The sequence below is a fragment of the Bactrocera dorsalis genome, chromosome 3 (assembly GCF_023373825.1).
Source record: "Bactrocera dorsalis isolate Fly_Bdor chromosome 3, ASM2337382v1, whole genome shotgun sequence".
Classification (NCBI taxonomy): Eukaryota; Metazoa; Arthropoda; class Insecta; order Diptera; family Tephritidae; genus Bactrocera; species Bactrocera dorsalis.
Window position 1 is genome coordinate 50,274,404 of NC_064305.1, and position 131,570 is coordinate 50,405,973.

The following is a 131,570-nucleotide window of genomic DNA, read 5'->3' on the forward strand; positions in this document are numbered from 1 at the left end:
GGAGATTTAGTAACTTTGTCAACCGAATGCAGTGACCGGATTAGTGTGTAAATGTTGATAAAAGTATATAGTTTAAAATAATATTAAGTTCATGTGCAGGGATTTGCAGGTTTCTAAATAAAGTTCATTAAACTAACCTAACTTTTTAGTTTCAAAGTGTATTTTGTACATCAAATGTGCGTGTTATAGCATTGGTTTTTGCAAGTAATGTCAATAAACAAATGTAGAATTAGTTGTTGTTGTCTCACTCTCTCTCTCTGAGATTAAAATAAACGCGGACAAATTTAAGCAATTCGCACTTGAAGGGCTTGTAGAGAAGTACCCTTGGTTCTATCTTCCACCTTCAGTTCACAAGATCCTAGTGCATGGTTCCGAAGTCATCGAAAGTGCAATAATATCCATTGGAGAACTATCAGAGGAAGCTGCGGAAGCCAAAAACAAGGATATTAAGAGGTATAGGCTTCAACATACGAGGAAAACTTCTCGAATTGCAACAAATACGGATTTACTTAATATGTTATTGTTGAGCTCAGATCCATTTATTACAGGTCAACGAAATTTGCCATGCAAAAAGAAAAGCGCATTATCAAAATCTACAATAGAATTGTTGGAAGACTAATTACGTAAAGGAATTTTTTATTGAGGTTTAGAACGTCCTTATTTTTCTTCCAAATTAATAAAAATTTTATTTGAACTGTAAAAAATAAATTGTTTAATTTTATAAAATTAAATGCCACATCTGTTTTCTTTTTTATTTATTAATAATAAATCCGGGAATTGGAACAAAATTTATCACATGCTCAGGTATTTTAACGTGAGAATTATATATGTATGTAGAATATGAAAAGTCGGCGTTATACAATTGCGATTTTTTCAGAATATCGTACTTGCATGAACAGAAATATGCTGTGTATATTGCAGGTCAGTATCTCTATTCTAACTATTTTTGTCGCTATCCTCCATACAAATAGAACCACTGTGGCGCTGTTTGAAATCCCAATCCGATTCCATATTTTTCACAAAAAATAATTTCTTATTTCTCATTATTATTCTTTTGACAAATAACTGAAAATTCAAAACAAAAATCAGCTGTTACTTAAGCACTGCTTAAGTATCCAATTTTCAGTACTTAAGCATATCTTAAGTATGAACAGTAAAACACTATTTTCCGGTTTTATCTTAAGCACAACTTAAGTATGGACTGTGAAACCGGTCATAAGTTTCAGTTTACTTGACGTCGATATCTTGTGTTCGATCACTGTGGAACTTTTAGTTATTTTATTGTTATAGTATACCTAAAACATCAGTTAAAAGTTTAATATTAAGAATTATTTTAAGTAAAACTGAAGTATTACATGCAGATGAGACCATTTTTCTTTAATTTTATGCATGAAGTTAAAAAAGGATCAAATATGCTGTGAGGTCAATAGTCGCATCTGCCATTAGGCGAAGTTCAATTGAGCCGTAAATCCAGCTAAATCGAAAAAAGGCTCCTTGAAGTCGAATATTAATCAGACGAATATAATCTCACTCCTCCTGGCTCCACCCAGGAAAATAATGGCACACGCTAATACAACACCCACCTGAGAAAATAACTCAGAATCACAACATTCATTCTATTGAATCATTGGATCACTGCATTCGATGTTCTATTTGATAACTATCCTTCTCGCTTCGTTCATACATACATACGATTTGAGATAGTTCCGACACATTTTTGTGGCATTTTTTTGATACAACAGCTATTCCGTTCGCAACTTTCTTCAACAGCGTTTCTCTTCGCTACGGGCACCGCCAATCTTCTTCCACATTATATTAATATACATATTTGGCGAACTGTGTGATATTTATTAACAATAAAAATTAAAATAATTAATTGTAAACCTTAAATGCACAAACATTTTTATTTACATTTTTAATTTCGCGTTAAGTGAAATATCGGTCTTCTATATAGAGTTGTGTGCTCTCCAACAAATTGGGAAATTTATACAAAGATATTGATGAAACTTTTCTTTCGGCTTTATATTATTTAGTATTAAGGTATGTACATAAGTATATTTGTCCAGAGTGGACGCAACATATTCTATTCGGTCCAGGCCATTACTAGCCATGCACTCTTATATCATTCGCCACCAAAATGCTTCATAGTAGTCATCAAGTTTTTTCCATACACTATTACGCCCTTGAAAACAAAGACTCAATACTTACTCTCATCGAAATCCTTCTGCCAATACTTTCGGGACTTGCTCTTAGAAAACAATACGCATTTGTCTACTTTCTAACAATTCGAATGGCTTCTTACGTGCGACGTGATCATAATACCCTGATTTTTTTTTATTTTGGATGCAGTAAGCCCGGTGTTTAGCTTCACACTTCTCATAATGTTACCAGTTTTACGCTGTTTAAGTATTTTTGGTCACCTTCCTTTCAGATTAGCTTACATCTTTGCCTTTAGAATACACCGGACCGGAATTAGTGAATTTGTATAAATGATTAGAGAATTTAACTGGAGCTTGTAAGGTGCAGCTAAAATAACAAAAATATATAAAGAAACAACAAATACAAACACAGCTTTTTCGAAATGTTTTTTGAGGGCAAATAAACAGTAAATCTTAAACCAATTCTGTGAATCCCACCCAAAGAACTCTCCAGCATGGAAGGGTAAAATCAGGTATTGGATTCCAAAAAAAATTATGTATGTATAATATAACAATTAACATTTTTTAACAAATATACTCATATAAGCATTATATCAGACTTCAACAACCTTCTAAAAAATTATATAAAAGTTATACAATTTTCTTAATATATTGCATAAATACTCTAACTCTGCAAAGGAAGTTCGCCAAATTTTTAAGCGACTGAAAGCAATTTGGAAGTGAGATTCATATCCTGCATGCTCAAACGTGTTTTCCGTTAGAACCATTTTCAACATTCAATTTCGGAACCATTTGATAGGCAAAATCAATACAAAAGTATGTTGTGCATTGTAAATATGGACGGTTATTATTAAATATTGATAGTCGAAAAAGTCTTCTCATATTTTGTCAATAGATGTCGTTGCAGTTGTATATATCCAGTGCTACCAATCACAATGTATCCACATAGTGTTGGAAAGGTGAGATTTTAGGCTTCATTTTACCAAAACAAATTAAATTCGAGGAAGTTGAAAAAATGTTACAGCTGAAAATAATGGAGAAATTCGTTCTGAAAATTTTTAAATTTCGATTTACACTGATGAAAGCTTAATAATGTCTCTAGCGGAAAAATGGCAAAAAATTATTGACCATGATGCATTTGTTTATTTATTTATTATTATTAAAAAAATATGTTAAAATTTGATAAGAAATACGAAAAGATTTTTTCGATTACCCAATATTAATTGTATTTTTACAGAAAGATATTAATACCACACAATATTTGCTCCAGGAGATTTGTAAGAACAAACTTCCATTTAATTGTAGAAATTTCTTACAGTGACTATTACGCAATATTATAAACCGAAACGCCGTGCAACTGTAAACATAATTACTATATCTGATATGTACATACATGTACTATGTATATGTGAAATAAGGTTTCGCCATGTTAGGATCCATACAGATTGCCGGACGAATTCAGTCAAATTCCGAAAGTATATAATTTGCCGCTTGATATATGTATGTATAGTACTTTGTAGAATATACGGTCGTTGTCCCTTGCCACTGATACAGCAGCAGTTATGAAAGCTACCAGACGTAGCAGATGAAGAAAAGTTGCAGTTATCTCCTCTTCATACTGCCAGCAACATACAATCTTTATATCTCAAAGAAATATTTAATCAAACGAGCATCGAATCCAATATAATATCCATAACTACCGGTAATGGCGCTAACTTAGTCACTGCTGTAAAGGAGTATTTTGTTCAAAATATAACAACGTCACATGTGTTCAACATCAACTTTTTTATACTCTTGCAACCAGTTCTTATAGTTTTGTTCACCTAACGATTGTATGAATCATCCAAAACTAATCGTCTTAGATATAGTTTTATATACTATGTATTTGTATATAAATGATCAGCATGACGAGGAAAGTTGAAATCCGGTTGACTGTCTGTCTGTCCGTCCGTGCAAGCTGTAACTTGAGTAAAAATTAAGATATCTTAATGAAACTTGGTAGGTGGGTTCCATAGTACAAAAAAATAGAGTTCGTAGATGGACATAATCGGACCACTGCCACGCCCACAAATCGCCATTAACCGAAAACTTATAAAATGCCATATCTAAGCACTAAATTAAAATATAAAGCAGTAATTTGGTATAGAGGATCCCAGTAGCAAGAGGCACCTGTGGGCCTTTTTTTTATTAAAGTGGGTATGGTCCCACGCTCTAACAAGTTTTACATATCTCCTAAACCACTTAAGCTACAAAAACCAAATTTGCTGAGTACAAATCTTTTAAGAATTCCTACCAACAGTGTGAAAAAGGTTGAAATCGGATGATAACTCCGCTCACTTGCCATACAACGGTATTGTTAAAAACTGCTAAAAGCTCGATATATCAATAACATTAAATTTTACCGCTAAGATGGTATGAGAGAGCTTTATGGAAGTCAGCGTCAAAATTGGGCGATAGGCGTGGCACCGCCCACTTTTTGATGAAATCCCATATCTCACATTTTGAAAATGGTTGACTTTAGATCGAAAATATCGGTCAATGTGTGATATATATACCTGAAATTAAGGGATACATTTCTCTTATAATGGTTTGTCTCTCTACCAAAAATGGGTTGAATCGGTCCAATACTTCCCTTACCCCCATATACTTAATATAAAGTTTTTCGAACTTCCCAGTGACTTTGTACATGTGAGTTATTTCAATAAAAGTAAGAGAGCGTGTTTTACTATAATAGTGTATATTTGTATTTAAAATGGATTAACTATCATCTCTATATTACTAATATCAGGATTTTGGAACATCCGGCTGACTTTACCCCATATGATTCATTTTACACCTTAAAATATTTCCCTGGCTTTGAATCTTGCAAGTTGCTCCCGAACTTATCCCTTCCTTACTTGTTGTACTTAATTCTGGCAATGTCAACCCGGAGGAATTCCACATTTTACTGTTTGCAAAGGTTCAAAGAATCGATAGCGCCACAAATAGTCGATCCGTTTGAGTTCGAAATTGTAGGTAAATGCATGGGCTATTTTCATTGTCATTTTAAAATGTTACAAATGACGCTCCTAGACAAAGTTACGAGTATGTTTCGGTCAGTTTGGTTACACCACATAAAAATTATTTGAAACTGCCAATTAACGGAATATGTGTAACGTCATTTCTTACGAAAAATTTAAAAGATAAATTGCTGCAAATGGGTGAAAGTAGGCTATTTCCATTAGAAAAAAAAATGATTGTTGGCAGTTGCCAATGTGCTAGATCCTAAATTTAAGAAAACCTCTTTTTGTTCAGCGATAAATTGCACAAACGGCATTAATTTTGTTAAAAGAGAAGTAAAGCATAAAGCTGAAAGAAGTGGCAATATATCTCCATTTCCTTAGCTTTTGGGATTTACATATGTACATGAAGAATAATTAACACACTTAAATTTTATTTAAGCCAACCACATTCACCACGCAATCAGGATTCTATAATGAACTGGTTCTTCTGTGGTACCTTAAAGAGTTGCATCAGCCTTAACTTTCCTGAATTCGCTTGATGACGAATTTTGGATCCTATAAAAAAGTTCTGATTGTTACCATATCAAAATAATGTAAAACAGTGTTTCTAAGTTTTTAAAAAGATGTCCAAAACCTAGATTTTTTATAACTAAAACTACAGAGAAATCTCTCCTAACGGACACCTCTATTAGACGGACACCTCCCTTGGGCGGACATTTTTTCATGCCCCAAGTTTTAAGTACAATTTTCAGAACAAATCGCCCTCCCTTAGGCGGACACTCTCTTGGCCGGACGCGGACAGTTCATTGCTACAAAGTTGGACGAAACCCCTCTACTAAGCGGACACGAAGCTCTTATCAACGGACATTGACTTCTGTTTTCATAACAAATCAATCAAAAACCTCTCTTGGGCGGACGCGAACCCCTCGTAAGCGGACAAAATATGAGAATGTGTGTATGGCGTATGTATAAATAACAGATTATACATAACAAATGAAAAAAGGGGACTCCCCGAATTCAATGTAATTAGGCTGTTCACGATAAGGTGGTTATCGGGTTATGTGGTTATGTGATTAAGTGAACAACAGCAAAATGCGGTATGACAAAATAACCAAAGTTGACCAACCTAGGCCCTTGTTTACAGATTATGTGGTTATTTGCTGATGACACAGTGGTTGAAAGAACTCGACAAAAAAATGGAGTTGGAAAACAGAAAAGTACTTTTGCTTTTAGACAACGCAGCATCCCACCCTCGAGATATAAGTTTGAAAAAATGTTAAAATACTATTTCTGCCTAGTAACACCACTTCAGTTTACCAGCCTTTGGATCAAGGAATTATTCAAAATTTTAAAATTCACTACCGAAACTCTCAGGTTAAAAATACTTTGGTAAGCATAGAGACTGGTTCGCCAAAAAAAACTATAAACGTTTTAGAGGCAATACATTTCATAAAAGAAGCTTGGGCAAATGTTCAAACGCAAACCGTTAAAAATTGCTTCCAAAAGACAGGATTTGACAAAAATAGAAATCTGGCTCCTGAATTCGATCCCGAAGATGACTTGCCGTTATCAACGCTGGCTTCGATTTTTGAATTATCAAGAGGCCTTGGAGAGTGTACTCATTCAAATCCGGATGACTTTGTCCAAATAGATAATAATGCATGGACCGAAAGCTCAGACTTCGAGTTAGACGTTATAATTGACGAAACCATAGAATCTATTGACGATAATAGTACTGATAATGGGAGTACTACCGAAGAAAGAAATGAAATTTTCTCAAACGAAACCGCATTGACTGCCGTTTCAAATTTAAAAAGATTTTGTAGCGACGACCTTATTGCATTCGGATTGTTGCCATCTGCAAAAAAACTTAAGCCAGTCTACAATTACCCAGTTTTTCAAGCAATGAATTTAATATTTATATTTTTTATATATTACTTCATGTGAATTTACATGAAATTTATATTAATTTTTGAAGTACATAATACATACATAAATTCCTGTTTGAACAATGTTATATGAATTTTTTTGCATTTAAATCTGAAAGTGGTGTGTATTAAGGACATAATAAAATTAAAAATTTATAAAATAGCTACCCACTCCATTGAGCGGACACCTCTCATGGGCGGTCAAAAGTTGACTGACGGTGAGTGTCCGCCTAAGGGAGTTTTCACTGTATATGTGTGTAACTAGATACATATAAAGTACAAAATACATATAGTATACATACCAAAAAACTTGTACAGCGTGATGGTTCGACCTCATCTCAACTTTAGAGTTGCATATAAAAGTTGGAAAAATGCTGCTTTTATTAGTTTTCGAAAACCAAAGGAAAAACTCTTTCAATGTTTGGAGTCTTTTATTTACAAATCGAAAATATTGCTTTTTAAGCAATTAAAGCATATAAAGTCAGTCTTCGCGGGCTGCTGCCGTCAAAAGAAAAAGAAGTAGAGAGAAGATAGATAAAGTTGTTAAATCGCTCGTTGTGGAATACATACTGTAGGTACTTGCACAGTTCAGAAGAATAATGTGTTTCATAAATTTCATTCGTGCAACGACTAGTACAATACATATGTCATTGAGAAGTTGTCAACTTTGCTATATTTTTAGTGAATTTACTAAAATGACAGAAGAAAAGTATGAGTGAATTTTTTTCCAAATCTTTCAGAGGTAAAAATGAAAGGTGGAATCTTTATGGGCCCGTAACAAAACAAAATTAAGGATTGTTATATTTTCTCGAAGTTACTTAGTAATAAGAAGAAAAAAGTCTGAAACAAGTTTAAGGTAGCATGCATAATTCTTTTGGAAACTATTAGGCTGGCAATTATGACAAACCAATCACTGACATGATTACAATTTTCTCCATCATCGGATGTAAAATGTTTCTAAAGATGGACATGTTACATTCTCGTTTAGATAAATTTAAAGATAATAGAGGAGTTTATTCGAAAGGACAAGAGGAACCTTTTCATCAAGATATAATGGAACTTGAGAGATCTTACCAAGGCCAATATATGCTTAAAGAAAGCAAGAAAAGTAAAAGTGAATGTATTAGATATTAGTCTTGTTTGAAAACAATTTATCAAGTATTGAAATTTTCCTAATTTCTAAACAGTGGCTGTTCTGTACCCAATACTCAAACGTATATACTTTTCCACTTAATTGTAAGCAAAGAGAACTTAATTTTGAGTTGTTTACGTTTGGAAACATTGGTCTGGTCCTATTATCCTCACAATACAGCACTCCCTCTTAATATATGATAAGCAATACTTTTGTATGGACGGCTGTATGGTACGTTATGTGCTGATGTTAATAACTAAAGTTTCTATAAATGACGACAAATGACATTCATTCCTGGAGCCATTGTAACGCAACAAGTGGTCGTGACCACAACCTTCTATATGGTTTGTCCGGAAAGTAATAGGACTGATTTTCTTCCGCCGCGACTGTATTCGGTAGAGGGCATTCCTAGCTAAAGAACGAGCGGCTGGTCAGTTGTCTCCGAGCACCTGGAGCTCTGGAGAGTCAGTACAAACATTTTCCCGCGACGTGTTTCTGTAAGTGGTGCAAGCCTAAAATGCAGCGTTCGTTAGAGCAGAGGTAGGGGAGACCGGGGTACCTGCGGCACTTTTTTTTGAACCTGGATATCTCAGAAAATATCCAACGAATCGAAACTTATATAATCTTGAACGAGTCTCACATTATTTAAAAAGAAGATGTTGGTGAGACTTTTCTTGAAATTGTAGCGGAGACAAATTTATTTAAGGTTAATTGAAAAGAGTCAAATCTGCTGAATGTACCCCGGGGCGGGGTAGCTCCGGCAATTGCTGGGGAACCTTTGTCGTTCATGTGGTGAGATTTAGTTATTAAATAAAAAACCCTGTTTTAATCTTTTTACGTTTTTTAAATATAAAGGGATAAACAAAGCGTTGCCTCCTTGGCTTTTTTTTTTATTAAATATAAAGAGATAAACAAAAAGCATATTTTATGGTACTTTAGTTGCCTTCTTGGCTTTAAAAAATATAAAGTTATTTGATGTTGAAGCCACTTAGATCGATTTCAAATATATACTTAGGGCGACTACGTGATGTTGAAGCAGGATTCACCGGGCTAGGAAGTTTAAATATAATTTCGCTTTTCAAAACCAATGATATATCCTTGTTCTCGGGCTTGACAAATATAGGCTGCAGAACATCAAGTTTCCTAAGAAAGCTAACTGTGAATGTACATGACATTCATGATTTCAGCAACATAATAAACTTTTTGTTTACAGGTTTGAGGAGGTGCGGCAAGAACATAATCTCCCACATTCAGTTCGAAGTTATCAGTGAATTCATTATTTGAAAAATTCTCCATCTCCGGCGTTTCTTTGCCACCAACGAAAGATCCAACTGATTGATCAGTGTCTGCGTATTCAACACTTATGTTACTTTCGTCAGAAGAATCAATATCATTTCTAACGGAACCTTTAGGCTTTTTAGTCTTCAGCTGGATTTTTTTTTATTATTTTTTGTAATTTTGTTCTTACGAGCATTTTTTTTTTACCTAGAAACTGAATGTTTCTTTTTACTGTTTGAGAGTTTATTGTTTCCTCACACGAACTAGTCAAAATTCGAGAGCAGCCAGATCGAGCAGTGGTTTTAGAAGCATTTAAACGGGAAATGGGACGAATTTGTTCTGGTGTTTGGGAAACAGGTGCACTAACACTTTGATCTAGCTGAAGTGGGTCTGTAATATTAACAATATTATCAGGCTGAAGCGGAAGAGGTTCAGTCAAACTATCCTCATCCGTATGATCTGCCGGAGCGAACTCATCTTCGCTAAAATTTTGGGAGTTGAAGTGATATATTCCTGTTGACTGGAAACCACTGATTATATTTTCTGATCTGAATGCTCTCTGGAATGGTAAGTTAGACAGGTGGGCAACTTCGTATATCGTTATTCTCTTTCCTGGATTGTTTGTCATAAAATCAGTAAAAGATGTTTGAAGAAATTTTTTAAATGGTCCGTAATATGACAAGTCAAGTGGCTGGAGACAGTGCGAAGTATGAGGGGGAAACGACAATAGATGTATTCCATTATCCCGTGAATAATTGATGCAGTCAACGCTGCAGTGAGATGAATGGTTGTCGAGAAGCAAAATAATCGGTCCCTCTTTAGAACATTTAGTGTTATTTTGAATGTGTTTAAGAACGTCAATAAACAATTCCGACATCATCCAACCACTTTTACTGACTAACCCCATAGATCCCGAAACACATCCATTTAAAAATTTGGAACTATGTCGTACGCGTGGAAAAACGTAAGCTGGTGGAAGCCGATTTCCACTGGCGTTGATTATTCCTACAAGGGTGACCAAACTGCCTCTCTCAGCTGAAACAGCTTGCCCAACTTGTCGTTGACCCTTCGTTGCAATTATCTGAAAAGCACCTCGAATTTGTTAAATATTATAACTAAAATCGTTAATTAATTTACAAACCTTTGGCGAATCAACGACGGTCGTAATACCAGTTTCGTCCAAATTGTATATATCATTTGGTTGAAATGAATACGCCTCATAAAGTTATTTTAAGTTTAAATAAGATTCGTCGACAGTTTTTTTTGAGAAACCTTTTAGTCTTGCTAAACTAGTTCGCTCTGGCTTACGAAGAGTTAGGCTCGAATTCCGTTTCATAAAACCATATAGGCAATCCTCCCCAGCTTCTTTCTGAACATTCCATTTTTCAGGAAAGTCTTTGCCGTTAGCGACAGCGCATTGGTATGCCAACTTCTGAAAACTTATATATGATAACCCATATTGATAATAACAACACTGTTTAATGTAGTCCACTAGTTCGATTTCTTCCTTCATCGTAAAAACTTGTCTCCAGGTAAATTTTGACTGGTAAATAGCATCTCCAGCCGTGTGACCGGCTAAAGGATCTTGTTTCTTTACTCGGGATTCGATGGTTTGTCGTTTTAAATTATATTTTTTACCTGCAGACGTTGGCGTTTCTACACCGTTTAAAACATCTGCAACTGCCTTTCTCATCCCCCTTTCGTCAATATTCGATTGTGCTTTACGCTTATAATTTCGAACCATTTTTCACTTTCTATATAAATCTATAAAAAAAAAAATTATACGGGGCACCTTCGGCGAATTTGTATTTCTGCCCGGGGCATATTCGGCCAAAATATAGGTTCGCTGAATGTGCCCCAACACAAAACGCTGTATCTACCCCGGACATTCCCATTTTCGTTTTCTCTATTTTATTTTAAGCAATTCACTCTTTTTATCCCTTACTCACACTTTTTCACAGAGTTAACATCCTCACCTTTTAGTTTTGATCAAAGTTTAAAAAAAAGTGAAACACAAAAAGTTTAATACACTTTTATTTTAGAGTCGAAAACACTATCAGCACTCCCGAAAACACAAAAGCACATGTAAATTTGTCGAATGCATAGAGAGAGATGTGAGACTACAAATCGATATTTTTTATGAGTGGTGGGTAAGTGTTCGCTACTTTATGGTCAATGCACATTGTTCCTTCATACCGAAAACGCGATTGCCGAATGTACCCCAAAGCCGAAGCTACCCCGGTCTCCTCTACGCTATTAAATTCTGTATGAAACTCGATAAATCTGCGACAGAGACGTTTGATACGATCAAACGAGCTTTCCCAGATGTTGCTTTAGCAAAATGTGGTGTGAAAACCGTGCTGGGAGAGCTGCGACTTCAACAAATACCGACAATGTCGGGATCCAAGCAGCATGCACCTCGGCTTTCAAGGCTATTCCGGAGAATACCTTCCGTGACGCCTTCAATGCTTGGAAATCGCGCTGGCAGCGCTGCATTGGCGCAGAACGATTGGTTCAATAAATTTTTTTAAGTCGACTCAGTCCTATTACTTTCCGGACAAACTCTGTATAAAACAGTATAAAACAAAGTTACTATCACGAACGAAGGAGATAGAGATTACCCCAAGTTTTTACCGTTACTTTTTCAGTTTCAAGAGGTGAATAAATTTATAGTGAAAAGTAGTAAACTTTTTTCAATTTGTATGACTTTTAAGGGAGGCAGGGGGTAAGGTCAAACAGCACGAAAAAAGGCATGTTTTTGTGATTTTTTTTCTAACGACACAGTTAAAATATATTTATTTAACGAAAAGTACATTAAAGTATGACATTTGAGGAATGTCTCGTCAAATTTTTATAAAGAAATATTGAAAACTATGGCAATGGTAGCAATTGTTCGGACGTGTCTCACAAAAAAGTTGAATTGCAGTGCCCCTCATAACTCGGTGCTGGATCATCTGAAATCAAAAAACCCAAGTTCATTCGTTAGATAATAGTTTGCCCCAGGTAACGCTGTCGAGTTTTTTTTTTTTTTAATTTCAATTTTTGAATTTTTTTGAAGACTTTGAAGTGAAAAACACAATTTTTTTAGAAAAAATCGGCAATTTGTTATTGTAAAATCAAAATTATGAACAAAAAAAAAACTCGACAGCGTTACCTCGTAAAATATGTACAGAAATAGTGTTTAAAATTTCAAAAGGATCGGTGCAGTAGTTTTGAAGTTATGAGGGGCACCGACTTTGAAAACGTGAGTTGTGGGAAAAACACGTTTAAAGTTTCACAGACGCTCACAATCAAATCGGAGGGCGGAGACTTACAAGTGTGTATCTCCGTCAATTTTGCTTTAATTGCTCTCAAATTTTCACAGAATAATCTTAAGATATTGTACATTAATATACAATAAAAAATGCGAAAAAAAAACGAAAATACCATACCCTTCCCTTAAGAGACATTTTATTGCCTTGGGCTCTATTACAGTTTCTAATGAGTCCAATAATTGATGGTGAAGTTGATTTGAACAATTAAACGTTTGGCCGACAAATCAACAATATTCCAAACTCTGCATAACGTGGGGTTTTAAGAGTGGATTCTTCTAAGTAACATTAATATTCGCGTAAAATATTTCAGTTGTGGTTCCATACTTATTTTGACTCCTTATAGAATAATGTAGTTTCAAATTAAACATTTGTATGAACAGTTTTATCCAAACAAATTAGAAAAGTTTCCAGCGGCTTCAGGAAATTTGAAAACCCCTGAAATATCTATGGCCAAATAATATATTATTTGATATAGCGAGGGATATACCCCGTTTTTACGATCGATGTGCTCGAGTCTAAACATAATAAAAAGTCCACTAGGGTTTTTTCTTTTTTCTGAACAATAATTATTATTTATAATTATTTATTTATTATTATAATTCATCATCATAATGATAATATTCTTCTATACAAATACATTCAATAACAACAATTTACTTATTTCATCGTTTACTTTACAAATACAATAATTATATTTTCTTTAATATTTATTGATTTCGGTTTTTTTATTACTTTGTCAATTAGTTGTGTTCAATTATTACTTTTCTCTTATAAATTAGTTCATGGTTTTGGGGGTTTGCCTCGTATTTTTTACCACATTTCAACTATGCTTTATGCTTAATTATTAATTTTTCGTAACTTGTATGCAGTTACTTCATTAATTTCAATAATTTATCATTTTGTTGCTCTATAACAATCAAAGAAATCTATTCTTTCGTGAATTTCTGAATTCTTATCTATGTATTTATGTTAAAATTTTTTTTATTAAACCATATTGTTCATACTTTCTCTTTTTTTCCGCTTCGTATCAATAAGCAATTTTTTCCCATTGAAATTCCTTTATAAGTTTTTTTTATGCAGTATTATATTAATAATTTTCTGTATATTTTTTATTGTGAATAAATTTGACAATTTTTCTTTTAATTTATTCGACCTACAACAGTTGACCTGTCTGTGTTTAGGATATAAAATTGAATTTTACATTAAGTTTAATTGCCTAAATCGTGTTTACTTCAAGGAAATTTACGTTTTTTGCATTGTAATTATCGATTCAATTTCTGATATACAAATGTACATATGTATTCAATTTCAATATCAGTTATTTAATTTACTGATCGTTTCCGCTCTCTGATAATGTGTTTGTGTTTAATTTGTTCCGTGCGTATATGTGTGTGTGTATGTATATGTAAATGTGACTGTGACTGTGTTTTTCGTTATTGAACTAACTTAATTTAATTAAGTTTAAGTGGAAATAATTATAATAACTATAATATAATAACATTGCCTGCAGTGTATGCTGACTGAAATATAAAACAAAAAAAATTATTATTTTGTGTGTTATCAAAAGTGCAACTTGACGGTTGCTTTCAAAACGCCTCATTCCTTCGTTTAGCATTCTTCGTGCTACCACCTCATTCACCCAAATTTATTTTATTACTCGTACATATAGGTACGTATGTAGTAGTCGGTCCAATCGTAGTTAATCACGTTTAAGCAACTCTATTCCGTTGATTATTTATATATATTTTGTATTAATTTTTGTACGCAAGGTTATTTTTATATGATTTAAAGTAATTCAATTCGTAATTTAACTAATCGTTGACATTTTTATTTATTTAATGACTAACCACTCTCTACCCTAGCTCTTCCCTTATGTCTTCGTCTAAACATTTAAATCTAATAACCTAAAATTTCGATTTTTCTGCAACTATTAACTTTATTACATGTCATTGACGTTTTTTTATCATTACTTTTTAATTTTAATACAATAAATTAATATTAATTTATTATTTAGGCATCTATTCATGTTAACTATATTATATCAAAAGTTATACAAAAGTATCTCGTAACAAGTTGTTGTTTATTCTAGTCGATTTCTCGCTTCCATCGCATTGCATTCTGCTTGTATTGAATTGTTGGTTTGTGTTTGTCTTTCAGATTTAGCGATCGAGTCAAATCGAGAAGTCAATATTATGGAAATTATCAATTATTTAAAATGGGTGTCAATTTTAAATTACAACAAAATCCGACAGCTTTGCACATACATACAAACAGCAACACACATAAATCATCGGGCACTATTAAAAGTAATTACTGAATACATTCACAAAACGACTACATCTAAACCTAAAACAAAATTATTAATGTAATTTTTGTATAGGAAACGCAGGCGTATGGAAAAACTATATATTTTCAATGTGATGTAAATTCAGTTGGAATATCTGTCTGCTTAAATAAGGAAAACACCCAAATACATAAAACGCAACAGAACTGTATGGTATACTGAATAGCAACAGATTCTAGATGAATGTTAAATACATTCAACACATTATAAAAAATTATATCCCAGGATATATTATTCCTTTGAATACCGTAATAAATATCTGACACAAACTCACTAAATTATTGTGATAATTAATTATTACAGTAACTACATCTACCATTTTGATTTGTTTTGGCATTTAGCCAGCAATCAAAAGAGGATCCTGGTGCTAAACATATACATACATACATAGGTATACATATATTTATATACAAGTACGAATGTGATTTTCATTATTTCAAATAGAAGCTAATTTAATTAACGATTTGACCATTCGAGCTGCAAAATTAATATTGTTTATACTATACATACATATTCAATATATAATCTCTGAACCTTCTTTACAATATGCGATAATCTTTTATTGTCAATAATTTATGAAGCTACAAGTAATTCAAAAATATCAATATGTACACATGCATTTTTACCATTTTTGCCACTTGAACAATAGCGTCCACAGAAAATTTTAATAAAAATGTTAATGGTCGAATGGAAATGAGCTGTGCATGTATCGATTGGATGGGTATGTATCGTATACAGCCAGGGAGGAATTTAAATTTAACAAATGTGCTGTCATTAAAACATACAAAATATGGGCTGTTCAATAATGTGTATATTTCTGTAATTATAATTCGAAGTTAAAAATTTTGTAACATCATAAATTTGAAAATTTTGAGCCGATTTCATAAGCATGTAATCAAAATTATAGCAAAGTGTAAAACAAATTTAGTTTTTAGCTAACATTGACATATTTTTATAGGCACATGTACATATGTATGTATGTGTATAATATCTTCGTATTCACTTCTTTCATAAAGTAATCTGTCAGTTTAAAATACATTTACATAGTTTATCATACTGTTGGTTTATAGGCAATTTTTTGTTCGTTTTCATAGAAAATCGCTTTGAATCATTGGAAACGAATGTTGGCATCAACAGTAGGTAGTGTCATATGTAGTATGTACATAAGTAAAAGTTTTTCCACTCAATACATTCACACCTTCCATTACACTCTCGCAACATATAAAGTACAGGGTTTGTCTGGAAAATAATAGGAGTGAGTCGATTTAAAAAAATTTATTGAACCAATCGTTACAATTCTTCAAAAACTTTCAAAATAGGCTCCTCCTGCGTCGATGCAGCGCTGCCAACTCGATTTTCTAGCATTGAAGGCGTCACGGAAGGCATTCTCCGGAATAGCCTAGAGAGCCGAGGTGCATGCTGCTTGGAACCCCTTTCATCGGTCTTTTCAGCCAAGGAAACAAAAACAAGTCCGGGGCCTCAGGTGGTGTGAGCCGGAGCATTGTCGTGGTGCAACTTCCAATCGCCTCCGATGTCTTTTCGGACCTGATTGAACCTTCGTTTGAGTCTCTTGAGGACTTCCACATAAAACTTGGCATTGACGGTTTGTCCAGGAAGAATAAATTCATGGACGATTCCTTTAATGTCGAAAAATACAATGGTCCTCGTTTTCACTTTGGATTTCCCCATACCTCCGGTCTTCCTCAGCGATCTCTTCCCGGCCCTCTAAAAAGTCCTGATGCCACCGAAACACACAACGTCTTGCTAAAGCAACATTTGGGTAAGCATGCATGACCACATCAAATGACTCTTTCGCCGATTTACCGAGTTTCATCCAGAATTTAATCGCGTACCTCTGCTCTAACGAACGCTGCACTTTCGGCTTGCACCACTCACAGACACACGTTGCACGAAAATTTTTGTCCTGAACCTAGCTAGTTAGGAACGCCCCCTACCGAATCCAGTCGGTGCGCGCACGCTCCGAAGTACAGTCCTATTACTTTCCGGACAAACCATGTATCTAGTTTTGTTCATCTAACGGTTGCTTGCATGACATAAAACTAATTAGAGGAATTCTCTGGCTCTTGCAAGATTGCAGATTGCAAAAATCCTATACCGAAATATACAAGAGCACGAAAGCACCCATTGCAGAATCTAGTGATATATGAACGGCTGATTCGGTCAATTTATTGTAAATGACTATTGTGCATAGCTATTGTGAATTGGCGTACTTTCTGCATTCATTCTTAACAAAAAAACTGTAACCAATCTTTATAATTTAAATAGAAATTGTAAAATCTATTTAAAATTTACCTTCCTCATTTAACGTCAAAATATTTATTTAAGGGAAATGACAGCTACCATAGGGTTGCAATTATTTTTTTACGTGTCATTGCACGGGAATAAACATGGGTTTTGGTCTGACATATTTTACAGCCATTGCAAATAATTTTCTGCGTGTATTTGTTGTTGTGCCGGTGCACCAAGAGAAAATATCTGCAATTCGTGCACCGTGCAAGGGTTTTGCAAGAGCAAGAAAATACCCCTATTGAGTTAAATATCCACCAGTCTGTGTAAGCTGTAAATTGAGATATCTTAATAATACTTTACACACAAGTTTCTTGGCCCCATAAGAAAGTTGGTATTCCAGATGAATGGAATCGGACCATTGCCACGCCCCCAAAAAGTCATTAGTCGAAAACCTATTTTACCATAGCTAAGCTCCACAACAGGATACAAAACAAAAATTGTGTACTACGAATCGCATTAAGGAGCGGCATCTTGATGTATGTAAGATATCTTACGAAAGTTTAGTAAACGTATAACAATAGATATACTGTAGTTTAATGCCGAAAATGTGTGAAAGCGGTCAAGGAATTATTAATAAAATTGCGTGGAAACACTTAATTAATGTTAACCGTTAACACAAGCAGTCAAAATATACTCAATATAGTACATTTGTTGATTTCAACCTAAACAAACAAGTGAAAGGTAAGATAAGTTAATAATAATCCATTGACGATTTAGTAAAACAAGGAAACGCTTTTGATCTTAGCGAATTACGAAAGTACAAAAAGTTCGGTTACACCCGAACTTAGCCCCTTTTTACTTGCTTTGTATAATTTTCTTGTATTTACTCGGCACTCAAAATATTTTAATTTAGTTCTGTTACAGAGAAGAACACAGAGCGTGGACCCGAGTACAAGCAACCCGCTACTTTTTCTCTTTCCCTGTGCCTCCATTCCTTATGAAGCTACGGGTTGACAAAACAAATTTTTCCCCATGTGAATGGGATTTCAGAGTGATAAAAGAGCACATGTGTATTAAAATATTGAAAACACATTCTGTAAATAAAAGTTTGAAGGTCTGTCAATTGAGTTACAAGAACATAAGTGCAAAGATGTTTAACGGATGTAAAAGTTTTTAACTGCATGCACACTTTGAATTTAGGATGTTAAAGAGACAAACCGAGGTCTTTCAATTTATCCATATACAGTATATAAAAATACTACAATTTTTCAATTACAGAAACGATAAATATTTTTTCCGGTGAAGAATATTCAATTTACATACTTAGGTACATATAACGGCAGCAAATAACGATCGTTCACAATTTTAAGTAACATATGGGTATAGTAATACCAATACACCACCAAATTTATACGATTTATGCAGTTACAAACATGTTTTTTTTAACTACTCGACACGTATTACTTTCCAAATATGTATAGGTGTATACATAGTTTTATATGGCATTTACTATGCTTTTGTTATTTATATATACATACATCTATAAACATATGCACCTATGTATGTATATATGCATATATACTTATATGTATATGTATATTATACATTGTTTTATATATTTTAATTATAGTTTTGGATTGACGGTGTTTTGTTATAAAATTAATCTTATTACCATTTACCTTTACAATAATTCTTATTTATACTTTTACTGTGCGCTTCATTGATTAAAACTAAATAAAAATGCTGTTCTTATATTTTTTATACCGATTTTGTTTGTTCACATAATAACAATAAATCTCATTGTTATTTGTTTAATTGTGGCTGAGTGTATTTGCTTTTCCGAATAATCTGCATTGTTGACAGCTCGCAAACATACTATGAATTATTTACATATGTATGTATGTGTGATAATTTCTCGAGAAATGTGCCTACGATATTGATCCTCGTTGGTCACAAATTTCTGTCAATTAATTGCTAATAATGTTTTATTAAAGACTTTTTTTGCTTGTTTATATTCATTTTCGTTAGTTATTACTGAATCTATTGTTACGAAAACAATTGTATATATGTATGTGTTGGTATATAAAGTCGCATTAGTAACCATAATTCTGCATTTCCGAAGTTTAAAGTCGGTAGTTGTGTGTTACATTGCTCCTTTAATTTTAGATTTAATGTGTCTCTAAGTTGTATTAATAATCATTTACTTTTTGTTTTGCTTGCTCTTGTGTGTGTGTAGTTTTAGTCTAATATTGTGTTTATTTGTTGAAGATACAGTATTTCTTTAGATTTAAATCAAGTAAATTTTACTATTTTAAATATTGGCTTTCGGTTTCTTTACGTTTTGTTTTATTTTAATAAAGTACTTATAATAGGGCTTTACCTAAAAAACTAAACTTTTGGCAGTTTTTGGTTTAAATATTATTTTCTTTTTTATATATTATCTTCAGTTTATTTCTAACTGTAATAAAATATGATTTATTTATCTACGCAAGTGAAGTTTTTGTTCTTTTGCTTTGGATTAGTCGTACTTGTATGTTGATTCATTTACAATGTCAGTGAGTATGTATGTATGTATGCATATGTATGTATGTGCTGAATTTCCATTATAACTTATAATATGTTTATGAGCAATGTACATATACATGTACAAAAACATATATTATTTGCGAGAATATCTCTATTTAGACCCATCGTAACATTCATAGTTATTCGATAATGACATCCATTTCATACCATTCAAAACAAATGCTAATAGATATTAAAATTTTGGCGACTGAACATTTACATTTTAAAGAGAAATTCAAAGCACCTATTCCATAAGTTATTTCTTTAATTCTCATATTCCAGCCGCCGCTCATATCAGCTCCAGTGTAAATATTGCTTTGAACACTTAGACGACTGCACGACAGCGATGTTTTCTTGTCTGCAAATGTCGTCTTGATGCTAGCTTCAGCTGATGTACACAATTTCCCTGCTGACGTACTAAAATTGTTCACTTGAATGAAATTTAAGTGTTTTGTTCATTAAAATTTTTTGTGCAAAAAATAACAGACCGATTCCTTGGTTTTAAATGACCAATTGTTATTGCACATGATACAAGTATATCAGAGGTTATTTTATGCTTCTGTTGGTAAGCTTGTTAGAGCTTTGAACAATACATACATTCATATTTTATTGGTAATTTAAATATTTAATAGATGCTCCCTGTCCCTTGCCGTCCTCTATGTGTTCCATGTAGTTATATGAAGTGTATACAACAGTTAATTTATGTAAGGGTGCAAGCAACTCTGACGTTCAAAGACTAACTGAGCGCAAAGCTGAAGGAAGCGAGAAATAAGCTTCAAAACTATGTACATACGTATATTTTCATACGAAATTGCATAGGCACTCGCTTGGTGGACGCTGACCAAAGCTAAAGCCGCAATTGATCGCCTTTCGGCACCGACTAGAGTGATGCATAGTTCATTTGGATGTTGATCTCACATTTTCCTTATTATTTTCAGGCGAAAACTTATGGAATTCCCTAATTCATCGGAATTTATTAAATACCTGAGGTTAATTTTTTGTGCACAAAACTTTAATTAATTAATTATATTTCTAGTTTTAACTAAAATTATATTCGAGCTGAAACATTTGTGGTTAAAAGAAGCTATTACAAACAAGAAACAAAGCAAAACAAAACAGTATAATAGCAAAGTATGTGCGGAAGTCAACGTTGAATTTTGCATCTACTCTGCTAAAATCAGCACTGATCGAAATTAGCTGTGCGCTCGTTCGTCTTTAAGCTCCACTAAGCCGGCACCCTAAGTACATATGTATGTATATTCCAAACACCAGCATACTATTAAATTTGGGGAAATTTCAAAGCAGGCAAAGGAGGCAATGATAATCTATAAAGGTGTGAAACTTTTGTTACATATATGTATGTATAGTAAATACTCATTCGAATTGAGCGCAATTGCAAAAGCTCAAAGTATTTCAAAACTAAAACGAATGTCGAAAAACGTGTTGCCGGGGTACGAGCAAGTCGGCGTCCTCGGGCAGCAAAAGTTGTCTGCTGCAAACGCGCACAATGGACACAAAGATAGTTTTGCGGCATCCTTTTTGACTTGTTAAATAAAATATGTACATATAAATATGTAACATTATAATTGAATATTTGATTACAATTTATTGTTTGAATTTGACACTAAGACTCATATTTCAATAGGAGTTGTACAGTGAAAACGGAATCGAACTTATCCGAAAAATATTTGGCTTAATCAATTACAAATCTATTGATTTTACAAATTTATGTCTTTATATATACATATATAAGTACTTGTATGGGAAAAAGTGAGCTGACTGGTTAGGATTATGATTTCTCCTAGTTATGAAGTAGTTTATAACTACTGAATTTTTACTGCCCGAATAATGCAAACTACAACAATGTATGGCAAAAAATCATGTGATAAATGGACAGAAACAATAAACATATCCTAGGGAAATTAATTTCATGTATACATGTAACGAATATGTAGGTATGTATATAAACGCCAGTAGAAAGAAGTATTTCATATTTTCAATGTCTTCCTTGTTGCCTAATATTGTAGGCAACCATCAAGACTTCTGACAACTACTTTTTCAGCCAAAACTCATAGTGCTTTGAAAACTTGAATTTAAAGAACAAAGCCAGAATTATGACAAGATGTTCACACTTATGTGGAAAATGTAAAAACTAGTGAAGGGTTTTATGAAAAGTAACATGAAATGAAAATCTTGCGAATACAGAGACATCAAACGCTGTTATTTGAAAAGGCAGCACGGGGAACTATAATATGACAAGGGGTTGTCGCAGAGTAGACCATGTCCATGGGGACCGCCACCATCGCCGCCACCAATCATTAATATTGAAATTATAGTAGTAAATGATCTGATAATTTTTTTCTGCATTGTTAAAATAAAATCTGTCAATGCTATCCTTATTATTAGACTTACAATTGTTTGTGTAATTGCAATAATTTAAGTTTTCTTTTGTTTTTAGATAATTGTTTAAATTTGATGTTATTTCAATTACATCATTTTTATGATATTTAGTATAGTCTGTGATGGTAGCGATATTAAAATTTCTAATTTTACTACTCTTTTTCCTACGATAGATTTTAGTATTACTATTAAAATACAATTGGCTATTTAATCTATAAGTAATTTTATTATTATTTCCTATATTCATCTGAACATAATTATACCTTACATAGCCCCTGTACTTAGTACTACGAATGCAATTCTCATTTAATCGATTTAATACACCATATTCTGTACTGAACGCTGTTTTCTTCCCATTCCATTTACCATTTGTAGTTTTATTTACGCTTACTAATCTATTTCGATTTTGATGTCCACTTAATTCTTGATTTCTTTGCTTGATTTCTTTTGAATTTTTACACTTAGTATTACCACTTTTGAGGTTTTTCTCAATGCAACAATGTATAAATCTGCCACATTCATGGACGCTACGACTGATGCTACTCGTATTGATTTCGTAAATATCACTACTAATATAGAGTATGGTGGGTTCTGTGAAGTTTTCCAACGAACTGACGGTCCAGGCTATTTTTTGAATTTTTTGTTTTATGGCAGAATGATCAGCCAAGTAAATGAATTCATTTGTTGCAAATATAGCTGAAGAAAGTTTGTACCTCACCCTAGATGGGGAATGTCTGACATAAAAATGCTTTGAACTCTGCAGTATGTATTTACGCAGCTTTTGATTCGGGTGTGTCTGACTTTTTAACTGAATTGCGGCAGTTTGACTCGTCAGCAAACACAGCATTGCGCTGAGCAATAACAGCATGTGGTGTCCACTTACATCTTTTGGTACTGTTTTTTGTTGTAAGCGGATGGCCACCGCCGATGAGGCGTAGTACGGTATGGAACAGCGATTTGTCACCGACGGTACTGGTGGGCAATCGTCCGAGATCGCGGCTTCAGGCATATCGGCCGTGTTCTCGTCGTAGTAATAGATGCCATCATAGAGGGCATAATATTGTAAACGATCGATTTGGCCACTTACGGCTGTTGCTGATCTATTTTTTAGTGCAATTGATATGCTGGCAGCCATTTTATTCGTCGAGTCTTTCGCCAAGGTTGCTTCCAAACGGGCATCCAATCGATACTGGCCAGTCGCCGTTAGCGTGATATTGTGTAAACGTGGAGTTGAACTTACAATCGGAGAAAAATTCTCTTTATCTTGTATGAACTCATTGCAAGAGGCACAAATTCCATCTGCGATGTTATTACAGTAGCTATAACAGCATTCGGCAGGCCCATAGCTTGATTTACGCAATTGTTCACCAGTTTCTGGTATGCTCTGATCTGAAAGATAACTTTAAATTGGTAGCCCATGGAAAGCAAATAATTCACAGTCGACATTACCCAAACAAAGAAATGTTGGTTCGCCGGCGTATTGTGTAGGCAGCGCTGGAGCTCGATCAGCTGGGAGCAGATATGGGCACTTCTGCTCTACCGTTTGGCAGACACTTAGGCAGGGTCGTATTCTTCTACGCTTTCGGAATATCACCTTTCGTTTAGATCTAAAAATAAAAGTTATACATATGTACTTAGAATTAAAATTTTTATTAATGAAAATATTTTCATTTCCCGTTTGCCTCCAGCAATTTTTATGAAATTATGATATGCTATGAACAAAATTTATTATAATCACAACGTACCGTTTAATTATTTTTGATATCACTGGATCCTCATTATATGGATCCGCATTAATGGCAGTCGATATGAAGATATTGGATTGTTTAAGTTGTTGTGAACGCATTTGTTGCCCCTGTTGCGGTTGATGTTGGTGCCGGTTGCATTCGTCATCCATATTTCGTTTACTCCGTTTCCAAACCGTGGACGTGAGGTTTCTAATAGGTGCAACTATATTGTTGTCAATCGAAGATGTATTTGAAAATGCCAGATTTTGGTTCATTTGGCGTTTGGTTCGTTGTACTGAACCCCTATTTGAATTTGCAAAGTCTTTCAATTCATTCTGGTAATTTAGGTTAGGAAGCAATAAACTAGTTTTATTTGTAGTAATGTCCTTAACTAAAGTTTGATTACTATTTTCTTTGTTCACTCTGTTACTTTTGCTGCTGTTTCGATTATTGTTATAACTTGGGGATACAGAAATGTCACCTTCTTCAGCAAAATATGGTACCAAGGTGCTACATACCCAACGTCGGTAAGACTCCTGTAATTTTATTAAATAAAGAAATACATTTGTTTAATCTGTAACTTAACTTATCACTCCATATATTATATTAACTTATAAATTAAATACCCATATGTCATATATGCTGTTGTTTTTAGTATAGGAAGAAATTAAAAGCTGACAGAGATTGAGACAATTGTGGACGGTTTGATCTGAACTGCTGAGCTGATGACCACTGCAAGTTGGACCGAAACACGAACACATGCACAAGTGCATACAAATATTTGTGGCATATTTTTTTAGACTTTTGCATCATGTTGCTACAGAATATAATACTAACTAAGGGAGGTAGATATACATACATATATGTATATAAATAAGCAGTGTGACGAGAAAAGTTGAAAAACGGGTCCGGTCTGTCCGTCCGTCCGTACGTGCAAGCTGTGAATATCGGTCAATTTTTGAGATACATACTTATATGTATGTATAATTGAAAGGTGATACTCTTTTCTTGACAATGATATGTCTGTGTGTCAAAAATTGGTTGTATCGTGTCAATACTTTCCTTAGCTCACACATACCTAATCCAACGATTTTTGAACTTCCTTTTACAGATAACAGTCTACCTTTGCGCTTAAAATGGATAAAATTGGCAAAAACTTGACCTGACCCCAATATAACAAACATATAATATCCAGGTGACTTCACTCCATATGATTGGTGATGGTAACTTAATGAACCTCAGGGAACATACATACATACATATGTACATATATGAATAATATGAGTATTGGCAAAAATAGATAAGATCGAGCCGATACTACTCCCAACTCCCATATACTACATAAGTATGTATAATAATTTTCGTTTATCTAACAAACCTTTTGTTAAGTATGTCGGTAAGAGTTTGGGTTATATCCATATGTATATATAAATATGTTTATACCTTGAACAGAGCATATTCAGTTTGTAACTCCCAAAGGAAACTTCGAAGACTCTATTAAATGTATATATGTATGTTATATACATACATATATATAGTATATAAATCAGCATGACGACCTGAGCTGATTTGGCCATACGCGAACGTGTTCCTTAGTTTTTGAGTTATCGATTTGAAATTTTGGAAACGTTCGTTTATACCCAAAAATCCGTTCATTTTCCGGAGCCGCTGCTATCGCACCACTATTGCAAACTGAACAATTAAAATCATGTCCTTCAATGGAAGCTGTATTTTTTTAAAAGATTTCTTCTCGAAGTTTGACATAAATTGTAGTCCAAGGCAACGCTACAATCTCCTAACGATTCGCATCTTAACCAGAAAATCGACGTTAGGGCTACTCTTGTGTTAATTGCGTTCTTTGTCTCCTGAACATTTGCCATCTATCGAGTTATGACTCTTTCGTATTTAGTGTGCGTATGATTTGTGATTCATTTGCAGTTAGTGTGAGATATGTACTTACATATCGTCACCTGAAATGCAAAATAACGGATCATCAAAAAATTCGAAATTGAGTGTTTTATTGATTACGATTCACTACTTCAAATTACATACATAATATTACATATGTATGTCTAATATTTTCAGGTTCTGCCCTCAGATATAAACCAGTTTTAACCAATATAAAATTTTTTTTTCACTCATGTTCCATTTTATTTCGTGTTTCATTCATTCCACTGCAAATTTCCGAAAATGTTGTTACGTTATTTTGCATTTCAGGTGATGATATACTTATTTCAAATCGGAGCACTACCGAACTTAATTTTTCTTGTATGGAAAACTTTTTATTTGAGAAATAGATTATTGTCCAAGACAACGCTACGATCTCCTAACATACTTACTTATGTATAATGCAGGTCGGACCAATATTGTATATAGTCGCCATTAAAACCGACCGATTCTTGTATGGAAAGCTAATTCTTGTATGGAATCTCTTGTATTGGATTTGTAATTGATGTATTCCATACATACATATGTATGTATATACATAAATACATAGAGGGGGGATTAATGAATATAACCAGGTAGGTATGAGTACATACTATACTACATAAGAGAACTTTAATTTTTCAATGAAATACCATCAGAGAGGTCCGAAAACTAACATAGCACGTGTTAAGCAAGGTCTATATCTACGAGTATTGTATTTATGTATTCGAAAATACGAGTGCAGAATTTGGCGAAGACCAACCCTTATACAAGTGAACTCTCAAATAGAATTGTATGAGAGGAAAATCTCTTCGTGATTAATGACACACGAAATTTGTGGAAGAATTTTTTCTCACTTGTTCTCATTAAAATATCGTGGCGAAGCATGCAGATGAATTGGAATTCAGCGCCTAAAGCTTCAGGCTCACTGGAATAAGCTCATACAATTGTGTGCATGTCGCGATGTGAGAGCTGTTGAGAGTGGAATAGGAACACGAAGAAATACGAGTACTATCGCTGACAGTGAAAGAAAACGGACTGAAACATAGCAAATGAAAAAAGTGTTATATTGTATTGAAAACGAAAAGTCTCTTTACGCAATAAACGAAGGGAAATATTTCACTAGGGAAATCCAAAAAATATTTACGTATGACAATATGACAATATGAAATACACATAAAACCAAAATATACAAAAAAAAATTTCCACGTGAAAATTCATAACGTTATGTGCTTAGTCATCTGTAACAGTATTAACCTTTATATATTACCTAAAGTTATGTACATATAATACATCATACATATGTATGTTAGTTGAGGTATTATAAACGAAGCAACTGATGGAAATCGTGTCGTGTCATAGCGCGCCAGCTTGTTCAAATCTGGGACTGTTATGACATTGAGATCCTAACTATTTTTTTTTCTGGAACTAAAATTACCTAAAATCTAATATCTAAACGAAGTTAGGTTATTTGCCCATCCAGATGTTCAGATTTTACTCTTTCTTAATTTTTTTTATGGAAATAATTTAAAAGAAAAGTATATGTCAGCTGTCCTCGGGCGAAAGGCTCCAAAATGTAGTGTAGAAGGTGGAGAAAAGCGCGATAATTTTGTATTAAAAACATAGTTCAAGTAACAAAAATTTAAATAAATAGTAATATTTTTATTTACAAACTGTAAGCGGTTTTTACGTGGCGTATTTTTTACGATATTTTCAGTATTATTTACGCAATATTTTCAATGTATTAAAGGTGATAGTAAGTTAAGTTGAAACTTGATTTTGAAATAGTAATTAAGTTATCTTCACAAAATATTTACATAAAATTTTTAGAAAATGTGAAGCTTATTAGAAAAACTTACTTTACAATCCTCACATTGGTGAATTAATGAATACACTTGACGGCAATCGAAGCGAAAAAGAATTTCCGCTAGTTCACAAGTGATGCGAGTAGCCAATAGATCTAAGTCCATAACATCCATGAGAGTGCGAACGCATTCTACTCCACCACTTAGGGTGGCATTTAAAGCGAGAGTATGTAGGGCGCTAAAGACATTGCGCTCACAACAATGCCGTAAACGTAGTGAACGCAGTCGATCCGCCAATTCGCCGGGCGATTTGAATGTACACAAGTGAGCCGGACTTGTATCCTCTGTATCGCCCAAGTAATCAAGGCACTGTTGTTCCTTCTGTTGCTGTGGTTGCTCTATGTAATCGAAATATTCTTTCTTTTCTTTGTTGTTGAATGCAAGGGCAGCATTTTTTTTGTATTTTAATCCAACTGGGTTATGGTCGGGATATTTATATGATGCTCCAGTTTCGCCCTCATTTGTATTACTTTTCACAAAATTCTCTCGTTTGCGGAAATCGGGTGGCTGATCTTGAAACGAACTTGCTTGAATAGGTGTAGTAGAGAGCATTTGCTTTTCGGGCTGTTTCAATATTTTTGTGCTAATCGACATTTCGCCACCATAAGAAGTTTGATTGCTGTCGTTGCTATTCCATTTATTTAAGTCGCGACGAACTTTCATTATTGTTGCGGTATCCTTAAGGTTACCAATAGGTGTCTTAATATTTACTTTATAATTATTCATTAGATTACTGTTATTATTATAAGATTTAGTTTTCAATTTCGTCACTGTACTCATCTTTAATTTTTCACACGAAATTGGGCAAGTTGGAGGGCCGGGACCCTCATCAACCCACGCTACTGGTAATGTACCAGCGGAGCATTGACCCTGAAAGTAAACATAAGGAAAATTATTTTAAAATTAAATGAAATCTTTTACAGTTACAGTTTTTAGTAAGAAAGTACTTAATGTGTGTACATTGTATACCATAGCATCTTAATAAATACCCATACTTAAACATATGTATGTATGTATGTAGGTCAGTTTTGTCAAAAGCATACATACATACATAGGTTTTGTTCGTATAATACATATGTATTACATCCATAAGGGAGCGACAACATGGATGTTTGCCTTTTTATTCTTATTATTAATACATATATAATATTTTATATTCGACAGTCTTCCATTTACGATCTTACATGCTTAGCTTTTTAAGTGTACTTATTTAATGTGGCATTTATGTATGTAACAGTGGCAAAATGGCAACTTGGGTTAAATGAGCGCTTCGTGGCAATATTGCAACAAGTCAGCTGTTCTTCATTTCTCTGTGATAGCTTTACCTTGCGATTCTGTAACGTGAGACAGTCTCAATATCTCTAAATTTGAGATTTTAAGTTAGAGACAATTTTTGAGACTTGTGACGATTTTGCTATTCTGTAAGTGATAGTCACAAAATCTATTACATTTCATCATTCAGAGATGTTTTTACACTTGAATGAAAATAAGTATGTCGATAACAAATATTAAATTTTCTTTAACATAGTCAAAAAACATAATTACCAATAAAAATATAAATATATGTTCCCCTTGTTTCATAATATTTACAAAATGTATGTAAAATTGATTTATTTTTAACCGTTTTTCGTGTTTGAACTGCTTACAACATATAAAAAAAGACAATCGATTAATATCTATGATGATCTCTATTCAGTATATTCAAAATGGCAGACAAGAGTTCTTTTTAGTTTCGTGACCTGCCAACTATCAGGTCTCAAATTTGAGGCAATGTTTTGAGACTAACGCTAGAGGCTGTTTAGTGAATAGTAACTAGTCACAAATTGAGACTTTACCTCAAAATGTCTCAAACAGAGACTAGAGACTGGTTACAGAATCCCGCTATTATTTTATAAATATTTAATTAATTCATTTTAAAATGATCAAATAATACAATATTATATTTCAATGTAATTATATTTTCTATTTTACAGCGAAGAAATCAAAACACGAGATAATAGTGGATCCACTCATCCATCCATCCATGGATGCCACTGAAAATAGTCGCGCACCGTTCCAATATTGTCGAAAAATAAAATTCATTACCGAGATGATGTTATTATGAGAGCCAAGAAGCGAATGACTTAGCATACCTACTTGCAACAGTTCGATGAATTATAAGTTTTACATACATATCTTTATATGTATCTAGAAGTTTTCATATGTCAATGATTACCTTCGGATCTTTACGCTAGACGCAATTTCTTCAGTGCGGAGAAGTAGGCATGGCGGCGACGCTGGAACACGTACTTTACTTCTGCTTGTCTTTTTTAGAACTCGGCTTAGATAGGAGTTCTAGGACATTCGCAATTCTCAGTCTCTGTTAAACTTAGCAAACATCTTGCACAACGTAAACTTCAGCTGGTGCCAATAATGAACATAACAAAGGGCATGAAGGTCTATGTAAGGCGTGATGGCCAGCTGGTGTAACCCAACATAAAATAAAAATAAAAAAATCGTGTACCCCTGTAGGTTATGTTTGAAACAATCTTCCTTTAATTGGGCACCTTACGATTTATAGTCATGTTTTGTATGGAAGTTGCATTCTTTTAGCGCATCCTCTTCCCCGCTCATCAGGAAATAGGCACAAATAAGAGAAATGTTTGTAAAAATTCTTCTGATTCCACTTGCTCTTAACGTTCGTACAACACGGCAATGGAGTATTTACATCCCACAAATCCGACAGAATTTTTCGCTTTTTTGACCCGGTTCTATGTTTTGTATATGTTCATGTTGGTATGTGTACCTACTTTCCATTTTATGATGGAAATTTTTCATATATACTACTTGCATACATGTTTATTTCTGTATATAACATTCACATAAGCAAATACTACTTCTATTCACGACTAAAATTTTAAGAGCCTATTAACCTTAATGATAAGGCAAGGATTAAGCACGCCGCAAATATTCAGTATTCTGGGTATCCAAAAGCATGCAGTTTAGTTTATTCACATACTTACATAAATATGTATATGAATATGTATGTATGTTCTATGATGCCGCGTTACAAATAAATACAATAAATACGCCACATTTATTTCTCTCAGTAGGAGTGCGGCCAACGAGTCAATTTGATGGGTTGATGCAACGTAGCTGACTAAGTTGTACTGAACAAACCGATATACATATACATATGTATGTATCGGGAAGGTGATTGATGAATAAGAAGTAATTTTAATTCTGACTTCCAGGTCAGGCTTTTAAACAAATCCGAGTAAATGTAAATATATAAAGAGATCGTCTCAGCGTAAAATTTTCAAGAAATCGATTTTTGTTGCATTATCGGAAATATACATTCCCTCAAATTTTTAAATCGAAATTCAAATTATTATGGTCGCTACAGCGTTTTTTTTTTTGTGGAAACATCGCGAACTCCAAACTAAACGCGTTTTTCTCAGAAAGGTGTTCTTCGAAACGGTTTCCACTCTCAGAGGAAGAGATTTGAAGAAATCTAGTTCCAATTTAGAAATAACATTTTTAACATTTTTAACGTCATTCGCTATCGCGCTATGGAAGCTTCTCTCTTTTTTTTGAAATCTTCCTATTTTTTTCTACGAAAAACTGTCGAAAAAAAGTCCAAAAATCGATACTTTTTGTCCAAACCACCTCCATTTTGTCAAATTTCAAAAAAAATTGTCAATAAAAAATTTGTTTTAGATCGAAATTGTGGCCACAATCGTGAACATGATAGAGGACCTTTTTTACGTGTCATTTCAACAATTTATTAAACTATTATACACCCAATAAATATACATTAATACATAAAAAATAATTTTGTATTTGTCATGAATGTATTTATTTATAAAAACCGATTGATTAGTTAATTTCATTATTAAAAAATAGCGAAAATCAGTAATTTTTCGTTGGGTCACATTGAGACGATCCCTTAATATAGAAATTTCTGTTGGACTCATTTTGAAATACAAGCCTCGACTATAAATATGTTGCAATGGAATTCAATTCACCTGACCCACCATATAATATAAAACCGTTTTACAGAGACTTGCAAATATTTCGCTTATATTTAATTCTTACAAATTGCGAGTAAGTAATATTTGGCAAAATTTGAACATAGGCCTTCTTTTTTGTCTCTTGTTATATACTATATACTTATACGCATGTGTATGCAGAATATTCACTTGTAGTGCTTTTGAGACACAACTTTTTGAATAATGTTGGTAAAAATGCCTTGTTCAGGTTACAGACATGAGTGCCAACTTGTCTTACTGTTGGTATATAGTACATACTTACATACATATGTATATATGTATGAAAAGAGTAATAGCCGCCTCTTCATACAAATATGGCCGGCTATGTAAAAGACGCATGCAATTGCCTGTTTCACACGAACGTCAACATGTCACGAATGCCTCCTGAGGCTATCGTCACTTTTCTTGATTGTTGGCCCAAAACGTCACTTATGTCTCCTGAAATGACACTACTGTTGCACTTTCTAATATTTAAACGTTGGAATTTACTTGGCATTCAGCCAAACAAATTGTGGGCGTTTACAGGAAAAGGGTTAAAACAAGCTAAATTATTATTATTTTAGTCGTTCTTTGAGAAATTTACTTTATATAAGAAATACATGAATAGTTGATATGCGATAGAACAAATGTTAAGTAATTATTGAGAAGTTTGATTTTGAATAGTAAATTAAATAAGTACGCGCAAAGTTCAAACTACATTTATTTATTCCTCGAAAAGATTATATCTACAGAGTAAAGAGAAAGTCTTTTTAGCATATCTTCATACACTATGAAAAATGGGTAAAATCAAATAATAACCAAGCCCACTCCCCATATAACGGTTATGTTGAAAACTACTGAAGAGGTGATAACTCGCTGAATGAATACGCCACAAGCATTAAACTTAACAACCAAGATGGTGCGGAGGAGCTTTATACGAGCAGGTGTAAAAAAAGGACAAATCCGAATTCTACCAAATCGGGTAAGGTTATCCAAACATTTATATGACACACTGTGGGCGAAACCAGTTGCCAACCACGCCTATTTCCCATGTAACACACTTTTAAATTCCAACCTCAGTGAATTGGTTAGAGTAAAACTCTACAAATCGAAAAATAAGCTCGTGTTTTAAAGGTATTTAATTCTATACCCAAAAGTTGTTGAAATCGGACTAAAACTTTTCAAGGATGCAGACATCAAATACATACATACATACATAAGTATGTCGAAGCCAGTAAATGTGGCTGATTTTAACCGAACATATCAGTTGGTCTGTACATTCTAGTATTGAAATTCGTGAGATAATATCATTGTGATAATACACAGGGGATGGTGTTAATAAATATTTTCGAACTTCTGGCTGATATTATACCGCATTTTTCGGTGAATATACATATAAGAAATCTTAACTAAATTCCGAAATAATCTAGTGATTGTAAAAAGTGGATGCAGTATTTCCTTCTTTTAATTAAAATATACACAAAAATTCGGTATATCATTGTATGGTACTTAAAATATTAAAAAATTGGATAGAACTTGGGCCAAGGGGTTGTCAACTTCAACACAATAAAATAGTTCGTATTCTCATTAAACGCCTCTAGATCTATGTATTAATGTTTTCTCATTCTCATTCTGTAACTACCAGCCAAAACAAGTGTAAACAATCCATAACTTACAATTTAAGTCAAAAGGTATTGCAACTAAAGCTGATTGCGAAAACTGTAAACTACTGACATATAATTACATACGTAACACCAGTGGATGTCAAATCACGTCACCTAACAATGGAAAAATTTAAGATCGCCGAAACTGAGTTCGAATCCCGATGGTAATTCGCCAACCATCTGAAAGCCAATAGGATATGCCTTACGTTCCAAGTTTTTATCAAAGTATTACACTGGGAACCGCACGTACTCAGGATAATCGTAACATAAAAAATGTAAAATACGAGTTTTCAATTCAATGAACTAAAGGATCACGTGAACTTTGCGGGTATTAAAAGAAACTTAATCAGCGCAGCGAGCAGCTTATCAACAAGTAAGTGTTCGATTCATTTTGCTTTTCTTGCTTCATTACGTCATCCAATTTACATACATATACATACATAGCTCCGGATTTTCTTTGGCGAATTATTACAATGAGGTAAAATCTACTTATATATATACAAGATAAGGAGCGCTTTAGAATAACTGCTATCGAAATTATAGGAGCTATTCAAAAACATATATACAATACTATCATGTAACAAGTTCAATTCTTAAGTCAAAAAGACGCAGGCTGTAAACAGCGCATAGCTTGCCAAATATTTAAAATCCTGTGACACAATGTCATGTAGACATTATTGACCCTTTACCACTGATATCTATATACATAGTTGGTAGTCGACAGATTCATATCGGCTGAAACTATTGTCATCTCACTAATAAAACACTTGAATCGCTTGATTTGACAAACATTCACGCCGACATTTTCAATTTTAACTTTATTAACAGCGCCTTACCATTTCAAAGCATACTCAATCGTTGGTTCTCCAGAAAATAGGTTTCAAATATTCAAGATTTGCCTAAATTAATTTAAGACACATGAGCCCATTTTGGGTAAGGTTTGCAGGATTTTGTTAACATCATATAACATAGAAGTGCTAAACTAATAAACAATTAATAAGTGCGGAATGAAATATTAAAATTCATTTTTTATCTGTCCTTGTTCAGTTTGAAATAGTTAACAAAAAAAAACATTTAGTAAAGTCCGCGACGATCTCATTTTGTGCCGTTCTTAAATATGTACAAATTGATTTTTCTTAATTTAGATTTAAATTTTATTAAATTACAAAATAATTTTGAATAACTAAATATGATACTTGATTGATAAATTTATCCAAATATCTTTAACTGAACTTGGGCAGCCTTTACGAGTATTTTGTTCTCAATTAAAAGAATGAGCTGAATGTAGTACAACCAATAAATTGTTTCTCTCATATAGTATTTAGATACTTTCTGCTGACCCAAGGAACTACCGAATTTATGGGTTAAAATAAACCAATGTAAAGAATAAAAATATCCCTTCTAAGCAGGTTTTTAACATAATGTTTAAAGATTTCCGGCGATTTTCGGCATATTTAAAACTTATCTCGTTAACGTTGAGATAGTTGATTTCTAATTTGAAAATAAATTTACTCTAGAAGAAAGGAAGTGCTAAGTTCTGCTGCAACTGAACATTTCAAAGTCTTACAACCTGGAAGGATTAAACCCTGAAAATACTTTTAGTTGTTGGCAAAACTATGTTGCGAAAGAATTCAACATTCATTGTTCCAAGTAATCGATTAAAATAAAGATTACAATAAAATTTGTAACTTACTAGCTTATATCATAGGTCGTAAACGTTACTAGTTGTATAAAATTATATAAAGTATCTAGCATAAATTCAAACGAAGAGATTAAACTTAAATTACGGATATGTGGTTTGGACCAAGGTCTAGACCAATTCCATTCATATTCAGGACTAAACTATATTATTTTGAACAACATAAATGATTTAATGTTAGGAGGAAAGTCGGATATCAGAAAAAGGTCTGGGCTGGTTGCACTAACTTTTAACTTTGCTCATGTACAAGTATGTATGTATACTCGATAATATCTTTTCAAGCAATTAAAACTAAAGAATTTTTCACTTACGTACTGTTCTCTAAGCACTAATACTATTATAATTCAAAAGATAAAGAACGGAAACTAAAATTGTTACACGTTTATGTTTTTTATGGCCCTGCCACTTCTCTTCTTATAAACTATCGACCAATATGTGCGGGCAGATAGGCGGATTAAAAAATTTCTTACTTCCACCTTGTTGTTTTAATACTAATCGATACTCTCGCTTCGCTCTCTCATTGTTAAGCGCTGATAAAGAAGCAGTAAACTATATTACTGCAGCTCTCTGTCCAGAAATACTCTAACCATTTTCAACGTAAATGAAAGCATAATTTTTTGGAAGAAAATGTCTAAAAGAGCTCTTATTGTGCGAGAACAGAAAACTTTCCTTGGTTTCAAAGCCGCCAAAGATTTACAGTTATAATTAGTGCGAAAGTAGTTTGAAATTGTAAATTAAAAACTCTCTTTGTTTGTCGCTCAGAAAATCCAAGAGTCTTAAAAAATGCTATAATTAATGCAAAAGCTTGTGCGACATTTTTTTTTTTTTTTTTGAATACTGGTTTGGCCATCATTTCATTCCTTAAGGCGAACGTAACTCCAAATGGAAAGAAATCACATTTAAAGTGATGCTAATAATTGATAATGTAGCGGGTCATATTCCCGCAACTCATGAAACCAATGAAAATCAGTTTCAGATACGGAACAAATCGATAGCATATTAGAAGGATTTTGTCGATATTGCCAAACAATTAAATTTAGACGTGGATCAGACGTGGAACATTCAAAAGTTGCTAGTTTCATACAATCAAGAGCTAACAATTGACGAGGTTATAGAAATGCATAAGCATGAGCCAGACATTGAACAAACAGATTAGGTAGACCCAGTTAAATAGGTAAATCAAATGACAATTGCAAAGAGTATGACTGAATTCCATTGAAAAGGGGTTACAAAATTTAGAAAAATTAGATTCTAATGAAGAAGGCGATTCTACTACAACACGTGGAAAGGTGAACCACGATTTACTCGAATTCGACCGTCATATATATACCCATCTAAATCGGGGGTATTACTGTAGTGCCTTTGAACTCTCTGTTAGTCATTCAATTTGTCAGACAATTTAGAGCATGTATTTGTACGATATATGTAAGTATGTATGTATTCAGTACAGTATTTAAACGTACCCGTCGGACAGGACCTATACTTGTCTCAAATGTTTTCGATCGATCGCTATTAGATAACCTGTCATTTTTTAATTGAGGTAAGTATACACTTGTTTCTTGGAAAGAATAAAGTTTAAGTTACATACTTATCTTCTAAATCAATAAAATAACAAAATTTACTCGAGAAAAATCCCTTAACCTTTAACTTAAGAGGTCAAATTTCGAAACGTAGATTTAGAGGTAGTAGTAAATTTTACACCATTTTGATTGTTAAAATTTATTAGAAATTTTTTTGTTATAATACTTACATTATTCATCAAACTGATTTAAATTAATTCTTATTACAGTATTTGGATAGAAAATTTTAAACTCTTTGTATTTTTTTGAAAAATGTGTCGTTTGTTTTAGAAGCCTTTTTTATGATTATGAGAAAATCAAAACACAAAGTCTAAAATTTACTACCACGTCATTAGTTAAAGGTTAAGTATTTCTATCAACACTGTGAAAATGGATGAAATCGGAAGATAACTCCATCAACTCCCCATATAACGGTCGGTTAAAAACTACTAAAAGTGCGATAAGTCATTAGGGGGATTTTTTTGCTCTTACAAAACCCTTGCACGGCTGTAAAAAATGTCAGACCAAAACCCATGTTTATTTTCGTGCAATGACATGGAAAAATATAATTGCCCTGTGTTAGCTGTCATTTTACATAAAGACATACAGTTTGTCAAGTAATTCTTTCTCAAAATGGAAAACGTCATTGAAATAAATTTTCGACTTTAATATTTAAAAAAAAAAAAATTATCTCAGTGTTTTTTTTAAATTATAATAAGTGTGATTATTAGCTACCATTATGATAAAAAAAAAACATATTTTAGCATAAAACATAACAAGAAAACAACAAAAACAAAAAGTATGCGAATATTAGGCTGTCAATTAATTCTTTGCAAAATGCAAACAGAAGCTAAAGTGAGACACAACACAAAGCAACGGTAAACCAAATTCCAGAAAAATCAACACGTGCGTCTGGAATATGTTGTCATGCCCCGTTTTATTACGGTTTTGGTTTTAACAAGTGCACAAGTGTTCGCAAAACGGTATTAGAAAACTGCCTGGTAAACGAGTTGATGAAAATGTAATACAGTTGGTTTGCTACAGCTATTAAAAGGGTAAATCGGCAAAAGAATTAGCTGATATGTTTAATATTAAATTAAAGACAGTATACATACATAAGTATAATATCATAAATCGAACAGAAAAAGAAAATCGGCTTTCTGGAGGGAGCCCAACAAAACTTACCAGACGTCATTACTCAAAAATTTTAAAAATGATTAGCGATAATCCGCAAACTACACTAAGGTAATTGGCATTGGAACTAAAAAATTACTGCAATACAATAGTTAGCCATGAGACTATAAGAAAAGTTCTTAACACTCTCAAGTACTCATCACACATAGCCAGAAAGAAACTTATGCTTTCTGCGATCAACATCGATAGGCGGCTAAACTTTTCTGTTGCCAATGTTAACAAGCCGGCGGAGTACTGGAACGACGTTATCACGACGAACCCAACAAAGTCTGGAGAAAGCTCAAAACAGCCTTTAAACAAAAAAATATCGTACCAACAGTAAAGTTTGGTAAACTTTCTGTAATGGTTTGGGGATGTATTTCATCCAAAGGCGTTGGAGAACTTCGTATATTTAACCCTTTGCCGGGCAAGACCGTCTGCAGACGGTCTTTACATTATCTGAATTTAAGTTCAAACAGCATAGGTGTCGTGTGATATTGGTCTCTAGTTCTTTGGTTTTTAACTGAATACACACAAATATTAAGCAGAAAATGATTTCAACGCTGTAGTTTAAAAGTTTGGTGAATTCAAGTGACACCGAAAGTGAAAAGTGGCATCTTAATTTTCGTGAAAACTTATCCCATTACAAAAATTAAAAAAAGTGGTTTCCGGTGGTCAAATCGAGTTGGGAATTTTTAGGTAAGTAGTCATATTGCTCATTTCTAAAATTTAATTAACATATAATCTCGAAATATAAATTTCCGAAGTTTTTAAGAATATAGTGAAAACCGTCTCTGGACGGTCTTGCCCGGGTAAGGGAAAAAATACATTACCGTAGCTGAATCGGTCAGTGTATAACCAATGTGGGGTGTTCACTTTTTAATTGCTTTTTAAATTGAAAAATGTTATTTATATATAATTCTAATTTTTTTCAGAAATCTGCGATGACAGATGAAGAAATCGAGCAATTGATGAACTCAACTCTTTTGTCTGATGAAGAATCTGAGTACGAAGACGATGACAACAGTATAGTTGACCCAGACTATGTTGTTGATCAGATATCACCTGAGGAAGACCAAATCATAGACGACGTTTTATGTGAAATGAACAACAGCGTTGTAGACAACGAAGTTGGGTTGTCGTTGAATTTTAGCACACTTAGTGGTGTCTCATCAGAAGCAGTAGAACGGATTCCGTATACATCCATAACTAGTACAGATGCAGAGGCTGCAACCACTACCAAAAAAGCGAATAAGCCCCGGAGGAGGCCACATTCGCCGCTACCGACAACCGAATCGACTGGCCCACAAGTAATACCATCATCAGGCGGATTTACAGGCTCAAGCGTGGATGCCATTGACAAGAGTTCGATTGAGTTCTCAAATATCTTATGGCGACAAAGATCTATGAAAATGCATGTGAATGAAATTGCGTTCCGTGGAGATTCTGGGTTACCTTATGCCGTCAGAAAGCTTAAGAACCCAATTGAGTTTTTAAATTATTTTTTGACTGATGAACTCATAGTCGTAATTGTTGAAGAAACCAACCGAGCAGCGTGGTCAATAGACATAAATACCCAGTTTATAACTAATTCTTCACAGATTCGAAAATATCTCGGCGTTTTGATGTTTATGTCTATTTTTCGCTATCCAAATATAGACGCGCACTGGAGTGAATTTGGATTTAGACATTTACCAAATGCTTTGCCTTGGAAGAAATTTTTCCAATAAATGGGGTATAAAGCTTTTCGTGTTGTGCGACAGCAATGGATAAGCATACCAGTTTGAGGTATATAATGGTTGTGGTGATAACACTATTTTACCAGGCACACCAGATCTTGGAGCCACCAGCAATTTCGTTATTCGGCTATCGCAAACAATTCCTGATTTCGTGAATCATATTCTATACTTTGACAATTTTTACTCATCACTGCCCCTAATGGTTTATTTACGAGCTCGTGATATATTTGCTTTAGGTACCATTCGAGCCAACAGAATATCAAACTGTAAGCTACCATCCGATTCAGATACTGAGCTGAGAAAAGTGGATAGAGGTTTCGCAGTTGAGTTTTCTGCTATTGCGTATGGAGTTGACTTGACTACGGTTCTCTGGAAAGACACCAAAAATATTCGGCTATGCTCAACTTACATATGTAGGTGTCGAACCATTTGCAAAAGCGAATGCTGCTATCCAGTCATCGAAAATTCATATGTAGATATAATAGAAAAAAGAGAGAATACATTGAAATAGATTGCCTACAAATCATTCGTGAGTACAACTCTCACATGTGTGGTGTAGATCTCATGGATTCATATATGGGCAGAAACGGCTTGCATATAAAAACCATGGATACAATGACTCCCATATTCTATCATCTACTAGACATGGCTGTTACCAATGCTTTCATTTTGTACCGTCGAAATTAATCATCGCTTGCAGAGGAAGAAAGAAAAGAAAACGATTTGACTCTATACCAGTTTCGTTTACAATTAGCAAAATCGCTGTGTGCTTCCACCGACAAACCAACGGTTGGACGTCCATCAAGCGGAGCGCAGTCATTTCTTAGCAATAACACTATTGGTAAACGAGCAGTGCACCCCGTAGAAGAAATAAGGTATGATCAGCTCAACCATCTTCCAGAGTGGGGTTCAAAGAAGTCGTGTAAACTTTGTAAGAAATGTGATACACACACTTTTTGTACAAAATGTAAGCTACATTTATGTTTTTCAAGTACTAAAAACTGTTTCAAATACTATCATTTGAATGAAAAATTAAAAACAACACAATTTAATACTTTTACCGGCCTTTATGAATCATTTTGTTGGAACAAAACTAGTTTCTTTTATCGTTGGTCTATAAAATACGCCTTGTTTATTTCTTACCCTTTGTCGGGCAAGACCGTTTACAGACGGTCTTTAATTTTTTGCACCTGGCGTCCCAACCAATGAAAATTTTTGAAAATGGTTTTCAAATATAAGTTCACCATACTAAAGTCATCGTAAAACTAAAATTACCAAAACAAGAACCCTTTTATTTCTGTTTTGCCCGTCTAAGGGTTAATGATGTAATGACTAAAGAATTTTATTTGGACATTTTGAAAAATGAATTAACAAAAAGCGTCCTGGATTTTGGGTTCGTTAGCCCTCAGAATCCAAATAAATTGCAATATAAACTCTAATCGCTCCTTTGCAGGACCTGGCTGCGGTATAACTGCAGCAAAGTGATCGACACTCCTGCCCAGAGTCCTGACCTAGACCCCATGCCTCGTCGCCTGAATGCAGTCTTGGATGCTAAGGGACGCCACACCAAATATTACAACCATAAATGTTATACAGTTTATAAGTTTTCGTTACAAGTTTAACCAATGTTTACATTTTGCAAAGAATTAATTGACAACCTAATATTTGCACACTTTTTGTTGTTGTTGTTTTTTTGTTATGTTTTATGCTGAAATATGTTTTTCTTAATTATTATTGTAGCTAATAATCACTCTTATTGTAATTTAAAATAAGAAACTGAAATAAATCCATTTTTTCTTAAAAAGAATAAACTTGAAAATTTATTTCAATGACGTTTTCCATTGTACAAAGAATTACTTGACAAATTGTATTTTGCCGTTAAATTGTTGGGGAAGGTAAGTTTTAAATAGATCTTATAATTTCTACTTAAATTATCAAGATTTGCTACAGTTTTTTTTTAAATGAATGCAGAAGGTGGGCCAATTCACAATAGTCATTCTCAATAAATTGACCGAATCAGCCGTTCAAATATCACTAGGTTCTGCAATGGGTACTCTCTTGGCCTTGCATATTTCGGAATAGGATTTTTGCATCGTGCAATCTTGCAAGAGCAAGAGAATCCCCCTATTAACTAAATACGGCAGAAACAAATTGTCCACAAGAGATGGTATAAGGGAGCCGGGGTAAAATTGGATGACGGCCGAAGCACCGCCGAATTTTAGGTAAAATCACATATCTCAAGACCCCCACTACCAATTTTAACCAAATTTATCTCAATGAAAATGATCATAGCAATGTATCTTGACCTAGCTCCCATATACATAACAAACATCAGGATTTTCGAGCATTCGACTCCATGCGATTGGTGATAGTTTGCGAGGTACCTTAATGAAACCCAGGGAATAATTTATTAGTATGTGGCATTATGAAGAATAAGTTGGTTAGTGGGCGAGTTGTATATTTAAAAAATCTTTGAAAATATCTTTTTAAGTATACCTGAGCAATATCCAAATGAATGCAATCCGCCCTTCCCGTTATCTGCCTTCAAAACAGTCCTTATAATAATTTTCGTTTTGCACCTGACTTTAAACCGTTCAATTTGGTCAAAATGTGATATTTTAATGAAACTTGTACATTTAGTTTTCTTAAGAATTACGCGGTTTAGCGCTCAATTAGAATGAAATTGGTCTATACTTTGGTCTAAACTTCAAATCCTTAATACTATGTTCGGACCGACATTGAAAACATTTCGAAAACACATTTGTAAGTTGTGGAATGTAAGTCGTTCGGACCGACAATGTGTGTTTTCGATGAGTTTTCACTGACAACTATCAATACGGGGATTCTCTTGCTCTTGCAAGATGACACAAAATGCAAAAATCCTATAACGAAATATGCAAGGCCAAGAAAGCACCCATTGCAGAATCTAGTGATATATGACGGCACGAAAATAAACATGGGTTTTGGTCTGGCATATTTTACAGCCATTGCAAATCAATTTTTGCGTGTGTTTGTTGTGCCGTTGCACCAAGAAGAAAATTCTGCAATTGGTGCACCGTGCAAGGGCTTTGCAAGAACAAGAGAATCCCCTTAACAGTGAGCAGCTGTACTTGTATATGGAAAGTAAACAAATATCAAGTGACAATTTAGGGCTGGCAAAATATGTCTTCCAAAAAAATCGATTAAACTAGAGCAGGCACCGATTATAATAAGTGGAATGTAAGTTTTCAAGTAGTTTTCAGCGAAAACTGTGTTTTCGTTTGATAGATTTTACATGGACGAAAACACAAGTTTTCGTGCGAAAACCAGTTTTTTCCACGAAAACATATTTTCAATGTCGGTCCGAACATAGTATAACATAAAGAATTTCGATCTTCTTGTTGACGTTTCCCACTTGACCTCACTATCGAATTAATGCCACAAACATGCCACTCATTATATCGTGAACAGTGTATGTTAAGTTTGTCACGAAGTTTGTAACACCCAGAAGGAAGAGTCGGAGACCCTATAAAGTATATAAATAAATGATAAATATGTTGAGCTGAGTCGATTTAGCCATGTCCGCCTGTCTGCCTGCCCGTCCGTTCGTCCGTCTGTGTGTATATATACGAACTAGTCCCTCAGTTTTTAAGATATCGTTTCGAAATTTTGCAAACGTCATTTTCTCCTCAACAAGCTGCTCATTTGTCGGAACTGCCGGTATCGGACCACTATAACATTTAGCTGTCATACAAACTGAACGATCGGAATCATGTTCTTCTATGGAAAACGTTCACATTTGACAAGATACATATATTCGCAAAATATGGTATAGATTATTTTCTAAGGCAGTGGTTCCCAAACTTATTTTGTCTACCGCCCACTTTGAGAATAAATATTTTTTTAGCGCCCCCATTTTTTCACATATGTATTTAAAAACCACTATAACTTCAAATTAATTATTGTGACCTATATTTTGTATATTAACGGGGAATTCTAAACGAAACTTTTACTATCACCACCAACTTGAAACCTGAGCGCAGTAGGTAACATACAACGGCGCTTAGGTCTCAAGTTAACTCTTACGGGCTCCACCTGCCAATAAGAATGATTATTAAAACACTACATACTTTATAGTATTAAAACAGAGAATCTTTTATTAAAAATAAAACTAAAATAATCGATCCATATATAAAAACTAATGTGAAGTATGAATCTGATGCTGTTTAATAAGTTTGTTAATATCAGGTTCCAATTTACTCAAGAACAGTCGCAAGTCGCCACGTTCGGTAACAAGCAAGCGATTTCTATTTTTAGTAATCAGTGTTGTCGCAGCACTAAATCCACGTTCACACAAATATGACGATGGGAATGCTATCAAGAATCGTTGAACGATTGACCACAATCCAAAATTCTTGGTAACCATTTTGAACTTGATTTTTATTTCCTCGTTTGTTGTCAATTCTATAAGTTCTTCTTCCAGCTGAGGTGACATTGCTGTGTTGACATTCTAAAACGGATCCAACACCCAGTCTGGTATTTCCAAGTTCAAAATGTCCTGGTATCGTTCGGTGAAGTCAATGTGGAGGTTTTCCAAATGTTGGCAGTAGGCAAACAATTCGTCGTTACTGCATGATACTGATAAATTCGGAAAATTGTGAAACTCACGTCTGCCCAGATTCTTTTTGTGTAGAAGCAGTTTGGCTGCGAAAGCAGCAACGACGTTTTTTGTTTTAATTAAATTTAGTTTATCGCCTTGCAGTTGGAGATTCATGTCGCTGAACAATTTATACAGGTCTGTCATGTAAGCTATATCATTCTTTGATGTTATGAGCTTGTCTTGAAATTCTGTATCTTTAGTTTCCAAGAACTCTATAACAGAGTCAAACAGGTTGTAGAATCGAGTCAGACAATTGCCTCTTGATAGCCAACGAACTTCAGTATGCAACAACAAACGGTTGAAATCCTCGTCATTACTAACACAAAGCTAATGAAATAATCTATCATTCAAAGAGCTGTTGCGGATTTTATTGACTGCTTTGATGACATATTGCAGTAATAGAAATAGTTTTTCACTTAAGTTTCTAGCAACTAAATGTTGTCTATGAATAACGCAATGTACACCAAGGACATCTGGAATTTTATTTTTTAAGTGCGCTATTATGCCTTTATGGCACCCTATCGTAGCCGGAGCGCCATCCGTAGCCAGTGAAATAATATTTTTCAAAGGAATCTCTTTCTCATCGCAAAACTTTTCCAATATATTGAATATGGTTTCGCCTTTTGTATCGGTCTCTAAATTTCTAGCAAATAATAGTTCTTCACATATTTTCTCTTCTTTAATAAACCTCACGTAAGACAACATCATTAGTTGGTAAAGTGGACACATCGAGCTGAATTGAGAATTGGCTTGTCCTCAGATGATCGCACAATGATCACACTTTCATCAATTCGTCTTTGCACAGAATTAATCGGATAATATCTGCGGCCGGTTTATGAAGCACGGTAGTTATTACTTCATTTATTGCTGGCAATATTAACTCTTCTCCGATGTTATGTGGTTTGCCTTTTTGAGCAATTAACAAAGAGATATTGTACGAAGCCCGAAGTCCGTCGTCATCTTGCTTAGCAGCCGCCGAAAATAGTTTTGCTACACTTGGCTGAGTATTGTGCTTCTTCTCTAGGTCTTGAAAATATGCTACATTCTTGTCTCTCTTATCTGGATGCATTTTATACAAATGATCTTGCAATCTTGAAGGCTTCATTGCTTCATTCGAAAATGTTTTTAGACATAGAAGACACAAAGGCGAGGATGGGTTTGTGGGATTTTCGGTGAATCCGAATTTAATGTATTCCGCACAGTATTGTCGTATCTTCTTTTTAACTTCCGACATTGTTTTGCTTTGAGAAATACGTTTAAAAAAGGATCTTTATCCTCTTTTTATTTTTTCCAGAACACCATTTGTAAAAAAAGGATCTTTCTACTTTTCGTATTTTCCCCAGAAATACATTTGTAAGAAAGGATAAAGATCCTTTTTTTATTTTCCACATAAAAGATTTAAGGAGTTCAAAAGCTCAAAACGTGCGCTACATCAGCTCGAACCTACCTACCCTACACCTTTGCGCAAATGATTATATTATGATAGCAAATGCCCACATACAGATTTGGCAATGGCAATTACAATACGTTTGACAGTTAGTATTCTATAAATTCTATCCTGTGGAGATGCCCCGTTCATTCAATAAAATAGGACAGATATATGAACTACGCGGAGAGAAATATAGAACCGAGTTTGAGCAATCTTTTAATTCATATTAGTTGATGTTCACAAGTTGTTGTTGAGAGTCGAGTGCTCATGTAGTCGTTGTCTAAGAGGCCTCCTAGCTAAATAAAATTACAAATAACCCCCCAGGCCTCTACACAACGCCACCACTTTCTTTCTGGGTCTCTTACCGCCCCCCCTTGACACCTGCAGCGCCCACAAGAGGGCGTTATCGCCCACTTTGGAAAACACTGTTCTTAGGCAACAATGTAATCTCCGAAGAAATTGTTCAGATCGCCTAACTATAGCAAATAGCTGTCATACAAACCGAATTATCGGGATCAAGGGCTTGTATGGAAAACTTTCGCATTTGACGTGGTATCTTCACGAAATTTGACATGGATTACTGCTTAAGGTAATAATATAATATCCGAAAAAATTGTTCAGATCGGATTACTATAGCATATAGCTTCCATATAAACTAAACTCACTAACTATGCAGTTACTAAAAGAAATGTGCCTGTGAAGGGTATATTAGCTTCGGTGGAGCGGAAGTTAAGGTTTTTTCTTGTTTGAATATGTTTTTAATATTATTTTAGCTGACGTGAACTAAACTACAGCAATAAGACTAAGTTTAATTCTTCCGCAACATATTTATACCCTGAACAGGGTATTTTAAGTTTTTTACGAAACTTGTAACACCCAGAAGGTAGCGTCGGAGAGTTGAGCTGAGCTGAGTCGATTAAGCTATGTCCGTCTCTCCGTCCGTCAGTCTGTATATATACGAACTAGTGATATCTTCACGAAATTTGGCATGGATTACTGCTGAACTGAACACATAGTTACTTAAAGAAATGCACCTGTGAAGGGTATATTAGCTTCGGTGCAGCCGAAATTAACGTTTCTTCTTGTTTTTAATTGATTTTGTTTAAGCTTATTAAAAACTGATATGTAAGTCCCAAACATGATTTTTTAATAAATAAAAATATTTAGCAAAAACCATAATTTGTGGAATTATTGCTACCACTTAAAGGAATTCATATTACATCGCACCATTCTCAAAATCACATTCGGAATAAAAAATATTAAAATTTGAAATTGCTTGTGACTACTAAGGTCAAAGTTGACATAGTTCATACATACATACATATATGACTAAATATGATTTTTAGATCTGAAAACAAAAAAGAAAACGCGCAAGGCTTGAATGATGAAAAATCTCTCTTATCATTAAATTAATAAAATGACTGAGGTCTAACCAAAAATTATCCGTTAACCCATGGTTGGCTATATGTATAAAAATCGTTTCATTGCATTTGAAGTTAAGCAAAGCAATTTATTCACATTGCGTACAAGAACACCGGAAGCTTTATCATGATTGTAAAAAAACAAATCTTAAAAATGAAATTTCTAAAATAATATTTTTTGCGTATAATATTAAATAGTAAAACATTTTGGGTGTATTAGTGTTTTTTAACTAAATAAGCTCAAACTTATGTATGTGTGTATGTATTATATGTACATATATTAAGTTCGGTTTCGTGTCGCCAAGGGTTGTCAAGATTCTATCGCAATAATATGTATTTTTTATATAAAAAGTAGAGCATGCGATTTAAATTTGGAGAAAACTAATTTTGCCTTGCCAACATATTTATACTTCTTTATTCATATTACTTTATTTCAAGATTTCCGTTTCTATTACACATAAAATCATAACCTTTTGTATGTATACTTGCATAAAGAATGCAAATAATCGTAAGTGAGTAAGTAAGCATGTTTAAGTTGTATACACATATGCACATATGTACATATCTATCTCTATGTAATAATTACTGATTATTTGTATTAATCGTTCGTGTGCTCAAGTTTACACACTACTCCGCAGTGTGATGCGAACTAATTTCTGGTTCAAACCTAGAGAAAGGTTATACCAAATTCATACCAGTTCGTCGCATTCCAAGAACTTTTTTCTTTTGATTGCGGCAGTTTAAAGCTATAAAGTAGTTGCAAAATGTGTTTAGCAAGCGCACAGAGGCACTGATTATTCTTAAATATGACTATCAAAGACGATAAAAATCTCACATCCATTTATTTTATGAATATTGATATTCTTCGTAAAAAGTTTGATTAAACTTAGTACACAGTCAAAGATAAAATATATTATCAATTAATACCAAACAGTTACTTCATTGAGCAATTAAAGGAATATACGAATTTTAACCGTTAATGTTTCTCAATTTACACTTGTTTCATTAGTTACTATCTAACGGTTCATCATTTAATTTTGATGTTGGAATTAAATTGTGCTATTGCTTCGAGTGTGATGTAGTGTAGTCTCTTATGATTTCCAAAAGCTCTTTGGAAAAGGACTCCATAGTTATATTGAAAAGATCATCAGCTCTAATCGTCATTATCGCGATAATTGACGTGTCTATTTTTTAGTTTATTAGATTATATACCAATACGATACAATTATTAGCTAACTACTAGATGTCCTTAACCCTGCGAATACTTCAGTAACTATATTTTAATTTCGAAGCCGCGACTGCACTTATTGGTTATAAAAAATCATTATAGTAAAAAACAACAATAATGTAATATGGATATGAAAGTATATCTGCCGCGTAACCATAACTACTTTGTAGAAGCAAGCTGTGGCTTACTGGGTGTTTCCCAACCCTGCGAGTTTGCTATGTGTATATGAACTAGTATTATCATTGTTATTTGTGTTTGTTGTCATTTCCACTGCGTTGGTGGCAATGTTGCCACTTTTGATTGCGCATGTCTACTCACCACTAACTTTACTTATGTCCTTACTTCGATTTCCTTACCACAAATGTCTCTTGTACTTGGGAAAAGGTGGTCCATTTCTGGAGGTTTTCCAGAACAATAGTTCCGTTTTATAGTCTTTTCTATTATTTTTCGTTTTATAAATCTCTTTCTTAGATTTAAAAAAAAAAAACACATTCAAGTACATGTAGAAAAGAATGTCAGTCGTACCTCTGCCGAGCACCTAGGCATAACAATGCCCACATTTTAACAAGTGTTTATATGTATGTATGTATACGAACATGGGGTTACTGAAAATTTGAGGAATCTGGCATATTAGCAAGGAAAGGCAATGTCTACAGAGCCGAGGTTAAATAGTAAAATTTTAAGTGTTGCCTTTAGTGTTTAGACTGGGTGAACTTGTTACCGTTTTTAGTGTTTAGTTGTTATGGTTAGTATAGCAGGCGTGAATTATGAAAAGAAGAATGTTGACAACACACAAACAAATGCTGCCACTTTAATTGTTATTCAAATATTTGTTTCATTTTGTGAGTGTCATTCTCTACAAGACCATATGTACGTATGCATCTGTTTATAAATACTAATAATGTATTTACTTATGTGCATAAATTTATATAGATACATGTCTTTTTTCCTCGTGGGTGTTTAATTTTCGTCTGTGTTTTTGTTGGATATGAATGTGTGTACATATGTACATATATACAAAATCATATACACACACTATGTATGAATACATATAATTGCATTGTGCATGATTATGTAAAAATGACCTCGAACTGTTATAATTGTTACCGCAAAAATATGTGGAAAATATTTGCCTCTTTTGATTTAAATAGTTATTTCGACATACATACATACATATGTATATACTCGTACTATTCTACATGTGGCATATATATACATGTGTATGTATGTATGTACGTATACTGTAAGTGCCAAAGCGCTTTCGTAAATGATAGACATGTACTATATGTATCTAGATTCTAGATTCTAGAAATATGAGAAAATGTATGTACATATGTTTGTGTTGGCCTAGGCGCTGGTAACTAAACTATTTTGTCTGACGAGAATAGGAATGCCATAGTCGGGAGTTGGGCCCAATAATAATGAATTAAAACACATAACACACATGCATACAATTATATGTATGTACATATTATTGTATCGAAATGGAAATTGTAATAAGTACGTACGAATGCATCGAGCATATGGGGTCCATAGTAAACCACTATTTTTAAAATAAAGTCCCACTACTTTACTTCTACATTCTAAATATATCGCTCATTTGCTGCAAGACCGGCATAAGTCAAAAAAATCGATTCGCCAGAAAACGCGTTTAAAGTTTTCAACTTACTACAACCTTACACGGTGACTCCAACCTTACACCTCTTCTCAAGCGGAGCATATAAGAGGTATTCATATGAATTTTTCACTCAACATGAAGTATGATATAACGAACAATTCTGCAGCATTAACTCCAAAATCACGTTTTTTGAATTATGCCGGTCTTGCAGCAAATGAGCGATATGTACATACATACGAGGTGTGTTCAAAAAGTATCGCGAATCGTAACTGACAGTTTTCTTCGATTGCAGGGACGTGGTGCATCATGAGTTCTTGCCACAGGGAAGAACGGTCAATAAGGAATATTACCTGCAATTTATGCGCAATTTGCGCGAAGCAATCCCCCAGAAACGCCCGGATTTGTGGAAGATCAAAAATTGGCTTTTGCACCACAATAACGCCCCTGCTCACACATCATCACACACATGCTTGTGCGCGACTTTTTGGCCAAAAACAACACACTAATGATGCCGCAGCAACCGTATTCCCCAGATCTGGCCCCCTGCACATTTTCTTGTTCCCTAAACTGAAGAGGCCCATGAAAGGACGACGTTACGCTTCTCTTGACGAGATAAAGACGGCATCGAAGGAGGAGCAGAAGAAGATAAAAAAAGTGATTTTTTGAAGTGCTTCGAAGATTGGAAAAACCGTTGGCTCAAGTGTATAATTTCTCATGGGGATTACTTTGAAGGGGACAAAATAGATATTCATGAATAAATAAATAATTTTTGAAAAAACACAAAATTCGCGATACTTTTTGAACACACCTCGTATGTACATATTGATGACCGTCGCTACCTGTTTTAAGTAATTTAATATTACTGTTACTGTAGTACTTTTCAGCTGACATTACTGAATACTAACCGCTGTCGACGATGTCGTAGCGAAAAGCGATAGCGTCTTACAGTTTCACTTATGTAACATATATGTATCTATGTACATACATATGTACTTGTGAAAATATGACGGTGAATTATTGTACTTCTGACACTGAAGCAATTCAAATAGTTCCTGCTGCGCCGATTGATACTTAATTTGCAATCACGTTTATGTTAACATTGGCGTACAATAACCGTCCGGACAGCCAGGAAATTGTGCGATTTGCATTGCTGGCACAAATCCAAATGACTTTTTCAGTTGCCAGTGCACATTGACACATGACATTGGCTATAGATGACACAGTTCGGTTGAATTTGATTTCGTAATTAGTTAAAAAAAATGATTAATTTTTTGAATTCGTACATTATCAGAAATCGTTAAGTGTAATCGGCCGTGTTGTTTGTTTATTATATACATACACATTATGTATGTATATACAGACGTACTCGAAATAATAAGAACAACCAAAGCAAACTTAAAAATCCATGAATACAATTCTTCTAAACGGATTTTATTTAAACTTCTTTTTCGATAAACATTTGTGCTACAGACTCAGCACCACATTAAGGAAAACAAAGTCGTCCATGTGGTCTTCATTGCATATTTTGTATTGACTTTATGATTAGAGGATGCTCTGACATATTGTTTTTCCTTACCACAGTTGAACTAAACAATGTTTGTGTCATCAGTAAAGGGAAGTAAATCCCAAATAAACCGCCTTTTTGAATTTGGTTGGTTTAATTTTCTAACGGGTGATTTCTCAAAGCAACATAAACAGCTCTAAGAAATCTTAACATGCATATGATAATTCAGAAACTCTAACAATGCACATACATATATTTGGAGACAAAAGTTTGAATTATTTTACAAAAAACAAAAAAAATTATTAATGAATTTCACTTTGGTTGTTCTTGTTATTTCGAATACGGATGTATAAATGACCAGGATGACGAAACGTGTTGAATTCCGAATGAATGTCTGTTAGTCCTTCTGTTTGTGCAAGTGATAACTTAAGTAAAAATTAAGATATCTAGATGAAACTTGCTGCTATGTTGTTTGTCATCCAAGCGAAGTTGGGTCATGCATCGAAAACTTATAAACTGCAATAACTAAGACGCAAATTAAAAAACAAAACTGTAATTTAGCAGAAGGCGTCAGATTAAAGAGGAACACTTGTAAGTTGAAAATCTTTGAAAAGTGTGTCGAGCCACGCCACTATCTGGTTTAATATATACATACATATGGATGTACATATATGTATCTCCCAAACTCTTAGCTTCAATAGTACATCACCATATCATTTTGTCATATGACAATGTGAATAAGTTGAAATAACCTCGCCAATTCCATGTCAGTGCGTAAAAAATGGTTCGATTCGGGTCAATTCTTCCTCGATATAAGTTTATAATTGAAATACCTTCGAACTTCCGGCTGTTTATATGTTGCTTTATACCGCATATATCGGCCGAATGTGTGTTATCTTAGTAAAAGTGAATGAGCGTGTTTTTATAATGTTTTTATTGGATTCATTTGTATCTACATACATAGTATGTAATTTGGTGCAGGGAAATGCAATAACAAGTGACATCTGTTGACTGAAATTTTTTTAAAGTGGGCATAGCAATGTAATGTTTAATTTTTTTAAAGCTCGCTTAACAAAATTTGCTAGGAAGAAATCCTTTTTACAACCATGTATGTATACTTTCCATATAACACAACTTTAAATTCCATCCAATAATTTCATTGCCAATAAAGAAATCAAACACCAATGAATACATACTATACATACATATGTACATATATGCCCAGAAATTGTCGAAAAGCGGAGCTAAGTCAATTAAGCCATGTCCGTCTCTCCGTCCTTTTGTCTGTATATATACGAACTAGTCATATCTTCATGAAATTTGGCATGGATTACTGCTTATGGTAATAATATAATCTCCAAAAAAATTGTTCAGATCGGATTACCATTGCTTATAGCTTCCTTGCAAACTGAACACATAGTTACTTAAAGAAATGCACCTGTGAAGGGTATATTAGCTTCGGTGCAGCCGAAGTTAACGTTTTTTCTTGTTTTTAATTGATTTTGTTTAAGCTTATTAAAAACTGATATGTAAGTCCCAAACATGATTTTTTAATAAATAAAAATATTTAGCAAAAACCATAATTTGTGGAATTATTGCTACCACTTAAAGGAATTCATATTACATCGCACCATTCTCAAAATCACATTCGGAATAAAAAATATTAAAATTTGAAATTGCTTGTGACTACTAAGGTCAAAGTTGACATAGTACATACATACATACATATATGACTAAATATGATTTTTAGATCTGAAAACAAAAAAGAAAAAGCGCAAGGCTTGAATGATGAAAAATCTCTCTTATCATTAAAATAATAAAATGACTGAGGTCTAACCAAAAATTATCCGTTAACCCATGGTTGGCTTTATCTATAAAAATGTCAAGAAAAAGTCTTCAAAATGATGCATTTCATAGTTTCATTGCATTTGAAGATAAGCAAAGCAATTTATTCACACTGCGTACAAGAACACCGGAAGCTTTATCATGATTGTAAAAAAACAAATCTTAAAAATGAAATTTCTAAAATAATATTTTTTGCGTATAATATTAAATAGTAAAACATTTTGGGTGTATTAGTGTTTTTTAACTAAATAAGCTCAAACTTATGTATGTGTGTATGTATTATATGTACATATATTAAGTTCGGTTTCGTGTCGCCAAGGGTTGTCAAGATTCTATCGCAATAATATTTTTTATATAAAAAGTAGAGCATACGATTTAAATTTGGAGAAAACAAATTTTGCCTTGCCAACATATTTATGCTTCTTTATTCATATTACTTTATTTCAAGATTTCCGTTTCTTTTACACATAAAATCATAACCTTTTGTATGTATACTTGCATAAAGAATGCAAATAATCGTAAGTGAGTAAGTAAGCATGTTTAAGTTGTATACACATATGTACATACATATATATCTACCTCTATGTAATAATTACTGAATGTTCGTGTGCCCAAGTTTACACACTACTCCGCAGTGTGATGCGAACTAATTTCTGGTTCAAACCTAAAGAAAGGTTATACCAAATTCATACCAGTTCGTCGCAGTCCAAGAACTTTTTTCTTTTGATTGCGGCAGTTTAAAGCTATAAAGTAGTTGCAAAATGTGTTTAGCAAGCGCACAGAGGCACTGATTATTCTTAAATATGACTATCAAAGACGATACAAATCTCACATCCATTTATTTTATGAATATTGATATTCTTCGTAAAAAGTTTGATTAAACTTAGTACACAGTCAAAGATAAAAAATATTATCAATTAATACCAAACAGTTACTTCATTGAACAATTAAAAGAATATTCGAATTTTAACCGTTAATGTCTCTCAATTTACACTAGTTTCATTAGTTACTATCTAACGGTTCATCATTTATTTTTGATGTTGGAATTAAATTGTGCTATTGCTTCCAAAAGTTCTTTGGAAAAGGACTCTATAGTAATATTGAAAAGATCATCAGCTCTGGCCTTATACCGCATATATATATCGGTAGAGATATTGGCGGAAGAAAGCAAGTACAATATTTTCAGAGCAGAGAATAATTTTAAATAAGGAACTGAAAATTTGGTACAAAGGGCACATATAATTTCTATCAATACCATGATTCCTAACATAATGCTAAAATTGTAAAAGAAGGGCTGCTATATCATTACCGCATGGTGATCAAAACTTTATAAACACAATTGAAAATGTCTAGCATAAAATGGAAACTGAAATATGAAAACAGAGCAAAGATGACTTAAAAAAGTCCTTCTGGAAGAATTGGACAAAATAAGCTCGGAATATACGAAAAATAGAGGAGAATCTGTTTCAAAATGTTCAAATTCATCCAAAAAGATGTCCAACAAAATATTACGACTGAATTGTATAGTACTTTATTTAAGAGTTCCTTTGATGAATTTTGCTCCAATTTTATTAAAAGCATATTTTATAAAAAAAATTGAAATAAGTTATTAAAAAAATGTTTGCTTGTATTTGCAATTTAAAACAAGTGAATCTATCAAATTAACCAGAACGGATGCGAACGAACCATGTTGTTCTACACGAACTGTCTCCGTAAACTCCTACACAATATGTGATTGGTAGCACTGGATATACACGACTGCAACGACATCTATTGACAAATACGGGTATATAGTATATAGTATATATTATAACTCTATGTTTATCCACATTAGTTTTAGGTATAATTATAAGGAAATATGAACGTATTTTGATATCGTAAACTCGTATGTATTGTCCACCTGTAAACAAATATATATGTAAATATGTACATACATATAAATGATTATGATTAGGATAGCGAGGCGAATTGCATTCTGAGTGCTTGTGTGTCCATTTGGTAAAACTTAGTATACGAGGCGTGTTCAAAAAGTATCGCGAATTTTGTGTTTTTTCAAAAAAAACACCCTTCAAAATAATCCCCATGAGATATTATACACTTGTGCCAACGGTTTTTCCAATCTTCGAAGCACTTCAAAAATCATTTTTTTTTTTATCTTCTTCAGCTCCTCCTTCGATGCCGTCTTTATCTCGTCAAGAGAAGCGTAACGTCGTCCTTTCATGGGCCTCTTCAGTTTAGGGAACAAGAAAAAGTCACAGGGGCCAGATTTGGGGAATACGGTGGCTGCGGCATCATTAGTGTGTTGTTTTTGGCCAAAAAGTCGCGCACAAGCAACGATGTGTGAGCAGGGGCGTTATCGTGGTGCAATTTTTTTGATAGGTAAAAATCGAAGACGATCCAAAACACGTGCAAGCAAAGCAGCTGTCAACAATTAAATGAACATTCAAAATGGCCGAGCTTGTCGGCATAAGTGAGAGACATGAGTACCAACATAACTCCACAAAAAGTTCGAAATTCGAATATACGTAACCCGCGAAAATTCAAAATTCACGATTCTTTTTTAACACACCTTGTACATGTTCTCTGGCAGCTTAAAGAGGTTGGTCTTGCAGATGGGCGAAGTTTGATCTTTGTCACCACCACAAAATTGCGTTATTAAGCGAAAAACCATAAATGCTAAAATAAACTTCAGGGCTTGATAGGAATTGGTGTAAAAATTGAACAATTTTATTCATATTTGGTAGATAATATTATTCTGATTTTATAACTTCGTTCACTTCTCATATATCGAAGTTTTATATTCCATGTGATTATCTCACTTTCTTCTTCTTTACTTGCGAAGACACCGCTTACGCTTTTGTAGATCAGTTAACAACAGCGCGAGGCTGTTTTTTACTTTTCATTGGGGGATTATTTCACTTTAGAGGGTATGAATCAAGTACCGAAGATGTTATCGCAATAAAACTCTGCGGAAATATGTACATAGTGCCAGAGGATGGATTTTTATTGTAAATCGTTCAACCGTTCAATCTGCGAAATGTTATTTGCACAACTAAATTCCCGCTGTTTGTCAATAGCAGCAGTTAGTAGTGATCGATTTTGATTTATAACTTAGATATTTGAAAAAAAAACTGCTTTCTATATTAGTGATTTTGTCTATGTGTCATATACCCTTGGTTGTGCGAATAAGTCCGAATTTTTGTCGTTTTTTTTGCAAACAAACAAATCCGCTTGTGAAGCATATCAAGAACTCAAAAAACAGCACCTGGAGAAACACAAGAAGAGCTTGATTCATCTTTAGGAATCACACATATTTCACAAGCAAAAATGATTCACAACAAAAAAAGTGATTCTGCTGTATGACAGCGCTCGGCCTCATGTTCCCAAACTAACAGGAAACACTTAAATGAGAAGTCATACCTCATCCGCCATATTCTCCAGATAATGCATCTTCCGATTATTATACATACATACTTATGTATGTATGTCGATCAATATGTAAAATATTTAAACAAAATTAAAAATTAAAAATGTTCGGTTACGCCCGAAATTACCACTTCCTTACTAGCATTTATTTAATATTAGAAGTATAGTTTTGTTTTATAATTGTTTATATGACGAAACTGTTGAAAAAACTCACCTGTAAATCTGGTGCCGTACCAGGTTGTGCTAGGTCACAAGCAGATATCCAGGGATTAAGTCGAGTCAGTGGAGACTCGCTTTCGAATATTGACCAATTTATATTTCGAGTATTGCTCTCATTATCCGTCGCAATGGTGTGACTCAAGCCATTTTCACTAAACTCGGCCGCAAACGAAGTATCGACAATCACCGGTAAATTATTTTGGTTGTTTTCTTTATTTACCACGAAATTTTTTCCGTTTTTATTTAGGTTTGCATTTACATTAGTTTTTTCTTCTTCATTTCTATGTTCTTGTTCATTTTGAAAATTATAGTGATCTTCAGTACCATTTTCACTGCCAGCACTATTCTCATTTTTAAAGTATTTGACGTCCCGCGGTTTTTGTAGTTTCTTTTCAGGAGCATTAGTTAAAAAGCCCTCACTCACACCACTAGTTGTGTCCTCATTTACGACATCATAATCATCAACAATGACATAACCAATTTTGTCATCTGTGAATTTCGTGAGTCGATCAAATGATTCTTCCGATAGAAGATCATCCTCGGCTACCAACGCTAAGATATCATCCTCGTCCAAAGATTGTGATGTATCTGCAGAATTTGTAGGATATCGTAGGGAAATTTTTTCAGTATTTATATTGACGGCGGTATCATCAATTAAAAGACTGGCGCTAGTTTTCGCTTCCACATTTGAGATGATGTCATCAACATCGTATATTCCACTACCGCTACCACTTTCAGAATCTATCACACTTTCCGAGTTACCCACGCTGTCACTTTCCCGATCGCGCCCGCGTTCGACTTCGGTTTCGTGTCTGTTTTCGTTTAGTTTTCTTTTACCTATTTTTAAACTTCGTATTATTCTCGTTTGTCTAGTTGCACGGGAAGACGATTTTAAGCCAGATAGAGTTTCCAACCGAAGATGCTGATCGCTTTGGACTGATCTATCACTTGCCGATGCAAGTGGGAGCAAGTTTATGTGGCTATTGTATATGTAGTTATAATCCTCTTTGCGATTTTCTCCTTCCGAATCTTGTAGAGGATGATTAGATAATGATGGTGAATTAGCTGATGTTAGCACACCGCCTCCACCGAGGAAGGCTGGAAATATCAGAGAAGGTGTCAGAGGTTCAAGATCATTATCGGATGCGGTAGAGGTGAAAAAAGCCGGTGGTGATGATGATGATGTGGCCGATGATGATGATTTGGAACTGGTGCTGGTGCTGCCACGCCGAGCCCCCGAAATAAACGCAAGCGCCATCACGACCAGCCCGGGTCCTGGCCGCATATTGACCTCGGGTTCGGCGGTGCTAGCATGGTGCAGGCCCGCTTGAGACGCGCTTGCGACTCGGATTTAATACAAATAATGACGGGCTCATGGCCCCATCATATTTTCTTTGTGTTATTGGTGATAGTACTCTGGAACAGATGGTTACAACTTCGCCGATTATACGAATATTTTACTCTGCTATATACGCGATATACATACAAACATAAGTATATATGTTAATTGAACTATTCATAAAATTAATATTTATTAATAGCCGTAGTCCAATCGTGTGAGACCTGCAATAAAAAGTAGCTATAAATACAAAAACCATCTAAAAGCTTATTCTATAATAATACTATAATAAAAACTATTAAATCAATTAAAATGCATCAAAAACATGAATGCAAGCAACCCTAATACCATTTTCATAGAAAAATGTTTATTTGGCATTTTGGCTCTTAAAATCAGCTTCCAACCTATGTACATGTTCTATCAAATATTGTTAATTATACCGCAAAGGTCAGGTAATGGAACATAATTAATCTAAACCAGTGGTCGGCAATGTGCAAACTAACTTCACATGTACGCTTATGCTCTATCGTTCAGTCGTTGTCGAGTAGGGATGGCAAACTCGATTCCGATTCTACTCGAGAATCGAGTTTTCTCGTAAAATACTCGAGTTTTCGGAATCGATCTTCAGTAGTCGGAGTCGATTAAGAATCGATTCTTGACATTCGACTTTACTATTAATTAAGTGACCAGTTTCAAGTTATAAGCTTAGTATCCAGCTCTCAAGAAATGTAAAAACTTCATATAAAAAAACGCTTAAGAAACGGTCAAGAAACTTTCCTACGATAAATTTACTGGTAAATGTTCAGGAGAGCGGCTTTTCCGAAAACGTGCACAAATTTTCACGGGAAATGTCTTAAAATACTCGTTTTTAGTTCTACTTTACGAATATGTATATTAGCGCCAGATCACTTAAATATGCTTCTGTTTTTAAGATCTGTCCCGGAAAATGTATGGTTTTCTTAAACTGACAATTAGCTTATTGTTCTTTTACTTATTTTAAATTTATCTAAAAACTTATTTTATTAAACTTCTTTAAACAACTTTAAACAATTATTTAAAAAAAATTTAAATGAAATGTAATGTTCCCTGTACCTTATTTATAAACAAAACAATATAATTGTTTTTAACTATTTTTGTGTTTTATTTAATCGATTTGAATTATTCATTCAATTTATGCCTTGTGATTTAATAAATAAATTTTTGTCCTTTTAATTTAAAATCGATTAGAATCGAAAGAATCGATTTTTGCCCGCGGATAATCGATTCTTAGAATCGAAAAATATAGAAAAATAGTCAGAATCGAGAATCGATTCTGTAACCAATTTTGCCATCCCTATTGTCGAGTCAGCATCGAATTAACATCACGTAAGACTATAGCGCAAAACCAAATATGCCCTGCGAGAAATATTTTATGATTCTAAATGCCTTTGGTGCCATGCAATGCCTTTTATGTTCCAAGTCTTTTAAAGATAATAGGGAATATATCCTTAAAGACTTTTATTAATTTTCATTATACTATTAATTATTTAGATGAAAAAGAACGAAAATGTCTTTATTTTATAATTTTGCTCATAAAATTTGCCTAATTTTAATTCCAATTTCTCACTGGGCAATTTTTTTTAGTGCTCACCAACACAGTAACAGATCCTCTCATGCCGACCACTGATCTAAACCATTAGAACAAAGAAAGAAGTATGTATGTATGGGTGTAGTCGAGCAGTATGTACTCTCTCTATTAGTAGAAAATAAATTTTAGTAATCTCTGTATTATTTAGTAATCTCTATATTATGTAAAGTTTTGAACCAATTGGGCTAATTTTTGGTTTACATTAACTTTTCTACCCTTCACTGACTACCAAAGTCTCAACCTTATTGTTCTAAGTTATACATACATACATATGTATGTATTTTCAGTATTGACCAAATTTCACATGAATTTACTGGTAAATTACACTATACTCACTAAATTACCCTATACAAAACGACCGATATATCGGTTACGAAGTCGAAAGGATCAGCGCGAGCAATGAATAGTGATACAGTCGACGCTCACAAATTAGAAATTCCAGAGATTAGAATCGAGTTTGCAATACATTAAACGTTCTCCTCAAAGCACGTTAGTGATCGCCTATTTTATACTCGTAATTACTATCTTAGCTTTGCAAATTATCGTAATTATCTTTATTTTTGCTGAGAACATATGACCAATCATTACTTTCTCTGTAATAATTGCAATACATTCGAAAGACGATTATTTTTCCAAAAATCACATTTTAACCATTAACCATTCCCCGTATTCACCTGATATGGTACCATGCGACTTCTTCCTTTTCGGAAAAATGCATATGCCCATGAAAGGGAAGCGTTATGCAGATGTAGAGATCATTCAACAGGCTTGCATCGGCACACTGGCGGCCATGCCGGCCAACGAGCTAAAACACTCGTTCGACATGGTTTTGGATTGTGCAAAAAGCTGTATTAAAGCAGAAGGAGACTATTTTGAATAAAATAAATAGATTTTGCTGAAAAAACAATTTGTTCTGTTTTTTTAGTCCTGTTTACTTCAGGAAACATCAGAAATAACATGTGACTTTACCCTTATTGAGTGTGGTAAACTTAAGCTTCTCAAAAATAACTATTTTTTTCGTTTTAGTTTTACTGTGTTATTATTTATTACCCCCAATCAAGATTTATATGATTACAGTATGTTGAACAGAACATAATAGTTTTCTAATAAACATAAAAGTGGGTGTTGCTACGCTCTTTTAAATTCTTTATAATAGTTATCTTTGATTCGCAATTTATCTGCGCGCTTCTGCTCTTTTTTCATAAAAGGCAAATCAAAAGTAGCAAACTTATCGAGTTAACTTCGTGCAATAGAGTATTTATGAGGATACCTCAATAAATTGATATAGCTGCTTTCTTCAATGCTACCAAGTTCTGCTTGGATATTTTCTATTAGTTTTATACCAGTGAATGGTTCAAGTAACAAAAGAAATTAAAAATTTATTTTCTTTTATTTCTAAAATATTAGTTATAGTAGTTTACAGAAAATCAAAAAATGTGTGTACAGCAACGTTTTTTCACGCGAAAAAATTTGATTTTTGAGGTAAGTGCAACATATCTCAATTAGATTAAGCGATAATTGTTCGGTTAGTATTATGTGTTTCGGTACTAAAAATTAGGAAAGGGGCGTCTGTAAAATTGAAAGCTTGAGTAAATATTTAATTATCGTAATAAAACTTTGCACCCAAGAGGGATCGTTGCAGATAGGCTGAAACGGACCTTTCGCCAATCCATTAAATGACGTTAATCGAAAACCTATAAACTACTATAGGGTGAGCCATACAAAATTTTAAATTTCGAAGATAGGGCGTAAAGGATTGAGTGTAGCGTTTGCTGTATGGCACGTAGCGCTGTCCTGCTGGAATCAAATGTTGTCCAAGTCTTCCTCTTCAATTTGCTTGAAGAAAAATTCAGTTAACATTGCGCGATGTCGCTCACATTGATAGTTATGGCGGTTTCTTCTTCATTTTCGAAAAAATGGGCCGATGATTCCACCAGACCAAAATCCGTACCATATAGTGATTCGTGCTGGGTGCATTGGCTTCTCGATGATTACGCGCGGGTTTTCTGTGCCCCAAATGCAACAATTCTGTTTGTTAACGTAACCATCGAGGTGGAAATGGCCTCGTCCGAAAAGATGATTTTTCGGTAAAATTGACCATCCTCGGTCAAACGATCTTCTGCCCAATCTGCGAACTGTAGAATAGTGAATAGCGACTTATTTCGTAAATTTTAGACTTTTTACTGAATATCTGTCACTTTCCGAATGGTATTTGACGTTTCCAATGTCGAAGTATAGATAATTTAAATTTAAAACGTTAGATGGCCCACCCGTTATAATTAAGCACCAAATGACAAAACTGTAGTTTTGCAGAGAAAATAGGTACTTAGGAACATCCGTGAACTGAAAATTTGTAAAAAGTGGATGTACACTCACCGGTTATGATGAAAACTGCTAAAAATTGATAGCTCGATTAATATGGTAAATACGTAAGAAGCAGAAAATTTTACAGTTTGAGGGTTTCAAAGGAAACAGTGTAAAATGGATAATGTGTGAGGCATCGCCTAATTTTAAGTGAAATACCATATCTCTAGAAGTCAGCGACATTGAGTGGGTAACATTATATTTGCGTCCTGATTTACTAGTGTGAAAATGGACTGAATTGGGTTATAACCACGCATACTTCCCATCATTGAATAAACCTACAAGTAACAAATCCTATCATTTTCGCCCATACATATACAGGCGAAAGCTCGTAGAATGACAGAAATTACATTAAGAATGCAATAGAATGAGGGAAGATTCAGAGCAAAAGCCCAGGCAGTTCGTTAGGGTTTCCTAAATATTCTACTACTAAAACGGCCAAATGCCTTAGAAAAGGCACTAGTATGTTGTCATGTTATGCTAACCAATTTATTATCTTGAGTACGTTTTTGTTAAATTTTCAAATATATTTCGATTATTAAAATTCATAAAGATTAAATTTTTTGTAGAGCGTTCAATTCTGTAGAAGAATATGACTTTTTTATTCCTACAAACGAGAAAGTTCCAGAGAAAAAAAAATATTTGTAAAAATTGGCAAAATCCCATGTAATTTCAATGGGAAATGTATCGTGTTTGGGGCAAGGTTTATTATGAAAATTAAGGGCTTTTTATGGTCTGATATTTTTTTCTAGATGGAAAACTAAAAGTTTAAGGGGCGTCTCGTCAAAAATAATCAATTTCGTAAATAACGGACACCCTAATGTACATATTTGATGGTAACTATACACAATAAAGGGTTTCGACAAATGAGCAACTTCTTTGAGAGAAAAGGACGATTGAAAAGTTTCAAATTAATATCTAAACAAGAAAAAACGTTAACTTCGGCTGCACCGAAGCTAATACTATAACCTTCACAGGTGCATTTCTTTTAGTAACTATGTGCTCAGTTTATATGGAAGCTAAGTATATGCTATAGTAATCCGATCCGATTTTTACGGAGTAATCCATGTCAAATTTCGTGAATATACCACGTCAAATGCAAAAGTTGTCCATACAAGAACTTTTTTCCGATCGGCCCTGAAAACTTTAGCCCTTAATATTAACATTAAGAACTGGACCAAGGTCTGTAAAAATTTTCCATAGAAAATACACTACAATCGTGAGTTTTTATCTTTAAATTTCTACAGATCAGAGGTATTTTATGGCATCACATTGACTTTAGACGCATATTTCTCAGAATTGTTCACTCTACAAAAGTGCCCTGTGCAACAAAGTCGTAACTCACACCGGCGAGGTAGTACGGGGCCAAGAATTTCGCATTTTTTTGTATATACATATCTCGTAAACGACAGGAGCTATAAAAAAAACGTACATGAGAACTTTGTAGGAAATTTTATAAAAACGTCCAAAGTCAAAATCGCTATCATTAATACTTCTCGAGATATTCAGCAATTTTTAAGTAAGGCTCTATGTAATTTTTACAGATTTTTTAATACATACCATCTATAAAAATTTTAGAGTATTTCCAAGGAAATTTCGTTATGGGACTGAAAAAAATTAATAGTTCAAAAAAAACACTAACATATAGTACAGTATACTCTCGAAAAGTAAATTCTCAGAAAGTAAATAATCGCGGAAAAGTAAATCACCTTTAAGATTACACATGCACCTCGAAAAAGTAAATTTTTTAATTTACTTTTCAGAGAGTGTGATAAAAAATTCGAAACGAAGCAAGCAGCGTTTTTTACGATGTTGCAAAAACACTTACTTTCTTGTTTATCGTGTCTGTTTAGTAAATAAACTTTGAGATATGTACATATGTAAATGGTCAGAAAATATATTACAAAAGAATATTCAAAATTTTTTCTCTTCATAATAAATACATATGTTTTTCATGTAAATCCATATGTTTTATTGAAGCAAATAAATGAATGAATTTTTTAAGTTTAAAAATGCATTTAATATTATAAAAACAGATAATTTATGTATATTTTGGAAAAGTAAATTTTTCGAAAAAGTAAATTACCCAAAATACCAATCGATTTACTTTTCGAGAGTATACTGTATATACATATACATATATGGATGTAATCAAGTATCAATACGCTATATACATAAATAGTTCTTTATGACTGATTTGTTTACTTGAAAGAACCTACATATGTATGTAAAATAATGTATATAGTAATAAGGATGCATAAAGACGCCTATTAGACTATACAAATTAATCTTTAGGAAAATTGATGGCATTGTGAAGGCTTTGGATATCGTTTTGACTCATTCATATACATATATCCCATTTATAATTAGTAAAACTTACCAAATTTTAGATAAATGATAAAATGTGAACATGTGCATAATGTTGCAAGCTTTTAAAAAAGGTCATACCTCTTTTAGGAGGAAGGCTGTAACCAAAACTGTTATTTTCAACTCCCAGCATATACAGCATAAAATTTTATTTGCGGTTTCAGCAGCGCTCAGCATACCGTTAATCGGCACTTTTATGCAAATATGTAATTAGGTGTATACATATGTGTTAATTGGTGTCGTTACTCGAAATCCAAAATTGTAGGTGCGAAATTTTAAGTGTTGACGATGATATGTTGCATTAACATTGACACTAACAAAAACTGTTAAGAATAATCGATCGATAAGTACCCAAAATTAGAAACTGCAGGCATTTAAGAATGAGTTGTGCTAAACGAGAGACGGAATTGTGTCGGCATATTCCCACAAGCAGTTCGAGCAGTCGTAGTGTGCTCATACTTATGTGTAGTTCTCTTGTAAACGCGATTAACCTTGAAACTACATATTATATTCAACACTGACAAACTTCATTTTTGTTTGAATTTTGTGGAAACTCATTATTTTATTATACTTTGATCACTCGAAAAGCCTAAATCGCACGAAAATGTTAGATGTTCTTTTTCAATTGAAATTTACACATTGATGGGGGCAAATAAACGCTAAATATCTTCTTGGGCTTTTATTTAAAACATTTATAGTTAGTATAGACGAGTGTGGTAGTAACGTTTTCTCTTTGGCACGCGCATTTATCCATTTTTATTTCCAATTGGTTTTAACTATACTTTTGCAAGGGTCGGGAGAGCGTTTTTTTCTCTTCAATTATTGTAGCAAAAACCCGAGAAACTTGGCATAAATTTAACTCACTGAGACTTGATGCACAAGGAAACACAATTATTTTTCTCATCGATACCCGAGTGTTGCCCACATTGCTTTTTCATTTTCGTTACTCAACTCGATTCATCTCAGTTTATTCCAATGCACTTTCCCGCACCACAACTTACCAAATGAAATTTTTGTGATCCAATACCGAAGTGTTCAGCTCATTTTGAAAGGAACTCAATAAAAATGGAGATATGTTCACTTTAAGAACAAGATGTGTAAATCACCAAAGTACTGATGAACCTAACAAAGGCAACTACAACCGACAGATGAAAACGAAAGGTAACTACGAAACTCTGGGTTACACGTATAGCCGAAAGAAGAATACGAAGCGTTTTAGAACCGAAACGAACTGCGAACGAACTTATACGAACAGCGCCTAAATATGAAAATCCGTATATCCACAAAATTTTTATATAATTCAACTTAACTGTCGTTGTAGATATTTTATAGTAAGGGGCCAAATCAGGAAGGATATTGGGGGAAGAAATTATTTATTCTTTTTTTTTACTTTTTATGTGTAGTAGTTTATTATAATAGAATGAATAATTGTAAATTATTTCACATTCAAAGTTCCATGTTTTTTTATTGAGTTTTAAACATTTTTTCTTGAACTCACATTTTGTTAGGCACTCGTAATTTTTTTAAATAATATGCATCCGCACATTCTACGATATGAGGGTCAAATTAAATTTTTAGTTTATATCAATATAATTTTTCCTTTCTCAAAACTCAGACTGCCTCCGAACGTTTTACGTAAGTCCAGGACGGAAATATGACTGCAATACAACTCAAAAAGCGAATAGGAAGTATGAGAGCATCTATGCTTTTACTTGCTATAAATTATATAATGTTTTTTACGTAAATTATTTACACTTTGCCTTTTCATAGCCTCAACATTAGAGATTTAATATAAAAAATATGCCACATTAATTATTTAACTATTGTTATGCCGATTTTTAATTGTAGTAAATTCAAATTTATAGATAGAACATACACGATTATTTAGCGATTGAAAAAATTCCATATTCAATATGCAATATCTATACGCAATGCGATACTTTTGGTCCACTTAACTTTTGCATGCATAGACATTTTTCACACTTGAATTTTCTTTCAATTGTCGTCGTATAAGTCGGTTCTTGTGCAAGAATCAATCGCTTCGTTTCGATTTTTTTGTGCGACTGACTGTGAATGTGAATATTTCGCAGTAAGGCATGGAAAACGGGGAAATATGTAGATCACGGATTAAGTAGTTTTTGACCATTTATTGTTATCTGGAGCATTTTTTAATTACAATTATTTCATTTGATTTGTTTAACGAATGCGCGTTGCAGGATACACCGTACTACCCTGCTTCTTAGCTGATGGCCCCAAATGGCACTGACTGCGCTACAATTGCAGATGGCGCAAAATTGGAAAGGCAAGCACGGATATCAATGGGAAACGAAAGCAGCGATGTATACAAAACTGTGTTTGTGTGTAGCCCTGCTCTCATTTGCTGACAGAGGAGTTGCCAATTTTAATAGAAATCAAAGAGAATAAGAGTGCAGCAAATATACTGAGAATAGCGAAGATGAGCTATGTGCGAGAATACCTGGCCGCCCTTTCTTGCTTTAACCATAGCCCACTTTTTGGCTGAGTTGCGCATAAAAGTTTATCTTCTGCGTACGTTCCACAAAAGCTTTCCACTTTACAAATAATCGGAAGCGTTGGAAAAGGGATGTTAATATGAGCAGTGTTGCCATTAGCAGTAATATAAAACAACATAAAATGTAGTGAAAAATGAAGTGTTACAAAATCAGAGAATGGTTATAAATAAAGAAGGCACAGCTGTTACATGAGGGAACATCGCAAAATATAACTTCGAAAAGAAAAATATTCAAAAAAATATTCGATTTCTAAAATTTAATAGCGGTTTGAGTTCACACATTAGCCCACTCAAGTAAAATGTCCTATGATGCTGCTTTTGGCAAATCCTTCATTGCAACTTAATATCAAATACTTTCCTTAAGTTCAAAACCTATCAAGGATATACTTTTATTCTTCTTTTAATTTTTGTAAACCTTTTTTAGTATATTTATGTAAATGTACTTCAATTCCGTTTATTTATTTTTAATATGGGGTTTTCCATAGAAAGGTCTACCGGGAGCAAAAATTAAAATAGTGATAAACAAATAATTTTTTCTGATATTATATAAAAAAAATATATATATTTTTATAATATAATATGATTTGCAGCTTATCTCAAGTGTTTTTATTAGAAAAATTACCTAAAAGTTGAAATAGCGTAGAAAGTAGCATTTGTGTACCTTTAATGCCTTTTTATTTTTGTATTTTTGATAATACGTAAATTCTTATTATGTTTGCACTAGTCTTATTAAATCTTGCTAGGAACAACAATGAATACAAAAAATTCAACGAGACCAAACGAAGCTCGATAACGGTAAATTTTTATTTTGCTTTCATTGATATTGTTTTGTCGCGTTCTTGTCCGTAAATCATTATTTTTTATCAGTAGTTTGCGATCGATCGTAGCACGTGGCTGCAAATTTATATTTAAATCAATTTTAGTGACCTAAATTAAAAAAAAAAAGTTTCAGTATCTTAGATTCATACAAAATATTTTAATTGGTTTTTGAAGTGTGTCGCGTTCGCTACCGTAAGTATAACTTTTTCGGAAAATATTTTTTTTTGCCTTTTTTAGCATGTATATTTATTTATATAGATGGGTAAAACATGTGGCTTAGCAAGAAAAGAAATATCAAAACGCTACTTTGACAAACTAAGCACAAATCCCGTTAAGTTCAAAGAATATCGCGATAAAGCAGCTGAGAGAATGCGAAAACATCGCGCAAAGCTATCGAAATTGAAAAAAAATAATAGCAAGCTGTGGAAAGAGCAAAAAGAAAAAAACCGTTTAAGGCAGAAAAAGTTGCGCGAAAAGAAAAAAAATGCGGAAGAAAAAAATAAACGCGATGAACCTTATAACTGCAAGCAAACATTTGGAAAAGCACTAAAGAAGGTGGAAAATGCATTGCCAAACGATCTAGCAAAATAAAATAAAATTATTCAAGCATTATATGAAAAGTATGTTCAACCAAGAATTGTTACAGAAAATATATCTGGGCTCAGTTTTGAAATGGAATCGAAAGTGAAAGTGGTGAAAGACTTTTACAATCGGGAAGATATTAGCGTCCAGTCTGCAGGCAGAAAGGATACTCTCATAGTCGATGGAGAAATTATTTCTAAGCGCTTTATGCTGCTAACCGTTTCAGAAGCCTACGAGGTTTATAAAAACGAGATAATTGAAGAATCTGTGAACATTTCAACCTTCTATCAATATCGGCCACGGCATATCCAACTGTCGAGCAAAACGCCACATAACATGTGTGTATGCATTTATCATGCAAATTTCGGGTTTTTGTTAGAGGGTTGCGCAAAAACCATAAAATCTGTTCCTAGGAACTTCCAAAGTTTTTTACAAACTGTTTGTTGCAGTATTGAGGATGAAAATTGTATGACAAACGGTTGCGAAAGCTGTACAAAGGATTTAAAAAATGATCGTTCCTGTAGCATATTCATCTAAAATGAATGAAAATGTTAAATGGCAACATTGGAGGAAAGTGGATGATAGAATTATATTAACTTACACTGTCGCTCCGTTATCAGAAATTATCCATGAATTAGAAGTGAAGCTACCACTTTTTAAACAACACGTCTTTGTTAAGAGATCCCAACAAAATTATTTTGAATCCGTGAAGAATAATTTAAGACCCGGGGATCTAGTGTTACAAATTGATTTTGCAGAAAATTATAGACTAATCTGCCAAAATGAAGTACAAAGCGCGCACTTCAACTACAAGCAAGTTACGATTTTTACTTGCGTAGCGTGGATGTTCGACAAAACTAAGTCATTAGCTGTAATCAGCGATAGTTTAAATCACAGCAAAATCGATGTCCATCTTTTTATAGAAAAAATTGTTCAGGAGATAACACATCAACATGGCAATTTTCAAAATATATTCTTATTTTCGGACGGAAGTAGCAGCCAATTTAAAAACAAATTTATTGTATGGAGTTTACCAGATTTCTTGGTTCAATTCGGTTGCAAAACAGTTGAATGGAACTATTTCGCAACCTCGCATGGAAAAGGTGCAGTCGATGGAGTTGGAGCGGTTATAAAAAGAAAAATTTGGCAAATAACAAAAACAAAAAATATTATTCTAAGTGACGCATTTTCTTTTTTTCAATGTGCACAAGAGAACATAACTGGTATTCATAGTATGTATATTAGTGATGACGCAATTAAGGAGAGTTCGCCAACTTTAATGGAAAAATGGAAGGATATACCAAATATTCCTGGCATCCGAAAACTGCATTCGATCTCCTGTGACGATCATTTGAAATTAAAAGTAGCTCAAAACGCATATTCATTGAAAAAAAATTTTTCATAAAAAAAAACATTTCTCATTTATTTTTACTTATTTTCTTATATGAATTTTTATTTTAGTTTTCAATTTCATTTTTTGAATTGGAATTATTATAGTAATCGTCATTAGAATCATGGAAGGCAAATATGTCGCGTTCTAAATGTCACGTGCTAAATTAGATTTAAGCTTGTAAAAAGAAAACCGATGAAAATATATCAACAAGAAATGTATCAAAAGAAGCCCTTTTTAGTCCTTTTTAGTTTAAATTAGTCTTTCTAAAATATATTGTTGCGTTTCGCAGAATTTTGCATTTTTCTATATGTAGTCGAAAGCAAGTTCTATTTTTTGTCGCGTTCTCGATCCCATGTTTATTGCTAATGAATTGGAAACAAATTATCGAAAGCTCCTACATTTTGTACTATACATAGTGATAATGAAAAGCTTTCGAATAATAACAACACATTTTTTTTGTTAATTTTTTTACTTTTGGTTTATGCACTTCAAAGGCGTACGACTGTCGCGTTCTCGACCATGGAAATACCCATATGCATGCCAAAGAACCTCTGCGCATACATGCATACGTTCGTTGTGTTAACTTACAGAGTGGTGAAAGTTCCTTCGTCACGTGGTGTAAATTCTCTGCTACCTCTTTGCCGTCGGTTGGTAGAAAATTAGGAGTCTTAAGATATATGTAAGGTTTTTTACCAAATAATTAATTATTGAATCTGTTAACATAATTTTAGCCTGACAATAAGTTTTAGAATTTTCTATTAATAGTAATAGGCGATAGCTAGAACGTTGGTCATCAAAACACTGGCAGACCATTGGTATTTCAAGATCTCAATTTCTAATATTTTCGTTGCGCATGTTGCACGGTGATCGTAGTTTCATAGCGTTTTTGATTGGAATCGTTATTTTATGGAAACTAGTTGCGCAGGCATAGCTCCATAATTTTATGCCATAAATCCATATTGGCGTTATAACTGAATTGTATGAAGGGTCCTAACTCAGGTTCAGATTTTTTTACCCAATAACAAATTTACGATGAAGGTTATAAGTTTGAGGGACTTCTAGGTGAATGCCAAGGCATTTTTAACTTCGTTTGCTTGAGGGATCACTACGTTATTTAATTTCATTGTTGGGCATGTTCAAAGAAATCAGTGAATACTTCTCCCTCTTGTTGCGCTTGTTGTGTTATAAACATAGTTTCTAATACATCTTTTAATAGTGTTAGTACTTTCGACATTAATGCTTTATTTGCTTCCACGATGTTCGTCTACCGTGCTTTTCCTGCAACGTCCCAGACTCTTGCCACTCGTATATATGTACTTCTGTGTCTCCCTTCGTTTCGTTCGTCTGTTGTAAGACGTCTTCCAATGGGTGGTTATGTTATATAAGTCAATATTAAATGTAACTTTTTCCATTTTTTCTTCTTTTAATTAGCACTGCTTCATTTTTACCGCTAGTTCGACTTTTCTCGACACGAGCCAGTTCCTTTGTTTTAAGAGCAGAGTCTTCGTGTTTGGGAGTTTCTTTCCTATCACAGTTAGTGCAATATCGTTAACGTACCCTATAATTTGAAGCATTCCGTCATAAAGTACGTTCCACAGCAGTGGGCGAGCCCTGCAGTAATCTGTCACCCTGTATTATTTAGATCTCTCGTCAGAATCAAGTTTTTTCAAAATCCAGAGAAGATGGTACATACTTGGTTCTCCAGCCGATTTATTCGGTTTCTGTAAAAGAAAGAGTCGCTGTTTTTTTCTTTATTTTTGGAAATACCTCTCTTGAAAACAACGGGTAAAGAGCCCAGAGAAGGGTCCCGCTACTGGCTTAATAGCATTTTTGAAGGCCTTGTTGTGTGTTCCATCTATACCCGATGTTTTGGTGATTCCAAACCTTTCTTCTATTTTTATTAATTTTTCGTGGGTGGCTATTGGCGCATCTATTACCGCATATATACATATATTTGGTAGTACAAGTGGTTCGTTCATTTGTGTAGGGTAAGGGATTTCCACTGCGATTTTATTAGTGTAGGACAGGTTGGAGATGTTTCCTTATCAATTACTATCTAATGCGATTCGTACAGTTTTAGTTTAGTGGCATGTTGTGAACGTGGCAGTCTTCCCATTACGCTCATCTGCAAACTTATTTTTGTGTTATTGTGAAATTACATTGTAAAATTACAAGGTAAGTTAATATCAATATAAATAAATATTCACCTTCTGAAAAAACGACATATATATGTATGTATAAGATATATACAGTAAAGTAAATCTGGGTTATATGTGTCCCAGCAGTGACTTTTATTGGGACATATATGTCCCAGCAGTAACGAAAAATAAGTTATTTTTCATAGTTATTGTTTTAATTCTCTTCCATAATTAGCGACTATTATCCGAGAACAAAACGTCAGAGAGACTCTAAAAGAGAATACGCCTTTGACAATGACAGTACTGTTGATCCAAATTACTTAAATGAAAGCGACAGCTCAGATGAAGAACACTTGAACTTAGAAAGGGAGGAAGAAAAACAACAAAATATAGGAGGTTTCAGAAGTGTCATGTCCTGACGTCATTGCCACGTTAGTGGGGTGGATCTTTTAGACCCTTTTTCATCTTTATATGATCCTGACAGAAAATCCGGTAAATGATGGAAAAGAGTTTTACAAAAGCTGCTTATGATTTTTGTTTCCAATGCATGGATTTTATTTCAAGAGACTTGCCAAATACCATTGATTAAATTTCTTGCTGAAATGGCAGAACAACTACTTGCATGTGAAAAGGCGAAAACAAAAGACAAACTTCGCAGTACTACCGGGCGTCCCGGCCTGTCCATAAATGCTTGAGAGCATCTCCCTGTTGGGGGAAACATACGCCGTCGTTGCAGAAGTTGCGCAGAAAACAATAAAGGGCAACGTACGAAAATGCTTTGTGTTTCTTGTAATATCCCTTTGTTTTGCCAAATATCACACAAATTGACATTTGAACCCACCCACTGTATATGTATAAAATTCCTACTTTCATTTTATAAATCATAACACAAATATTTTTAGTTTGTCCCAATACCGATTGCTGATGGGACATACTTGCCTTCTCCTATCCTGGTTATCCTTTTCCCAAACCCACCTCTTGGTACACTACTTGGGGCATAATGACCCAATAAACATGGAAAAAAAGTTTTTTTTGCTTAAAAAAATCCGCAATGAAAGAGTTAAGTGAAAAGAAACATTTAGCAAATTTTTTCACTATATCAAATTTTTCCCCAAAATTATCGTTTGCACGGACGGATACACAGTCATCCGGAATTCAACTCGTCTCATCATACTGATTAAAGAGTTGAAAAATGCCGAGTAGGGAATGCATCGTTTTCAAACATATTCGGTACTATTTAGCAGAATAATGTATAAACAAGTAAGGGAGTTCTAAATTTGTGTACAATCCAACATTTTATACTCTTGTAACTTGCAAGAACCACCAAAGGAAATGCTTTAAGGTGTAAAACGCCAACAAACAAATCGAAATTCAAACAAGTTTATACTTATATACTATACATATATGTACATATATAACTCATACACTGACAAACTCATAAGCTTTGTTAGAAAAACGAAAATCATTATATGTAGTATATGGGAGTTGGGGTTGTATCGAACCGATTTTTTCTATTTTTCTCAATATCTGTTCGGAGCAGCTCCTTTCACTATGGAACTACCAATAATGAATAGCATTAATCCTAAGTTATTATTTATACTCAAGTTTGCTAAATTTATACGCACACATATATTTCACCAACTGTGGTGAGAAAACATTGTAAATATTTAAAATTTTATATTAATTGTAATCTGGTCACTCTAATTTTGCATATCCACCACAGCATTACTCGTTATTCTAATTCCTCATTTCCCTTTATCCTTTAATATGCTTATACATACATACATACATGTTAGAACAATTAAGCTTAGCTTTGCCTAAGCCTAGCATCTTAGTTATAGTTCGCTTTTTACATTCGATGCCTGCACACGCATTGTTTTCTTGTGTTTGCTACCTGCAAACGCAAGGGCATTTCACCTAATAAACCACCAGCCACGTAACTTTCTACTCGTTTTATTATATATATGTATTTACATATATTAATAAATATTTTGTAAATATATATCGTCGTTGTTTTATATCGCGATTCGAAGCTATCAAAAAAGCTTGGTAGCTCAACAATATCACTTATTTACATTTAACATAACCACAAACTAAAAAATCAATCGTCTAGAGTAAAGTTAGCTGGAAATCCTGATATTAATCCTGAAATTTGTAAGGGCCTCTACCCTTGTAGAACCCTCAAAGGTGATCTAGTCACCGATGCCCAGAGCATAACTAAATTATGGAGGAAACACTTCTGCAGCCTGCTGAATTGCAGTGAAAGTACAACGACAGGAGAAGGCGAATCCGATATCCCAATCGATGACGATGGAGCGGACGTTCCATTGCCCGACCATGAAGAAGTTCGAATAATAATTACCCGCCTGAAGCACAACAAAGCGGCGGGGGCCAATGGATTGCCGGCCGAGATATTCAAACACGGCGGCGAAGAGCTGACGAGGAGCATGCACCAACTTCTTTGTAAAATATGGTCGGACGAAAGCAGGTTCAACGATTGGAATTTAAGTGTGCTATGCCCCATCCATAAAAAGGGAGATCAGGGAGGGATAAGCCTCCTCAACGTCGCGTATAACGTTCTATCGAGAGTATTGTGTGAAAGATTAAAGCCATCAACAAACTGATTGGACCTTATCAGTATGACTTTAGACCTGGCAAATCAACAACCGACCAAATATTCACCATGCGCCAAATCTTGGAAAAGACCCGTGAAAGGAGGATCGACACACACCACTTCTTCGTCGATTTCAAAGCTGCTTTCGACAGCACGAAAAGGAGCTGCCTTTATGCCGCGATGTCTGAATTTGGTATCCCCGCAAAACTAATACGGCTGTGTAAACTTACGTTGAGCAGCACAAAAAGCTCCGTCAGGATCGGGAAGGTTCTCTCCGAGTCGTTCGATACCAATATGATATTGATATCATCGGCCTCAACCTTCGCGCCGTTAGTTCTGCTTTCTCCAGACTGGACAAGGAAGCAAGGCAAATGGGTCTGGCAGTGAACGAGGGCAAGACGAAATATATCCAGTCATCAAACAAACAGTCATCGCACTCGCGATTTGGCTCTCACGTCACTGTTGACAGCCATAACTTTGAAGCCGTAGATAATTTCGTCTATCCTGGAACTAGCGTAAACGCCACCAACAACGAAATCCAACGCGGGATAACTCTTACCAACAGGTGCTACTTTGACTGAGTAGGCAATTGAGAAGCAAAGTCCTCTCCCGACGAACAAAAACCAAACTCTATAAGTCACTCAAAATTTTCGTTCTGCTATATGGTGATAACAACAACTGATGAGTCCGTTGCGAGTTTTCGAGAGAAAAGTTCTGCGAAAGATTTATGGTCCCTTGCGCGTTGGACACGGCGAATATCGCATTCGATGGAACGATGAGCTGTACGAGATATACGACGACATTGACATAGTTCAGCGAATTAAAAGACAGCGGCTACGTTGGCTAGGTCATGTTGTCCGAATGGACGAAAACACTCCAGCTCTGAAAGTATTCGACGAAGTACCCGCCGGGGGAAACAGAGGAAGAGGAAGACCTCCACTCCGTTGGAGGGACTTGAAAAGGATCTGGCTTCGCTTGGAAAATCCAATTGGCGCCACGTAGCGAAAAGAAGAAATTTGTAAGGGGGTAGGTCTAGTATTCGCTCAAATTTATCTATTTCTAGCACAAAGGTTCACTGTTATGATTACACTGTCTCTCTCATTTCATTTTCACTGAGATAATTAACATATTGGCCGATATATGCGGCATAAAGTCACCGGGAAGTTCGAAAATCTTTAATTATCTTTATTAAGTGTATGGGGGCTAAGGGAAGTGCTGGCACGATTCAACACCTTTTTGACCCCTTTTTCGCATACAGACATACCATTCTCAAACAAGGATTATCGGTTGCACACGAACATAGCCCTTCCTTACTCGTAAAAATTTAATGTTTAGTTAACAGCTAACAGCCAGTGGCGGATTAAGTATTTTGCCGCCCTAGGCCCTGTCTGATTAGCCGCCCTTTTTAAAGGATACAATTTTATTTCTTTGAGTCAATACAAATAAATATTAACAACATAAATAACAGTCAGTTTTCTTATACTATAATCTTTCTTTCGTCTGAGCAAAATCATCAATTATGTCGTTGTAATCAATTTCTTGAACTAATTGGGCTTCAATTGACAGTAGTGCTAAAGCATTGAGTTTCTCTTGGCACTACTTTCGCGTAAATACGTTTTGACACTTTTCAAGGTGGAAAAAGATCTTTCTCCTGAACAGTTCGTAGCCGGAATACTCAAAAAAATACGTAGAGCAATGTCTACAGTTGGATAAACATCTTGAAGATTTTGAGAATGCAAAAAATTGTATACTCCTTGCGCGGAACGAATATCTTTTGTGTTCATTAGAGAATCTTTGAGTTGACAGTGCAAATGAATACATTCATTCGCAAAAGTATCTTCCAAAACATCAGAATACTTAGTAACTAATACATCGCGCGAATTTTTAATTCATTGGTATCTATTTCATATAAATTGTCAAAAAAATTAAATTTTTCGTAAAGATTATGATAAGCACTTTACGTCCTGTCAATTGTACACTTAAAGTATCTAAAATTAGATATTAAACGTTGGTTCGAAAATTTTCTTCTCCAGATAAAGCTCTTCTTTCATTTTCCCGTGACTCGTCAGCCTGAAGTTTTCGGGTTTTTTTACGACGGGTGTCATAATGGTAATAGCTTTGGTTTTTTTTCATAATCAGAAAATTGTTTATCTCTCATATCTTGGAGAAATAATGCCAAAGAACTATATATTCTTATCACAGATGATAAATCAGCTTGAGAATCCTGAAGCTTCATACTCGCAGCATTAAAGCGATCCAAAACTGCATTTCAAACAATGACTAGAATTGCTGTTTCTAGATGTTGTAATTTTTGCTGCAGTCCCTTAGCTTCAGCTCGCGTAGTAGGTTTTTCATCTTTGTTTTCACCAATAAAGTTTAGTGAACAATTATTCCAGGCCACTCTTTTTCTAATGTGTAGCATGCATCATGTCGAGCCGACCAACGAGTTTGAGAAAGGCTTTTAAGTCTTAAACTTGTATGCTGTCTTAAAATTTCCCAATGATGTGTCGAAACGGCAAGAAAATTATATAATTTTTGCAAAGTAGAAAAAAAGTCAACTGCTTCGGTAACAGATTTAGCTGCACAAGCTCCCACTAAATTTAAAGGGTGACCAGCACAAGGAACATATTCAGCTATGGATTAGTTGTTTTGATTCGTGCTTGCACTTCTGAATATAAACCTGACATGTTGCTTGCATTATTGTAAGATTGACCACGACAATTCATTATATTAGGTTTTGCGGTATTTTTATGGATTTTTTTTTTGTTGAAATTGAAATGAATTTGTGATGACTCATGGCCAGCTCTTGACCGATGCTATGGCTGCTACTATGCCGGTCTCTTTCGACCGATTCAGCGATTTTATCGCAATTTTCGACGACAGGTCTTCCGGAGCGTGGCGCATCTTCGACCACCTCTACACCAGAACGAAAACGTTGAAACCATCGTTGTGCGGTGGAAATGGAAACTGTATCGGGTCCATAAACTGCACAAATTTTATTGGCGGCTTGAGATGCATTTTTGCCTTTATCGTAGTAGTACTGTAAAATATGCCGTATTTTCTCTTTATTTTGCTCCATGTTTGCGACGCTATAACTCACGAACGACTTAAAAGAAACGACAATCAATTAAACACGTGTTAGCGCGTGAAATGAGAACTACGCGCTTTCAGCGCCAACTAGCGAAAATACCGCAAGATTTTTTTTGACAACCCAATATTTAAACATTATCCTCAAGAGATTTTAACAAAGCATCTTCAATATCTTTAGCCTTATGGCCAGTATTTGGAATGAATTCCAGAAACCTTTCGACAATTTGACCATTGTTACGTACATATGTGTCTAATAATTATCGTGAGTTGATCAACATGAGCAATATCAGGTGTGGAATCCACAATTACACCAAAATACTTAGCAGATTGCACTTCTTTAGAAATATGTTGCAACACTTTATTTTGAATTAATAATAAAATTTCTTCGTAGATTGTCTTAGATAAATACGAAGTATTTCCACGGTCAGGGTGCGCATGTAATTTTAAATGTTCTGATAAAAACGAATCAAATTTAGCAAGAAGCTCGACTGAACCTAAAAAATTTCCATTATGGGGATCTCCAATTCGTTCTAAATGTTCTCTAAATGACAGCCCTCTTATTGTGAGAGATTAAATTATCACAATTACTCGATGCAAAACTTTTTTCCAGTATAAAGTTTCTTCATAGAGCTGCTCCATTAAACGTTGATCAACACGGCCTTGAATGACAGCTCGAGCTTTGAAGTGACTAATGTTAGTTTTGTGAAATTCAGAATTTTCATGAGCATCAATGCACGCTTTTGAGTTTTTCCAATCTCTAAACCCTTCACCAGTAAAAGCGTTTACTTCGGCACTCCTACCAAATAGTAAACATAGAGCACAAAATGCTGATCCTTTACTTTCTGAATAAATTAACCACTCACGATGTTGAATTTCTCCGTTCTTTAAATTACGTTGAAATAAGCTTTTAGAACAAAACCTCGTTTTATCATAATAAAAATTTCGTGAATTTTTAAAATCCGTTACATTATTTTGTGGTGAACCGTTTATAGTTATAAAATCTCATGTTTCATCATTTATATTCCATGGAAAAGGATCACCACTTAATTGAAACATATCAGTTGTTGTTTGACTTTCTTCCGCATCTTCTGATGAAAGAAAAGTTGACGACGTTTTGTTTGTATTTGTATCTTGCAATAAAGGAAGATTCGATTGTATTTCTTTGGTATCTTGTGCTGAAGTGTCATTCATTAATTCATTCATTAAATTAATAAACAAATAAACCCTTTTTAGCCTTTTAAAGAACTTTGTCAATTGTATAAGCTCTTATTGCTTCTTATGACTATGTGTGCTATTTGCGTGACCACGGCTGTAGTATATATCGGCATAAATACATATATACTTGAATTTTAATAACATTTTACAATAATTACGAATTATTGCTTTAAGCTATAAAAGTTCGTTAATATTCGTCAATATAATTCACAATATTGCGAAAATGAAACATCAATGTTATTAAATTTTTATTTTCTTCAAATTGTTTCCATTTTTCAAAAAATTGGCTATAAAATGAATATATTCATTTATTTGATTCTATAGAAATCATTTTTAAGAATACAAATATTTTTATATACAAACAAAAAGATGAATTTTAAATGAATACTTATATCAATTCATATATGAAACACCGGATTCATTGAAAATAAAATAAGAAAACATTGTGCAATTTTAGAAGCGGCTCACTTGCAAGATTAACTTTACTAAAGATACAACAACTCAAGAGAGCTTTGAAAATTCTTCAGGAAAAGCTTATCAATATTCAATTATTTCTGTTATAAAACATTTTTTATCAGTATTGCACTCACGAATAAAAAAGTTAATCACAAAATGAATTACATTCTATTTCATAGAAATTTATTTGTAAATTTATATAAAAAAAATCAGAATAAATCCTTAAAATGTATTGTCGTTACATTATATCAGATTTAAAATTTTGACATTCTGAAAAATTTGCCGCCCCACAAATTGTGCCGCCCGCGAGGCCCGGGCCTAGGCGGTAATCCATCACTGCTAACAGCTACAGTTACAACAACGTCTTTTCTTCAACGAATACCTATTAATTAGAGTAATGTGTGTAAGGTAACCCTATGCGAAATATTACTTCCTATCTGAGTGGCATCTCCGGCTCATCAAAAGCAACACTCGATTTTCAACCGCCAAAGTGAACGCAGCCTTCCGTGCTAATATAGGGTGATTTTTTTAAGAGCTTGATAACTTTTTTTTAAAAAGAAACGCATAAAATTTGCAAAATCTCATCGGTTCTTTATTTGAAACGTTAGATTGGTTCATGACATTTACTTTTTGAAGATAATTTCATTTAAATGTTGACCGCGGCTGCGTCTTAGGTGGTCCATTCGGAAAGTCCAATTTTGGGCAACTTTTTCGAGCATTTCGGCCGGAATAGCCCGAATTTCTTCGGAAATGTTGTCTTCCAAAGCTGGAATAGTTGCTGGCTTATTTCTGTAGACTTTAGACTTGACGTAGCCCCACAAAAAATGGTCTAAAGGCGTTAAATCGCATGAACTTACGGGTCCATTTCTTGAGATGAATTGTTGTCCGAAGTTTTCCCTCAAAATGGCCATAGAATCGCGAGCTGTGTGGCATGTAGCGCCATCTTGTTGAAACCACATGTCAACCAAGTTCAGTTCTTCCATTTTTGGCAACAAAAAGTTTGTTAGCATCGAACGATAGCGATCGCCATTCACCGTAACGTTGCGTCCAACAGCATCTTTGAAAAAATACGGTCCAATGATTCCACCAGCGTACAAACCACACAAACAGTGCATTTTTCGGATGCATGGGCAGTTTCTTGAACGGCTTCTGGTTGCTCTTCACCCCAAATGCGGCAATTTTTGCTTATTTACGTAGCCATTCAACCAGAAATGAGCCTCATCGCTGAACAAAATTTGTCGATAAAAAGCGGATTTTCACATTTCGAACCGAACACTGATTTTGGTAATAAAATTCAATGATTTGCAAGCGTGTCGTTAGTAAGTCTATTCATGATGAAATGTCAAAGCATACTGAGCATCTTTCTCTTTGACACCATGTCTGAAATCCCACGTGATCTGTCAAATACTAATGCATGAAAATCCTAACCTCAAAAAAATCACCCGTTATTATCTCATTTTTTCAAATAAACTTTGTGAACTACAATTTAATTATTCATTTTATATATAAATAAAACGACCATCCTGTGAACAATGAGAAAGTGTCCATTTATCATAAAATTTACCTTTTCAAATCAGAAGTAGGATTACTTCACGCGTACAAACGTCGGATGTGTACTAATACGTTTACCTGTACACAATTTTTAAAACGGTTTCGCGATGATTTAGTGATCAAATATGTGTGGAAATTAATAAACGGAAAATGTGCTAAGCGTTAATCTGTACATTTTCAAACGACATTATTTCTACCATACTTGTATAACGAAAAGAACATACGGTTCTTGGTGAAACGCATTTACGTATGTACATACGTGTGAAATACTGCAAAACGTTAACCTGCAGATTTCATAAACCTAAAGTGGATTATAAAAAAAAACGGAAATTTTTAAGATATAACTTAACCTACAATTTAAACGTGTAAAAAAGTGAGCATCATCTCGATCATTCGATATAACGGCTAACGGTGCATCATCTTGAACATTCGATTTAACAGCGCGTGTGTATATGCAAAAACGAAGTACACAAATTTTTTAGTTATAAAAATGAGAGCTATTGCATCATTGAGTGTAGTGCAGTGGTCGGCATTTCATAGCAAAATTTTGCAAACTAACTTCACACGTACGCTTACGCTCTATCGTTCAGTCGTTGTCGAGCCATCAACGAATTAACATCACGCAAGATCATAGCGCAAAACGAAATATGCCCTGCGAGAAATATTTTATGGTTCTAAATGCCTTTGATGCCATGCAATGCCTTTTATGTTCCAAGTCTTTTAAAGATAATAGGGAATATATCCTCAAAAGACAATTTGTTAATTTTCATTATACTATTAATTAATAATTAAAATTGCTTAATTTTAATTCCAATTTCTCACTGGGCTACTTTTTTTTCGTGCTCACCAACACAGTGACAGATCCTCTCATGCCGACCACTGGTCTAGTGCAACTAAAACGGCAGTTGTCAGAGCGAAATTGCTCAACGTCAGGTACGAAGGCAACACTCATAAGTCGTTTGAGTGAAACGATCGGGTCGGATGAAATCGAAGTCGAAGAGGACGAAAACGAACAAGTTACGGGTGATGATAGTGAACAGTGCGATGACGGAACACAAAAATTACAAAGACAAATGGATGAAATGCGCGGAATTCTAGAAAATGTGTTGTCATATTTGCAAAATAATTCCCAACCTCGAAGTGTGCCAATTGAAAATACAAGCAACATTGAAAATAGAAACGTTAATAACATTTCCCCTTTTGCAAGTTCGAATGCAACTGTAACGCGAAACAATTATTCGGTGCGTGAAATAGCAGAAACAATACCAGACTTTGATCCAACAAATGACAGTTCGTTGTCATCAGAACAGTTCGTTGAACGAGTAAATAGTGTTATCAGTGCGTATGAATGGGACGAAAAGTGTCTATTGCGTGCCGTGTATAGTAAAATGAAAGGAGCAGCAAGATTGTGGCTCGATGCGACAGAAAGACTGCATTCAAATTGGAACGATTTCGCGAAAGACTTAAAAAATTAATTTGGTAATTATCCCGATGAAGCAGAAATACATTTTGAAATGCAAAGTGCCGTACGTAGGCAAACTGAAAAAATGGACGACTACTGTTTTCGTGTTTGTGCGCTTAGGCGACGGCTCAAGCGGCTCAACGAATAAATACAATGAAAGAACTAAGAGAAACCTTAAACGAATATAAAAGAAACGTGCCAATAAATTCACACCGAAGTGTAACGAAAGTCGAAATAAAAGAATATGAAAGTAAGAATGTAAACAAAAATGAAAATTCTAATAAGAAGTTTGAAGCAAAAAGTGTAAAGTGCTATACGTAATTGCGATGAATTCGGACATACATATATCGAAAAATTGTCAAAAACCTCAACGTAAACAAAGATGTGAAAATGTAATAAAGTGCATTCAAGGTATGATTCTCAGTGTAAATCCGAAGCTAAAATACGAAATACATTTTGTGTAATAGCGGCCATACACAGGCACACATGTGCGTTCGATCGGTATGTGTAAACATGCGGTTTACTCGTGTATGGGCTTGTTCGCGTACCGATCCATGTTCGCGAAAATGTTTGATTTTTTACGATCGGTGCGCGAGCATGTTTATCGTGTATGGCGTTGTGAGCGCACAAAATCTCATTTCTCTCGTGTCGCCGAGCAGTGAAGATCGCGGACAATTGCAAGTGTTAAGGGGAGAGACTGCTTTAGAGGCATCAAAAAATCGATTTTTTTTTAGGATTTTTTTGGGAGGGAAAGAAATAATTGATTCAAGCGAAATTTCTAGGCTTTATAGTCATATATTCGAACATCTTTCACAAATTTTTTTGAATACGAAATCTTTGATATTCTGCCTTTAGGAAGCAATTACCCGATGCATCTCGCATATACATTTATCAGGAACAAAAAATTCAAAGAGATTCATGCCTTTTAATAACTTATCTTCTAGTTAAACTAAGAAAATTCCAAAAAAATTTACTTTATTTTGTTTAAAAATATGTTCAAACTTGACTTTTCCTAGTTTTTTTTTAGTTTAAATAGAAGATAATTTTATGCCAAAGATAATAAACTTTGCCCAATTCCAACTTTGCCCGCCAATTAAAATAATCGTAAAAATAAAAAACCGAGAAATCGCGCTTTTCGCTTTTTTCCCAAGCGCTCATGTATGTATCTGTTTGACGCTCGGACACTATTTCCCTTCTAGCTTCGACAATATTTAGAGTTCCAATCTATAACTTTGTTTGTTAGATAATTTTTAAAGAGATTTAAGCGATTGTTTGAAGCTTCTAAAGCAGGCTCTCCCCTTAATAAAGATTTCGTATCTGAATTTATTGATCTTATAAAAAATTGATTCGCAATTTGGCAAACGAAAAGTGATAAATATAAAAATAATATTGAGAAAAATAAAAGTTGGAATAACTTATTAACGAAATACAAAGAAATAGATAAAAGTGCTACATTAGAAATAAATTCGAAGAAATGTTCCGCTTGCCTGTCGCACATGTTAACTGTGTGAAGAACGAACGCAAAATGGATTTGTGAATCGTGTATGGGCAAACGAATTTACACAGATCGAACGCACATGTGTGCCCGTCTATGTCCTCTTTAAACGATGAACTCTTTAAAGTTGACGGTCAGAAATTGAAAGCATTTATTGATACGAGAGCTCAGTGTAGCATGATTCGGAAATCGTTATGTGAGAAACTTAATTGCAAATACATAAAGTGTGATATACAAATCAAAGGACTATGTGGTGGTAGTCGACATGCAAAAAAAATCAGTGAAAATTTTAACAATCGATGGCATTACTATACCAGTTACCTTGTATTTGGTGTTCGATCAATTATTACCTAGTGACATTTTATTAGGGCAAGAAAACTTTATAAATAATTTGCGGTTAAATATTCAAAACGAAAAAATAAAAATAGAATGCGAACGCGAACACGAACAAGATATTAAAGTTGAAGAAATAAAACATTGCGTTAATGAAAATGAAATTATATGTGAAATAAACGATAAATGTGTAAAAACAACGTTAATGAAAATTATAAACGATAATAGAAATGTTTTTGCAAACAACTTAAATGAACTCGGAAAAACTAGTTTGGTGAAAATGAAAAATGAATTAAATTCAAATGAAATTCTCCATATCGTGTACCAGAACCAAAAAAAAAAATAGTCTCTGAAATGATAAACGATTTATTAAAAAACGACATAATAAAGGGTGATTTTTTAAGAGCTTGATAACTTTAAAAAAAAAAAAAAAAGCCAAAAATTTGCAAAAAAGAATCGGTTCTTTTTTTGAAACGTTAGATTGGTTCATGACATTTACTTTTTGAAGATAATTTCATTTAAATGTTGACCGCGGCTGCGTCTTAGGTGGTCCATTCGGAAAGTCCAATTTTGGGCAACTTTTTCGAGCATTTCGGCCGGAATAGCCCGAATTTCTTCGGAAATGTTGTCTTCCAAAGCTGGAATAGTTGCTGGCTTATTTCTGTAGACTTTAGACTTGACGTAGCCCCACAAAAAATAGTCTAAAGGCGTTAAATCGCATGATCTTGGTGGCCAACTTACGGGTCCATTTCTTGAGATGAATTGTTGTCCGAAGTTTTCCCTCAAAATGGCCATAGAATCGCGAGCTGTGTGGCATGTAGCGCCATCTTGTTGAAACCACATGTCAACCAAGTTCAGTTCTTCCATTTTTGGCAACAAAAAGTTTGTTAGCATCGAACGATAGCGATCGCCATTCACCGTAACGTTGCGTCCAACAGCATCTTTGAAAAAATACGGTCCAATGATTCCACCAGCGTACAAACCACACCAAACAGTGCATTTTTCGGGATGCATGGGCAGTTCTTGAACGGCTTCTGGTTGCTCTTCACCCCAAATGCGGCAATTTTGCTTATTTACGTAGCCATTCAACCAGAAATGAGCCTCATCGCTGAACAAAATTTGTCGATAATAACACATTTCGAACCGAACACTGATTTTGGTAATAAAATTCAATGATTTGCAAGCGTTGCTCGTTAGTAAGTCTATTCATGATGAAATGTCAAAGCATACTGAGCATCTTTCTCTTTGACACCATGTCTGAAATCCCACGTGATCTGTCAAATTCTAATGCATGAAAATCCTAACCTCAAAAAAATCACCCGTTACAACGTTCAGAATCACAATATGCAAGTCCAGTTGTGATTGTAAAAAAGAAAAAACGGTAACGATAGATTATGTGTTGACTATCGACTAACTAATTATCAAAGAAATATTTCGACTTCCAGATATAGAAGAGTGTCTTCAGGAAGCAGCGCGTTGTAAATACATATTTCACAACGCTTGATTTGAATAGTGGGTACTATCAAATTGAAATCGAACCAGAAAGCCGTAAGTATACATCTTTTTTTACTACCGACGGTTTATACGAATTTAAAAGAATGCCATTTGGACTGAAGAACGCTCCAATAGTATTTCAACGTTTAATGTCTAAAATCCAAGAAAAATCAACGAAAGATAATATGATTCATTATATGGACGACATACTTATCTGCAGTAATACCTATGAAGAAATGTTTTGCAAACTTACGACAGTCTTAAAAGTTTTAAAAGAAGCTAATTTGACATTGAATATTTCAAAATGTGAGTTTTTGAAAACGACAATAAATTTCCTTGGGCATCAAATATCACCGAATGGATTAACTCCAGGCCAAGCTAAAACGAACGCAATACAGAATTATGAACGACCAACAAATGTTACAGAAGTTAGAAGATTTCTAGGGTTGAGTGGATATTTTCGAAAATTCATTCCAGGTTACGCAATAATATCCGAACCTATTCGAAAACTTTTACGTAAAAATTAAATCTTTAATTGGAAATACGACCAAGACGTCAAAACCTCTACTAGATGCATATCAAGTAGATGGAAATCACGAAATTCATACAGACGCTAGTTCAGCTGGTTTAGCGGGTGTATTGTTACAGAACTAATGCGATGGATTAAAACCAGTCGCGTATTATAGTAGATCGACGAGCGATACTGAAAGAAGTTTCCACAGTTACGAACTTGAAACTTTAGCTGTAGTTGAAACCCTAGAACGATTCCGATACTACATCGACGGTAAAACAGTAAAAATTTTAACCGATTGTAGCGCTGTTAAAACTGCTATGAGTAAGAGAGAGTTTATTCCACGAATTGCTCGATGGTGGTTAAGGATACAAGAATTTGATATCGGTATTGTACATCGTCAGGGTAGACGCATGGAACATGTCGATGCATTAAGTCGCTGTCCAAACGAAGGTGCTAAAGAACAGATGTAGCAACTCTACGAAAAGATAAGGTATCGATTACATCAGACGATTGGTTGTTTATTATCCAGTTACAAGACGACAATATAAAACAGATCGTCGAAAAGATTAAAAACAAAGATAAAAAAATTTTGAAAGAATTTTGTATTGAGAAAGATAGACTATTTAGAATTGAAAAAGAAAAGAAATTATGGGTTGTTCCGAAAACGTTAAGACATAAAATGTTAGAAGAATGTCTCGATAAAAATGGTCACTTGGGTTTCGAAAAAAACCATTGACAAAATGAAAACGTACATATGGTTTCCACGAATGCGTAACTTCGTTAAATCATATTTAAAAACATGTGTTGAATGCGCACATAACAAACGTCAAGGTGGTAAAATTGAAATTCGATAACATCGTACCAATACCATTTAAAACCGTTCATATGGATCATTTAGGACCATTTATCAAGAGTTCGAAAAGAAACGAACACATAGTTCATAGTTGACGCTTTTACGAAGTATACGATCATTAAAGCAGTAAAGAGTACAGCAACGAAGCACGTATTAGAAACGTCACGAGAAATTACCAGTTATTTTGGAGTTCCTGAAAGAATCATCACTGATAGGGGTACAGCCTTTACCTCTAAAGATTTTAAAAGCTACTGTGTTAACAACGATATAAAACATATCCTAAATGCAGTACGAACACCGAGGGCGAATGGTCATGCCGAACGAGTTAATCGTACACTTTTGTCAATGTTACTCCCAACGACAAACATAGACAAAAAGTGGGACGAGAATTTATTCAACATCCAGTGGTCAATGAACACGATGAAAAACAAAACTACGGGTAAAAGTCCACATGAACTTTTATTTAGTTTTTCACCAAGAGATATCCTCCAAAATAAAGTTTTGTTAGCATTACACGACAATAATCTAACAAGCGAAGAAGATATACAAAAACTACGAGAAGCAACTTATGAAGCAGTAAACCAGAAACGACAACAAGCTAAGAAGCGATACGATGATCATCATTCAAAACCAACAGAATTTCACGTTAATGACTTAGTGCTAGTCGAAAATGAACCTTCTAGTACTGGGACGTCGAGAAAGCTGGAGCCACGTTACAAAGGCCCCTTTATAATAAAGCAAGTGCTTGGTAAAGATCGTTATTTACTTAAAGACTTGCCAGGAGCAGATCGAACGCCACGTCACTATACTTCAATCTACGCATCCGATAAGATGAAGTCATGGTGTCAACTTCCTTCCGATGATGAAAGCGACGAGCATAGCGAGGGCGCTATACATTGCCAGGATAGCCGACTGTAAGGTAACCCTATGCGAAATATATCTGAGTGGCATCACCGGCACATCAAAAGCAACACTCGATTTTCAACAGCCAAATTGAACGCAGCCTTCCGTGCTAATATTATCTCATTTTTTCAAATAAACTTTGTGAACTACAATTTAATTATTCATTTTATATATAAATAAAACGACCATCCTGTGAACAATGAAAAAGTGTCCGATTATACGAAGCTTATGGTGGCCTTAAGGAAAGAAGCTGGAGCGGTTACATAAAAATTTGTATCTGGCAGTATCATAGTTTGTATCGTATGTGAGAATATATCAAAATAATTTACCGTTAGTTTACATTTTGCGCAATTAAGTAAAAATGGGTCGTAAGGGTAAAGAAACCACAGAGGAGGAGAGAAAAATAGTTGTGAAGTTATTAACTAGTGGAAAATCCATAAAGGAAGTGTGCTCTATTGTTTCGAGACCGCGATCAACCGTGCGCAGTATTTTAAAACGTTTCGAAGAAACAAACACGTACAAAAATTGCCTTCGCACTGGCCGTCCGTGCAAGCTAAGTGAAACAGACAGGCGGAAAATAACTAGAATGGTGAAAAAAAATCCCAAAACTGCATCTTCCAAAATTGCAGCAACAATAACTGATGATTTGGATAATCTCATTTTCATAGATGAGACTATGAAAAAAGAAGATTACGAGTACTTGGCCATTTTAAAAACAAATTTGAAAGCGAGCGCTGACAGTCTTTGCTTGGGAAATGATTTTTATTTCCAACATGATAATGATCCCACGACACAACGACGCAGTAACGTCCAAACTGAAACGTCATAAGTAGTATAATATACACTTTAGAAAAGAAAAACAATATTTTTATGTGCTTGTTGAGTTATAGTAAACATATGTACATATTTGACAATGCCAGCATCCTCGCACAGTAATGGGTTCGAAATACGCTCTGGTTTGTGACCACAATTTTTGCGCTCATATTCTAATATTTCCGATGACCTTGAACGCACTTTTATTTTGTATATATTTGGCGATTCGTGCAATCATATGTACGTCTGAGTGTCAGTTGAACCATACTAAATAGTAACATTTTAGCGTTATTTATCGAAATATACATACATTAAAAATCACCATGCGCAGTATATAAGTTAATACGACCCACCACCACTTTTTACCTCTTACAAACACCCGGTGTAGGCTAATTAACTGGTCCATTTGATCGACGCCGCCCATACCGTTGTTGTAATTCGACAACATTTTGCGTGTATTGACCTCTGTTTTTTGCTTCTTCATGTTACCACACCTCTTCGCTTTTCCAAGAGGCTCTACAATATATAGTCAAAATTTGAACCAATGGTAACAACATCATTGTCTTTCTTTCGAAAAAATGCAATTTCATTCTTGGTATGAAATAGGTAATCGAAATCTGTTCTTACACCTTTCTTCATTATTTTTACAGCCTGTTGCCCTGAAGCTAAGAGTCGCAAATCATCCAGCAGGGATAAATGGATGCCCAACTTATTCCAGCGTGACAGCGCTTCAAAATAAACTTTTTTTATAACATTTTCTATTGTAGCTAGATAGAACAAAATAACGTCTTAGGGGTGGCAAAACGATCTTCGTTCTTGTTTAATATTCAGAAAAATACTTCAACAAATTCTTTTACAAAATTTATTATAAAAGATAAAGAGTGGTACACTCACAATGTAATAATCTGAATAACAATGAAAAATATTAATTTTTACTCGAATACTCCTCTCTCTTTGAATTTGTCTTATATCTTTTGGCTTATATTTTTCTTAAACATAGTTTTTCTATTTTCAAGAAACGTTTGTAACAAGCCTCGTGTACAGACAAAAAATTCCATAGTTTCTTTAACCGAACATATTTTGAGAAACATACGGATATGTCAGAGTTGAAGCATAGGGTAAACTGTGAGAGCGACACATTTCGACCTAGGAGTGACAAAAAAAACAGTATCTTTATTTTTACTCTGTCGTCGCGACATGTCACTCTCACAGTTACCCTATGCTTTGAATGTAACAAATACTTTTATTTCTCCAAATTTTCAAAAATGGTATTTAAAAACTCCAGTTCGGTGAAAAATTCCTGCAAATTTTGACAAAAGTGTACAAGATATAGGGCGAAAATGGTTTTTTTTCTATGGCTTTTAATAAGATGTCTTGTAAATTTACTATCAATTTCCTCAAAACCCGTATTTTGAGAATTTTGGAACTTCAGAATTTGCGTGGCTTCTAGTTCCTAAATTTTAAATACTTAATATCGAAGATATTTTGTAAAAATTCACTCATGAAACTTGTAGGTAGATAGATAAAGGGGGGCGGCAGAACATCCTTAGCCTCGGGGCCCGAAGTCGTAGCTACGCCACTGTGTACATATGATGAAACTATTTAAATATTTGTTTATGATTTTAAAACAGCTGACTTTTGAACTTTCAATGCCTAATAGAGTGAATTAAGCCTTTTAGCTCTCAATTAATACAAGTTTTTACTCATTTTTAGCTGAAAGTTAATACTACTATGCATCGCATAACAAATCGTCTCATTTAAATTTCGTATTTTCTTCTATTTTTACTGTTTTACAATGATCCATCTTGAACGGCGGCAACTGATCTTTCTGTTCTTGGTTGGTTTTGCTGGAATTTCAATCTGGCCACTCCAGTCATTCAGTCATTCCCGTTGCGAAACAACAAAACCTGCCAGATCCTGTCAACTGTCAAAGTTTGGTAGGTGAGCGGTTTTCTCATTTCCAGTGACAGGAGAGTTGGGCATATCTTTATCTCTGTCGTGCAGCAATTGGTAATTGGTAAAAAAATGTCAAAGTATACACCATGTTCTCTGGGGATATTAGGCATTTCCTCCAGCAGAGATTTAACCACTTTTGCACCTAGCGAGTCTGTAGACTTACCGCAATACACATCTGATAGCAGGAACAGCGAAAAACGCTACTCCCTTCCTTTTTCTTCCTTAGCGAGAAAAATGTGTTAAAAGTTGAGCTCGTGGTAAAAATGCAGAAATCAGCCATCTTTGTTTGTTTTCATTTGAACAATGTTGCCATTGTTCAATTCGCATATGTATATAGTTTTGTACACATCTATGTTTTCAATTACAGTTTTTTATAATATAAAATATCAAAATTGAAAACAAATTATTAAAAATAGTTTACATATTTATAAATAATAGCATTCGACTCTCATTTTGAGTTATTTTAAGAAAATTTCAAACATATTGAAGACTACTTTTATAATTACTACAGTATATCGATATTGGCAACCCTGCATTGTGAGAGAGCAATCAGCTGACACGTTCCTGCGGCAAAATGCCATGAATTCTCACGGCATTCTACGGCAAAGAGAGAAGCGAGTAGCGTTTTTCGCTGTTCACTTACATTGCGAGTCCATAAGACAGGTCCTATCAGGGCCACGATTTTACGTTTTTCGCTGTTTCTGCAATAAGGCATAACAATAGCCGTCAGAGCTAGTAGCAGTCCAATTACTATTTCCAAACCACTCTGATTTCATCATAATAAATGTTTAGCTGGATGACGTCGGAAATATTTTATCATAGATTCATCTATGGATACATTTTCATGAAAGACACCTCATTTCAATCTGAGAGTTGTCCACACAAAGGAGGTTTCTTTTAATGTTTAAAAACCTATTACGTGACATAAAGTTTGCGACTAGTGGAATGCCAAGATCTTCATCTAAACTCCAATAAGATCGCTCGGTAGGTAATTCATGATAACTAGTTAATATATATAAGTATACCTAAAAACTGTTTCAAACTTGCACTATCAAATTCAAAATTGTATTTCGTCACCTGAAATGCAAAATAACGTATCATCAAAAAATTCTAAATTGAGTGTTTTATTGATTACGCTTCACTACTTCAAATTACATACAAAATATTACATATGTTTAACATTTTCAGGTTCTGCACTCAGATATAAACGAGTTTTAACCAATATTAAAATTTTTTTCACTCATGTTCGATTTTATTTCGTGTTTCATTCATGCCACTGTAAATTTCCGAAAATGTTGTTACGTTATTTTGCATTTCAGGTGACGATTTGTAGTTTTGAGCAGCGTATAGTAAATTTTTAACTGTTATTAAGGCCATCAGATCACCATCAAAAAACTTTTTCGTAACTACAGAGAAGCTCACCGTCGCTGTCATCCCAGTCTGATACCTTTGGGTAACGGGAAATTACCTCAAGAGTACTAGGCCTATCTTTCGGAAAAGTGAAAGAAACTAAATCAACTTCATTTTCTTTCTCTTCACCACTTACAACACCTAGATCTGGTGACACTATAGCTAAATCATAATCTTCATCTTCAATTACATCACCAATTATGAATTCAACGGCTTCCTCAAGTTCAAAATAGTTTTGTTTGCTCGTCAATTTACGTTTGATTGCCATTATATATGTAGTTTTGTAAACACCTGTAAAATATGGTAATTTGGTACAGATTGTATACCCATTCGCACTACTAAATAGTCCAATCATACAATATATCGTAAACATGGATTGGTTAATTGTTTTTGTCGTGAAAAATAAGCGAAAGTAACCAACCTTGGTGACAAACGCCACATTTCAAACTGAAGCAAAAAGCATTTATTTCCATAAAATTCTGAAAATTTGATACATTTGTAATTTCATGGCCTACTATGTTTTTAAAAATAACGTAAATTTAAAAATTGATTGCACTGTCGCAAAAGTCTTTTAACCCAAGAGGATTCGCAAGAGATCTAGTGATCTCTTTGCCCTCAATAAGGCTAGCCTCTCCCTTATTTTGGGGCTTTTTACATGCCATTGTTCTATTAACATCCACGCAGTAAGGCTGGGAATCCTACCAGACGCTGTCTGCAGAAGCTGGAAGAAAATTAGGTGGAAACAACTCAACACTTTCTTTTTGGCTGTCTCGCGCATACCTTCAGACATTCAACCGAACTGGCGGGAATGAAAATTAAACGCCTCCGAAAATTTGTATTGGCTACTAAGCGTTTTGCTAATTTATAAGTTTGAACACAGGACCTCACAAAGGATTGCGTTAAGCTCAATAAAGAAAGAAAAAGCTATAATTTAGCTATTATTGAGAATAATTAAAAAAATTTATGAAATTAAATAGCTAATTAAATTACTCTGTCCTTATGAATATTTCGTTTAGAGATAACGGTTCTTGTTAAATATTCACGCTTATTGCGATTAAAAAATTAAATGAATATAAAATAATATAAATAGCATCCCGTAAATTTAAAATGCAGAATCTGTGGACACTTACACCAATTTTTCTAAGAAAAAATATGAAATTTGACGGTGACTTTATAAATATTATATTTCGCTGGGTGTATATACGAGTATTATGATAGTCCACGTTCAATCTTTGATTAGCCATGCGACCTGACCTAACCTAAGCACATTGAACATAATCACTAGAAATAAACATAAACAATAAAGCAAGGCTAACTTCGCTATAAAAAAAAAAACAAATACTTTGTAATATTTACATACATACATGAGAGATGGTAGGTTATTTTGTTTAACGAAATCAAGCACTTGATGAATTTTTTATATAACTTGGGTATTTCTGATCGCTGAAGCTTAAAATTTGTGACACATATGTAATATGATGTGGTGAATCGTATTCAGTAAAAAACTCATTTTGAATTTTTTGACGATACGTTATTTTGCATTTTAGAACGATATAAATTTGATAGAATTTGAACTTAGAGAAAATATTTGATGTTAATAAGTTGCAATAAAGGTTTGTGTCACAAGCAGCATTACAGGCATTATTTTATCTGAGTGGGTTAGTGTGTGAACTCAAATAACTATTAAGTTTTAATTATTTTAGTTGGCCAATTTGTACATACATACATATGTATATGTATTAGTGTCGGATTAGCCACGTAGCAAGAGTAGCAAATGCTACGGGCCCCGCGCTCCAACTGAGCGTAATTAAAAAAATATTTATCAATTTAGATGGATCGTAAAACATCCTTGCATGCTTTAAACGCGAAGCGCTTATGCTATCCTTCACTTCCACCTTTCACCTGAAAATCTAAAACTCGATTTCGTCACTTAAAATCGTAAAAATAAGTTGGAATTTTACGAACTTCATAACTTTAATGTTCTAATGTTTAATTATAAATACGAGGTGTGTTCAAAAAGTATCGCGAATTTTGTATTTTTTCAAAAATTATTTATTTACAACGGTTTTTCCAATCTTCGAAGCACTTCAAAAAATCATTTTTTTTTTATCTTCTTCAGCTCCTCCTTCGATGCCGTCTTTATCTAGTCAAGAGAAGCGTAACGTCGTCCTTTCATGGGCCTCTTCAGTTTAGGGAACAAGAAAAAGTCACAGGGGCCAGATTTGGGGAATACGGTGGCTGCGGCATCATTAGTGTGTTGTTTTTGGCCAAAAAGTCGCGCACAAGCAACGATGTGTGAGCAGGGGCGTTATCGTGGAGCAAAAGCCAATTTTTGTTCTTCCACAAATCCGAGCGTTTCTGGCGGATTGCTTCGCGCAAATTGCGCATAACTTGCAGGTAATATTCCTTATTGACCGTTCTTCCCTATGGCACGAACTCATGATGCACCACGCCCCTGCAATCGAAGAAAACTGTCAGTTACGATTCGCGATACTTTTTGAACACACATCGTATTATAATCGATATATTTAGACTGGTATCTGTATATAGTATCTACATACATATACATATGTAGATACATTTCTACCCTTCAAGCGTCCAGATTTTTATTTTTTTTATTAATATCTATTAATTTTTATATCAAAATAAAATTTAATTTTTGCCGAATACCGCTATTGTGAATTTTTATTAATTAAATAAATATTTTCATAAAATATAATAAAATCATTATCGAATATCACTAGATTTTTTATATTCCATGGCCGTCATAAGAAAATAAGTATAATTATTCAATTTTTAAAATATATTTAATGAAAATAATTGTTTAGCGATATTCTTGGAACTTTCCATATAATAAAAAAAACATTATTGTATATTACAAAACACAGTAATTAAAATGTTCTATCTAGTTATTTCCTTTTTCAAGCGGTTGCTGACCTTTTAACAGAACAAAAATTAGTTTAGTTCAGCCCAGCCTTAAGAGCAAGGTGTTTCAAGTCTCAAGTAAAAAAGCGAGTAATTTGAAAATGAACTATTCATATTATAAACAAAAAGTTATTCAATTAAAAATTGCACATTTTATGTGTTCGTCGACATGTAATTTCGTTGAATATTTTTTTTATATAATAAGTTGTTTAAGGTATACACATTTGGATATTTTGGATTTTAAACTATTTTTTAAATTAAATAGTAGGTATAATACCTACCACGAAGAACGTTGATATTAAAATCTACAACAATAATTTTAAATTGTACCTACCACATTTCTAAAATTAACCGCTGGCCACACCACAAGTTATGTGTGGTACTACTTGCACTGCACTACACGCAAGTTGGTAGCTCTGCAAAACTAATAGGGGAATTCCCTGATATTGTCATCGATCAAGCTAGTTTTTTTTTTTTTTTTTTTTTTGTTTCAATATCTTTTTTATTTATTGAATCTGCTTTTTGTTTTGAAAGCCTAACAATAAGTAATAAAATCTTAAACCTATTTAAAAACTAGACACGCTCAAGCAAATGATTGAGGTGTTTTGGTGATACATTGCTCCTCAGTACGCGGGCATATCTCTTCTTTTAAGGCGTGTTTGATTGCAGGAATGTACCAAAGCAATAGCCAAAGGGTTTGGGTGATCACGGAGTTTACATATATATTTAATTCTGCTGTCTTCTACTTCTTTCCTTACCATGGAAATACCAAGGTCTTTATGGATATTCTCATTACGCATGTACCATGGTGAACACGTGATTGATCTAAGCATTTTTGATTGGAACCTTTGTATTATGTCTATATTAGTTGCACAGGTCGTACCCCACAGTTGAATGCCATACATCCAAATCGGCTTTATGACCGCATTATATAAAAGCACTTTGTTGTCTAGGCTAAGTTTGGAGTTTTTATTTAATAGCCAATTTAAATTTGCAGCTCTTATCTTCATGCAAGTTATTTTACTAGATATATGTTTTTTCCACGTAAGTCTTCTATCTAGGTGAATACCAAGATAGGTTACTTCATTCGCTTGGGGTACTAAAATATTGTTAATTTTTATTGCCGGACACATTTTTGGTCTAAGCGAAAATGTAACATGCTTACACTTTTGTTCATTTACCTTTATACGCCAGTTAGCTAGCCATTCTTCGACAAACTTTAAGTGCTCGGCTAATATTCTTGATGCTATTATGTGGCATTTGTTACGGCTCACTATAGCTGTGTCGTCCGCAAAAGTAGAAGTTAATACATTGTTAGCTGTTGGAAGATCTGCTGTATATATGATGTATAGTGTTGGGCCTAGAACACTGCCCTGGGGTACACCAGCCCTTATCTGTCTTTCATCAGATATGAAATCTCCCACTTTTACCATAAATTTTCTATTTTTTAAATACGATTCCAATGTTTTATATAACTTTGAAGGTAGAATATTTTTAATCTTGTATAAAAGGCCCTCATGCCATACCTTATCAAACGCCTGAGCCACGTCTAGAAATATAGCTGAACAGTACTCTCTGTGCTCAAATGCTTTTCTTATTTCGTTAGTAATTCTATTTACTTGCTCAATCGTGCTATGTTTTTCACGAAACCCAAATTGGTGCATTGGTACTATATTATTTTCGTGGAGGAAAGGAGTCATCTTTGATAGTAACAATTTTTCAAATATCTTAGAAAGACAGGGTAGAAGACTGATTGGTCTGTATGAAGACGGCTGTGTTAAGTCTTTCCCAGGTTTGTCTATCAAGATGATCTGCGACTTTTTCCACGAATTTGGATAGTGTCCGAGATTAAGAATTGCATTGAAGAGCAAAGAGAGCACCTTTACGGCAATATTTGGTAACTCAATTAGCATTTTTGGGGTTATATTATCATGTCCAGGTGATTTTTTGGGGTTAAGCTCTTTTATTATTCTAGTAACTTCAGAAGTAGAAGTCCTAATAGACACATGCGACTCTTTTGCGGTATTGGGCAAGGTTGGCAACTCAAAGTTGTTCTTTGGGCAATTGGGTTGAAATACCTTTTCTAGGTGATTTGCAAAGCAATTTGCCTTATCCTCATCACTACGTGCCCAATTACCATTCAACTGTCTTAGAGGCATGTTGGAATCTACTGGTGGCTTGAAAGACTTTTGTGCTTTCCAAAGAGAGCATTGTAATGGAGAATTTGGACACAGTTTCTTTATATAATTTTCAGTGTTGTGTTCCTCTTCGCGTTTAAGCGCTTTTTCGTACAGCAGATTTCAGTTGAAGCAGAGATAAAGGGGATCGATTTAACTGCCATTCCCGCCTAGCTCGCCTTTTCTCATTTACAAGTTTCTCTATTTCATTATTGGTGATCTTTCTAAAACCAACTGGTTTGTTGTTTCTTTTTGGTGTTGCCAATACAGCTGCATTAGTTATTACGTCATTAATTTCTTTTATATTTTCATCAATGTCTCTTTCTGTATTTATTTTGCAATCAATATTGATGTGGGTACTGATATACTTTCTATATTTCAACCAGTTAGTTTTATGTGATGTTAGAGAAACTTTCGGCTCAAATAACATGGGCTGTTCGTATAACTTTATTAGTACAGGAGAATGATCAGATGATAAGTCTGTACATGTGTCAGCTGTCATAATCGATCTATCTATATTTTTGACTACAGCAAAATCTATTAAGTCTGGTATTTTTCTTCTATCACTGGGCCAGTATGTCGGCTTACCAGGAGATATTATATCCAGTTTATTATGCTTATTCATAATAGTGTAGTACAACTGTCGTCCTTTCGGATTAATAAGACGTGAGCCCCAGTATGTGTGTTTTGCGTTATAATCTCCACCTGCTAGAAATCTTTGACCTAGTGTTCCAAAAAAGTCTTTAAATTCGATTTCTGTAATTTTAAAACGAGGTGGACAGTATATAGCCGTAAGGTTTAAGTCACAACCCCGATTTTTTAGTGATATTGTTGTAGCTTGTAACTGTGGTGTAGCATGAGATTCTAGAGCATAGTGGTTTAAACGATTTCTAATCAACACTGCCGTGCCACCATGCGCTTTTCCATCCGGATGATTTGTAACGTATAGTCTAAATCCCGGTATATTGAAATTATTTTTATTTGTTAGATGAGTTTCTGAAATAAGCATTACATCTATATTCCTTTCAGACAGAAATCTGATAATCTCTAATTTATGTTGGTTAACACCGTTAGCATTCCATATACAGATATTTAATAAGCTCATTTTTTACTTAATAAATTTTGCAGCATTTGATTTTGTGATTTTATCAAATCTTGGATCATGTTTTGCATGGTAGACATAAATTGAGTCATACACTGTGTAAGATTTATAATCATAGTTTCAATACCTCCATTTGGAGGATTTTGCGGCAGTTGCATTTGCACAGTGTTGCCTTTCACCACATTTGCATAGCTTCCTTGCATATTATTATTGTTAGAAGTAAAATGATTTGAACTTTTTTCCGAGGTTGCTTTTATTTCATTACTGGGTGTCTGTAACATTTGGTTACGACGAGCTTGAATGCCCTGTGACAACTTCGATTTCAAATCTTTATATACGGGGCAACCTCTGTAGTTAGCAGTGTGATTTCCCCCACAATTGCTGCATTTTTTATTTAAATCCTCTTTTTTAAGAGTACATTTAGAAGTAGGGTGTAGATCACCACACACCACACAGACACTGCGTAGAGTGCAATATGCTTTCGTGTGTCCATACTCTTGGCAGTTTGTACATTGTACTGGACCATTTCTCTTGTGTGGTTCCTCAACGGTAATTCTGCGATGGAGCAGATATTTTAAATTGTAAATCGGGTGTATTTCATTTTTCTTTAGTTGGTTACAATTTGGCATCAGTTCTATTTTGAACATTGGTTGTGGGACTTTGTTCCTGTTAAAAATATTTACTACTGATTTGATGCTAAAACCACCTTCTTCCAGTGCGTCTTTCACATCGATAGAGTCTACCGAAGACTCAATTCCTTTTATGACAACAACTAGTCCTTTTGAGCTCTTCAGTTGGTATGAGTAGTAATTTTTGTTATTGTTTGACAAGTACTTTACAATATCCATGAAACTTTTTTCAGTGTACGTTTGAATTTTTGTTTCATCAATATTTCCTTTTTTCAAGGGCACAATATGAAAATTGTTTGTGCCTATTAAATTGCTTAATTTGGAGACAAGTGCATTTGAGCTACGCTCACGCAAATAAATTGGAGGGGGTTTTGCATTAACGACTGTGGTGGTACCCTTCGCATCGTCGTCTGAACTCTTGCTTAGTAAGGCAAATCTGTTGCCATTTAAAACTTCCGTTGTATTTATATTTGGTGTGCCGACTTGAAATTTTTTAGAATTGACCGCTGACTTTGAAGGACTTAATTTCCTTTTTATATTAACGTAGCGGTCAATGCCAGTTTGCACGGACTGGCCTTTTTTTAATGGTACATTCTCACCTTGCGTTATATTATTTTTCGCTGCCTGCGTGCTTGCTGGTACCTGCTTAGTTGTTGGTGTTGACACGTTTGTTGCTGGCCGTTGTTGGTTGCTGTTCTCTGCTGCTTTTGTATTTTGCTCTGCGCTCTGCTTATGGGGCTGCTCAGTTGTTCGCTTCGATGACTCATCCTTCGCACCGTTGCCTTGTTTGTTGTTAGGAGCTGAATTCGCAGGCTCGACAAAGCTGAAGTAGGCATTCAGAGAATGCCTACGGCCTTGTTGGTGGGGCTGCGCTGCGCTCATGTTATTTGTTTCTTTTATTGTTTATTTCGCACTTATGTATTTGTTTTTTTTTTTTTTTTATTGTTTACAAAAGGTATAATTTTTTGTGTTTTTTATGTTTTTATTAACTCTTTCGGCGTTATTGCCTAACACTTGCACTTAATGCACTTTTTTGTTATTTGTTTATTTTTTAGTTTTGTTTATTTAGAAAGTTTTTACGGAGCGCATCAATACACGTCCGTTCAGATTGAAAGCTCGCTTCCGATATCAATGATCAAGCTAGTTGTAACTGGAACAAATAAAACAGGAACAAAAACAATAATTCATTGCTATACATTTACCTTTGACACAACGTAGAAAACGTTTAAGAGCACTTTTAGATGTGAGCCATTCTTGAGAAAAGTTGTCTTGACATTACTTTGAGTACTGTTAGCGCTGTGTGCAATTCATTTAATTGTCTTTTTTAAAACACAATAGAAGAGTTTTGTATGTTTTGTATGTATGAAGGCAAAAATATCAACGAGAATAACTTCACTTAAGGTAAGATATTTTATTAGGTATTTTTTTAATACTTACAATGCATTTTTTTAATTCCCATAACTTTAGGGTGTGAACAAGACCATCTATACCAATACAAAGACATATTTATTTTTCGCTTAAGTATTTGATGTTTTTATATTTTCAACAAAATAAATAATAATTTTTAAATATATTTGTCTAACCGTAGGTAACATGAGCAGCAGATCTAGAGATACGGGTCGGCACTACGCTTATGGAAGTGCTAAGCGTAAAGCAAAAATTGAAAAGGAAAAAAAGAACGAAGCTATTCTATCAAAAACAGTAGTCGAAGAGACAGCAATTCCTCTTAATTTAGGTATATCATGTTCTAGCCAAAGAGAAGTTAAAAGCACAGCCAATCTTCTCGATCTACAGTCATCGTGTTCTAACCAAACAGTAGTCGACGGCATATTATTTCTTGATTCTAATGTCACTGCAGTTTCAAGTCAAAAACAAAACGAAAGTAAAATATACTCCAACGATATTGGTGAATGGCCAAGCAACTTTGATAGAGATTATTGGATTGAAAAAGGAGGCAGCGAACTGCAACATATTAATGGAGATTTTTTGTGTTTACGAAAACGAAAATAATCCACGATTCTGCCGTAAGTCATACTGCTAAATAACTCGCTCAAAGTTGACTAGATTTCTTGATTGAGAGTGATATTAATATCAAAGATTGTCGTGGGCAAAGCTGCGATAATGCCAGCCACATGGGTGGGAAATGCATCGGTTTACAAACCCGAATTAAGAAAATAAATAAGTATGCGGAATACATTCCCTGTCTTGCATATTAATTAAATTTGCTGCTAAGTGCGAGGCAGACTGCTGTACAGAAGAATTACATTTCTTCGATTTCATTGAAAACCTCTATACATTTTTTTCCGCTTCTACCTATCGATGGAGTCGTCTTATGAACGCACTTAAAGATTCAAAATTCTGATTTTGAAACGGTTATCGGGCACTAGGTAATCAGCCCGAGCTGATGCTAAGAAGGCACTATTATGGGGTTTTATCACTATTAAGCAAGTATTGGAAGACATTTCAATAACGTGGATCAAAAAGCGGAGTGCCATAATAAACCTACTTTCAACGAAGAATAAGTTAGGAACGGGAATAATGACAATTACGTGGAAGGAATCCTAGAACGCTTGCAAGCGACTAGTGCTTCGCTGCAGTCGTCAGATCAAGACCTTAATACGGGATACATCCTTTATGAATCATTATATGGCTACGTCCAAGCAATGCAATCCACTTTTTCAGATATTGAGGCAAGAGCCAAAGATCTGACCTACTGTGAAGAATACGAGCAACAGACTTTTCTGATATTCACTTCATAAATGAAAAGTGGCAACGTTGACCACGCCGACTAACAATATTTTTTGATTGGAATTGACATTTGTATGAATTCCTTTACTACTTCTATATATTCTAAGCTCACTCCATATACATACATACAGTGCGCGCATTTCGTTTACAATGATTTTTTTATGTATGTATTTTTTTAATTTGTACCACTTAAAGTACAAACAAGAAAGCAAACCTCTTACAACTAATTCAATATGTTAGTTTTATTATTAAACAAAACAAAGATTTTCGAGTTTCATTGTGTTTTTACTAATATAATAATAATGATGTTACGATGTATAGGAGCGAATGCTTCAGCAATACTAAATAGAGACAAAATTAAAAAGGTTAGTACCTAGATAATTAATATTTTATTTGGCTCCATTACATTTTATTAAATCGAAAATGCGATTTGTCATACTTTAAATTAGTTTTTTTAAGATATCTTCATGTATTTTTCCCCAGCTGGACTTAATTGCCCTCTTCAGTTCAAAAACACTGCTAAATTGGCGACGATTTTTATAAACGTCTCTTGCCAGAATACCCCAAAAGTTCTGGATGAGATTTAAGTCTGGACTGCGTGCAGGCCATTTCATCAATTTTATATTTTTGTCTTCAAACCAGTGAAAAGAATGTCGAGAGACGTGGATAGCTGCGTTATCCTTTCGGAAAATTATTTTTTCTTGAGCACAGTCCTCAAGAAATGAGGTTAATTCTAATTCCAACATGTCCGTGTAGATTTCGCTGTTCATTTTTGTTGGAACATAGCATATTTTGGATCTTCCGTAATAGAAGACTGCTTAGATCAGAACACTTCCACCACCAAAGTTCCTGCTCAACCTTGGTTCCTTTTTTGCTTTTCAATCATGCCAAAAGTAACTAAATCCATAAAAACCGTTAAGATAGAATTTTTTCTCGTCGGAAAAAATTACATTTTTCCATTCTGACGACCATGGTTAGGTCATGTTGTCCGGATGGATGAAAACACTCCAGCTCTGAAAGTATTCGGCGCAGTACCCGCCGCGGGAAGCAGAGGAAGAGGAAGACCTCCACTCCGTTGGAAGGACCAAGTGGAGAAGGACCTGGCTTCGCTTGGAATATCCAACTGGCGCCACGTAGCGAAGAGAAGAAATGACTGGCGCGCTGTTGTTGACTCGGCTATAATCGCATAAGCGGTGTCTACGCCAATTAAGAAGAAGAAGAGGTGCTTTTGCTTGCTTTTTATAAACAATGTTTTGTGTTGTGTTTAAAATTTTCTGGACACGAAGTTTTTTAATGGGAAGATTAAGATCCGTTAAAATTTGTGAAGCGGTAAGCTTTTTTTGATGGCCAGGTCCTTAGTTTGACCTTTTTGGCGCTCTGTAATTTTTTTATTACCTTTGGTTTTTTTCTTCTGGCAATAATTCTTGCCCAATCTTAAATAATTTCTGATAACTTTCCCAGATCTCTGAATCTTTAAAGCAATCTGCACATTACTCAAGCCGTTTTCTTTATGTGCCGTTAAAACAGCTTTCTCGTCACTTGATAAATAGGGTCTTTTCGACATGGCTTTAAAAGGTATAAAAAACAAAACATAATAACTTAAATGAACCCAATAAATCCATGCAGTGTCAGCTTTAATAGGTTTTGTTAAAAAAAATACAAATTACCTCTTTATTTCTTTATAAAATGACTTTTAACACCTTTTCTGCTAAACGAAATGCGCACTGAAATTAACACTGATTACCTCTTTTCACTAACAATTTTTCAAGTACGCGTATGATATACATATATATGTATGTAGACTAATTACAATAAAAAAATAAATGGTTACGAAAGCAAAATGCAAAATATTCGCAGCCGGCAATAGCAAGAACTTGCCATTCGGCTAAACGAAATGCGCTCACAGTACATAGTGATTTTATATGATAACTTATTATCATTATTTCATGGTTTTTCGATTTTATCTAATACGGTAGTGTGAAAATGCGCCTTAATCCGTAATCATATTACTTTAAAAGCAGCATAAGTAAATTTTCAATAACAAAGCACTGAAAAAAGAACATATGACAACAAAGTCGACATTGTCGGTTGCAAGAAATTTGACTTCACCTTGCCTACGATCTTTCAACTTTCTTCGTTTTAGGAAAGAAGAAGTAAAGGTCAGCGTGCGTGTATTAACAAATACTAAAATATTTCATTTAATATTTTCGCCTTCTCTATTTACAAATAAACGTTCTCTGGTAGTATTGTCATAGGGATGTGGTGTACTCGTACATATTATATGGCACAATATTGAAATCTGCTTCACATTTCAGATTAACGAGAAATAGTAACATATATCTACTGTATTGATTAATATTGTAAGTGAATGGAATCAAATAAGTTAAGATATTTTGATATTCTACTCCACATAGAGTAGACTTTACATGCAAATTATATTTTACGCGTACGTGGATGTGCTTTAAAAAAACACGAAACGCCTGATTCTATTTTTGTTCAAACCACAAAACTGAAACTTCTTTATTTCTCATCCTTTTATACAAATATGTATGTAAGTTATCGGGTCTTTTACTTAATAATAATAATAATAATACCCAACGGTTACCCTCCTTCCGCCCAACCGACGCGAGGGGCGCAATCCGTGAACGAGCGGAATTAGCCGAGTCATAAAAGGCAAGAGAGTTTTAAGCGTTGCGATCTTAAGCTGCTCAGCTACAGAAACAAAAATTTCAACAGCCAAAATTGAGAATTAAATTAAAGTTTATAATTTTACTTGTTAAGTGTAGATAAAATAATTTTTTTAATTGTAAAAAGTGAGTCTGTTAAATCAAATGTGCTGGAATGAAAATTGAAATCATGACATATACGGCGGAATGGTTCGTTTAACTCAAAATTTGTTCTAGAAAATTTTAAAAGTAAGGGTCTAAACTGCCTGGTAGAGCGAACGGGGACGTTAGAATTAATATCAGATAAGAGAGATGGGCTACAGACTGACCACTTTATGAGTTTTACAAGAAATATTATACCAAGCATCTCCCTACGAATAGCGAGTGTCGGGAGATTTATAAGTTTTAAACGGTTAGTGTAAGGGGGAAGATTTAAACTGGAATCCCAATGCAAATGATTTAAGGCAAAAAGTAAGAATTGTTTTTGAACGGACTCTAACTTATCCGAATGGACTTGGTAACTAGGGTTCCATACCACGGAAGCATACTCTAATATAGGCCTCACCAGAGATGTAAAAAGAATTTTTGTGGTAAGCGGATCTCTAAATTCTTTAGACCAACGCTTAACAAAACTAAGAGTGCCTTTAGCTTTAAAAACCGTGGAAGATACGTGAAGATTAAAATTGAGTTTGGGGTCCATAGTTACTCCCAGATCAACAAAACTGCATACTTGCTCCAACCTAAAGTTTTGTATTGTGTATGAAGTTGGGTCTACAGATCTACGTGAAAAGCACATTGTTTTACATTTTTTAAGATTCAATGGCATCTCATTTCTATCACACCAAGAAACTAGGTTGTTTAAGTCTGTTTGCAACTGGCATCTTTCGTTGTTTGAAGTATACGTTTTAAAAAGTTTTACATCGTCAGCATATAATAAGACTTTTGAAAACTTAACAACAGATGATATGTCATTAATAAATAACAAGAACAGAATTGGACCATGGCTACCTTGTGGAACGCCTGAAGGAACTTTGATTATGTCAGAAAAAGTATCGTTAAATAAGACTTGTTGAATTCTATTGACAAGATAAGAAGCAACCCATTTTAGAAATATTGGTTGAAAACCAAGAAGATCAAGTTTATTCAAAAGAATTGAATGGTTTACTTTATCAAAAGCTTTACTAAAATCTGTGTATATAATATCAGTATTCTTATACTCCCTAAAGCCATCTGATACATGTGATACAAATTCAAGCAAGTTAGTTATTGTAGATTTCCCTTTACGAAAACCGTGCTGAGAACAAGAAATTAGTGGAGAGATCCGGAAGGTTACATATGTCGTCTGTTATAATTGCTTCAAGAAGTTTAGGTATTGCAGACAACTTTGCTATTCCCCTATAGTTTTCATAATAGATGACCTAAATCCACTCTTATGTAAAGAAATTATAAATGACTTTTTCCATATGGGTGGAAATAAGCCTTGCATAAGAGATGAATTAAATAGTTTTGTTAGGGGTTGGTATATATATTTGGCACATTTCTTAAGAAAGGATGAGGGAATCATATCTGGGCCATAACTGTATGATTGTTCTAACATGTTCAACTGATATAAGACGTCTTCTTCGGAAATGGTAGGCGGATTAATGACAGAAATCGGACATAACTTGTGCTGATGCGGAACATTTTTTGGAGATCTTGGAGAGTAATTGGACTTAAAGAATTCAGCAAACATATTAGAAATGGTGTGATTGTCACTAGACATACTAGACTTATATTTCATAGCGGACGGAAAGTTAGAAATCCTGCGTTTGGAGTTGACGAAACCATAGAACAATTTTGGATTGCGTATAATATTATTTTTTTTCGGCACTGAATTTTTTTTTTTTGATTTTTTGTCAAAAATTAAATTGCAACTAAGTTTACATTTTGTACTTAAGCTAAAAAGTAACCTTATTCTACCTGTCCCGTATATTACAATATAATTCTTACGAATTGTAGCTTTAGCGGCTCGTGGCAGATGTTGCTTCATGTTGACAAATATTAGCGTCAGCCATCATTTTTAATTTTATTGACCTTTCTAATGTAGGTATTTCGGATGTTTTTAATTCTTTATTATCGTTCATAATGTATTAACATTTAATTGGTAATTTGATAATTCTATTATATTTGCTTTCCATTTATTTTTTTGAATCAGAATAGTGGTAATTGCTATTATGCTCATCATGCAGATAACTAAGTTTGAGCGAAAAATTGGTAATTAAAGCTGCAGTGTGTGCTATTTTTAATGTTTTCAAATGATGTGTATTGTTTAGATGAAGTTCCTTAATCATTTACAAACTTACAGTTTCTTCTTCTTGAAACAATGGTTTATTCGGTTGTAAAATTGCAGCTAGCGGTTTGCTGCTAAATTTTTCATTAATGAGTATGTTTGGTTTTCTATCCACACCGGGGAATTATGGTAATATACTGCATATGATCCGAAAAGACACAGTAGTTTTCAGTTAAAAGGTGAATTGCTTCTCCATACAACCAATTTTGTTAAGGATTAGAGATAGGTGCGAATAGACTTTTTGGTAAAAATTATTAATTGTTGATCTTCTCTGTATGAGACAAGTCATTTGATATTATAAAGTACCAATGTCTCTTTTGTCTGCGTAATGGGTAGTTAAACACGGAGATATTGCTTTCAAATCTAAAGGCGTGTTATACGACTCTAGTGCTATGTCCGCTTTCCCTATAATTTTATTTCGAATTACATTTAATATGCCAACATATCGTGTTGTGCGTTGTGAGGGTTCATTTATCCTCAGAATCCGCTCGACACTTTTCTTCCAAGAGGTAAACTCCGAAGCGTTCCCTGAAAATTCTCGTAGTGATCGCACTACGTCGGGATTTTGTCCATGTCGTTCAAGTTGTCCCTATATTTATCTTCTATTGTTTGGTAAAATAATATTCTGGCTCGTGCCATTATTTAAAATATTTTTTATTATGGCTTGTCCGTCCGTCTGTAACATCTGAGTTACAACGCTTTTAATTAAATGTGCCAATTCTGGGGGATTTTAGTTGGTTCTGGAGGATCCCCCGTTAGGTGGTGACGCGGCCTTTTTAAATATTAAACGTTATTGGCTGTACAAGTCCTTTTTTATTTGGCTTTGTGGTTTATAATTCTCTGGAGGGTCCCTTTGTTTGTGAATCGCAGAGAATTTGATTTGTTATAAGCTGGAGGGTCCCCCCAAAGGTGGTGAATCGCAGCTTTTATATTATTATTTATTATTGGCTGTACAAGCCCGTTATTATGTGTACAAAAAAAGGAATTCCCTTTGGTATCCTTAAATGTTCTTTAAAAACTTTTCCTCTGAACTAAACTGATTGAGTTTACCTTTTCTTAACTCTTCGTTATTTTCTTGAACTTTTTATATAAGTATTTTTAAATTAATAATTTTCCGGGTTTCGCACTTTCTTTTTTCTTAAATCTTTAATTTTTACAAAAATTGTTTCTCTTTTTTTATGTATTCTTTCTAATAAACTTAAATTATCTTAACTTATTTCTTACGTAAATATAAATGTCAGCTTTCCTCCCATGGCCGGTGACCACGCGTTATCCTTTTCCGTCTGTACTCTGGCGCACCTTTTCACTCGGTTTGTATCACTCAGCAGCCGGTGTAATCCGTATTAGAGATGTTGATTGAGTTGCGCGGATTGCTCTTCGTTCGTTATCGGGCTTTTTATCACTTTGCTCGGTATCGGGGATTTTAGTTTGGCACCGAAAATAAGTTTTTTGGATTATTTGTAAGGTCCGTATGACCTTCTTTATTTAAAAATTAAATTGCAACTAATTTTATATTTAAGCTAAAAAGTAACCTTATTTTACCTGTCCCGTATATTGTATTTAATTCTTAGGAATCAGCTGTAATTGCTTGCGTCAGCTATTTACTTATGTTAACTTGAATATTAGCATTAGCTATAATCTTAATGTTACTTATGTTAACTTGTATGTTCTTAACCTTAGATACAAAGCTTCATCTTACGTTCTAGGAAGTGCAGAGTTTAGGTGTTAGATGATGTGTTGTCTAATTCTACTTAAAGCGTGTCATAAGTGATAGCTGATGGCCTGTTTCTAATTGGCGATGTGTTAAAGACACATTCGCATAATATTTAAAGCAATTATATATTTATTGTTTATTTTATACATAAGTACTGTTAAGTATTGGTGGCGTTCACTTGCTTGGATTGTGTACCCGTAACTTTTCACGCAAGTTCTTTCGTACAGTGGTACCCAAATCTTCTGCAAGCGTACGTGAGCTTTTGTAAGCTTTTACGTTAATAGCTTCACGCCAGCAATAAAAAGCTGCACTTGAACGCTAAATCAGAGAGAACGTACATAATATCCAGAAAACGTTTAATATCTAAACGTTCTCTGTCTATATTAAACGTTCTCTGTAATATCCAGAGAATATCATATATGATAGACGTTCTCTGTAATATCATATACGTTCTCCGATAATATTATACGTTCTCTAGCTATGGTTTATTTGCTTTGTTTGCTAATCGTCGGATGACTAGAGTAACCAGATTATCTATTTCGGCGCTGTACAAAGTTCAAAATTTTAGTTCTGAATCTAATTAAAACTTTTACTAATACGTGAAACAGGGCATTTTCAAAAATAAATTACACGTATTTTATTAGTATTCATGTGTCTATGGATATTTTAACCCTCTCATGCCCGAATTAAAATGGGCGTGGCTAAAATTTTTTTGAGTAGACATATAAGCTAGAGTTGACCGCAGTATCAACTTACAAAAATTTCAATGTCCTAGGTGTCCTGGTTCAAGAGCTACAGGATGTTGCGTATATGCAAGATTGGGCAATGCGGTTATATATTTAAAGCAGCGTTGTCCACGGCCTATGCGCACAATAGCGCACGGACAGTGCCAGACACCTCACACCAACATGTCGCGACAAGTGTCTGTGAAAGCACGATTGTGCTACTGTATTCAACTTCGTAGGCAAGCAAAGAAGAATTTTGCGATCAATTGACGCTAGAATAACCAACACAAGCATAACGTGCACACAGTCACGTTGGACAACACTGATTTAAAGTCAAGTTGATTTTTTTTCAAATGCCGTTTATTTATATTTATGTATGATAGGACACGAAACAATTTTTTTGGTGATTGGAGCACAAATGCACATTACATTTGCTGCATTTACAGCTTGGAAACCCAGTGCTGCATACTCTACATCTTCCTCTTGTGCCCCATTCCGGCCAATGATTATAACCATCAAGTCGTATTGAATTTGCTGGGTCTGCAACATAAGCTCTTTTACAGTTTGATTCGGAGCCCGTAGAAGGAGCTGGTGATGATGGAGCTGGTGGTGATGGAGCTGGTGATGATGGGGATGAATTCATTGTCAAAAAGAGTGATGATGGACGACCTCTCTTTTTAGCGACAACTGTAGTTTGACTTGCGTTCAAAAGCTCGGAAGCAACATCCAATTGGAAATTTATGAGCGGCATATGCTTCAATTCGCCATCTGTATGTGTGATGTCTCTGCGGTATAACAACCAACTGTTTACTAAACTTGAATTTATGCACCAGTATACTATCCGCATGTACCATTTATTTGAGCGGTGGTTGATTTTGTACAATTCAAGCAGCATGTCCGCAAGATCAACCCCTCCCATGTGTTTGTTGTAACATTCAACTATTACTGGATGAGGTATAGTTATAAACTTCTTCCCTTTGCGGCACCATCTGTTGCATTCACTCATGGGGTTCTTACCTGCATAATTTGAAACTAATTGTACGCTTTTATTATCATACCAACGACAAGCAATCAAGTTGTGCGTTGCTTCATATTTGAAATCGCTTGATCCTCATCCTCGTTTTTGAAGGTCTTTCTCACTGATTAGAGCACAATTTTTCAATCGGTTGCTTCTAATTGTACCAACGGCCAATATGCCTTTTTCTTTCAGAGCAATCATCAAGCTTATTGACGAAAACCAATTGTCAAATAAAAGTTTGAAATTTTGGTTTACTGGCAAATTGGATGATAAAAATAGTACGATATCTGATGAAATACCCAAGCCATAAGTCTTGCACGTTCCTTCTGAAATGTACAGAGTAAAATCATATATAATTCCAGATACACCAGCTCTCGTAAACATTTTGAAACCCCACTTGTAGGGCTTCATTGGAAGATATTGTTTCAAACTATGTTGACCTAAGAAAAGAATGTACTATTGTGTTATTCAGAAATGTATTCACAAATAATAAGTTACCTTTATATGCAATCATTTGCTCATCTATACTTTGGAGTTCTTCCTGCGAAATTTCATTGAATTTTTTTTTATGGCGTCCAACAGAGGCCGAACCTTATACAACTTGTCATATTCAGTTGTTCCCTTCTGAGGCTGTTTAGAATTATCGTTCAAATGGAAAAACTGTTTAATTTTTTCGAATCTGTTTCTCGGTAATGCATTTGCAACGGCCGCTAGTTTGAAATTGGCCGCCCACGCCATTCTATAAGCTGGTATTTTCACAACTGCAAGGTAAAGAAGTATGCCAATAAACCTTTTCATTTCTGGCACAGTGCATTTCAATTATATGCCCTTCGTTTGTATGGCATATAAATTCGTTGCCTCGCATATTTTCTGCCACAGTTCATCCGCAAAGAAAGTACTAAAATATTCTAGGGGGGTTTTCATCTCATTGCTGCATAATTCACTTTTCCAATTGGTCTCGCTTCCCATAAACTCTGCACTCCTCCACTTCAAACTCTTCAAATCAATTTTTTCCATCACCTCCTGTACAACGCTTTCATTTTCATTCAAATCTCCATCATTTTCGCTTCTAATAAATTGGTCAATCAAACCAACTTCCACATTTTCAGCTCTGTTATCCAAATTTTTCAAAGTTTCTTCTATAATTTCGTTTATATTTCGATCTTCTTCTTCTTCATTTTCCTCGTCAGCCGAATCATCCCAATCAAAGTTGGCAAATGTTTCAATCTCAGCTTGAGTCAGACCTTTTGGGCGCATCTTAGAATGTGCATACAAAAAAAGTTTTATTTTTCGAAAATTACCACAATAGACCAATGTTGCATGTACGCAACACGACATTTACAAAATTATTACAGACAAACTAAATAATATTTTCATGCGGTTTTTTTTTAAATAGTCACTTACCTTTATTTAGTTGTTGAACTCGTTTTTAGGATGAAGTAATTATTTTAATGTTTTTTATCACTTTTTTAAAACCACGTTTTTTTGCACAATGAATTTGTCAACTACGCTCTCGGGAGAAGAGCTACTAACTGAACGCGTGTGCAGCTCACTACCGAACAATTAGCTGTAAGCTCACTCAACACATGCAGCTGTATTTCTCCGAAAGTTTCAAAACAAAAAATTTAAAATAACGGTAGTTAGAAGCTCATAAATACAATGTTGCGTATACGCAACACCGGGCATGAGAGGGTTAATCTAGGTTAAGTTAAGTTTGATGGCGCAGGATTTTATAAGTAAACAAGTACCTGAGATCACCTAATCGGAATAAAGCGTCTTTGGGTATAGAGTTTTAAATAAAAGAAACGTAATACAATGTATTTTATGTAAAAAGGTATTTCGAAATTTCCGACAAGAGGGGTAAAAGTTATCTAATTAGTTAGCGATAGGTTATCAGTTAATAATGAATTTGTTATCCGATAGGTTACTTTTGTTCTAGCCTGGGAGAAGAACTATTTCTCCTCTTTCGCCCTACGTCGGTGTGATTACGGTTCGCGGTTTTTCTTTTGTGCTTTACGCTTTATTCGCATATTCCTCTTTGCGTATAAGTGCACGTGTTTTCGTTTTATTTTATCAAACGGTTACTTGCGTAAAAACAGTGCCTAACCTCGGGGAAAATCCTGAAATTAAAAAAGATTACCCAAAGTTTGTTCTAATATCTGCAGCAGATTCGATCATAACACTTTCCAAACTCTCTTGTTTCGCTGTTTATAAAAGCTTATAATCAATAAGTAAGGAAACTTTATCTATAACCGAATTACGTGATGGAATTCTACTCTTACTTATTAATAATCGGAAGATCGCCGAAAAATTTCTAATAAAGAAATTAAATAAAATTTGCGATATTAAAGTGAAATTACATGACAATCTCAATTGCTCTAAAGGTACAATTTACGTCCCATTCCTAAACGACATTTCAGAAGAAGAAATTGTTGACAACTTAAAAGATCAGGGAGTTACTTCCGTCTATAAATTCACTAAAAATCTAGAACGCAAACAAAGACCTAGTGGAGTGGTACCTCTTTCATTTGACCTTTACAAACTTCCAGAAAAAATCGAAGACTCATAACGCACAATGCGGGTTAGAGCATATTTCCCTAACCGCATGAGGTGTAAAAGTTGCCAGCTTCTAGGCCACACAACGAAACGTTGCAACAACAATCCAGCCTGCGATATCTGCAATTTCCTCCTCATCTCCCCTCGCCATGCTATCGCACCTTCTGTGCAAATTGCTGCGGCGATCATCCTTCCTCTTCACGCTCTTGTCCTAAATACCTACAATCCAAAAATATTCTAAAAATAAAAACAGAATACAAATGGTAAATGTGAGAAGCACTAAGGCTATACAAACAGCAATTACCCCCGACCCCCGCAAACACTTCTTTCGCTTCTGTTACAAAAGAGAATACAAACAAGAAAATAACTAACGTGATTTCCCACCTCTCATCATCTCCTCCCCAACTATTCTCCACAGACACTGTACTAAAATCCCCAACAGCTTATCCTCTTCCACAACAAAAGCAAACTGTGAAAGAAAACAAAACACAATAACCATCTAAACTCATTAAATGTAACTACAAAAGAAACTATAAAAAATCTTCCTAACCTAACTTTTCCCCAATCAAAAACAAACCCATCCAAAATAAGCATACCACTCATTCCTAAAATATCCACAACAGATTCTCTTAACATCCAAACTCTCTCTCTCTCTCTCTACAGACAATATCGATCTCTCTCCACATAATTATACAAACAATATCGCAGCCCATGAAATGATCTCTTCTGACGATGAAAAACAATAACTCTTATAATTATTCCCCACTCCTTTCTCAATTCTCTCATTTCTAAGAAATGTTCATATTTCTCCAATGGAATATGAACAGAATCTACAACAATTACACTGACCTAGAATTACTCATAAAAGAACAATCGCCAAGTGTTATATCACTACAAGAAACACACCTTTCATTTAGTTCCGCAGCTACTTTAATAAAAAAATATTTCCCATGCAAACTTCTCCCTACATGTTTTAATATTGCCACAATAGCAGTAGAAATTTTTATTTATTTAAATTAACCATCCTAACAATTTACATTCCAACACACCAAAACTTTAATATCAAAGAACTACGCGATATAATCGGACCTATCCAAACACCCGTATATACATATATACTTGGCGATTTCAATGCCTGGAGCCCTTTTGCGGTTCCACATGTACTAACCAAAGAGGTAAAATCAAAGAAGACCTTTTATAAGCGGAAAACTTAACAATTTTAAACAACGCATTTTTCTACACATAATTCGTTCACGAATGTAGACCTGGTCATTTGTTCTTCTGCTATCGCCCCCAAACTTAACAGCCAAACACTAACTGATCTATGTATATAACAGCGACGAAAAGGTTCGGCGAAGCCAAATTTTCTGTTGGACAAGGCAAATTGGTCCAAATTTCAACAACTCTGCGAAAAATTTTCTGCTGCAAATCCCATAGACCATAATATAAGTAAAGAAACAGCTATAATTACCAAAATAATTAAAACTTTTTCTCACCTCTCTATCCCCCAAACGGGTAAAAAAAAGCTTCAAAAATCATGTGCCTTATTGGTCTACGGAGTTATCTAAACTTAGAGAAGAAAAACAATCACTATGGTTAATTTACAAAAGAACTCGCTCTATTGATAATCTAATAAAATACAAAAAAGCCAATGCAGTGTTTCGGAAAAATATTAAAGAAGCTAAGAGGGCTTGCTTACAAAAAGTTACCGAAGCTATCACTCCGTTAACAAATCCCAAGAAATAATGGGCTCTCAGGCAAGTGAATCTTAAATGTAATAACACTCCAAATGGCCCAATTTTCGACTCAAAAGACATAGCTAATCATTTCGCCTCTGTATGGTCCGATTATTCGAGCGATTCAAACTTCCACCCCTCGTTTCTATCAAATAAAAATGAACTTCTTAGAAGAAGGTACAGTAAAGATCACTCATCTCGTCTATTACTGACATAACCATCGCAGAATTCGATTTCACTTTATCTTCAATGTCAGGCAAGACTCCCGGTGCAGACAGTATTTCATATCCCATGCTAAAAAACTGTCTTTTAGGTCTCAAAAATAGAATTATTAAATTGTACAACAATATTTTATGTCAAGGTGTCTACCCTCAATGCTGAAAAAATGCGGTGATAGAGCAATTCCTAAATCCAATGTAGTGTCTACAGATGTGCTTGGTTACAGGCCAATATCACTCCTCTGTTGCATGGGCAAACTATTAGAAAAAATCATATCAAAACGTATCTCGTTGTTCTCATTAAATAAAAACCTTCTTCGTCGAAACCAAGCGGCATTTAAGGCAGGGCAAGGCACTATGAATGCTTTACTCTATTTTGGTGATTTCGCCAAAACTGCTTTATCGAAAAGAAACCACATATCCACTCTCAGTTTGGATTTCGAAAAAGCCTTCGAGAGAGTTGGTTCTCATGTTATTCTACGACAGCTTGAGAAGTGCAAATTGGTGAAAAAAATATTTAACTTTATTAAATCTTTCCTAATCAATCGGAAATTCATTACTAAAATCAATAACACTTTTTCGAATACGTACAATATGTACAACGAAATACTACAAGGATCACCACTGTGATAAGTACGATAATCCCTAAATATAAACTCATTTCGCATATGATGTGCTGATCTTCTCCAAACAAAATAATCTAAATACTGTAAAAAATACTTACTGATATTTAAAATTTTGTCCATTTGTTCAAGTGCAAATTATTCCATATCTGTAGAAAACACAAATAACTTCAATCTGAGCTATAATAATGTAAATATTGTAAATACTACTAGTCTTAATTAATATATTTCTAATCTTATATTTAATATTCGATAAGAGACTTACTTTTAAGGAACATTGTACAAATCTACGCAAGCAACTAATTTCTGGCTTAATATAATTACATAAGTATCTATCATCAAAATACTGTTTAATTCACATTTCTTCTCTCATCAATATTACAAGAGCTTTAATTTTATCTAAGATTGATTATGGTCCCCCTATCTACGGTAATTATGCCAAAAGCAACATGAAGCAAATCTTTGCACCATATCATGCAGCTGTTAGAAGAAGTATTCCCAACATCACCAATAAAGTTCACATTAACGGAAGCCGGACTATATGGTATAGTAAAAACCAAATGGACCGACGATGCAAACTCCAATTCTTCTTCCAATATTTCTAAATGCATTAAATTAGCTAAGGATCTAGGTATTACAACTACACCGGGGGAAAAGTTTATTTCTTTTGCCCCATCAACCCTTGGCAACCTTTCTCGTGTTCAGCTGTGCTTTGTTGCGAATTTGTTTAATTTTATTTAAAACTTTATTTGAAAGTGTCTGGATTCAGTGATCTTTTAAGATAAGTATCAGTGTTATATTGTGCTGTTGAATCAATTGATATTTAGTAATTGTGTGTTGGCTAATATTAATTCATTCCGCAGAGTCATTTTGAATTTGTTGTTGTGCTACATTTTAAGTAGTGCAATTGTTAGTGTTAATTTACTTTGCTTACTTAAATTTCTTCGTTTCCATCTTTGTCCACAGCTGTTCGCGAGTTTGTTACTTTTCGCGTATTACAGTGCATCTCAAAATGCTCGCTACATTGGTTGTTATCTTTGATAACCATCAATTTTTTTTTTTTGTCATTGCTCGTTGTTCATTTATTATTTACCATTTTTATATTTCTATTTAATATTGTTTCTTTTTTTTGCTTTTTTACTCATTATGACTTGTAACTTTCCGAACTGCTCTGTAAAAGGCGGTTCGGAATGCTTTGTTTCTTGCTGGCTTTGTGATGGGCTTGCCCATCTTAAATGTGCTGGACTGACAGGTAGGATATTGGATTCAATTCTTGACAGTAAGGGATTGCGCTGGTCTTGCTTAAAATGCAGACCAACTGAAATTGAATTGTTTAAAGTCTTTAAGCAAGCGCGCAATGGTTTCAAGGAGATTGGTCATGAGCTTGAAACCCTTACTGAAAAATTTAGGCATTATTTAAATGCCTAAATGTTTAGGAAGAGAATCAAAAACCTTCATCAAAACGTAAACGTCCGTTTGATGAAGATATCACTGTATCTTCCTTAAAACGAATGCCCCCACCCACTATTGACCTTATTAATCTGTCATCCCCTTGTCCTCAAGGTGAGAAGGTTCCGTCTGCTCAGGACACAGTGAAAACTGTTACTGAACACAGTAAGAGGAAAACTTCCCAAGATCCGCCTGCAAATACGTCCAAATCAGCTAATAAAAACTTAGTGGTAATACCGCGGAAAAAGGCAATATTTGTCTCGAGACTTGCTGCGGATACGACAGTCGACGATATAAAAAATTATATCTCGTCGAAATTAAAAACGGAAGATACAGACATCCGTAAATTTTATTTCAAATACATCAGAGATATTTCGTCGTTTAAAATCAACGTATCCGCTGACAGTTTTCAATCGATACTTGATAACTCATTCTGGCCATCGGGGGCCTTTGTGAGCGAATTCAAGCATAAAAGTGATAAGCCCCCTGTAGTTATCACCAAATTGCCAAGAAATCCCGTTATTACAAAAAACTAATTAACAATAATTCGCTGATTGTTTATTATCAAAATGTTAGAGGTCTTAATACAAAACTTGCTGATTTGTATTTAAACAGCATTCATTGTAACCTTAAAATCATTGCTTTCACGGAAACTTGGCTAAAGCCTCACATTTTTGATAATGAAATATTCATCAGCGAATTCGAAATCTTTAGATATGACCGGCTGGACAGAAAAGGAGGTGGTGTCTTGTTTGCTGTTCATTCTTCAATTCCATCTGAAGAAGTCAATGTTTCGCATGCAGACTTCATAGAATTTAAGTGCATTCGTATTTGCGCTAATAACGGCCATATCTACTTAACTTTATCTTACATACCGCCACACTCGGACGTATCTGTATATTTGCAGCATGCTTCATTAATAAATAAGGTTTCCTCAATGGCTAATAATACTGATTCCATGATTGTTTTGGGAGATTTCAATTTATCGTGCGTATTATGGAAATCTATTGATGATTACACCATTCCTATTAGTTCTCGCTTATGTTTTAACGAGTTCTTAGATGAAATGTCGGAGTTGGGTCTTAACCAAATTAATTTAATTTCAAACAAGTTTGGTAAGTTCTTAGATCTAGTTTATGTTGATAACGCTTCAGCGTTCTCCGTTGTCCGATGTGATCCTTTGGTTCGGCCAGAGGACCCGCATCATCCTGCTTTGGAAATTAACATCGAAATCATAGTCAACTTTGCTCTTAACAATACACAAGACCTTTGTTTGCGGTTCAACTTTGCGAAAGCTAATTTTAAGAAGATTAATTACGAACATTCTAAAGTAACTTGGCCAGATTACAGTGGCAATATTGAATTTAGTGCAGCCCACTTTAATGAAACTATTTTAAACTTATTTGAAAAATATGTTCCAAAGTGTGTTTTTACTCAAAAAAGGAGTTCTAATTTATGGTTTTCGAAAAAATTATGTTAATTAAAAAATAGAAAATCTCGTGCTTTTAAACTTAAAAAAAAAAACAGGTTTAGTTGCTGACTATTCAAAATATTCTAAATTGCGTCGACAATTTGCTGAACTTAACAAAGTATGTTATAATAATTATATAAATAAAGTAAAAAATAATATTATACGTAATCCAAAATTGTTCTATGGTTTCGTCAACTTCAAACGCAGGATTTCTAACTTTCCGTCCGCTTTGAAATATAAGTCTAGTATGTCTAGTGACAATCACACCATTTCTAATATGTTCGCTGAATTCTTTAAGTCCAATTACTCTCCAAAATCTCCAAAAAATGTTCCGCATCAGCACAAGTTATGTCCAATTTCTGTCATTAATGCGCCTACCATTTCCGAAGAAGACGTCTTATATCAGTTGAACATGTTAGAACAATCATACAGTTATGGCCCAGATATGATTCCCTCATGCTTTCTTAAGAAATGTGCCAAATATATATACCAACCCCTAACAAAACTATTTAATTCATCTCTTATGCAAGGCTTATTTCCATCCATATGGAAAAAGTCATTATAATTCCTTTACATAAGAGTGGATTTAGGTCATCTATTGAAAACTATAGGGGAATAGCAAAGTTGTCTGTAATACCTAAACTTTTTGAAGCAATTATAACAGACGACATAACCTTCCGGATCTCTCCACTAATTTCTTGTTCTCAGCACGGTTTTCGTAAAGGGAAATCTACAATAACTAATTTGCTTGAATTTGTATCACATGTATCAGCTGGCTTTAGGGAGTATAAGAATACTGATGTTATATACACAGATTTTAGTAAAGCTTTTGATAAAGTAAACCATTCAATTCTTTTGAATAAACTTGATCTTGGTTTTCAACCAATATTTCTAAAATGGGTTGCTTCTTATCTTATCAATAGAATTCAACAAGTCTTATTTAACGATGCTTTTTCTGACATAATCAATGTTCCTTCAGGCGTTCCACAAGGTAGCCATCTTGGTCCAATTCTGTTCTTGTTATTTATTAATGACATATCATCTGTTGTTAAGTTTTCAAAAGTCTTATTATATGCTGACGATGTAAAACTTTTTAAAACGTATACTTCAAACAACGAAAGATGCCAGTTGCAAACAGACTTAAACAACCTAGTTTCTTGGTGTGATAGAAATGAGATGCCATTGAATCTTAAAAAATGTAAAACAATGTGCTTTTCACGTAGATCTGTAGACCCAACTTCATACACAATACAAAACTTTAGGTTGGAGCAAGTATGCAGTTTTGTTGATCTGGGAGTAACTATGGACCCCAAACTCAATTTTAATCTTCACGTATCTTCCACGGTTTTTAAAGCTAAAGGCACTCTTAGTTTTGTTAAGCGTTGGTCTAAAGAATTTAGAGATCCGCTTACCACAAAAATTCTTTTTACATCTCTGGTGAGGCCTATATTAGAGTATGCTTCCGTGGTATGGAACCCTAGTTACCAAGTCCATTCGGATAAGTTAGAGTCCGTTCAAAAACAATTCTTACTTTTTGCCTTAAATCATTTGCATTGGGATTCCAGTTTAAATCTTCCCCCTTACACTGACCGTTTAAAACTTATAAATCTCCCGACACTCGCTATTCGTAGGGAGATGCTTGGTATAATATTTTAGTGTAAAACTCATGAATGGGTCAGTCTGTAGCCCATCTCTCTTATCTGATATTAATTTTAACGTCCCCGTTCGCTCTACCAGGCAGTTTATACCCTTACTTTTAAAATTTTCTAGAACAAATTTTGAGTTAAACGAACCATTCCGCCGTATATGTCATGACTTCAATTTTCATTCCAGCACATTTGATTTAACTGACTCACTTTTTACAATTAAAAAAATTATTTTATCTACACTTAACAAGTAAAATTATAAACTTTAATTTAATTCTTAATTTTGGCTGTTGAAATTTTTGTTTCTGTAGCTGAGCAGCTTAAGATCGCAACGCTTAAAACTCTCTTGCCTTTTATGACTCGGCTAATTCCGCTCGTTCGCGGATTGCGCCTCTCGCGTCGGTTGGGCGGGAGGAGGGTAACCGTTAGGTATTATTATTATTATCATGGCTACTCAAAAAATCTTCGTTCGAACTGCTTTAAAAATATCATAAAGAGAACACCAATTCTAGGGCATATCAAAGTTTGTTCAAAGAGCTCATTGTGCAACACTACGTAGATTGGAAACTCATTTTTACTGACGCTTCGAAGGCCGACTTCTACACGTCTTTTACAATTACAATTCAGTATACACCGCAGAGGAAGCAGCCATTTATAATGCGCTATCCCTAGTACAAAACTCTAACTTTAAAACATTAATATGTACTGATAGGAAGTCTACAATCTTAACTCTCCTAAATGCATCCAACAAATCCTACCTCATTGCGCAAATTAGAAACATAAGGGGTTTTCTCTTGCTCTTGCAAAACCCTTGCACGGTGAAAGAATTGCATATATTTCCTTTTGGTGCACCTGCACAACAACAAACACACGCAGAAAATTATTTGCAATAGCTGTAAAATATGTCAGACCAAAACCCATGTATATTTGCGTGCAATGTCACGCAAAAATATAATTGCAACCCTGTTTTAGCCGTCATTTTACATAAAGACATATTACGTTGTTAAATTATTGAGGAAGGTAAGTTTTAAATAGATTTAATAATTTCTATTTAAATTATAAAGATTTGTTACAGTTTTTTTTTGTGTTAAAAATGTATGCAGAAGGTGCGCCAATTCGCAATGGCCATGCATAATAGTCATCCACAATAAATTGACCGAATCAGCCGTTCATATATCACTAGATTCTGCAATGGGTGCCCTCGTGCCCTTGTATATTTCGGTATAGTTTTTTGCAATCTGCAATCTTGCAAGAGCAAGCGAATACCCCTATACTAATTGGGAACACAAACATAAAAATTATGTGGATCCCTGGACACGCCGGTATTAGCGGAAATGAATGGGCCGACGTGACTGTGTGCACGTTATGCTTGTGTTGGTTATTCTACAGTAGCACAATCGTGCTTTCACAGACACTTGTCGCGACATGTTGGTGTGAGGTGTCTGGCACTGTCCGTGCACTATTGTGCGCATAGGCCGTGGACAACGCTGCTTCAAAACAAAAAGCCATAAAAGTTAATGCTTGGAAGAATGTGCAACACCACTACGCCATCTGCAACCAAGAGGAAAAAAAACCTGCTTATCCGCCATCAGGCCGTTGCCAAGATATAAAAGCCTTCGTTCGCCCTCGTCTATTTTTTAAATGGAAACCGTATTTCATCCTGCCTATATTGTAACTCGTCGTCCTTAACGATCACCCATCTACTGGATGAATGCCCCTTCTTCAATTCAGCAAGGACCAGTATATTTCAGAATAATAAAGCTCTTGATTTATTAAAAATAACATCTATTGTAAACAACATAAAGTTAAAGAAAAATATTTAAGTTATCCTTCATTTTTAAATTTATTTATAACATATAATTTTTAGTCCATAAAAGCATATTGCTTGTAAATATTTAATACATGGAAGGTTCCATCTTTATTATTTAAGTCTTTTATAATTAAGCCGTGAGCTGAAAGCCTCTGTAGCTAGCGCTCCTTATGTTTAATGTATAACAATAATTGTATTATTTTTTTACAAATAATAAATATAAATATAAATATTTTGAAAAACTCGGTTATCTCGTCACTTGTTATAATTGTTATTTGTTTGTTTATAAATTGATTACCACTGTTAATGTGTCAGTTACATTTTTTCTTATAAATAAAACTACTGAAATTGCTTGATAATAACAATAACATGATAAAGCATCCATTCTTTATAATGATAGCAAGACTTAATAATATTACTAACATTTTTCTTGGCATTGTCGGCATGTGGGAATTCTAAGAACACCACATCTCGTCCATGTAAATTAGCGGAATTTGCAGCACATCACACATTTACGACTCAGTGTCATAAAGGGACATATTATGAACCTCCATCCGGGATTTTTTAGTACTTACGGAACCTCTCACTCCGACCCATAGTTGAAATCAGGAAGAAGGTCGCTATGTAAGTAATTAATTTATTCATAGCGCAGCCATGCTTACCTATGTAGCAGAGGCACCCAAACTCTGAGCTACTATAACTATCACCAATCAACCATTCGAACTTATCGGCGAAACACTGAAACAGTAGTGTGGCTTTCTCATTGAAATGAGAGGCCGCGTATGCCGTTACTGGCATACTTAAAGAATGGGATGTGCGGCGCGTTAACGCCAACCCGGTATCCCTAAATAACAAATTCTTAATTAAATTTTAAAATTTGTATAAAAGAATTAAAATCTAAAAGGAATTAATTTATTAATAATACTTTCATTCATTGGTACAAGCATTAAACATCGCGCAAAAATAAATTTTAATATATGCTCCATACACAATACATATACATATAGGCATGAATAATTTTTGATAGTAATTTGAGGGGATTTTATAAGAGTAGGTGTGAAAATTGGACTATAGGCGTGGCGATAGACCGATTTCGACTTATTTTAGTATGTGGTATTCTTCTCATATTCCTATGTCCTAGTGTGAAAATGGAAGAAATCTGACTACAACCACGCTTACTTCGTATATTGCATAAGTTTAAATTCTATTTGATTCTTTCACTTTCCAGAATACAAATCAAGAAATAGTTAATATAATGGCATAACATTTTGCACTAATAATTCTTTTAAAGTATACCAGGTTATGACCAAAAATTGCCAAAATCCAACCAAAATTGTTTAAGTCCTTAGGTACCGAATAATATACCCCAGTACGTATAGTTGACTTTTGACCGAATATATCGGTCAATGTCTGTGATATATAAGTAAGGGAGAATCATTTCCTGGCAATAGTTTTACATGTATCCAAAATGGGTTAAATCGGGTCAATACATATCTAAGCCCCATGGGACTTTATACTGCATATAACGGCCAATATTTGAGTTATATTGTGTCAATTAAAATTACAGAGCGTGTTTTACTCATAGCAGTGTATCTTTGTGATTCAAATAAATAAAAGTGGGCAAAATTTGACATACCCCAGTATATTGGGCTGTCAAAAAAGTCTTGCCGTATTTTTATTGATTTTTTTTTTTTATTGAAATTGAAATGAATTTTTGACCGATGCTACGGCTGCTACTATGCCGGTCTCTTTCGACCAATTCAGCGATTTTATCGCAATTTTCGACGACAGGCCTTCCGGAGCGTGGCGCATCTTCGACCACCTCCACACCAGAACGAAAACGTTGAAACTATCGTTGTGCGGTGGAAATGGAAACTGTATCGGGTCCATAAACTGCACAAATTTTATTGGCGGCTTGAGATGCATTTTTGCCGTTATCGTAGCAGTACTGTAAAATATGCCGTATTTTCTCTTTATTTGCTCCGACGCTATAACTCACGCACGACTTAAAAGAAACGACAATCAATATCGAATTCCGGGATTCTTACCTAATTTAAGCTTAAATGACTGGACTACTATAATTTTTCAAAATACACCAGTTGTGGGATTGAAGGAAATACACAATTTTAGAACAGCAACAACCATTTCAGATGACATCCCAAGTACGATCGCATTTAACCTCTGACCAAAAAATGGAATTAAAGAATTTCTAAAGATGTGTGCGGTGTAGACGGCACAAATAAATATCCAAAAAGATGGAGAACAATGTTTAAAACAACAGAGTAAAGCAGGTGGCTTAGAAAACTGAATGAAATTGAAAAAATAGTTTTAAAAATTAAGTGAAGTGAAATCATGTTGTTATGGAATAAAGTCCATTGATAAATTAAAAACTTCATTTGTTTTTATAGCATTGGAAATCAGAACTGAATTGTAAATAGCAGCAACAGCAACATCATCAGAAGCAGCAATTAAAAATTGTTAAGTAAGTATGTGAAAAAACTGTGTGTACTTACTATACCATGTATGTTTTTTATGCGTTTAAGGCGGCCTGCGCAATCCAATATAATATGTGAAAACAAATGTTTGTTTTATATTTTAAATGATCAAATAATATTTATCTTTTCTTTCAGATGTTATTATTATATTACTTTTATTTATTTATTCTTTCTTTTCAGGTTTTATCACTATTTGTATTTAATTAATCTTTGCTTTCAGAGTAAATTCTATATATATTTAATATATTTTATTTTTTCACATAATATTAATCTCTTATTTCAGATATTAGTATTATTTTATACAATTAATCTTTTTTTCTTTTAAATATTACAACCTCATTGTAATTATTATTTATTTTCAGGTTTCAATAACGTTTTTTTTAATAAACCTTTTTTCTGATATTAATTATTTTTTTAAATTAAATAAATTTTTATTTATATAAATTATAATAAATTTTATGTGAATATGTAAAAAATAAAATAAAATCAAAATTTTAAAAATTAAAAAGTTTTGTTTGAAATTTTAAGAAATTTAAAAGTAGGAATCAAAAAATGCAACCCTGCATCAGTCATCTATTGGGGATATTACATCAGGACAGATCTACTTTTTATATGACACTGCTGAATAAGCGCAACAGAGATGCATGATCACATGTATACGCACATATGTACAATATGTACGTGTGAGGGTAAAAGTGGTTAGAATCTTCACGCAGTCTATGGCAATCTAATTACGTTACTACCTACTGTTTCACTGGTTTTTTAACCGCTCGTGGTTGGCAGGGTACATACGTATGTATGTATGCATACCATTGTTATATCCATTTACGTTTTCATACAAATACAAATGAATATTATGCAATGCGCAGCATAAATAAACAATACGCTGCTTTATATGGTGCATAATGTAGTCCTCGTTCACTGCAAAACAATGAAACACCAATTTTAATAAACCTCTTGTTTTCTTTCAACAACAATTCGTCCTTTGGCATGATATGTTTTGAATCTTCTTTTTTAGACGAATGTAATCGGTTCTTTTAACGAAGTTATGAGCCACAGTTGAGAGGGTAGCCTTTGTCACCTTTACAAAATTTGTACAACAAAATTAGTACATTCGTATTAACTGATAACATGTTAAGCAAATTATTCTCGTCTAGTATAAAATTTGCATTTCTTCTCCGATGATTGATGCGATAATGATTTTCAAATCACTCATATCTCATATATGAGAATAATTACTAGTGCCGGAACATTTAGCACAAACGTATCGTATTTTCACATTGTTTTCGCACGCGAGTATATAAAATGAATTTATATAATACTGAGTAAAAAGTTAATTTTGAAAAGCCCTTCCCACCATAACATTCAGACTTGGTAATCATTTGCCATTAAAATACAGATGCTTATCACTTGACGTAGCCATTATCTTTATGTGAGTTCCATCAATTGCCTTGTCACATCAGGAAATGATTTGATTATCCAAATAAATATTTAAAGGCTAGCCAGTCAAAAACGAAACGCAGAATCGTGGCCCAAGTCAGCTGGCACGACCTATCTTATGGGCGCGCAATGTAACTGAACAGTGAGGAACGCTACTCCCTTCTCTCTTTGACGTGGGATGATGTGAGAATCCGCGACATTTGGATTTTTGCCGCCGCAAACGTGGCAGCTGATTGCTCTCTCACAACGCAGGGTTGCCAATATCGATATACTGCAGTAATTATCAACTTTTATAATTCAATCTGTTCAATATGTTTGAAATTTTCTTAAAATAACTCAAAATCAGAGTCGAATGCTATTATTTATAAATATATAAACGATTTTTAATAGTTTGTTTTCAGTTTTGATATTTTATATTGTAAAAATTGTAATTGAAAGCATAGATGTGCTCAAAACTATAAGTATATGCGTATTGGTCAATGGCAACATTGTTCAAATGAAAACAAACAAAGATGGCTGATTTCTGCGTTTTTACCACGTTTTTCACTGTGCACACATTTTGCTCGATAAAGAAGGAAAAGGAAGGAAGGGAGTAGCGTTTTTGACTGGTTCTGCTATTAAACGGAAATCCATCTTGCATACATACATACATATGTACTATATACTCAAGAATGTTAAGTATTTCATCTAATACACCATAAAGTGTCGGTTGTATGGAAGTCCTTTCCAATACAGTGTACATAAGAAACATATACAAGCTGCAAGTTTTATTTTTGGAGAAAGAGAACCTTGTCTTTTGTCATTTCCAAGTTTATTTTGGCATTTTGTATTCAAATACCTTTTTGTTGAACCGACATATTTTGATGAAATTGCGTATGTACATATGTACATATGTTTGTTGATGTAGTTGCTACATAATATAATACAATAGTTGTGGTTATCTAACGATTGCATGTATAACCTAAAACTAATCGAGATAGATATAGGATACTATATAAAAATGATCAGAATGACGGGGCGAGTTGAAATCCATACTGACATACTATCTGTATGTCCGTCCGTCCGTTCGTTCAAGCTGTAATTTAAGAAAAAATGGAGGCATCTTGATGAAACTTGGAATGCGCGTTCCTTTTCAAAAAAGTAAGTACGAGCTTGTAAATGGGCGTAATCGGGCCACTGCCACTATAGCGCAGTAGCAAAGGGCATCTGTGAGCAAAAAACTTTGAAAAAGTGGGTGTGGCCTCGCCCTCTAACAAGTTTAATGTGCATACATATCTCCTAAACCACTTAAGCTACAACAACCACTTATAAGAACTTTTATCAAAAGTGTGAATGAAATCGGAGGATAACCACGCCCACTTCCCATATAATAGTACTGTTAAAAATTCTAAAAGCGCGATAAATCAATAACTAAAAATGCCACAGACGTTAAATTTTACCACCGAGATGGTATGAGAAGGCTTTATGGAAGCCGGTGTGAAAATTGAAGGATGGGCGTGGCACCGCCCACTTTTTGGTGAAAACTCATATCTCGGGACCCGACCAACCGATTTCTTCTTCAATCTTTATATTATGGGGGCTAAGGGAAGTATTGGTCTGATTCAACCTATTATTGACATACAGACCTACCATCATAAGAGAAGGATTATAGCTTAATTTCAGTTATATATATCACACATTGATCGACATATGCAATCAAAAGTCAACTATAGGTACCGGGATCCAAATATTCGGTACCTAGAGGCTTGAACGGCTACTTCGGACTGAGTAGGCAATTGAAAAGTAAAGTCCTCTCTCGACAAACAAAAGCCAAACTCTACAAGACGCTCACAATCTTCTATATGGTGGAGAGGCTTAGACGATGTCATAAGTTGATGAGTCGATGTTGCGAGTTTTCGGGAGAAAAGTTCTGCGAAAGATTTATGGTCCTTTGCGCGTTGGCCACGGCGAATATCGCATTCGATGGAACGATGAGCTGTACGAGATATACGACGACATTGACATAGTTCAGCGAATTAAAAGATACGGCTATGCTGGCTAGGTCATGTTGTCCGGGTGGACGAAAACACTCCAGCTCTGAAAGTATTCGACGCAGTACCCACCGGGGGAAGGAGAGGAAGACCTCCACTCCGATGGAAGGACCAAGTGGAGAAGGACCTGGCTTCACTTGGAATATCCAATTGGCGCCACGTAGCGAAAAGAAGAAACGACTGGCGCGCGGTTGTTAACTCAGCTATAATGGCGTAAACGATGTCTACGCCAATTAAGAAGAAGAAGAAGAGGCTTGAACGGTTTTTATTTGATTTAAGCAATTTTTGGTCATAAAGTGGCACATACTTAAGATATTATTCGTACAAAGTTTTATCCCGTTATATTAATTGCTTCTTGATTTGAGAATTAATTTAAGCCTTAAGTTTAAGAAAGTTTTTGTCAATATATGTATCTTGTCATTTGAGCTATTCACAACGTTAAATCTGGTCTATTGAATATAGCGGTTATACTACTTTAATTGAGGTACCCGCAATCTCTTTATGCGTATCCCAATTGATAATTTTGTTGTTGCATTTGCGTGTACATATGTACGAATATTCATTTTGGCAAGAGAGCAGCGCGCAAAGGTGAGTAGAAGACAGACATGTACCTGTACATACATATGCACTTATGTATGTATATTGAGTATTCGAAAAAGTCTTTTCGTATTTCTAATCACACTTCAACTTATTTTTTTGTATTTATACTAATAAATAAATAAACAAATAGGTACCATTTTGGTCGACCACTTTTTGTCATTTTTCCTTTAGAGACATTATTCCATCAGTGTAAAACTTTCATCAGTGTCAATCGAGATTTCGAAATTTTCAGAACGGAAGCGAGCGAACCATAGTTGTGCTACACGAATTGATACCGCATCGTCTCCGTAAACTCCACAAATTTCATTGGAGGCTTGCGTGGCATTCCTCCCTTTTTTGGTACAAAATTTTCAAAATATAGCGAATTTATTTTCACAAATTTTTGAACAGCTGTTTTTTTTTTAACTTCCGCGAATTTATTTATTTTTTTTTGGTTAAATGAAGCTTAAAATCTCACCTTTCCAACACTATATGGTATGACACAATGTGATTGGTAGCACTGGAGATATACGACAGCAACGACATCTATTGGGAAAAAAACTTTTTTTTACTTTACATATTTACCTTATTTAATTTTTTGTTAATTTATTTTATTTTATTAAATATTTAAATTGGAACTTATCAAAACCTACCTGGGCTCCACAACGTTTCTTAACACTGCACTATGGTCGGAAATTTCATTTCGTTGGCCAAAAGTCAAAATTTTTGCAGTCCCGAAATATGTTGCTGTTTCTGAAATCTGGTAGTCAACGCTCCAAAACAACCAAAAATGAATTTTGTTGTTGTAATATGCAATTCACCGTTATTCGGTGAGTCATCGAAGTTGAATTTGTTTGCTTCATTTGTAAACATAATTGCGTTCGGTGTTTTATAGTGCTTACTTCAATTGCTTGTTAAAGCTGAAAACGAAGCGTGTTAAATAAAAGTTTAAATGGAACACGAAGGTGATGGTAAGTTTACTAATTTTGTAAAATATAATACTCAAAAGTTGGATACTCTAAAAAATAAAATAACTTTTTCCAAAAGTCTTTAACATTTTGGAATTTATTTTATTTTTTAAGTTTGAGTAAGCTTAACACATTTTGTTTAGGAGTGTTAAGCATAAGATTAAAAACCAAAATTACTTTGAAGTGTTTAGTTTTTGAAAATGTTTATCTCGATTTGCGGTGTTTTGTGGTTTTTGAGTAAGTTTTTTTTTCAGTCGTCATTTGTTTACAGAATTCAGCAGTTTTTGATATTTGGTTGAAAAGAGTATGTCCGGAATGAGTTGTGGAAAGAACTAAGTCTTCATGTTGATGTTCTGAAAGCAGGTGGTTGTGGTTCCACAAATGACGGCAACACGTCGCGAAGAGAATTTACGGAATATGATAAATTTTCGAAAATTTTAAGAATGAGAATAATATTAATATGTTTATCTTGTTAATTTTCCCTAAATTTGGATAAATTTGAAAAGTATTTCTTTCAAACTGGTCAATTATATCAAAGCAAGTACCCCTGGTTGCCAATGACTCCCACAGATAATGCAGAATACACCACTTCCTGTTGGTTACTTCGGAGAGGATGCAGCTGAGTCACGAAACAAAATATCCATTAATTTCATCTCTTCGCTTAAATACACGTGTGCGCCAAAGGAAGCGTTTAACGCTGCCACTAGAAGTAAAGGAATTATTGTATTGTGAGGATATCGGTGAAACATGTGCGACTGAGAATTTAGAAAATATGGATGACGACGAGGGCGACGAGGACGATTATCCAGAAGAACTTGAACAGGAAAATACATTTTTGGATAGTGAATTGTATTTAAATTAAAGAGTTTAATAAAATTTTAATATTTTCGTAAATACGTGTGTAAATTATATTTTCAATTCCCAGAAACAACATATTTACTCGTAAGTATCGTATATTTTTTCATTTAGAACTAAAAAAAATAAAAACTCAGAAAGAAAAGAAACAAAAATTTTATGTAAACATTTTTTTTTAATTTTAATTCTAAATGTTGATAATTAAAAAAACATAATAATTATTTTATACAAAAACACTTAAATTATACTGCAACTTCAAATTCCAGTTAAAAATTCCGTTATTTTAAGTTTTAATAGTTTTGGCCAAGAAAAGTGATGTTTCCGACCATAGTGCACTGGCACGATTAACAACATTATCAATTAAAAATGAAGTGACTCAAACCCTTAACATGAAAACAGTTGTATCTGTTTTTCCAAATTAAAGACACGAAAATAACGGGTGATTTTTTTGAGGTTAGGATTTTCATGCATTAGTATTTGACAGATCACGTGGGATTTCAGACATGGTGTCAAAGAGAAAGATGCTCAGTATGCTTTGACATTTCATCATGAATAGACTTACTAACGAGCAACGCTTGCAAATCATTGAATTTTATTACCAAAATCAGTGTTCGGTTCGAAATGTGTTTCGCGCTTTACGTCCGATTTATGGTCTACTCATTTCTGGTTGAATGGCTACGTAAATAAGCAAAATTGCCGCATTTGGGGTGAAGAGCAACCAGAAGCCGTTCAAGAACTGCCCATGCATCCCGAAAAATGCACTGTTTGGTGTGGTTTGTACGCTGGTGGAATCATTGGACCGTATTTTTTCAAAGATGCTGTTGGACGCAACGTTACTTTTTGTTGCCAAAAATGGAAGAACTGAACTTGGTTGACATGTGGTTTCAACAAGATGGCGCTACATGCCACACAGCTCGCGATTCTATGGCCATTTTGAGGGAAAACTTCGGACAACAATTCATCTCAAGAAATGGACCCGTAAGTTGGCCACCAAGATCATGCGATTTAACGCCTTTAGACTATTTTTTGTGGGGCTACGTCAAGTCTAAAGTCTACAGAAATAAGCCAGCAACTATTCCAGCTTTGGAAGACAACATTTCCGAAGAAATTCGGGCTATTCCGGCCGAAATGCTCGAAAAAGTTGCCCAAAATTGGACTTTCCGAATGGACCACCTAAGACGCAGCCGCGGTCAACATTTAAATGAAATTATCTTCGAAAAGTAAATGTCATGAACCAATCTAACGTTTCAAATAAAGAACCGATGAGATTTTGCAAATTT

The 131,570-nt window shown here is 34.3% G+C and overlaps 2 protein-coding genes across 4 annotated transcripts; one reads left to right on the top strand and one right to left on the bottom strand.

Moving 5' to 3' along the window:
• Positions 1-13,944: 13,944 nt before the first annotated feature.
• On the bottom strand, positions 13,945-108,628 carry LOC105229159 (uncharacterized). Of its 3 annotated transcripts, none has more exons than XM_049451200.1 (6): positions 108,182-108,628; positions 57,059-58,626; positions 27,885-28,760; positions 24,118-24,635; positions 23,822-23,979; positions 13,945-23,761 (listed from the first exon to the last, which is right to left on the bottom strand). In XM_049451200.1, the coding sequence occupies exons 2-6, from the start codon at positions 58,346-58,348 to the stop codon at positions 22,218-22,220; spliced, it is 4,386 nt and encodes a 1,461-aa protein (XP_049307157.1). In that variant the 5' UTR covers positions 58,349-58,626; positions 108,182-108,628; the 3' UTR covers positions 13,945-22,217. The 3 variants fall into 3 exon arrangements, with proteins under 3 accessions (XP_049307157.1, XP_049307158.1, XP_049307156.1); XM_049451201.1 differs by lacking the exon at positions 108,182-108,628 and adding an exon at positions 66,259-67,504; XM_049451199.1 differs by lacking the exon at positions 108,182-108,628 and adding an exon at positions 64,842-67,504.
• On the top strand, positions 38,424-40,095 carry LOC125777160 (uncharacterized). The gene is made up of 2 exons (XM_049451419.1): positions 38,424-38,694; positions 38,931-40,095. Exon 2 carries the CDS (start codon positions 38,940-38,942, stop codon positions 39,723-39,725), a length of 786 nt encoding a protein of 261 aa, XP_049307376.1. The 5' UTR covers positions 38,424-38,694; positions 38,931-38,939; the 3' UTR covers positions 39,726-40,095.
• Positions 108,629-131,570: the final 22,942 nt, after the last annotated feature.

Excerpts from the sequence above, each read along its gene's own strand:
- LOC125777160 (XM_049451419.1), top strand. The coding sequence starts at position 38,940 with ATGACAGATGAAGAAATCGAGCAATTGATGAACTCAACTCTTTTGTCT.
- LOC105229159 (XM_049451200.1), bottom strand. The coding sequence starts at position 58,348 with ATGCGGCCAGGACCCGGGCTGGTCGTGATGGCGCTTGCGTTTATTTCG. Across the intron at positions 24,636-27,884 it reads ACCAATGTGAGGATTGTAAA|GAGTCTTACCGACGTTGGGT; the intron begins GTAAGTTTTTCT and ends ATAAAATTACAG. Across the intron at positions 23,762-23,821 it reads ACCAACATTTCTTTGTTTGG|ATCAGAGCATACCAGAAACT; the intron begins GTAATGTCGACT and ends GTTATCTTTCAG.